Source organism: Mytilus trossulus, chromosome 11 (genome assembly GCF_036588685.1).
Source record: "Mytilus trossulus isolate FHL-02 chromosome 11, PNRI_Mtr1.1.1.hap1, whole genome shotgun sequence".
Taxonomy (NCBI): domain Eukaryota; kingdom Metazoa; phylum Mollusca; class Bivalvia; order Mytilida; family Mytilidae; genus Mytilus; species Mytilus trossulus.
In genome coordinates, this window is record NC_086383.1 from 16,540,928 (window position 1) to 16,685,106 (window position 144,179).

The 144,179-nt window shown below is 32.4% G+C and overlaps 6 protein-coding genes across 9 annotated transcripts; 4 read left to right on the forward strand and 2 right to left on the reverse strand.

Annotated features, from left to right (window-relative positions):
• Positions 1-21,639: 21,639 nt before the first annotated feature.
• Positions 21,640-29,485, forward strand: LOC134689565 (protein FAM167B-like). 2 transcript variants are annotated; one of them, XM_063549536.1, is made up of 3 exons: positions 21,640-21,758; positions 25,307-25,756; positions 27,813-29,485. In XM_063549536.1, the coding sequence occupies exons 2-3, from the start codon at positions 25,400-25,402 to the stop codon at positions 28,065-28,067; spliced, it is 612 nt and encodes a 203-aa protein (XP_063405606.1). In that variant the 5' UTR covers positions 21,640-21,758; positions 25,307-25,399; the 3' UTR covers positions 28,068-29,485. The 2 variants fall into 2 exon arrangements, with proteins under 2 accessions (XP_063405606.1, XP_063405605.1); XM_063549535.1 differs by lacking the exon at positions 21,640-21,758 and adding an exon at positions 22,650-22,766 and having other exon boundaries at positions 27,813-29,484.
• A 2,400-nt stretch (positions 29,486-31,885) lies between these two features.
• LOC134689776 (uncharacterized) lies at positions 31,886-39,410 on the reverse strand. The gene is made up of 3 exons (XM_063549745.1): positions 39,327-39,410; positions 34,885-34,957; positions 31,886-33,504 (listed from the first exon to the last, which is right to left on the reverse strand). Exons 2-3 carry the CDS (start codon positions 34,949-34,951, stop codon positions 31,886-31,888), a joined length of 1,686 nt encoding a protein of 561 aa, XP_063405815.1. The 5' UTR covers positions 34,952-34,957; positions 39,327-39,410.
• Positions 39,411-50,104: 10,694 nt separating this feature from the next.
• Positions 50,105-65,005, forward strand: LOC134690789 (protein disulfide-isomerase A6 homolog). Its single transcript, XM_063550836.1, has 12 exons — positions 50,105-50,258; positions 53,888-54,023; positions 54,511-54,568; positions 54,813-54,939; positions 57,988-58,121; positions 59,411-59,632; positions 60,187-60,339; positions 60,916-61,073; positions 61,734-61,806; positions 62,579-62,664; positions 63,069-63,159; positions 63,642-65,005. The coding sequence occupies exons 1-12, from the start codon at positions 50,246-50,248 to the stop codon at positions 63,705-63,707; spliced, it is 1,317 nt and encodes a 438-aa protein (XP_063406906.1). The 5' UTR covers positions 50,105-50,245; the 3' UTR covers positions 63,708-65,005.
• Positions 65,006-71,252: 6,247 nt separating this feature from the next.
• On the reverse strand, positions 71,253-79,672 carry LOC134690790 (coiled-coil domain-containing protein 43-like). Its single transcript, XM_063550837.1, has 5 exons — positions 79,466-79,672; positions 75,378-75,462; positions 72,842-72,986; positions 72,485-72,531; positions 71,253-72,183 (listed from the first exon to the last, which is right to left on the reverse strand). The coding sequence occupies exons 1-5, from the start codon at positions 79,634-79,636 to the stop codon at positions 71,993-71,995; spliced, it is 639 nt and encodes a 212-aa protein (XP_063406907.1). The 5' UTR covers positions 79,637-79,672; the 3' UTR covers positions 71,253-71,992.
• A 2,093-nt stretch (positions 79,673-81,765) lies between these two features.
• On the forward strand, positions 81,766-92,341 carry LOC134690791 (lipoyl amidotransferase LIPT1, mitochondrial-like). Of its 2 annotated transcripts, none has more exons than XM_063550838.1 (5): positions 81,766-81,913; positions 86,667-87,207; positions 87,969-88,082; positions 89,684-89,815; positions 91,430-92,341. In XM_063550838.1, the coding sequence occupies exons 2-5, from the start codon at positions 86,713-86,715 to the stop codon at positions 91,829-91,831; spliced, it is 1,143 nt and encodes a 380-aa protein (XP_063406908.1). In that variant the 5' UTR covers positions 81,766-81,913; positions 86,667-86,712; the 3' UTR covers positions 91,832-92,341. The 2 variants fall into 2 exon arrangements, with proteins under 2 accessions (XP_063406908.1, XP_063406909.1); XM_063550839.1 differs by having other exon boundaries at positions 81,768-81,843.
• A 13,177-nt stretch (positions 92,342-105,518) lies between these two features.
• On the forward strand, positions 105,519-126,945 carry LOC134690792 (N-acetylglucosamine-1-phosphodiester alpha-N-acetylglucosaminidase-like). Of its 2 annotated transcripts, none has more exons than XM_063550842.1 (8): positions 105,519-105,735; positions 110,145-110,353; positions 111,350-111,562; positions 113,565-113,658; positions 114,877-115,010; positions 122,586-122,697; positions 123,882-123,906; positions 124,572-124,694. In XM_063550842.1, exons 1-8 carry the CDS (start codon positions 105,641-105,643, stop codon positions 124,584-124,586), a joined length of 897 nt encoding a protein of 298 aa, XP_063406912.1. In that variant the 5' UTR covers positions 105,519-105,640; the 3' UTR covers positions 124,587-124,694. The 2 variants fall into 2 exon arrangements, with proteins under 2 accessions (XP_063406912.1, XP_063406911.1); XM_063550841.1 differs by lacking the exon at positions 123,882-123,906 and adding an exon at positions 126,388-126,945 and having other exon boundaries at positions 105,522-105,735; positions 124,572-124,700.
• Positions 126,946-144,179: the final 17,234 nt, after the last annotated feature.

Consider the following 144,179-nt stretch of genomic DNA (forward strand, 5'->3'; position numbering starts at 1 on the left):
AAGTCATGTGTATGCATTTCCCATAGGGTCCTATGTTAAACTAAGTCCCCCGCTGGCGGCCATCTTGGATGATGGATCGGCTACAAAGTAACAACACTTGATCAGCATCTCATGAAGAACATTCATGTCATGTTTGGTTTCATTCCATTCAGTGGTTCTCTAAAAGAAGTCATTTGTATGCATTTCATATAGGGTCCTATGTTAAACTAAGTCCCCAACTGGCGGCCATCTTGGATGATGGATCGGCTACAAAGTAACAACACTTGGTCAGCACCTCATAAGGAACATTCGTGCTATGTGTAGTTTCATTCGATTCAGTGGTTCTCTAAAAGAAGTCATTTGTATGCATTTCATATAGGGTCCTATGTTAAACTAAGTCCACCGCTGGTGGCCATCTTGGATGATGGATCGGCTACAAAGTAACAATACTTGGTCAGCACCTCATAAGGAACATTCATGCCATGTGTATTTTCATTCCATTCAGTGGTTCTCTAAAAGAAGTCATTTGTATGCTTTTCCCATAGGGTCCTTTGTTTAACTAAGTCACCAACTGGCGGCTATCTTGGATGATGGATCGGCTACAAAGTAACAACACTTGGTCAGCACCTCATTAGGAACATTCATGCCATGTGTAGTTTCATTCCATTCAGTGGTTCTCTAAAAAAAGGCATTTGTATGCATTTCCCGTAGGGTCCTATGTTAAACTAAGTCCACCGCTGGTGGCCATCTTGGATGATGGATCGGCTACAAAGTAACAACACTTGGTCAGCACCTCATAAGGAACATTCATGCCATGTGTAGTTTCATTCCATTCAGTGGTTCTCTAAAAGAAGTCATTTGTATGCATTTCCCATAGGGTCCTATGTTAAACTAAGTCCACCGCTGTCGGCCATCTTGGATGATGGATCGGCTACAAAGTAGCAACACTTGGTCAGCACCTCATAAGGAACATTCATGCCATGTTTGGTTTCATTCCATTCAGTGGTTCTCTAAAAGAAGTCATTTGTATGCATTTCCCATAGGGTCCTATGTTAAACTAAGTCCCCCGCTGGCGGCCATCTTGGATGATGGATCGGCTACAAAAATGTAAAATGTTAACGACGACGACGACGACGACAGACGACGAAGGACGACGACGGACGACGACGAAGGACGAAGGACGCCAAGTGATGAGAAAAGCTCACTTGGCCCTTCGGGCCAGGTGAGCTAAAAAGGAATTAGCAACCTCGAGCTGGTTCGAGCAAGATGCAATATTTTTTGGCCTTTTTCAGACTTTTGGTGAACATCAATTGATGGCATCTTGTATCTCAATAAGCCACATTTCAGTGACTGCATGTGATACTCGAGGGGAACTTGAGATTAAAGATACCACCGAGTGTAGATTTGTTCCTCCATATGGCCACAGATAAACGACTAAAACTAGAACCGATCACAAACATAATAATTTCTATTTTCCAATAGTCAAACTTCCATTTCTAGGCAGAAAGATAATATCTGCTCAAACATTTGACATTTCAAATCGAATTGAACTTTTGTACACTCGCGTGAATGTTAATGATATAGAGTTCATTCTGACAGGTGTGCTACGGAGTTTTTACAGTCACTGACCATCCAGAAATTTTTTACCAATACGATACATTGGTGGGGTTCGTGTTTTTTAGTGTTTAGTTTTCTGTATTTTGTCTTAATGTGTACTCTTATTTGTCTGTTTGTCTTTTTCTTTTTCTTTTTCTTTTTTAGGCCTTCGTATAATTTTTTTTCAATCTGTGAGTGTAAATGTCCCTCTGGTATCTTTAGTCCTTGGATCTTTAGATAACATTGTAATTGTAAAAGAATTTTTCGTTTTACCGATTGTGTTCTATTTTCTATTTTTTATTTTTTGACAGAGTGATGCTTCACTTTGAATTTTTATAATATTGAGGCTTTTCTACCTCATCAATAAATTACCTGTATCTTGGAAATTTTGATCCTCAATGCATGCAGGACTTTAACTTCGTACTTTATTGGCTTTTTTAACTTTTTTTATTCGTGTGTAATTGGTGAGTGTTTAATAGACGAAACGCGCGTTTGAACCCCAAAAGGTCAATCCTGGTATCTATGATGAGTTAATTCACATGACATGTGATGCATGGATAGTAGGAGACGCTATCTCTTTTGACCCCACATGTCTCGCTTCTTTTTGATTTCTCGCAATAGATTCATTTTCAGCTTGTTACATCTATTAACTTCTGGTGCCACCCTTTTCATTTTATCATACGCCGACATTTCATAGCTTAATATAAAATGCTGACCCCACAAAGAAGTTTTTTTTGGAAGAATGAAAAGAGGCTTGTTTTGATGTTCTTCAACCCAACGTTCCACTTTAATTTGCAGAGGATGTCTTATCACTTTATTCTTCACAACTCTTAGTTTCATTAGTGATTGTTCGACGCATATATATCCCATCGAACTTAATGAATTAAATTTAACATTTGATACGGTTATTTAGGTTGCATTGCTGTAAATATTGACAATGCAATTTCCCATAGGAACTCCTTTTACGGCTAAAACAGAACCACTTTTACTATGAAGTTTCGAAAAAAAATCTTATCCTAGAATTGAAAGTTCATATGCACCAAAGGTCAAAATATAGGGCTGTGCGGCATATTTTCAACGTTTATATGCTCTCATCTTCGCTAGCCAAGAGTTACGATCCACCCCCGCTCTCTTCACCCTTGGCGGATTGAGATAAAATTGCGGAGACACAGGGTAAGGATTTTTATTGGTTGCAGTCGAAACTCGCTGCATACAATCAAAAAGTGCTTTAACATGATCACGTGTAAATGTAGAAAGTGTTTGTAAACAATTGCCACGTGTTTATTGTGCAACAAATCTTTACATCCCTAAACATACGACTATATTTAGTGACAACTTGAATGTTTTTAATCAACTAATAGTAGTTCCCGTGTATGTTTCATGCACAAATGCATGAACGTTGACGTATATTTTCGTTTCCGGCTTTAACAAGTGGGTATAATCTAGACACTACCGTGTTTTTACCTCCAAATTGAAGAGTTCAAGTGCTACCATTGGTCAGGAATAATGTATTCGGAATTGGCGTGACTTAAATATATAATCTAGACACTACCGTGTTTTACCTCCAAATTGAAGAGTTCAAGTGGTTACATTGGTCAGGAATAATGTATTCGGAATTGGCGTGACTTAAATCTTCCGACAGATGGCGCAACAATGTTTTCACAAATGTTGGCTCAATCCGCCAAGGGTGAAGAGAGCGGGAGTGGATAATAACCCTTGGCTAGCGAAGATGATATGCCCTGAACTTGTCAGAGTTTAAACTAACACTAATTTCCTTAACTACCCCTACCTCGAATGAAAGGTTGCCACAGATTTCAATGTAAACAATATGCACATGTAAATTTACTGGTAACATTCCCAAGTTATACGAAACCCCTTTCTAAATTATTAACATCCATTTTATCAGCAATCAAAGACGGGCTTCAAAGTTATTGTGAAACTGCCTATTCTAGAGGTGGCGTGAATCAGATGTGGATACTTAAAAATTCCAAAGATCTTTTAGAGTACATACAATCTAACTCTCTTTCATCTTGTAACAGTATTAAAACATTTGACTTTTCTACTCTTTACACAAGTATTCCACATTCCAAACTAAAATACAAATTAAAAGAGTTGGTATTACTTTGCTTCATAAAAAAGAATGGCCAACGTAGATACAAGTATCTTGTCTTAGGGAGGGATAAATCCTACTTTGTAAAGAATCATTCTGATTCATATAAAAAATTCTCTGAAACCGATATTGTCAAGATGCTTGATTTCTTGATTGACAACGTATTTGTAACGTTCGGAGGACGTGTTTTTCAACAGACTGTCGGCATCCCAATGGGAACAAACTGTGCCCCTCTACTTGCTGACTTGTTTCTTTATTATTATGAGGCTGACTTCATGCAGGAACTTCTTAGGAAGAAAGATAAGAAGTTAGCAATATCCTTTAACTCTACTTTCCGCTATATAGATGACGTTCTTTCGCTAAACAATTCAAAATTTGGTGACTATGTGGATCGCATCTATCCCATCGAATTGGAGATAAAGGATACTACAGATACAGTTAAGTCGGCTTCATATCTTGACTTACATCTAGAAATTGACAATGAGGGTCGGTTGAAGACAAAACTTTACGACAAAAGAGATGATTTCAGCTTTCCAATTGTGAACTTTCCAATTCTAAGTAGCAACATTCCAGCAGCACCTGCATACGGAGTATATATCTCCCAATTGATACGATATTCACGTGCTTGCATTTCCTATCATGATTTTCTTGATAGAGGGTTACTGCTCACAAGGAAGCTATTAAACCAAGAGTTCCAAATGGTAAAGTTGAAATCATCCCTTCGTATATTTTACGGACGCCATCACGAGTTGGTTGACCGTTATGGAATAACCGTTTCACAAATGATATCGGATATGTTCCTTACGTCGTAACTACAATCCCCTTCCCTTTCATGAATTTGACCTACCGAATTAGACTTTTTACCGGATTTGAAATCACATAAGCAACACGACGGGTGCCGCATGTGGAGCAGGATCTGCTTACCCTTCCGGAGCACCTGATATCACCCCTAGTTTGTGGTGGGGTTCGTGTTGTTTATTCTTTAGTTTTCTATGTTGTGTCATGTGTACTATTGTTTTTCTGTTTGTCTTTTTCATTTTTATCCATGGCGTTGTCAGTTTGTTTTAGATTTACGAGTTTGACTGTCCCTTTGGTATCTTTGGTCCCTCTTTTATATCTCTGTGAGATGGAACACAGAGAACATAACTGGGAACCAGTATGTTAACAAGATAAATTTGCTATGAATATTCAAGATCTCCCCAAATGAGGCGTGTTTTAAGGAACAGCTGTATTTACAAAGTGCAATCTACAGTTTCAGTTAGTTTTCAGCTTATAAATTTGAATAATCCTTGAGTATCATTCGCCTCTCTTTTTTTAATGACATTAGTCTAATTTAAAGGTATAATAGCACAAGTGCACTGCTTTTTATAGTTTTAAAATGTCACATTTATAAACATATGCGCTATGTAGAAAAAAAATAGTACGCAAATATGAAATACGAAATTCGAAATATTTTATTAAAGAAAGTTCAATTATGAACATAATCATTAATAGCATAGATACAACAAAGAATAACATTTAAACAATCTTAAACTACAATTAATACTACACAAGTATCAAATTATATGTGTTCCAAGGGGAGTAACTTTTACTAGTTTAAAAATAGAAGTAATCATTTTTCATTATAATCAGCAAACAAAAATTTCACACTTTTATTCTAAGTAAAAAACACATGTTTATGTACTTAGCTATACTTTTGCATACATCAGTGTCTTCGTTACTTAACAACAACATAAACTGAGAATCAATATTTGTGGAATTAGTAATGTTTTTATTTAAACAGTTGTAGATTAACTCCTTCCTTAAATGAGAAAAGTTTTGACAATTTAATAAAAAATGTTACTCATCTTCAACCAAATTTATATAACAGTTCTCACAAATCCTGTTATCTATAGGAGATTTTGGTATTGTGTATCTACCAATTTCAATATGAAGTTTATGACTGCTGATTCTGAACCTTGTCATACTTACTCTATCATTATCATTATTTACAACAGTTAAATATTTTTCAAATTTGAAAATATTCTTAAATAATCTATATGTTCTCAATTCATCACTAATTTGTAATTGCTGAGACCACTGTTTTTCAAATTTACACTTAAGACACTTTCTTAATACTAACAAAAAATTTTTTTAATAGATTTTGGATTCTTATAAAAGTGTAACAATCCACATTCATTCAAAATACATTTAATACAACTAAGCCAACATTGTTGGTTATTATCTATCAAAGTAATATTTTCAGCTAATGCTTATGACAGTAAAGCATCTTTAGGTTTATCATTATATAATCTAATCCAGTACTTAACCATTGACATGATAATACCAATATATAATGGAAAACGGCCTAGCTCACCATACAACGCCGCTTTACATGTTTTTCCATTTACTTTCAGCAAATATCTGCACATATTTGTTAATGAATACTACCAATGAAACTATTTTTTCATGAATCTTTTGACAAAATACATTTACATCATATCATAATGATATAAAGAGCATATGAATATCCCCCTTTAAAATATTGTAAATTGATACAACTATCTAAAAACGTGAAAAAAAATATTTGACGAAAACAAAATATAATTGAAGACGGCTAGTGTTGATACAGCAATTGTAAAACGGATGGATATGATCAGTAATTTTGATTAATTAAACTAATATCAAACGTTTATTTTGAGTAATCATATGCCGGATGAAAATAAAGTGTGCCAATTATTGAAAAGCATGTTGTTTTGGATAACAAGTAAACTTCTTTAATGTTCAAAAAAAAATTCCGAATCAACCCCCTCCCCGCTTTTAACTCTGGATCCGCGCCTGTTGAGCGAATATTATCAAAATTACCACGCTTATAACATGTATAATTTAATACGCCAGACGTGCGTTTCGTCTACATATGACGATTTTGTTTTTTGTCCATGGATTTTATGACTTTTGAACAGCAGTATACTACTGTTGCCTTTATTTATAAGTGACGTCTAATTCAAAATAGTTATAAAGCCAAATAAAGCTATAAGTACGAAGTTGAGGAGCATCGAGGACCCACATATTCCGAAAAGTTGTACCAATTACGGCTAAGGGTATCTATGCCTGGTATAAGGACATCCTTAGTCCTTATTTGAGTTAGACAATCACGCGTTTTATCCACGAAAGACTCGACAAAGAGTCTCGAATAAAGAGAGGCGGAATACTCAAACCCATCAATCGAAAATAAATTTACAAAGCCACGAAACAAGTTTCCTTTTTGGAAATATGAATGTAAATTTTGGATTTTTTTTTACAGTTCAATCGAACATATTCATTTCATCAAATTAAAGCTGCAACTACATGTGTGTATTGAATTGAATAAATTGAATAAGTTCATAGTACTTTTTTGTATAAGGAAATAAAAAGAAGATAAAAAAATATATATTCGATTGATATTAAAAAAAACCAATAATCTGGCTTATAAAATATTTAATCTAAATTATGCTTTTAATTGTAAAAAATAATTAAATGAGATATCTAATCGACCGCTGGTCCAGTACTTTGAGTTTGAGTTAAATCATCAGTAGTTGAATTATGATTAACGTACTCATTCATTAATGATATTTTTTGTTGATATATGATTAAATATTAATCTCTGGTAGACAAATACGGCACTGAAGTTTGAGTTAAGCATAAATATACTTTTGTTTTTATTACAAAATCAATCTATCAGTTATCTAATGTTAAGTCGGATATATTCTGTCAAGCTGATAAGCGTGCTTCACGAAACTGTTGCCTTATTTGTAAGCATTCTGGTCTAATAGTTATAAGTTAACATGATATTATACAATTACTGTCTTTTGGTGAGGTAAATGTGTGGTTTTATTGACTTTTGAAAAACTGATATTCACTGAGGTTGACTGCCGAAGTGAATATCAGTTTTTCAAAAGTCAATAAAACCACATATTTACCGTAACAAAAAACAGTAAATGTTTTATTCCATACTCCGAGAGAAATTATTGTAATGGAAAATATTTACCAAAACCTATTGTACATCAAACGTTTTTTTACCAAAATTAAACACGTAAAAGCACGCGACGTTTTGCGCGGTGAATATCCCTTTTCCGCAGGTGAATATACTTATTTATTCAAAATCCCATTCATATAGAAAAACCTACTAATATTTTATCAATATGGAATAACATGTTTTACGTCCATTCTCTACCATTAAATATAAATATCACAAATTCATTGGTCGAATGTACTTAATTGTTTATTCAAACATATTCACTAAACAACGCATGTACATTACACGGACACAATTATATCAATCAACCGAAATGTGTTTCAATTTCAGATACTCCTCAATGTTAATAAACAAACACTCATTGAACTTTTTAAGCGTTTATATTCTCTTTTGAATATGACGGATGTTTTAACTGAACAATGCTTTTTTTATTCTTACCTTCACACGTATATTATTACGTAGATTTTTATTTTTACCTTCACACGTATATTATTACGTAGATTTTTATTCTTACATTCACACGTATATTATTACGTAGATTTTTATTCTTACATTCACACGTATATTATTACGTAGATTTTTATTCTTACATTCACACGTATATTATTACGTAGATTTTTATTCTTACATTCACACGTATATTATTACGTAGATTTTTATTCTTACATTCACACGTATATTATTACGTAGATTTTTATTCTTACATTCACACGTATATTATTACGTAGATTTTTATTCTTACATTCACACGTATATTATTACGTAGATTTTTATTCTTACATTCACACGTATATTATTACGTAGATTTTTATTCTTACATTCACACGTATATTATGACGTAGACCTCTCACATGTGCATTGCATGTGGTTGGTTAAATGGATGAATATCATTTTTTCTATACACTATCTTTTTCATTTGGTTTCGAAAGTCTTTAAGGCAAAACAAATATATGATTGGATCCAACAAGGGATTAAGATAAATCAAAACATTACAGTAGTTTATCCACTTCATGATGTCGTCACTTTGTCCGACGAATACAGAATAAATGCCAACAACACAGCTGGGAACATTAGCAGTAAGTGTAACTAAAACTTCTAAACCTACTGTTTTGAAAGCTTTTTTAGTCGTATTTGCTAAAATGTTGTCCCTTGAATGCGCAGGGTTAATGTGCTGTTTCTTATAGATCCTCACCAGTGTAATCATATAGATAACGACAATAAACGTACAAAGTATTGCAACAGGCACGCGCATGATTAAATCCACATAGTCGGTTGTTATTTCAATATTGCACCACGAAACATGGTAATTGATGCGCAAAACATTAACTACAATTTGCAGACTTGACAATAAATGGCAGACAATACATCCACAAATAATTCCTTTGTTTGGCGTAATAATTTTTAAACCTTGCCTTTCTGTGACAAATGTCGCGCTGAAACGCTCTAAACATACCAGCAAACATTGATATAGGGAGAACATATATGTCCCTGCAGTTATGTCTGCTAACAACAGACACACATAATTAAATGTTTCATCAAACCCAGAATCAAATGCCTGCAATCTATTGAAAAGGATAATTTCAGTAAGAAAGAGAGTATCACTTATGCTCAAATTTAGAACCAACTTATGAAATCTTGAGGTTCGTAATTTTTATGATTTAGCAAACATAATAAGACACAAAATGTACAACAGCAGATCACAAGATAGAACTAAGAAAAATGCAATTGGTCGAACCATTTTCAATCTGCAAATATAATCCGTTTATTTGCATTAATTTTACAGATAAACCCGTCTCGACTGCAAGTTATTTATCTGTTTGCTTATTTGTATATTAAAAAAGCATTTAATAGATAAATATTCCCTGGTGGAAAGGAGATATTCCCCGGATGTTCCTTTGTCTATATAATTTTTGATTGGTAACTTATCTACCAGAACGTATACATAATTGGATGCCACTTTGTATATTAACTAAATAAGTCTTCTATATCGTTGATGAGTTTAATTGGCAATATGGCTAATATCACCGGAATGGGAATGAGTTTCATTTGTCAGAAATGTTCATTAACATGTTTTTAATAAATGACCGGATGTACAACGTTCTTCAAATTACTTATTGTTGGCTGAAAGTTACAAAGGTTTATTGTATACATATTTTTTTTCTTCTGAGTTTTTGCTATGACATCTAACAATGATAACCTAATCAGTTAGTAAACTCAGTCTAATTATAAATAACTATTCACCCTGAAGTGAACTATTACAGTTTAAGTTGCATCAACTTTACGCTCATCAGAAGCACAAACAAAAATCAAGCATTTGGTCAACCAAATCAGTTACACCGTTATAGAACATTAAATATTTCCCATTAAAGATCATTATACAGAGACATCTTTTTTAAACTTGCATCTGAGAAATATGAAAATAGGAGTCAACAAACTATATTGTCTCATGATGAAGATGGGTAAATATAGGGGTGAGTCGAAGGAGTCTCATGATGAAGATGAGAAAATATAGGGGTGACTCGAAGGAGTTTCATGAAGAAGATGAGAAAATATAGGGGTGAGTCGAAGGAGTCTAATGATGAAGATGAGAAAATATAGGGGTGACTCGAAGGAGTTTCATGATGAAGATGAGAAAATATAGGGGTGACTCGAAAGAGTTTTATGAGGATGATGAGAAAATATAGGGGTGACTCGAAGGAGTTTCAGTTGCATATCATTTAGTTTGTATTCCTTTTTGTGAATATGAATGCACATTTTGGATCTTTTTATGAAGGAATTGTCTTTTTGTTTTCAGTCCAAAGCAATATATTTTTTTTTAATTTTTATTAAACTTTTAATGCCCATTATCATTCAGATTCTACAGTATTTCTTTGTACGAGGTAATTTACAAAAAATAGATATTTAAATAAAATTGAAAACAATATTTGACTTATATCAAATTTTAAAGTAAATTTGCAATCTGCTTTTAATTGTATAGAATACTGTATGAGTTATCTTATCGTCAACTCATCCACATTTGTAATCACATAAGCAACACGACGGGTGCCGCATGTGGAGCAGGATCTGCTTACCCTTCCGGAGCACCTGAGATCACCCCTAGTTTTTGATGGGGTTCGTGTTGTTTATTCTTTAGTTTTCTATGTTGTGTCATGTGTACTATTGTTTTTCTGTTTGTCTTTTTCATTTTTAGCCATGGCGATGTCAGTTTGTTTTAGATTTATGAGTTTGACTGTCCCTTTGGTATCTTTCGTCCCTCTTTTACAGTATCAGTTTCGGTTTCATTTATGATATTTTTCTTTTGTATATTGAATAATGATTTCAAATAAACTGAGTCCCTAAGTTATTCATAATTACTTTAACCATGTTAACTTTAGCCTATCTTGAATTTTGTTTTTTCTTGCAAAATCTATCATTTATATGATTTAAAGACATATATTCAGTAAGGTCTTTGAATTGTATGTAAACACATGGATAATCCTACATAAAGAATACGTTTTACGTGCATTCTTTACAATTAAACATAAATAGAATTACACAAATTCATTGGTCGAAGGTATTTAATAGTTTATTGAAACATATTCACTGAACAACACATGTACATAACACGAACAAAACTATAGTAATCAACAGAAATGTGTTCAACTTCAAATTCACATCGATGTTAATAACAAAATACATGAAATATTTATGGAAAGTTCTATCATTTGTGTATGTCATGCAGATTGCTTCATTTGAAAACTGACGACCTATTTAATATAGCATCGCTTCAAAATTGACTAAAAATTATTTACACTCACACGTATAATATTGATTAGATCTCTAACATGTAGAATGCATTGGAAGTATCCAAAGGATGAATATCATTTTTTCTTAACACCATCTTTTTAATCTGGTCACGAAAGTCTTTAATGCAAAACACATATATGAATGGATCCAAAAAAGGGTTTAGTAGAATCAAAGTATTACAATAATATATCCATTTTATGATGTCTTCACTCTTGTCGGAGAATACAGAATAAATGCCAACCAAGCAGCTTGGAATATTAGCAGTAAGGGTAACTAAAACTACTATACATACTGTTTTGAAAGCTTTTTTCGTTGTATTTTCTGGTGTGTTGTTAATATGCTGTTTCTTATAGATCCTCAGTGTAATCGTATATATTACAACAATTAATGTGCACAGTGTTCACACAGACACTCGCATGATTAAGTTTACGTGGTCGGTTGTTGTGCTAATATTGCACCACGAGGCATGGTTATTGAAGCGCAAAACATCAATTACAATTTGGATAACTGAAACTAGATGACAGGCGATACATCCACAAATAATTCCTATGGTTGTAGTTAGAGTTCTCAAACTTTGCCTTTCTATGATAAATGTGGCATTAAGACGTTCTAGGCAAACCAGGAAACATTGATATAAGGAGAAAATGTATGTCCCTGAGGTTATACCGGTTAAAAAAAGACAAGCATAGTTGAAAGATTCGTCAAATCCAGAATCATATGCACTCAATCTATTGTAAACGATTATTTCAATAAGAAAAAGAGTATCACTTATACTCAAATTTAGAATCAACTTATGAAATCTAAAAAAAGTACGTAATTTTGGGGATTTAGCAACCACAACAAGACAAATGATGTGTAAAAGCAGATCAAAAGAGAGAACTATTAGAAATGCAATTGCTCGGAGCATTTTCGCTCTTTGAATTGCAATCCGTTTATTAGTATATAAAGATAAATTTCTCTCGAGAGCAGGCTATATGTCCGTATGCTAATTTGTAAATTACTAGTATTTATAGTATAAACAATCCCTGGTAGAAAGATGATCTTTCCCGGATATGTTTTATTTTTACATGATTTCTGATTATCATAACTTTCATAATTGGATGCCAGTTGTTTTTATAATAACTAGATAAGCCTTATATACCGTTGATGAGTTTTCCTTGCAATATGTCAAATATAACCGGAATGGATATAATTGATAAAGGTCAGAAATGTGATTTAAACGATTCTAAATAAACTCTTTCTCGGATATAAAATGTTGTTCAAATTGTTCATTGAAGAGTGAAAGCTTACAACTCTTTACTGATTGTCTATATTTTTCTTTGAGTATTGGTTTGAAAATCTTATAATGATAGCAGTCTAACAAGGAATAATTATTTACCCTGAAATGAATAACAGATTCGACCAATATACATATCTTTGAGTTATAAATGATAAGAAAGTCGACATACATTTAGTGATGCATTATACACTAGCATTTGTAAAATAACACATTAGATTTTACCAATTCCTTTATTTTCATTTTTATGCACGTACCTTGACATCAAAAATATGATGACAATTGATGAACAATAAATAATTTCTATAACATTTTGTACAACTTTTTCGAAACCTTGGGTTCTGAATGCTCTTTTTAACTTTGTATACTTGTTTGGCTTTATAATTATTTTGACCGGAGCGTCACTGATGAGTCTTATGTGGACGAAACGCGCGTCTTGCGTACTATATTATAATCTTAGTATCTGTGATACATATTTCTATAGAATACTCGACATCCTTTTGATCCAACAAACATATACCTTATAAATACTACTTAAAAACGAAACGTAAAGCAGGAAAATGAAGAGTGATAAATAAATATATCTATTAATAGTATCGAAAGCACATGTCTGGATATGTTTATGCCCAAAACGTGTTGATGAGCACATGGTTGCATACCTGGTTTGTTATTGTATGATTGGATTGGCTATTGTATGTCGCAATACAGGTATCCTCCCCGTTTGTACGAGGGTAGGATCGTGATTTTCGTACAGAATCTTATTATAAATAAAATATACTTTTATAACCAGTTATTCGACGTTCTGCCTTTACCGAGTAGCATACTTTCCGTTTCGTTATACAAATAATGATCGATAACCACTCAGACGACGAGAACACATTGCTTTTGCACGAGCCACTAGTACATGTAGGTGCCAAGTCTAGTTCTGTACCACAGATAAGTGATCAAACTTTTGAACTTTTTACTTCATATTTTAATAGTAAGATTTCTTCTCTGAAGAACGAGCTGGTCTCCGGGAACGACTCCCTAGCTAAGAAGCACAAAGAGGAAGTACCGTTAAGCTTAAGGGAGGAGGGAATCAGGTTCAATACTCCTTCAACTCAGATATTGTTTCCGAATTGCAGAAACTTCAGAAACGTACATCCGCGGAAGATTCCGTTAGCACCAATTTGATATAGTGCCTTATTCTAAAAATCAACCCGAGGAATAAATTGATTCGAAGTGCCGACAAGTCGCCAGCAGGTTGGTCCACAGACCGAGAATATGAAAGTGATGACCTGGCATCAGACTCAAAAGATGACAAACGTTTACGGCAAGCAGAAAGCAGGGCCCTCAAGACGACCAAAGAAAAGAAAACCCGTGGGAAACCGTTCTCAAAACCGTCCACCACCGTTTCTAGACCTGCCAACTCTACTGATACTAGTATCAGTTATCATCAGCCTTACAACGCTACTCAGTACCCCTTTCCGAGGTTCCGTGGCCGTGAGAAGAGCCCATACGACACCTGTTACGAGGACTGCCCAAAAGCTACAAACAAACCAATCTTTGGAACCTTGTCAAAGTGAAAAGATACAAGATGAGTATATTACTTTTGTTGACAATTTCATGTTATTTAGTCATATTGATGTTCTCTTTCAACATGTTAAATATTTTGTAATATAAATTTTTCAAAAAACGGTAAAGGAGTAAAATCTAGCTTATTTAAACATAGAGAGTTTTGGAAACACTTGGGGACAACAAATTTGTGTTGGACACCATTGAAAAGGATTATATAATTCCATTTATGAAACAATCCCATCCAATGAAATTTCGAAATAATAAATCTGTATTAAAAAATAGTTTGTTTGTAAATCAAGAGGTAACTGAGCTAATTTGTAATTATGGCTGTATTCTAGAAGTACCATTTCTACCATTCGTCGTGAATGCTCTCAGTGTTGCTACACAAAAGACTGGTAAAAAGCGTTTGATTTTAGATTTAAGTGAATTGAATTTCTATGTTTTGAAAAACAAGGTAAAATTTGAAGATTGGAAAATTGCAATTGAATTCTTCCAAAAAGGTCATTTTCTAATTAAGTTTGATTTAAAACAGGATATTTTCATTTGGACATCTGTAAAGAACAACAAACATATTTAGGTGTTTCCTGGGATAACAAGTTCTTCTGCTTTTTTGTATTAGCTTTTTGTTAGCGCCCCCTATATATTCACTAAATGTTTGAGACCAACGGTAAAGTATTGGCGAGAAAATGGTGTTAATATTGTTCTTTATCTGGACGATGGATTAGACATGGATGAAAGTTTTAAAAATTGTAAAGATACTTTTGAATTTGTAAAGTTATGACTTAAATTGGCTGGATGTATTGTTAATGAATAAAAATCAATTTTTGAACCAGTTCAGTGTTTAGAACGGTTAGAATTGATTTGGGTTTCAAAATATTTTACTTTAAAGTTGCCAGAGCGCAGAATTAAAGACACTAAAGATTCTCCTGATATTATACTATTATCATTCTTCACACTGAGCATGCTGGCTCAATTTAACACGTGTAGATGAGAAGATGGTTGTATATTTGGTTTGTTATTGTAAGATTTGATTGGCTATTGTATGTCGCAATGCAGGTATCCTACCCGTTTGTACGAGAGTAGGATCGTGATTCTCGTGCAGAATCTTATTATAAATAAAAGATATTTTTATAAACAGTTACTAGTATTCGACGTTCTGCCTTTACCGAGTAGCATACCTTCCGTTTCGTTATACACATATCCCCCACCCACCCCACCCATTTTGATGGATTTGAGTTAGACAGTTTAATGATGTGACAAGATAAATTGAAATAATAATGTATTTATTGTGTTTTGTAGATTGTTGATTATTTTAATTTTTAGTGGGATGGAGTCCCGATCGATACGGTGTTTGTTGTATTGAGGAAACTTGTGTGATTTTTCTTGGATGAGTTATTAGATGCAGATGGACGTTTAAATGATTATTGAAATATGAATATATGAAATGATTTTGATGTTTGAGGAAAACATAAAGTATTAAAGTGTGCTACTCACAATGAGAGCTATAGTATACATGTGTTGAGTTTTATTGACTTAATAATTTATGTTCCATTAAGCTTGGCGAATTAGAACATAATGCATGTATCGAACAAAAATTCATTAAAGAGACAAAAAATATATTTCAATCGCCCAGGGGCCAGTCTGGTCTTCAAAAGACACATCAGTGACGCATGTATAAAAAAAATAATTAAGGAAGTATTTAGGTTAGGTTTTAAAAACTGTTTCAGATGTTTAGACTCCTTGGTGTTTTTCCATACGATACAAGGTAAAATATTTTGCCCCATAACACCTATTTATCTTTTAATATGAGACTTACTAGCTCATAAAAGTTCATTTTAAAAAATTTGAGCAAAATCTTGATTCTCTTTATTTTGATTTGAGACACAAAATAATACTAATGCAAATATAAAGTGAAAGGTCGAGTCAGCCTTTTTCCCGCCATATTTTATAATTCCGATATCTCAAAAAAAGAAGCTCCATGACCTATCAATATTTTTAGCTCATTTTGACCCTTAACTATTTCTCTTCCAGCTGTGTCAATTTTAATTTCTTGATTTATCTAATTTCACCATATATCCCTAAGTGCATCCTTAAAGGCCGCATAAAGATCAAGCTAGAGGATTGAGAACCAAGTAAATGTTTCATTGGTGGCTTGTAAAAAAACTCTTGTAAGGAGTTATCGTAATGTAAATAATTCGTATCATTGTTTATAAATGTGTATACATCGTAATGAAAAAACATAATATGAAAATCGACGCTATACTTGTGTTTTGTATGCTTCACAGTAACCTTTAAGCATTTGTTGACCAATACGATGTAGCATTTTATGGACTTTGTTTAAAAGAGGGACGAAAGATACCAAAGGGACAGTCAAACTCGTAAATCTAAAACAAACTGACAACGCCATGGATAAAAATGAAAAAGACAAACAGAAAAACAATAGTACACATGACACAACATAGAAAACTAAAGAATAAACAACACGAACCCCACCAAAAACTAGGGGTGATCTCAGGTGCTCCAGAAGGGTAAGCAGATCCTGCTCCACATGCGGCACCCGTCGTGTTGCTTATGTGATTACAAATCCGGTAAATAGTCTAATTCGGTAGGTCAAATTCATGAAAGGGAAAGGGATTGTAGTTACGACGTAAGGAACATATCCGATATCATTTGTGAAACGGTTATTCCATAACGGTCAACCAACTCATGATGGCGTCCGTAAAATTTACGAAGGGATTATTTCAACTTCATCATTTGGAACTCTTGGTTTAATAGCTTCCTTGTGAGCAGTAACCCTCTATCAAGAAAATCATGATAGGAAATGCAAGCACGGGAATATCGTATCAATTGGGAGATATATACCCCGTATGCAGGTGCTGCTGGAATGTTGCTACTTAGAAATGGAAAGTTCACAATTGGAAAGCTGAAATCATCTCTTTTGTCGTAAAGTTTTGTCTTTAACCGACCCTCATTGTCAATTTCTAGATGTAAGTCAAGATATGAAGCCGACTTTACTGTATCTGTAGTATCCTTTATCTCCAATTCGATGGGATAGATGCGATCCACATAACTCATTTATTCGAATGACGTACAGTGGTCCATAATGGTGTTATTGGTCTCTTGTTTAGATTTGTTTCATTGGCAATCATACCTCATGTTTTTTTAATATAAATTCCTTGATATGTAATACTTACATTCATAGTTTTTTTTAATGAATCCGATTGATAAAGATTAAAAATAATAACACTACTGTCGATTGAATTTGATACAATACTATACCATGCATATGTCTGATCTGTAAATTTATTAGGTAGGAGACGCCCTACTTTCCCTTCTGTCAGAGACAGTGGTATATACGTATCAACATAAAATGAAAATGAAAAAAATATATCAACTTATTATTGATTCAATCAAGTCAGCCGATTAGTATTATAAGAACAACATGGGATATGACACATCTAAATACTAATAAAAGATTTCAGATTTAATATTTTGTTATAGTCTCACTACTTGCAATACATAAATATACAGTACATACAGATAATATACACAATATAAAATAGACAATATACAAATACAAAATACAAGTACCATTATATTAAGAATTATAAGAGATTACTAAATTATTTTTATAGAAAACAAGTTTAAATACATACGACTATCAAAATAATTTCATTTATAAAATAAAAAGGTAGTTCTTCTACTTAAAATATTAAAGTAGGTTTTGGCAACGATATCATAACAATTAATGTTTTGAAATAAATACACAAATTTATCATCATCAGACAAATCATAAAATCTGCTTTATGTTTCATTTCTTCACTATATAAGCAAAAACGCAAATCTGCATATAAAGGGCATTAAAAATGACATTTTTTTCATCTTCTATTTTATTATTTCACATGAAACACACTCTTTCTTGTACATTTTAATTTTCATACCGCCCTGTTTCAATTCTGGTATATCTAATGGATAAAAGGGACGTTACTTGATTTAAATACATTAAAAACTGTCTAAAGAAGATAATTGACTATAGATGAAAAACAAATTTTGAACTTTTGGCACTAATCAATTATTCCAAAACAAAACGATGATTACATCAGTTTAGATATAAAATCTTGACATAGAATTCATTGGAATCAAAAAGTGAAAAAAGAGGTTCTCATGATTCGATGTCGCTCACCTATATCTATTGTTATTTTGGTCAAAATCGTAATTAAATGTTTTAGATAAACTTAAACATTTTAAAATGGTTAAGTCCATGTTTAATTTGGCCGAATTGTTAAACTAAAAGCAGGTCATCCCGGTGTGGTATTGCAATAGTTTTTGAAGACCCCTTATCATTATTAAAATATTTTTTTTATAGTTGTGACAATTTGGAATATTTTTTTTGTACATTTTTAATTAGATTTCTTTAGTGAACCCTATGTTCTCATTTAGCAGGTAAAGTAAAATGGGAAAGACATAACATAACACGTGTGGTGTTAAGAGTTTGCTGTTGTCCGACGGACAAAAAAACAACAACGCTTAATATACATCAATATCCTATTGTTATACTATTCTAAAAAAATATTTAATTGATGTCAACATTCACAGTAGAACTTTCAAAAAGTATGCACTTTTAAAACGTTTAATAAAACACTTATGTGTTTCAAAAATGTAAAATGTAATTTGTTTGACATGCTGGTGGGATGCTGGTCTCCGTAGCCATCATCCGTTCTGCAGTAATTTACTTCTCGCAATCAAAATAGGTTTATCAAAGATCTTTTTATGATGCAAAATTTACAAACATCAAACGAATAATTGAAATGTACAAAAAAATATGAAAGCGTTATATATTATATATATTAAAGATCGAATTATTATCAATATATTATATATACTTAATGAGCAAATATCTTGTATATATACCTACCTATTATTTTTCACTCTAAGGTGCGCTATGGATGTTTGGGGTTAAATGTGTGATTATAGTTCTGTCTGGATGACGTACATACTTTTCTACTTTCTATATTAAAAAAAACACCCTGCTCTGTATGAAAATTTTGTAATATGAAGTATAAAAAATTTCATCATATTCGTCAGGTGGTGTCTGGCGGTTAGTTGTCTCAATTGCAATTATACCTTATCTTTTTTTTGTAATGTTAGTGTAATAACCATATTATTACAGCTACTGTGGATTCATCTATTTTCGTGGGTACCAATTTTCGTGGTTTTAAGAAAACTTGGATATTCGTGGATATTTAATTTCGTGGTCTTGGCAAAGTCTGCATACATTCCTTAAGAAAAGTGCAATTCGTTGAATGTTTTAATTCGTGGTTACCCTGTACCCACGAAATCGACGAAAATTGGTATCCAACGGATATTGACGAATCCACATATAATAATGTTGAGCCCAATACCATTCTTGACAATATTTGACAATTATAGACGAAAATAATAAATGAAAGGTATATCGTAAATTGATTTCTTTCTAACCAAAGACTATTTCGCGATTTATACAATACCTGTCAATGAGATAATAATGTACTATAGTTATCAAAGGAACCAGGCGCGCGTTTCGGTTACATAAGACTCACCAGTGACGCTCAGATCAAAAATGTTATAAAGCCAAACATAAAGTTTTAAAGTACAATGTTAAGAACATATTTTAATAAAATTCATTTTGTTTTTGCTAATAATTCGATTATTTGCGTGACTCTCTGTGTTAACATTGCGCAAATTATTATTTTGTGTTTACGGAATGAATATTCAAATAATCTTCACAATAAAGATTTATCATGATCTTTAGTGTGAAGAAATTATATGATTTAGTATGTAATAAATCCTTTGAATGACCATTTGTTCTGGACAGTTGATTTGCAATAACAAACAGTAAATTAAAATCGTATAATAGTTTTAAGACAGTTTTAAAACAGGAACTAGTATATGCAGTAATCAGAGACATGTTTTCATGCACTTGCATAATTTCGATTTCTTTCCGACGCCACTAATATGAAATTTAATTTTGAGTAAGTATTTAACTGAATTATGGCGTTTATTGACGAGTTTTACGATCAAGATATATTATATGCAATTGATTACATTTAAGTAATATAGACTTTGTTTTTAACTTTGCCTCGGTAACGATTGAATAATTAAAGTAAAGAAAATTAAAAAAGGAAGAATGTTTTCAAATTAGCCAAACAAAAAAAAACAACAACAAAGTAATAGATAAAATCTTATTACACCGACATCTTCTGAACTGCAAGCTATCTTTTAATTTAACGGTACTTTTAATATCTGTCATACAGATTGGATGTTAATCTTGCTAAACAACCATGTTGAATCCTTCATTTACAATGTAAAACGCCTGTATCGATTAAGGCGTGACAGTTGTATCCCCCTTGTTGATTGAGGGAGTTTTAATTTGTCAGTTTTTATTGACTTCTCTGACTTCGACTTTGGGTTTATTATTTCTGTTGTACTCGTTTTTTTATAAATAACATTAAAGATGAGAGAATTTTGAAAGTATTACGAAAACCTGAAGATTATATAAAGAAAGGCAACAGTAGTATACCGCTGTTCAAAACTCATAAATCCATTGACAAAAACCAAAATGGTAACAAACTAAAACCGAGGGAAACGCATTAAATATTAGAGAAGAACAACGACATAACACTAAAATGTAACACATACAGAAACGGACCGAGCATCAGACAAAATCCCACGAGAATAACAAATATAACATTAAAACCAAATACATGAAGCCAATATAAGCCAATGTATGACATATATCCAAAATTATGCACGAGATCTAATATATCAGTATATTTCTACTTTACGTCACGATGTGTTTTTTTTTGCGCTGAGATAATGCAAATCATTGTTTTGTTTTCCCATAAGAAATATTAACAATTTAAATTTCTTTATATTTATAAGCGGACTTGGTTAATAGAATTATGCAACAAATCCGTTAACTGACCATTTATTCTGGACCGGTGATTTAAAAGAATGACCAATACATTAAAATCGTATCATATACACTGCTGGTGGACGTTTCGTCCCCGAGGGTATCACCAGCCCAGTAGTCAGCACTTCGGTGAATTATATGGTCATTTTTTGTAAATTTTCTGTTTACTAAACTTTGAATTTTTCGAAAACTAAGGATTTTCTTACCCCAGGAGTAGATAACCTTAGCCGTATTTGGCACAACTTTTTGGAATTTTGGATCCTCAATGCTCTTCAACTTTGTATTTATTTGGCTTTTTAACTATTTTGATCTGAGCGTCACTGATAAGTCTTATGTAGACGAAACGCGCGTCTGGCGTATAAAATTATAATCCTGGTAATTTTGATAACTATATTTAAAAGGTTATCAGAAATGTTTAAAACTAACTTTTGATTAGGAAAACCACACGCGTTCATGTTTGAGGATCATTTAGAACATTTTATACTTTTTAATTTCAACATTGCTTCATGTAAGTTCTATTTTTTAATTATGTTTCAATAGAATGACGTCTGTCTAAATTTTATATCTATTTGACTTTCAACATTCTTTGTCAAATTATAGTTATTAAATATATTATTTTAAACGTAGTGGTCACAAAGGAAATAATTATAAAAGTCAGTTGAAAAAAGCTTAAAGTATTAAAAGTTTTAAATAGAACTTCACGAAAATTGTAACAAAAACAGAGTGCATGTGAACGGATACTTGTACACACAGCAACAAAAAGACACTAAGTACAGGTCTGAGAGTACTCGCTGTTACTTACATCTAGTCCATAGCCAAAACCAATCAATAACAAAGCAACATGTTTTTCAGACTTTAGATAACCTTTAAATCTAAAATATGAATTCAAAAGACCTAGAAAAAATTAAGTGCATTTGGTTTCTATTTATTCATAATTGTGTTTTTATGGGATAATATGATCGTCTGTAATCTTCGAAGGTAATCCAGAAGTTTCACTAGATGATATAGTTACATATATATACATGAAATTCTTATATATATGATCGATTCCACGCATAATCAATTGCTTTTGTAAACTTTTTTTGGTAATCTTAATAAACGTTTTAGTACGATATAAATCAAATATGAAAATGATAGTTAAATTGCTGAACATGAATTTATACTGCTTCAATATATCAGTATGCATTTATATCACATGAATGTTTGCGCTGTGATTTCGCAAGTCATTGTTTTGATTTCACATAAGAAATGCACAATACAGTACAATTTAATTTTCTATATATCTTTAAGTGGGATTGATTTATATAATTATGTCACAAATTCATACACTGACCATTCATTCCGAACGAGTGATTTAAAAGAATGACCTATAAATTAAAATCGTATTAAAGTATTAATAGGTTATCATGATCAAATACGTTTAAAACTAACTTTTCATAAAGAAAGCAATACATGATGTATGTGGATTATTAAGATCATTTTTACATCTTCATGTTCATTATCAACATTGCTTCACGTAAGTTCTATTTCGTACTAATGGATTGATAGAGTGGCGGTCCGAATTAACATCGATAGAATGTTTTCATATTTTGTCATAAGTTAGTTTGATTATATTTGCTTTTTATATTATACATATCTATTTAGAAATTGTGGTTATGAAGCATTTTAGATAAAAGGTAACTATATCAGTTAATTTACTACGGATTTTTTTTTTTTTATAAAAGTTGAATATATATGTTGTATGTCTGATATTAATTGTTTTATCATAAACAAATATTTGACACGTTATCTATTTCTTGCTTGGCGAAATATTTTCCGGATCACAATGTACGGAGTGTGTTATGAAAAACAGATACGAAACCTGCGTTAATTTGAATAGCTTATACAGCATCAGTTACATGAGACAATGTTACGACATTTCAATTGGCTATTCGTTTGTCACGTTGGTGACCTTCAAAGATTGAGAAGATGTAGGCTCGTCCAGTTAACCGGACATATGTTATTTCTTAAACAGTATACACAAATACTATTTAAAAAAAACCTCTTCTTTTTGTCACTTTTTAAAAAATTCTGAAGCGTTCAAAAAACCTTCAAATGTCAGATATAAAAGTATGAACAAATCATTTGACGTCATACTGGTATGTGCAATACACTAGACCGATTCAGATAATAGTAATAACCTCAACGAAGATTCTCTTCTCGTTATATCAAAATAAATCCACTGAGTAAATATCAAGCGATATCCAGTTTGGACACCAATAAATAATCTGTTATAGTAAAGCATGTCTTTAACTAATAAGATAAAAGGCAAAATATTCATTGATTTAATGAAAAATCGTATAAATAAATATTACTTTTTCATAAAAATTTGCATATTCTAACAAAAATCTACACCAAAATCTTTTTCGATTTTTCAATGTCGGTAGACACTTTTGCTATAAAAAATAACAATAGAAAAAAATGAATTACCTTTTTACCAACAATATGAATTCAATTGACCAAGAACAATTCAATTGCACGTGGTCACTATCTATTGATAATTATTTTCATATTTTGATGGATTATATGGACGTCGGCAATCTTCGGAGGTTATCTCAATGGTTAACTAGCTACCCCTTTTATATATCAGTATGGTTTTATATCACGCGACTATTTGCGCTAAAATTTCGCAAATCATTGTTTTTATTTCACATGTCGAGAAAAATGCAAGTACTTTTAACAATTCTTTATATCATTAATCGGAATTGATTTATATAATTATGCAACAAATCCAGTAATTGAACATTTATTCTGAACGGGTGATTTAAAAGAATGACCAATAAATTAAAATCGTATTATAGTTTTAAGTGGTTATTAGAGACATTTAAAGCTAACTTTTTATTAGAAAAGCCATAGATATGTATATTGATCAATGAGAACATTTTAACTAACAATTAATGAACAGATTTGGTAAACGATAATTCTATTTAATGTTGCATGTCTTAATTGCTTTTATATTCAATTTGTATTTAGAAACATGTAAAGGGATTACATGTTGTTTGTCATTAAATCTGATGTGTCATAGTATTTTAATGCTAAGTTGATCCAAATTTCAACAGATAGTATTTTGTTTACTTGTTTTAAGATCTCAATAAAATATTTTTCATTATAACGCTATAAAAAGTCATATAGTTGTTAATTTCTGTGTCATTTTGGTCTGTTGTGGAGAGTTGTTTCATTGGCAATCATACCACATCTCCTTTTTTATATTCAAGTAATAGCATCTTGAGAGAGTATTCCCATTACACTAAATGCATATATGATTATATATGGGTATGCATCTGAGATTAAACATTAATATTTTTTTTTAAATAAAGCGAAAAGAATTGAATGAAACTGAATCTTTAGTATTCATAAATTATCAGCTGTTATGTATGTTAAATACATTTTTCTTTTTCCAAATTTTTTTGTTCTGCTATTTTATTTACATAAAACATAGCTCTGCATTTACCTTTTGTTGTATTGGGGTATTACGTTCATTCCATATGTCAGCGGCTCTATATGATAGCAAAAACAATTGTTATAAAAGGCAATCGGGAATACAGGTTTTAAAGTATTTTTCGTAATGATTGTCGATGAAAGAGCGTGTATTTTTCTTCAGTTTTTCATTCCGTGAAAACCACTATGGCATTTTGAATTCGGTTAGAAAAATATGACCTTAAATAAAAAACAAACTTTTTATATTCAGAATTGTAGTTCTTGAGAATTTTCATCCTCTTTAAAGATCAATTTACACTTTGTTTGCCTGTTATTTGCAACCCAATATTGTTAAAAAAACTTTTTTATGAAAGTTATATTCCTTTTGCATTTTAAATCAGAATATACACAGAAAAAAAATTGAATCCTATGTCTGAAAGTAATGAAATTTGAATTCCCAGCACTAAAAAAAACTAAATTAATTTTGACACAATTTGACTATACCTATTTGATATACAAGGGAAAATAATAAGATAAGGGAAAATAATAAAGAAAATTAAATGATATTTATTAAAATAAGAACATTTTTTTATTTAACAGGATCGACTTTGAGAACCGGCACACAGATGCATCCTGTGAGTTTATAACTGGGTTATCGTAACTTTAACTATCACTATAAAAGCGAAGCCGGACATGAGTGATCCAAAGCCGAATTTACGCCTGGAGCCAATAAAAGAAGATGACATTGTGGATTTTACAGCATCTCCAAACTCACAACAAAAGTCCTCACTTCTTGAGACAGTTAGTCCAAAACTGAACTTCAAATTCTTTCCGAAGTCGACTTCGTTGTTCCGACTGAAATGTACTGCATCAAAGTTAGGCTTAGATAACAGGAGACCCAGTATTGAAGCATGGAAAGAAAGATATAAGGGAAGAAAATCAATAAATGATGACTTTGAAAAAGATGATGATTTGGAAATAAATGGTGAATTTTCAAAAGGAAAGATAAAATCTATTAACTCCTCACTGGAATGGCTGAAATCAGAACTTGTGAGTACATACATTTTATTTCTCTGAATATTGTATATTTTTATATGTATTTTTGGGCAGTTTTATCGAACATCTAGGTACAAACTAATTTATATGTTAGATAGCAGCAATTGTGTGTATACAACTGAAATGTGGTCTAGCGCGACGGCTGCAGTGCAGGCGATTTGGTGTCACGATATCACAGTAGCATGGGTTCGAATCCCGGCGAGGGAAGAACAAAAAAATTGCGAAAGCAAGTTTACAGATCTAACATTGTTGGGTTGATGTTTAGACGAGTTGTATATACATAATGTACACAGCCATGTATCGCCATCATTGATGGTGATCCGAGGGATAAATCTGTTGTAGAGTTGTCACTGACTCAGACGTACTTATACAACTGAAATATATACATATATATATATATATATATATGTAATGTTAAATTCATGATATGCGTAATGATTGTGAATTAGACAGCGATCAATTTAGACACAGAGTAAAACTATGAATAATTACACGGGATCAAACAGCCTACCACAATGCAAATCTGTTTCATATACAATCGTATGAATGGCTAGGGGAAGACAAAAATAAATATTTTCTTAAAAGAACAACTCACACAATAGCCTGATTTATATTACAAAAATGAACGAACAACGAGTCTGCCAGATAGCACAATGACAATTATTAGATTTAAAGTGCCTATCTTGAAACAGACACAAATATAATCGGGCAGGGTTTAAAATACTAATCGCATCTGTTTTTAATGGGTTTTTTAAGTGGTCAATAACCAAAATCTAATCAGCAATGGTTAAAACAGAGGCCTCAGACACAAAAAGGAAATCAACTCAAAAGTCGAAGAAGTACCCACAACATCATTGCAAAATAATAAGAATAAATGGAAGAAGAATAAGATGATCCTGAAATAATAATTTTTAGATTATTTCAATGAACATCTTACTTTACTTCACTGTCTGTATATATATTTTACAACTTAAAAAAGATGTAGTTTTGGTAGTCTCGTTACCCTCGTTATCCACGAGGAGTATAAAACAACAAAAAAAGATTGAACATGATGTAGCTGTCATTTACTGTGAGTACTCTCAAATCTGTATCTAGTGTCTCATAGTTGTTGGGATGTATAAGTACTCGGCCACGTGTTTGTATTGGTTGTATTTTTAGCAATCTGATGAGTTCAGCCTTTTCAGCTGATTTTTTATAGCTGACTATGTGGTATGGGCTTTGCTCATAGTTTTAAGCCTTGCGATGACATGTATGTGTTAATTTCTGTGTCATCTGGCCTCTTATTGAGATATTTGTCTCACTGGTAATCATACCTCATCTTCTTTTTGATACCAGGATTTAAATTTGTATATGCACTTGACGCGCATTTTGTCTACAAAAGACTCATTTGTAACGCTCGAATAAAAAAAAGCCAATTATGTCAAATAAAGAACGAAGTTTAAGGGCACTGGGGACCAATGCGATACATATATATGCATGTGCAATAATCTTGTATGAATATTGTTAGTGCTCCATAAGCCTCTAAAGGCTGGCTGATATGGTATACTATTGCTAATGTATTGAAATGTAATCGTAATTTCATGTATATTGTATCAGGTTGCACTTTAAATAAAATAAAATCTAATACGACTCGAATAAGAATATATGATGAATATGTGGGGGTTACCTTTACGCTTATGCTATGGCATCTTTCTACATTCACGCAGATTTGGGCATACGTCAATGATACATTACTCTCAATGGCATAGCAAAAACAAATAAACCAACTTGACACCTTGAAAGCTTTGTGTTTATTTCCTTCAGGTTTTTTTTACCCGCGTGTGTTTATGCTTTATCGATTTATGACTAATGAACAGCGGTCTATACTACTGTTGTCCTTATTAATTTTTTAATTTTATGGTCAATGGGGTTGAAGTACGTTTACTCCATGACAGGTTGAGATGCAACTATTCTTCAGGGTAATCTTCATTATCACAGCAATAAGTAGCATTATCATCACTACCCATGGCTTTTTAAACAACATCATTATCTTTAATGACTTATATTACAGACTGAAATGAAGAAACAGGACCAATCATTGGCATCACAATTTCTAAAAATAAAGAAAGCAATATATAAACTGAAACTAGAATGGAGTTGCCTCGACCACCAATGTATGATCGAAGACGCAGAAACTGATATAGACGCATTAGATGAACTGAGAAGAGTGACCGATCTACCACTTCAGTCTGAGATTGATCTTTCATTGAAAGAGAAAGGATTTACTAAATTTAATGTGTCAAATAGAAGATATTCCATGGCATAAAAATATCAAATCAGTTCTTTCTCTCTATCATATGATATCGACAGCGCCGTTTTGTAACCGTACAGTTTCATTTATTTCACATTAAATCATGTGTCAACTTTTTCGTTTTCAGTGTAGAACTCGAGTTTCAATAATTCGTTCACTGTCAATTCATGATGTTAAAGATCATACACCGAAATTTGAGCTATCTCTAGAATAATGTTAAAAAGGGGTTGTCGATTTTGTTTTAATGTTTTCTTTCTATTTGAAGTATAACACACTTTGGAAAGGTATTTCTACTACGATTATTCAACGCCAAATATCACACATGTCACAGTGCAGAGGTCGAAGAACCATAACAATAAAAACAAAATTACACAGAAAAGTAAAGACACAAATAAAGGTCATATAAAGCTGCTGAAAGGTAGGCAGCCCCTGTTACAGTAGTGTCAATTATCCTAGTGTCGTTCATGTCCATTTGCAATTCAGTGATAAATCTAATTCGGTGATGTCACAATCAAATGAAGAGGATAGAGTTTTGGTTACAACAATATTATAAGACATTCATTGTCGTTTGTGATACGATATTCCATACAGATAATAAATACGTTCGTAATGAAATGGAATCAGTTGGCAAATAATACCATATATAAAAAAAAGATGTGGTATGATTGCCAATGAGACAACTCTCCACAAGACACCAAAATGACACAGAAATTAACAACTACAGGTCATCGTTTGGCCTCCAACAATGAACAAAGCCCATACCGCATGGTCAGCTATAAAAAAAAAACGAAATGACAATGTAAATCAATTCAAACGAGAAAACTAATGGCCTTATTTAAAAAAAAATGAACGAGAAACAAATATGTAACATATAAACATAGACAACTACAAAATTACAGGCTCCTGTCTTTGGACAGGCACATACATACATAATGTGGCGGGGTTAAACATGTTAGCGGGATCCCCAGGCTTGATGTAAACCTACAGTTTGCGGTGAGTATGGACTTTTCTCATTGTTGAAGGCTGTGATGTGACCTGTAGTTGTTAATTTCTGTGTCATCTGGTCTCATTGACATTCATACCACATCTTCTTTTTTATATTTACAATGCATTTTACAATATCATTTAAATTTCAAACGAACATATTTCTTGCAATCTTAAATAATCGGCACTGATATTTGAACTCGTTTTAGGCATAGCTGAAGTTAATTTTTTTACGTTACTTTTGTTATAAATCGGATAAGAAATGCAATTATTCATATATTTCTTTATCCAAAGGCTAGTGGCTAGTGAGTTGCCATAGATGGCCGTTCAGCTTATGTTGCGTTCATTCAAGTTATTATATTGTGTGAATCTGTTGGATTAGTTTTAGTGTGAAGAACACACCCATGTTAAGTAAGTCCGTATACAATGATGGTCATTCATGAGCGTAACGTATCAACGTAATATGCAAACGCCATGGGAAGTTTTCGTACTTAAGAATATCTGTTAACCAATGCGCTGTTAACTGCAATTAAAGGTATCCCGGTGTTTATGATGTTTTTTTCTACGGCCAAAGCCCAAATAAGATCTTGTTTATATGAAATTACAGTCACTTGAATTAGTGGTCCTTTCACACATGTACAGATGAAATCTCACTTTGTCAAAATAGTAAACAAACAGTTTAACTTGTAAACGTTTTGGACTAAAGTGAGATTTTTTGTACTTTTTAAAAATATTCTTGTTCTGATCTAAACTTGGAGTGTATGACGTTTGTAACGAATCACGACGTGTTGATGCAGATGTTGAAAATACAACCTAGAATGCAATAGATACTGAAACGGCGAATTTGCTATAATGTTGTGCATTATCAACGGATGTAAATCGACAAGTACAATAATAGATGTCACTAGTGCTAAACGAACTGCAAGCTATAGCAATTCCAGAGAGCCTGAATTCCTCTGATTTTCCAGTGATTTGTGTAGCTCAATCTTTAGTTTTCCATGAAGAAAGAATCTAATTTTCCAGTGATTTGTGTAGCTCAACCATTAGTTTTCCACGAAGAACGAATCTAATTTCCCAGTGATTTGTGTAGCTCAATCATTAGTTTTCCACGAAGAACGAATCTAATTTTCCAGTGATTCATGTAGCTCAATCTTTGGTTTTCCATGAAGAATCTAAATGACTCCTGTTTACACGGCGGTTTACTGCTAAACTTGTGCATTGTGGTTGCTGAGTTTCTTTTAGGTTTTATAACTTCACTGGAATCGTATTTCCTTTATATAGATATAGGAAGATGTGGTGTGAGTGCCAATGAGACAACTCTCCATCCAAATAACAATTTAAAAAGTAAACCATTATACGGCCTTCAACACGGAGCCTTCGCTCACACCGAACAACAAGCTATAAAGGGCCCCAAAATTACTAGTGTAAAACCATTCAAACGGGAAAACCAACGGTCTAATCTATATGAACAAAATGTTTATTATACTAGGGTCTATAATTTTTCAGTCTCATGGTAATTCATAAATATTATTTCAAACATTTTATTTTACAAAATGACAGCAACTGATGCTTATGAATCCGTAATAAAAAAAAATACATAAAAAATATCGACAGCACTACATATAGTCTCCAACCTTACTGACAACATTGACAAGTTCACTTTTAGAATAAGTTGAATGAATACACTTGAACATAACACACTAGACTATAGTAGGTTCATCGTTCTCGTATATTTTAAAAAGCTGAAACGAAAAAACATTTTTTTAATCAAAAGTAGAGTTTATAATTTAAAATAATCATTTGGAATTTATTTGTTTTTGTCTGTAAATCACTTTAACTTTTCAAAAAAAAAAAATTAAGACAAGGTGTGTAAATAATCATCAAAGACCCCAGTATGCCGATCTTTCCATAGAACGTGATATCACCTATGATTTTGTGTGGGTTCGTTTTGATAAGACTTTAGTTTTCAATTTTCTATATTGTAGACTGTTGTATGTTTTGGTTGTTTTTCAGTTGGCTAACTTGCGAGTTTGAAATTTCTTTTGGTTTCTTCCACCTTTTTTCACAACTGTTTTGACACCAATGGCACAGGAACTTGTTTTTAACAACCTTCACCGTCCGGGGATTGTGTTGCACACTTATTAGTTTTTTTCATTGTTTTTATTGAATATTTTTTTATCAGTTTAGTTTTTATTGCTCTTGTAGTCTGTGCGATTTAGAGTTTTTTTGTATATACACTACTTGGTCAATATATTAAAATAAAAAAATGCATAGTAAGTAGATAAGTAAGTAATTAATATTTTTTTTTAAAGAGGGTGACTCAATTAGCCTATCTACCTCGAGGTCCTCACAGCTGAGAGGGTCATTGAGAAAAGTGTTACCCCAAGGCGAAGCTAAGTTCGACAATGTCTTTACGAGGGTAACCATCTGCTGAATCACCCTATCAATTATTTATATTTAAGTAATTATACTGCATGTTCTATTTTTACTGTATATTCTTTTCATGGGTTTGTTCTTTTGATTCTGCCATTTGATTAGGAACTTTCCATTTGAATTTTCTTCAGAGTTCAGTATTTTTGTGATTTAACTTTTTATGACTTTTAACCATCCGTATTTAATAGAGCGCACACTTGATGAAGCGTCTCCGTGAAGGGTAATACAGTACTTACCAGAGGATGGAGTAAATCCATTCTTCGAATTAACTGATCAAATTTGGCATTTTTACATCAAGCTTTAAAATACCGAATGTTGACCTCTAAACTGAAAATCATTTAACTAAGACTACAGAAAATGAAATAATAAGACACTTGATATAACTTGAAGTGGTAGCTCCAAAATAGATCTGGGAATTAAATGACAGATGTTGAGTCTAACTTCCATATTAATGATTGATACTCACGTATAATTTTTCTGTAAGACATCGCGTTCACCTTTAATTTCTTATCTTTAGAACTCTTTTGTCGTTCAGGAAAGGAATCCATTTTTAGCAATTTGTCTTTTTCAAATACATTGTGTGTTCCAAGTGACCTTGACATCTTAATTCGTTCAGCCTTTTCTTTTCGAAAAGGTCGCACAATTTGTCCATTTTCTGATCTAGTAATATTTCTTGGAGGTTCTTTAAAATCCGATAAAAATGTACCAAATGTGTCCAAATAGTAAGGATTATAGAATGGCTGTTGATAAAAAGGACTCGTGTCTTCATCTCTGAAGAAAAAAGTGCTAGGTGGCGGGACAAGCGAACTTGACTGAACGCTAGGTGGCGTTGTTATAACATTAGTAAATTGTGATTGAAAAGGTGTTGACGTTTGAAATGATCGTGATCTAGATCGTAACGGAAGTATGTTTCGTCTCCTTGGAAATGGTATAATTACTCCTCTGCTTAAAGGAAAAATAGGTACAGTTCCGAATCTTGTTCTCATGAATTGTGAAAATTGAGTGAAATGTGGTCTTGTGGGAAATGAATTAGGTAAAACATTGTCTGGTGTATCTATATCAAGATTTTCTGCCAGACGTATGTTATCCACATAATTTAAATATGGTAAGTAATTCAGCGAAAGTGGTACAGTTGGCATAATTGGAGGCAATCGTCGAAGTGGTGATCCAAAGAAATGCAAACCATTAAACTGTGGTCGGCTTGGTGATGGAAATAGACCAAACGATTGTTGCCTTACCGTTGGTGGTGTTGGAAAGATATTTTGGTCCGGTTCTAAAAAGGGGAACTGGACTCCTTCCGGACGAAATACTGGTAGAGGCCATTCAGGTTCGAAAAGGTTATCGGTAGTTCCTTGAAAATTTCCGTTGCGTACGTTTGCATTTTGTCCCCTTCTCTCCTGATTTAGGGGCTGCTGTATAGGTGGCGTGTTAAAAAATCTTGACCCTTCCGGTATGTTTATTCTGGCATTATTAGGCTGTGTCGGGAATGTAGGTCCAACGTTGTTATTTTGTAGTGGTAACAGACTTTGACCAAGAACATTACTTTCCAGTGTACGATCGAGTCTAATTCGGCTGTCCGGGGTCGGATTCTCTATACTTACACTGGTGGGTAAAATTCCGAGTGAGCTGAAAGTTAACGGAAGTACGCGTTGTTGTTGCAAAGTGACATCCCTACGTAAAATCGGAATCGGTCCTTCTATTACTTTACTCCCCTTAGAACGATTTCTTTTCTTTATTCGTCTCGAATTGACCACTTTTGACAAATTCATTTTTCGATTTGACTTATTCATTTGTTTATGTTGTATATTTGTATTGAATCCTCTTTGTTTTTCGAGGCGATTTTGATTTCTAAATGGTACTTTCCGCAAATCTCTATTCCTTAAGATAGGAGATCTTCTGTTGTTGGCAAAAGCATTCGGCATGACATTAGGGGGTAGAGAAATGTCTTTATTAATTATTTGAAATAACTCATGCCTGAATCGTGGTTTTGGTATGAGGTTTGAAACGGCATTTTCTTTTCCTCTTGATTTCCTATCTGAAGTATAAAAAAAGAGGCAATGACGAATGACATTCCAAATAGCAAATTAATTCTGCATGATTGTTAGAAGGTACTTACGGTTCATTTATATCAAATAAGTGTAATTAACTTTTTATGACAATTTCAACCTATTATTTGTAAATTAAAAAAAAAAGCACTATATAATTGTAGATGTCCCTATCATCGGCTCCTAAATGAAAGGAGTCGCTTAAATTGTATAGAAATGTGACGCTCGAATTGTTTGGTTATGAATATCACACTTAATTGATTGTTCATTTTCTGATATAAATGAAAGTAATTGAAATCTTTTCATTAATGATTGATTGAATGTTGGTGTTAAACGCCACTATCAGAACTCATTGCTATGTCGGGGAAGTCAACGTTTTGAAAGCGTAGGACGATGGTACGCAATCAAGATCGGGGTCGAACGCACCTTTTCACTCTCATTACAAAAACAACAATACATTATTACTTTTATTAATGAAACATTGTTTATAAAACTGCTAAGTGTTGTTAATTAATATGCATAAAAGTAGACAATTAAAACATAAAACTACGTGTATATATATATATATATGTTCATGTGACGAAGTCAATACTACACTGAACTGCAAAACATGAAAAAAAACACCCAATACTAATAAATACCATGAGACATAATATACATAGATATAGGAAGATGTGGTGTGAGTGCCAATGAGACAACTCTCCATCCAAATAACAATTTAAAAATTAAACCATTATAGGTTAAAGTACGGCCTTCAACACGGAGCCTTGGCTCACACCGAACATGTATATATATGTATAACGTTTATTTCATTTGACTAGACAAATTTGCTGACATTTGCATTTCAGAAACCATAAAAATTGGTGAAATTTTATTAAGATACCATGTTTCAATCGTGTAATGATTTTATGTCATAAATTTGTACATATCATTTCTCACTTTATTTTTGTCTTTGTGGTTTATGTTAGTCGTGTATTTAAATGACAATCTATTTTGACGCCGCATTTTTACATTTTTCTAGTTTTTGTTAAAAACAATGTCACTGAAGTATCTTTTTGGTTACTTGCCGGCCGGTTTGTAAGTTAAAAAAAATAAAATAATGAAACATGTTTTAATACAGAATTTGAAGCAACCGAGTTTGACGTCTTTGTTATATTCATTTCCAATAAAAGTTGAACATATGACGATTGGAAAAGATTTATGACATACATAACAAAATACAAAAAAAACGACATTGAACAATAATAAAATAAAAAAACCAACAACTATCCACTTTGGATTCCAAACATTACTTATGGTAGTTACAAATATGGACAGTCAAAGAGTCTACCTACTGTCTAACAAAAAAGACAATTAAGTAAAACCATTACCTGTTATTTGCGCTGTGACGGCATAAGCTTGAAATATGCTACAAAGAATGACTACGTTGATATACATTTTACTCTGGAAAAAAAAGAAGAAGAGTTAAATAACATTTCATTTACGGTTAACTATAGCATCTTATTGTAAAATGTTGTACGTTTGACATACTTATTAACTTGTGCTATGTCGAGTGTATTTTTTACATAATTGTGTTGCTGTTTATTTGTTATATTTCCTATTTAGCAAATGGCAATTTCAAATATATCGTTATAGATATATTTAGAGATTTCCAATTTGCAAAATAGGAAATATAACATATTATTTTTGTTATTCATTTACTGTTTTGTATATAAATCAGAATGTTAGTTTTGCCGTTCGAATTGTTTTAAATGTTTCATTTCAGGGCTTTTTATAGGTTGCCATGTTGTATAGGTTTTGCTTATTGCTGAAGACCGTACATTACCCTATAGTTACTAACATCTACGTCGTTCGGTTTCTGGTGGAGAGTTTTGTCAATTGTAATCATACCAAATTTTTTTCATTTTAACATTATATGAATTTGTCGATAGAAACAATATCAGATAAGCCAATAGTTATCAAAGGTACCAGGATTATAATATAATATGCCAGACGCGCGTGTCGTCTACATAAAGCTCACCACCGACGATGAGATCAAAACAGTTGTAAAGCCAAACAAAGGCAAAGTTGAAGCGTATTGAGGACCCAAAATTCCAAAAAGTTGTGCCAAATACGACTAAGGTAAACTATTCCTCGGATAAGAAAATCCTTACTTTTCCGAAAAACATAGTTTTGATAACAGGAAATTTATTAAAATGACCATATAAATTATATTCATGTCAACACCCAAGTGCTGACTACTTGGCTGGTGATACCTTCGCGGACAGCCAAGTCCCAAACTGTCTGTATGACGTTTACTTTTTGACTGGCATAGCAATCAATTACAAGTACAGTTTGAAGGTTTGACATGCATGGCATAAATATTTATGTAAACCTCAGATCTGTGTACGACCTCAAATCTGTGTCCGTTTCTCAAATCTATGCCCCATCGTGACGTCAATCGCTAATCTATGTCCGTAAATAATGATTCGGCCTCAAATCTGTCCGATTTTCAATCGTGACGTCATCCGCAAATCTGTGTCCGTTAAAAAGATAAGGTCTCAAATCTGTGTAATGTTTTTTAAAAAATTTTCCAATTTGTTTCGTCATGCGCAAATTTATGCCGGTCTAATAAGTTCGGCCTAATAGTTGTTTTATTTTATTAAGTAATTTCCCATAATGCAATATTAAGTTGGTATGAGTTCTCCATATATATGCAAGAGCTGAACTATAGTATACGTTTAAGAAAATCCGGCTTAATTATTTAGCTGGTATTTATAATATTGTTTCAAGAACGGTCTTACATGCTTTTTGTTTTATTAAGTAATTTTTCTATGTGTGTGGTTAAAATCTTTACATGCGTGTTTTATTATTATATGCCGTCTGAATGAAACTAAACATATTTATTTTTCTAAAAAAAAAAAAAGTAAAGAATGAATATTTGTTTGCAACTTCAACGTACTTCGTTTTGTCTTTGAATTTGTTCAAATCGCTGTTTCATTGACATTTATACCACTTTATCTATGTTTTTCCTTGAATACTAGTATCAAAAAATCATTCTAAATTGCTAAAAATAAAACGTTTTTATATTTTTAATTGAAATATTTGTGAATCACAGCAGAACATATATATAATTGTTTGGTCTTAGCTGATATCTATTTAGTTCAAATGTAAAACTTGTAATAATGTCTTTAATAACGAAAATATTTCCCCGAGAATAATCATTCTTTATGTTTTTGCATATTCCTTCTCACCGGAAACCAGATGTAAACACTGCAGTCTCTTTGTTCATGGCTGAATTTGTTTTGAATTGTTAATATTCCCGAATAGTAGGAGTAAAGATATCCTGACAATTGGCAGAAAACATTTCAAGAGGATAAATCTCTAGTTGACGTTTTTGAAAATATTCCATCAGTCCATTATTCATAACAGATTTTCCTCCAGTTTAAAAAAATAAAACATAAAGCAATTTTAAACCATGTGTATTAATTTAATAGATAAAATGTTAACCTTGCTTTTGTCATATAAACCACTTGTTTGTTCGTTGTGAGTTAATGATCCGTGTTGAAGGCCGTACTTACACCTGTAATTGTGAACTTTTTAGCTCACCTGGCCCGAAGGGCCAAGTGAACTTTTCTCATCACTTGGCGTCCGTCGTCCGTCGTCCATCGTCTGTCGTCGTCCGTCGTCCGTCGTCCGTCGTCTGTCGTCGTCCGTCGTCGTCCGTCGTCCGTCGTCTGTCGTCTGTCGTCGTTAACTTTTACAAAAATCTGCTCCTCTGAAACTACTGGTCCAAATAAAATCAAACTTGGCCACAATCATCATTAGGGTATCTTGTTTAAAAAATAAAGTCCAGTGACCCGGCCAACCAACCAAGATGGCCGCCATGGCTAAAAAAGAACATAGGGGTAAAATGTAGTTTTTGGCTTATAACTCAAGAACCAAAGCATTTAGAGCAAATCTGACAGGGTAAAAATGTTAATCAGTTCAAGATCTATCTGCCCTGAAATTTTCAGATGAATCGGACAACTGGCTGTTGGGTTGCTGCCCCTGAATTGGTAATTTTAAGGAAATTTTGCTGTTTTTGGTTATTATCTTGAATATTATTATAGATAGAGATAAACTGTAAACCACAAAAATGTTCAGCAAAGTAAGATTTACAAATAAGTTAGCAGGACCAAAATGGTCAATTGACCCCCTAAGGAGTTATTGCCCTTTATAGTCAATTTTTAACCATTTTTCGTAAATCTAAGTAATCTTTTAGAAAAATCTTCTCCTCTTAAACTAGTGGGCCAAATGAAACCAAACTTGGCCACAATTATTATTGGAGTATCTAGTTTAAAAATTGTGTCCAGTGACTTGGCCAACCTACCAAGATGGCTGCCATGGCTAAAAATATAACATAGATGTAAAATGCAGTTTTTGGCTTATAACTCAAAAACCAAAGCATTTAGAGCAAATCTGACGGGAAGTGAATTTGTTTATCATGTCAAGGTCTATCTGTCCTGGAATTTTCAGATGAATCAGATAACCGGTTGTTAGGTTGCTGCCCCTGAATTGGTAATTTTTAGGAAATTTTGGAGTTTTTTGTTATTATCTTGAATATTATTATAGATAGAGATAATCTGTAACGAGCAATAATGTACAGCAAAGTAAGACCTAACAATAAGTCAACATGACCAAAATGGTCAATTGACCCCCTAAGGATTTATTGCCCTTTATAATCAATTTTTAACAATTTTCAAAAAATTTGTAAATTTTCACTAACATTTTCCACTGAAGCTATTGGGCCAAGTTCATTATGGATAGAGATAATTGTAAGCAGCAAGAATGTTTAGTGAAGTAATATAGATCTACAAACACATCACCATCACCAAAACACAATTTTGTCATAAATCCATCTATGTCCTTTGTTTAAGATTCACATAGACCAAGGTGAGCGACACAGGCTCTTTGGAGCCTCTAGTTATTGTTTACTTGATGACGTTTTGTTATGTTGTACGTCAATGAAAGGACATAGATTTGAGCCAAAAATGGCCATAGATTTGAGTAAATAAAGGACATAGCTGTGAGACAATACAGGACATAGATCTGAGACAACAAAGGACATAGATTTGGAACGTCTATGACGCAATGTTAAAAAAGGACATAGATTTGCGGAAAGGACATAGATTTGAGGCTTACATATATATTGTGTGTCTTTGTTTTTAGCGGATACTTGCGTAATACATTATACAAAACAAAAAGCAAATTGTGATGACTAGACGTATAAAATTCATTATATTAAGCAAGACGTTTAGTCTGAGTTAGTGAGGATGAAGGGAAATATCTCCATTTTATGTACAATATAATAAGAGAGCAATTAGTACATTAATAATTACTTGCTTAAAATCTGTAATTATATTGATTGGCAGGCAACGATCGTGATGACGGTGTTGAAACCAGGTATAGAAAAAACAAACGAAAAGGATGATATATATACATTGTATATACCTCTTAATTCCAATGTTGTATTATAGCATACAAATGTAATTATATAAGAATACAATGCTTTTTTATATATTTTAAGGGTTGTCAAATCGTTGATCGTGCGCCATTTTTAGAATAAAGCGCGGAATGCATTATGTACTTCGGTCAATGCTTTTACACCCCAATGAAATTTTATAAAAAGAAACATTCAGTTCTTAATAAACATCTTATTTCATTCCGTCATATTTTTCCAGTTAAACAAATAAGCGCAAAAAATGTGTTATTAAATACCATTACATTCTGTAGATTGAAAGTAACAAGATATATGATAAAGGTATTATTCTACTCAATTTCATTTTCTTACCTTATCGAAGAAATCTCCTAAATGTAAAGTCTCCCGGAAGAAAAAGAAAAGACTTTTTTACAAATACAATATCATGTAGGATCAAATCGTACTGACACGTTTTTGCAATCACTTTATGACCGGGAAATTGATGGGTGATGTTTGACATCGTTTTGTACTTGTTTTGGCGACTACAGAAATTACTTACCTGTTTTAATCTACGATTTCCTACTTATATGTTCTAGTAAAAAGGATAAATAACTTTAAATATTCTTTTTTAAGTAGGTTTGAAATGTTCTTTGTAGTGTTCTTGTTCGGAGGTTAACAAAGGACGGAAATTGTAATGAATGAAATTTACTAATTGCTCGACTGTAGGTCGGGAGTGTTTATTCTGAAGATAGACCTCACAAGTATATATATACAAATAAAATTGAGAATGGAAATGGGGAATGTGTCAAAGAGACAACAACCCGACCAAAATAAAAAAAACACAACAGCAGAATGTCACCAACAGGTCTTCAATGTAGCGAGAAATTCCCGCACCCGGAGGCGTCCTTCAGCTGGCCCCTAAACAAATATATACTAGTTCAGTGATAATGAACGCCATACTAATTTCCAAATTGTACACAAGAAACTAAAATTTAGATAATACAAGACTAACAAAGGTATTATTATATGTATCCCATCCCGATTGCGTGAGGGCTGTATAGCCAGTCAATGTCGTTAATAACTTCCGTTTGCTTTGTATCCAATAAGGATTGTAGTCCAGATAGAACTGTGTAGGCCTCATCTATTTGTGTTATATAAAAGTTGCATTCTAAAAACATTGTATTTAAACCGAGTTCTTCTTTCAAAATCTCCTGACATCTGCAAATTCCCAAAAGTTTACTTTTATATAGACATAATGATGATTTGTATGCACTACCAGGGCAAACTGGTATAAATCGTAGTTCATCTCACTACTCTAAAAAGCATTAATTGTAAAATCTATGATGCCACTGTTTAAAAACAAGCCAATTCAGTTACAATGATCAGGTATTTGATGGATAAGACGGAAAATGTGGTTAAAACGAGAAAAAACATCAATAGTAACGGCAGATCAGCCACTTTTGGTAATGATATTCAGTGGATATTGCCTGATTTGTACAGAGAAGATAAGTTTATCGTCATGTAAGGTGGATTTCACATTGAAATGACTTGTTATAAAATTCTGGGTGATATATTACGTGAAGGTAGATGGCCACATGTGTCATGTGTCCTCACTCAAACCATTATTGCAATACCTAGAACGGCATATTCTTGTATGTATGTTCAAATGTACCTAGGACTAGACACGCGCATCAGATAACTCTATGTGTTTTAGCTTGAAAGAGGGACGAAAGATATCAAAGGGACAGTCAAACTCATAAATCTAAAACAAACTGACAAAGCCATGGCTTAAAATGAAAAAGACAAACAGAAAAACAATAGTACACATGACGCAACATAGAAAACTAAAGAATAAACAACACGAACCCCACCAAAAAATAGGGGTGAAAGGTATATATCGGCTTAAGAAAGCTAAACACAGAAAATATAATCATGTCATGACTCTGTGACGTTCAATGATTTGATACACTGGCGTAACAAAATATAGTCATCTCTACCACAGTTCAATTCCTGGCGTTCAATTTTCAAATAAAAACTTCTTGTGAATTTGGTAGTATGCCTATTTCATGAGTCAGATTTTGTACAAACAGTCCATATAAAGCATGATACTGTATTCCTTTAGGTCTTGATCGTGTAACATATTCTCGATCGCGACCGACCTTCTCCGAGATATGGCTTCCCTTCTCTTACGTTTAAGTCACCCACAGTGGCCAATGATTTTGAAAATGATAATTTTACTGTACGTAAGACCAGGATTTTTTTTTCTTATAACACAATTGATCAGACAAAAATAGAATAATGCAATTGTATAGGGCGATGCGTTGTCATAGGTTTAACCGAAGACCTTATTAAGACGTATTGATGTTAGCTAGACCAGAATTCAGTAGATTATCAAATAAATTTGCAAGATCTAGTGGTTTGGGGCATTCTATAATAGATGAACGACATGATGAACACACAAGGCTTTCTTTAAAAAGATCAAAGGCAAATAATTTGACGATCGTTGAAGCAAATACAAAACGAAGGAGAACCGGTTTCTTATAACCAGATTAAAAAAACAAACTCTTATTATGTCGGTAAAATAAAACTGTAAACGTTTTTGTAAAAAAACAAAGCTAGAGCTCTTAGATATCTTTTCTAGACTTTCATTTTTTGTCGCAGTAGGCACATTGATTTGGAATATTTCTTAATCCATAAGAACAAACTGCTCCTCCGTTTTTGTCTTCGGATGGCATTTAAAACAGTGGTATTAAATCGGTGCAAATGGATAAACTTGAAACATTTTGTAATTTGCAGATCCAAATTCTGACGCATTTATCGTTGATAGAGCAGCAATGGTTATTTCCGGGCCACCTTGTAGGGAATCACTATTGGATGATTTTGCAATTGTGTTATACGGCCTTAAATAAAATCATGCATCGATAAGTATTCAAGAGTAGATATTGTGTTAGATTTACTAAATGAATCATTGAAAGGCTAGATGTAAGAAGACAAAAGTTGGGTTCTGGAATAGTTTTCTCTATGAAGATGACAACGAAACGAAATTTTGCAAGTGTCTTGCCGACAGAAATGCTTCTGTAGAGACTTATAATGATACTTTCCAGCTACCCCTTGTAAGCATGGAGAAGCAGATATACGAATGTTTGTCAGTGTTTGGCCTGATTATGAAAATTGTTGTAGGACGGTAATTTAAGGTAGCACCGACACAAATGTAGTAGTATTAAGAATTGCAGCACTCCAAAAATATGGTGGAACAAACTGAATAGGTTTTGGCAGGAATGAAGACTTTTGATGGATTTCTGTACGTGATATATCGAATGCGGTTGGTCCTCGTGTAGCTACTATTCCTTTCATTCATACATTTAGTACATGTGACACTAAGGGAATGGGTCAGTTTGGATGACATAGGAAGTATTTCAACATGTAAGGGACGTACTTATTTCTTTGCTGAAGTAAAAGAAACATACAAGGACATAGAAGAAGCATTTGTTTTGCATCATGTATGACAGAACAACATCACTATTTGCTGTTAACGAGGCACGATGTAAATTTTTACCCAGGAAGCAGCGGCATTGTCATGTAGTTTCGCCTACAAGAGTTTCTTTTTTGGAGCACATCCAAAGAGCAGCGTATCTAGGAGGATAAGTTTGGGCTCAGCCTAATGTATGTACCAATTCATGAACACTGGGGTTGGATGAAAGAAAAAAATCGAGGACTTCTTCGGCTACCGTTAAAGTTGCATCCTCCTGTCGGGAACTTTTGAAATGAGGAGGCGAAAAATCCAGTTGTGTTGGTGACTGTAAATGCTACCGTTCTGTCCTTCCTTGTACGAGTTTTGTTATTGGCTACTTGTTTAAGATAACAAACCTGTCTTTCTCACAAAACTAGGCATTCAATCTAACAAAGAATGTGATATCACTTGTTAAGTTGATGAAAACTATAAAAAAAACATTTTCAAAAATTTTGCCGCCATTTTGAAACCGGAAATCACTCTTTTTTGTCATTTATGTGTTGTTTTTCCGTACTATATGAACTGTTATTTACGCTTATTAAAACCTTACATTGGATTATACCTATAACACAACTTTCAAAGATTTACAACCGGATATGACGCCATTTGCAAAATGATCGGTGGTCATCTTGAAAAAATGGAAATTTTTGATTGCCAGCACCTGATTTCTTTTAATTATCGTTTAGTCCACCTGCAAAACCAATGTCATGCTTGTATTTCATGCTTGTGTTATTACTTGTTAGGTTGATGAACATTATTAAAATATTTTTTACGTATTAGCATCTAATTTGGAATCAGAAACCACAATTTTTCTTCAGATATGTGTTGTTTTGTTGTACTAAGGAGCTGTTTTTAACGTTTTATCACATCTTACATTAAATTATACATAACACATCTTTCAAGGATTAAAATCCCCTGTAAAATTGCTTGATAGTAAAAAAAATCGAAATTTTTGACTCGTTAACCGACATTTTGAAACCGGAAGTCACCTTAAGTTTCATTAATGTATTGTCTAGTCGTTATTTATGAACTGTCATTTTCTTTTTATCAAATCTAACAATGGATTTTACATATAACACACCTTTCAAAGGATTAGCAAATATTGGCTAATTTGTTATGACGCCATTTTCAAAATGTGTGGTGGCCATCTTGAAAAAATGATATTTTTTTTTGGCCAGCAGCGGATTTTTTATAAGTATCATTTAGTTAACCTTTATACCAAATTTCATGCTTGTATCACGATTTGCACAATTATGTCCATAATATCTCCCACTATAGTTCAGTCCCTAAACGTAATTGATCTCTCCTAATTACGGAGTTAATGTAATAGTCGTTGGTCAGTGGAATATTACGACTGGATTATTCAGGTATATACAATAAGGAGATTTGTTAATAAACCGTATGATTGCCAATGCCTGAGACAGCTATCCACCAACGCGAAGCACAAATAAAGTCGACGAAAGCATCTATAGGTAACATGGCTACGGCCTTCATCAATGACAAAACCTAATACCATATAGTCGGCTTTAAAAGGCTACATAATTACTGGAAAACCCAGGTTCTAGTAATAAACGATTTCTATTAATCATAAAATGCTATTATCGGACCATTTTATTCTGACAGTAAAGGGCTGACATATATATTATATTCTGCTGTTGTCGGTTCTATTGTCGGGTTGTTGTCTCTTTGACACATTCCCCATTTCCATTCTCAATTTTATGTATTAATATATATGCCTTCTGAATTTTTCTGGTCAAGAAGCTTAAAAATTGCCTCTACCAGATTTCCTAATAAAAATGTACAACCAAAAAGACTAAAATATTCACGAGTCCCTCGATCTCAACAGCTGCCGAATGCCCCGTACTCCAAATATGAACCCCACCTGGTGCCACACCTCCTTATAGCCCGGCAACCTTACTAAATCTAACATGTTGTCAATCGTTAATTAACTGAAATGATTTACGATTTTAATCAATAAATCTATTTTTTTAAACTTTCATGTCAAATATAAAATAAAAAATCATTTGCAATGAATTCGTAACAATATAATCCTAATATCCTATTGATAAACCAGGTTGTATTCCGCCTGTCTCTTCTGTCGAGCAGTCAGCCAGGATCCAAGGCTATCATTTTACTCTAAAAATGACCAAATACATACTCCTTTGGCCAAACCCCAAATAATGTTCAAATATTTTCGTGGAGTAATAAAATTTAAGAACCTTAGTGAGCGCGCTCACATGCCCCACGTCCCTACATTGGCACTGGAGAAATAAAATAACTTTAAGAAAAAAAGTTGTATAAGAAAAAAAAATGAATTATAATTTCTTGTCAATATATACATCTAAATAGTATGTCCTTATTATATACAAGGTTTCATGAAATTCCGTGGTGTGGTTTCAGAGGAGTTGCGACGATAAACTGTTGCAGAGGTATATCGAAGCACATAAGTTCAAAGGGGCGTAACTTCTAGAAAAAAAATGAATTGTAATTTCTTGTCGATATGCAAATCTACTTAGTATGTCCTTATTACCATGAAACTCTGTTGTGTGGTTTGAGAGGAGTTGCGATGAAAAGAAACAGGACCGAGAGAATGACGTACGTACGGACGGACGGACGGGTAAAAACATTACACCCTCCGCAACTTCGTTGCGTGGGGGTATAATTAGTGTAAGCATATAAGAGATAATTGCCTCTTTCATGCAAACGGCGATATGGCAAGATCTTTTCTCTGACAAGTCAGAGGGAGAGGGCGTCAATTTGTTTAAAAGTGGGAATATTAGGAAGAGGGGTTTGAGATTTCCAAAAAAAACACTGGCCTTTGTTAGACTTGTGTGATTTTTTTAAATTTTTGTTTTTGTTTAATCGGAGTTCAGTATGACGTCCGATATCACAGAACTAGTATACATATTTGTTTAGGGGCCAGCGGAAGAGCTCCTACGGGTGCGGGAGTTTCTCGTTGCATTGAATACCCATTGGCGGCCTTCGTTTCTTGTCTGCTCCATGGTCGGGTTGTTGTCTCTTTGACACATTCCCCATCTCCATTCTCAAATTTATGTAGGTAACGCGTGTAGTAAAAAATTAACAGTTTCATAGTTGAACGACCATGGTCATTAAAAAATATATAGAGGAGACACCTCTTAGTATATTTCGATCTAGTACCATGATCATTTTAGATCTGTATATCTGTAGGAGAACTTTGTAGATACAAATACCGGCTTTAATATACAACGGTAGAGAGAGCGCCGTCGATGTATTGACGATACACGAGAGAAGTTTCTGAACGGCTGTCAACGCTCGGTGTACGCACTACGCTTCTTCAATGTGGTTCTATTTGAATACTGTTTTTGGGAGAGAGAAAAAAATGAGTTAGAATATTGTTGTATTTTACTCGTTGAGATCTCAAAACGTTTCGTGTAGTTTTTAATCTGCATGTTTGTTCACAATATTTCTTGACTGATTATTGTTTAATCGGGTCCTTGGCAGCAATTTAGTGTTCTTTTTGGACGAGTTTTTTTTCAAATTGTCTGGTTCTATATCACTGAGACCACCTCGTACAGAAATATTAGCTTCTGATTTGAGCGTCTTGTCTGTATGTCTTGTAGTTTCAGATTGGTGAGCGTGTTTGAGACGCAACCAACTTCTCTGGATTTGTACTTCCCTGTTATAAATCTGACAGGTTGTCGGTATATTCTTTCAAGCTTATTGATGTTTGTAGATATAAACTGGTCCCATACTATTGTCGATATGATATCTTATTATTGACCTGAACATTTAAATATACGCTGTTTTCTCGCATTCCGGTTGACAATATCTCTTTTAGGACCTCGGTTAGTTTTCTCGTTCCTTTATATTCTATTACAAAATAGTGCATATTCAACACAGTTTTGACATGTAGTATACATTAAATACGTGACTCATTTAAAATAATTTTTCATTTTTCAAATTGACAATTAACAAATGAAGAATTTTTATACAAAGATACAAGTTACAAATTGACAATTAACGAATGAAGCATTATGAAATTGCACAGTTACAAGTAACAAACTGACAATTTACCGATTAAGAATGTTGAAACTACAAAGGTGCAAGCTACAAATTGACATTTTACGAATTAGGCATTATGAATTTAACAATAACAAGTTACAAATTGACAATTTACGAATTGACAATTTAGAAATTACACAGTTACAATTTACGAATTGGCATGTTACGAATTAAGAATTTTGACCCCGTTGGCTTTCCATAAATGACCGCCAATGTTATGAATGGCGATTTTCAAAGACTTTACTATACTTGTTATGTTGGATGTAGATATGTGGGTAGTATACATGGTATAATGTTTAATCCTTATGCGGTTTAAAGGGTGTTGGTTCAGTTGTACTTTTCAATGAAGTTATTAAACAGTCAGCTCGATCATCGAAGGTGCAGTTGTGCCGTTTATTGCCACAATTTATGGATATGGATGTACAAAGAGTTTATATGGATGTACAAAGAGTTTATGTTCATTTACACTGATTATGCTGTAATGGACAATTTGTTGTAAGAAAATGTCAAATTCGATATTTTTAAGTAAATAAGATATACATATATTAGATCATTATGATTACAAGAGAATAAAACAAGTTGCTGCGAGCAACAAAATCTATATGTTAAAGTTATGTTTTATTTATATTAAAGAATTTAGTTAACATGGTAACGAAATACTTTTAGTTCGGATGAGCAAGGTGAGCGTAAATATGAGACAATGAGACAACCCTCCACAACTATAGGTCACCATCCGGCCTTCAGCAATGCGCAAAGACCATATCGCATAGTCAACTATAAAAGGCCCCGAAATGACAGTGTAAAACAATTCAAACGAAAAACCTAAAAGCCTTTATATCTGTGACCAATAATTTATCATTTATAGATATTGGACATTGATTTAAGACGACAATCAATCGGGCGTAGTAAGCAAGTAATGCCGTCAGATTGGACGTCTAACAAATATACTATCAGTTATCTACAGAATAAATATTGCATCACAATAAATAGAAATACATATATAAGATGGTTGTTCTTTATTTCTTTAGTCTCCTATTTTATAACATTTTTTGTCAATTATTTGTCGAATTTTTCTGTGCTGACATGAATTATCATTGATATGTTCATGTTTAAACCTTAGCTGTATTTGGCAAAACTTGTAGGAATTTTGGTCATCAATGCTTTTCAACTTCGTACTGTATATGCATGGCCTTTTTAACTTTTTTGGATTCAAACGTCACTGGTGAGTCTTTTGTAGACGAAACGATGCCACTGCTGGTGGAGTTTTAATTCCCCGAGGGTATCTCCAGGCCAATAGTCAGCACGTTTTCTGTGCTGACGTGAATTATCATTGGTATGTTCATATATATAAATTAACTGTTTACAAAATTTTTGAATTTTTGAAATACTAAGGCTTTTCTACCTCAAGAATATATTACTAGTACCTTAGCTGTATTGGACAATACTTTTTGGAATTTTGTTCATTAATGCTCTTCAATTCGTACTTTATTTGACATTTTTAACTTTTTGTAATTCGAGAATCACTAATGGGTCTTTTGTAGACGAAACGAGCGTCTGGCGTAGATACAAAATTTAATCCTGGTATCTATGATTATTTTCAACCACTGGGTCGATGCCACTGCTGGTGGAGTTTTAATTCCATGAGGGTATCACTAGCCCAGTAGTAAGAACGTTTCTGTTCTGACATGAATTATCATTGATATGGTCATATTTATAAAAAAAAAAAAGAAAAAAAAAAGGGACGAAAGACTAAAGATACCATAGGCACAGTCAAACTCATAAATCGAAAATAAACTGATAACGCCATGGCTAAAAATTAAAAAAGACAAACAGACAAACTATCATAGTACACATGACACAACATAGAAAGCTCAAGAATAAGCAATTAAAACGAACCCCACCAAAAACCAAGGGTGATCTCAGGTGCTCCGGAAGGATAAACAGATCCGGCTCCACATGAGGCACCCGTTAACTGCTCGAAGGCTTCTCTAACTTAGGAGTGGATTACCTTATCTGTATTTGGCAAAACTATTTTGGTCATCAATGCTGTTCAACTTCGATCGTACTTTATTTGGCCTTTTTAATTTTTTTGGATTCGAACGTGGTTGATGAGTCTTTTATAGACGAAACGCTGTCGTAGATCTCTACAAAAGTTAATCCTGGTACAATGTGTCTATGATGAGTTTATTACAACCATTGGGTCGATGGCCACTGCTGGTGGAGTTTTCATTTCCCGAGGGCATCAACAGCCAAGTAGTCAGCATTTTTCTGTGCTGATATGAATTATCCATGATATGGTCGTATTCATAAATCAAATGTTTACAAAAAAATGAATTTTTGAAATACTAAGGATTTTCAAATGATGTCAATTCCTAGGAATATTAATGCCGTGTACTTAAATTCCTCGGAAAATTAGGCAGCAACCATTTGATTTTCCGTGGGGGGCTATGGATTTTTTTCCCGGACAAACTTTTTTGTGGGGACTATGGATTTTTTTCCGGACAAACTTTTTTTTAAAGACAATCTATTTTTTCATGACAAGTCGAAAACATTATTTTTTTAAATTTTAGCATCACATATAGTGGCAGCTGAAGGTGAAACAAACAATTTTTTAATCTCCAGGTCAAAAACATTTTTTTTCTCTCCAAAAACTGGAAACAAACTTTTTTTCCCCAAAAAAATCCATAGGGCCCTCCCCCCCCCCCCCCCCCGAAAATTAAATGATTGCTGCCTTAGTCTACATCTACATCTATACTATTGATCTGCAGTGGAAATCCATAATGAAGATACTGCTGTGCAAACGTCAACCTGTGTGCTCATTATTTACAAGACGTGCAATTAAAATAGTCTGGGGACATAGATTACTAACATAAGTACTTATAAATGTTCTCCTAATATAACAAGAAATCTTACAAAATTAAGAATTAGTTCCCACCCTCTTTTGATTGAAAAGGGTAGATATTTCAGACCAAAAATTAAGAGAGAAAACAGAATATTCTTGAACTGCAATCAAATAGAGGATGAAAAACATTTCCTTATTTATTGAAAAATTTTTTTTTTTTTATAGAAAACAACTATTTAATAAACTAAATTTTGAATCCACAAGATCTGTGCCCTGAAAAAGTTATGAAAACCATTATTAGTTTACTTAACCCACAAAATATTGATGATACAAAAAATATATGCCATTACATACAACTATGCTTTGAATCTTTGTAATTTTATTCATTTAACCTTGATTTGATATTTTGTCATACATAATATATATTTATTTATCTGATGTAATATCATGTTAATGCGGGGGAAGACATCATTATACTTGTATTGATTTTCCTGATTTAATAAAAACTTGAAACTTGAAACCAGACTCGGACATATATTACACTGTGTATTATATGTCTCTGTTGAAACATAAGACTTTTAAAACATATTTAATAATTATGTGAGCATTGCCTTTTTATACTTGTTATATATGTTTCCGACTGGGCAAATTTTACCAGAACGAATTTATCTTTTACAATAATTGTTACTTTAAAATAATTGAATTTCCCGCAAAAACTACAAGGAAATCGGTGCCCGGTTTTGTCTGCTACACGTAAGAATTAGGTTAACCAATCAAAACGGGCCACGATTGGTTTCCGGTTCCATCAACGTGTTTGTTGATTATTTCAGCATCACTACTTTCAACTTGCACAGATATTTACTACCAGCGGAATATAAGTAAAAAACCTCCAGAATGATTGTCCTTGGTAAGTGCTCCAATGATCTTTGGGTAAAGTAGTGACAACTTAAATTAAACATTGCAACGTCGGCAGGTAAATTATTTTTTTGACACTTTTTATTTTCATTTTTTATAACTTGTCACAAGTTGTCAAATTACAAATATATCGATTTAAATGTTAAATGTTAATTTTCTATTAAGACATGGCTTGTCACATTGTGACCGTGAATCGGTTGTTAACTCATGTAAACATAGTTGGGGGTTAAAAAACAGTCATTGGGGAAAAAAAGGGGGAGGTGGGGCTCTTTTTCGAGAAAAAAATTGGTTGATTATAGGGAATCACTATGTCTGTAGTGGGCCCCCTCATATTTATGACAATCAGTGCCACCTCACCCCTCCTTTATACAAAGTTCTGTACCTGCCACTGAACAAGGGGAAAAATCAGATCTTCATTTAAAAAAAAATATTTATATTGAAAAGTGCTAGTCCAAATAATTATGACGGCTTTAAAGGCTGTTATATTTTTTTTCTTAGACGTCTTACATTGATTTCAAAGCAAAAGTTTAAAATAGCCTTCCAGGACTTCATGAATTTAAAATTATTTGGACTAAAAAAATGCCTGGTTGTTTTTTTTAGATCATTACTATTAACATTTGTTTGATACTACAAATCCTTCTGAACATTTGCTTTCGTATCTTTGCAGGTAAAAATAACAGCATGTTTTTGGTCCAAAATTTTTAAACTACCAACTGCATTCATTTGCAAGATTTTTTTAAGCTAGGGTGTCTGGGCCTGTTAATCCAAGGTGGACAGACAATCCAACATCACAAAGCGACCATATAGCTGTGTAAAAGCTATTTTCATTATAATAAATGTGACAAGAAAGCAAATACCATTACAATAAAATCTTAGCTGACTGACAAAAGGACAGTAGGTAAATCCAATGTCAGATATGATAGAGCTGCATCTGATAAGGCTATAAATCATTTTTAAAGTTTTAAATAGCTTATTTCTCAATAAACATGATAAAGATAAAGATGTAATGTTTAACAATAATATATTTTAAGGGGAAAAAAATAAAAAAATACCTGAAAGCAGATACTAGAGCTGCATGTGCCTCGTTTAATTTAATAATACATTGTATGTCTTTCATTAAGGGTATTACATGTATTATGATTGGCATTAGCATGAATAGTAGGAGTCATGTGGAGTCTAAAAAACTGAAAGTAGTTTAACTTATTTTTTAACATGTGTTTAAATCTTAACTTTTTGTGCTGACATGAATTGTCATTGATATGGACCATAATTTGGTATTCAGTCTTTGGTTTCTTTTTGTATCCTTTTTCATAAGTTCTAAATTTTAACTTTTTGTGGGTTTTGTTGGTGTTAGAATAGTATGAATGGAACAATTGAGTTTTTCGAGAAAAAATTAATACATTTTGATTCACCGTTTACCTGACATGAAACCAAACAGGAAACCAATCTTTATTTTCTTTATTTTGCACAATATAATTCAAAAGGCATAAATAAACACCATTACTAGTGTTACTTGCTTCATGTTAATATTTGAAATCTATTTTCAATGTTATATTAAAGTTTTTTTTAAACCTGACAGGACACCATAAGAAACCGAAAGCATTTTTTTAGTTTTATAATATTGCAAAATCTGCATAAAATAATCTGAACAGTATACTTTTTCTTAAAATCCATCTTAAATGTAACAGTATTATAAAACTCCTAAATATGTGCTTGTTTTGAAAACAATTAGTACAATTTATTCAGAATTTTCCATATTTTCTTCATTGATAGAGGATACCATAATCGTTGTATCTTGATGTTTAAGCCAAAAAAATGTATTTATATTTCGTTTTGATATTCCAGTTATATAAAATTTATTCCAAATCATTGGCAATGTAACATTCTTTAAATCCAGTAAAGAAAAAAACTTTTAACTTGGAATTAAAATCTTTAAGATAGGCACAATGTGATACTTGTGACCTGTACACCATCTACATGGTTTCCACATTTTAACCTACTTTAGTGGGCTAAAATCAATAAAGTACTTCCTTTCAAGTCATGCATGGTAAAAGTTTACTTCTCCTTTGACAACTTTATTGCGTTTCTGATAAGTGTTTGCAGAACATGAATAAAAAAATATTAATTAAAAACTGTGACAAAGATGTCAACTTTGTACATTCCAAGTGTAACGGTATATTAACATGTATTTTTTATTAAATTATATTTATAAACCTAAAATATCCAATAATATTTACTGCTGAAGTTAAATCAATCCAACGAGCATTGGTACAATGATAAGAGACGTAATTTCGATTGATTTTTCCAAGGACTCTTCACGTCATTATCGGGAAACAAAGTGTGTTCTAACGTCTGTCAAATATGAAATCGATTTTGTCAAGTCATTGGGCATTTATTTTCACACAGGATCATGTGTAACATTATGCACATAGGAAAAATAACAGACCACCGTCGCAATCTCATTGACAATTGTATTTTCCTCTTTTAAACAAGACGAAACAAGTCTACAGATTATGTTTGCTAACATCCCGTTGGAAACAAAAACAATGTTTAGACCTAGTATTTTGTACATCCAGCCGTAATGGCATTATCATATGTTAGTCACATGTTTCACGTATGACCGGAAATGATTAGAACTTAAGGACAAAAACAATTTTAATAAATAACTGGACTTCTGTTTCGTGTGAAATGTAACGCATAACGACAACGTCAATTTCTTACTTAATTATTACGAAGATCAAAACAAGAATGTAAATCATCTCAGATTTACCTGTTTGAACATCTCGCTAGAGTTCATATTTGCATATTGTTTTTAAGAATTCTATTACAACAAAGCAGATTACATCATCTAAAAATTGCGTTACGAAATCGGACTCAAAAATCATGCCACTGTTCTTACATCTGCTACATAAATACTTATAGTTCTCGGCATTTTCTTCTCACTATTCTTATTGGTCGATGTTCTTTGTTATTTGAAAGCAAAAGTTACGAATTTGCCGGTGATGATTATCTATAAATCAGTCAGCGTTATGCTCTTCGGAAGCAAAAAGTAACGTGAGAAACGACACAAAAATACGGTTGTAGAATCTTTGAAATTCGTATATTTCAATTTTGTTTCTAGGGAAGAGTAGCATACACTTGTATGTTGATAAAAATAATGGCATCTTTAGATGTAGTTACAACTTTTCTTACAGTAATTAACATTTTATCACTTTTCTATAGTTATAGGAAACGGAGCCCAATAGCAAAGTATGGTCCATATACATGATATAGTTATATTTATAAATTTACTGTACAAATTTTTGAATTTTTTGAAATACTAAGGCTTTTCTACCTCAGTCAAACATGTAGATTACCTTAGCTGTATTTGGCAAAACTTTTAGGAATTTTGGTTCTCAATGCTCAACGTAGTACTTTATTTGGCCTTTTTAACTTTTTTATAATCAAGCGTCACTGATGAGTCTTTTGTAGACAAAACGTGCGTCTGTCGTATATACTAAATTTATTCCTGGTATCTTAATGATGAGTTTATTTAAAGAATTGGACTATTCATTTTTAATTGCAATGACAAGATTTGAATATAATTATGAAAATCTATAATGTAGTTATTTTTCTTTGCAGTATTGGCAGCCTTGTGTGCTGGTACAACAGCCTTCTACTCCAGTGGGGATGGAGTTGTAGATCTTACCCCATCAAACTTTGACAGAGAAGTTGTCAACAGTGATGCTTTGTGGATTGTTGAGTTCTACGCCCCATGGTTAGTATATATACTGATATGCACTTTTACAAAACCAATATGAGAAAAAAGAAAGAAAGAAAAAAAACGATAAAAAATTTTAGCTTGTCCTTTTTGTTGATTTTTTTAGCTAGAATTTCTCGCAATGTTAACATGTATAATATTTTTTACCTTAAAGATTCAAAACTTTTCTCCAATATGCATGATACAATTGATCAAGTTAAAGGTGATACTGAGTACTCAAATGGTACATACATGTATATTGTCAGACTTCAGATCAGATTCAAATTTGAATTTTCAGGCACATGTTTCTGATAACAAATCTTTGTTTTCAGGTATCAAAAAGAATCTTTAATAAATTTGTGAACACTTTTGTTCATGGATTATTGGATTGGTTTCTACATTAAATAGCATTAGAGAAATATAGTTTGAAAATATCTCCTTTTGAATAATTTAATAGTGTGAATTCCATGTATGTTTTAACATTTACCTATTTTTACCTGTATAGGTGTGGACATTGTCAATCTTTAACGCCTGAATGGAAAAAAGCAGCCAAAGCACTCCAGGTAAGAGGATAATGTGACAATATATTCTTGATAGTTTTCATTGGTTTTAAGATTTAAAAAGATATAGGAAGATGTGGTATGAGTGCTACTGAGACAACTCTCCATCCCAATAATTTATGAAAGTAAACCATTATAGGTCAAGGTATAAACACTTTAACAGTTTCACTTTGGCATAGACTGTGACCATGCAAATATTATATTAATTTTCAGTTTCTCAATCTAATTTCTTATCTTACATTTTCAGGGTGTGGTCAAGGTAGGAGCAGTGAATGCAGATGACCATAGAGAACTTGGAGGAAGATTTAGTGTTCAGGGCTTCCCTACCATTAAAATATTTGGACTTAATAAAAATAAGCCTGAAGATTATCAAGGTTAGTGTTTTGGGGTTCATTCAATGTAAACCCTGTGTTACCATGGTTACTGACTTGATTTCTAAATCTGCCAAGGTTTTTCACTAATTTTGAGATACACAAAACATACCAATGTCATTGTAAAAGTCATCTTTAAAATTTGGAGTTATCTTCCTTTGTCTAGAATTGGAGTTGAATCAACTACAACTAATGCTCAACTATACAATGGAATATATAATTTTACTTCCCTGACACATATAAATAAAACAGTCTTTACCCTTTAGTGCATATAAGCACTTTGATTTATACTTGGATTAATCATACGTTTACTTTAACACAAAAATTAATCATGTTAATTAATGATTACATTCAAATTTAGAAATTCATTTTTAGTTCTTCTAGTTTTCTCCATTTTAAAAGCATTAAAATGGTCTGCTTAGTACCAGTACTTTTTTTTTATATGACCGCAAATTTTGAAAAATTTTTCGTCGTATATTGCTATCACGTTGGCGTCGTCGTCGTCGTCGTCGTCCGAATACTTTTAGTTTTCGCACTCTAACTTTAGTAAAAGTGAATAGAAATCTATGAAATTTTAACACAAGGTTTATGACCATAAAAGGAAGGCTGGTATTGATTTTGGGAGTTTTGGTCCCAACATTTTAGGAATTAGGGACCAAAAAGGGCCTAAATAAGCATTTTCTTGGTTTTCGCACTATAACTTTAGTTTAAGTTAATAGAAATCTATGAAATTTTGACACAAGGTTTATGACCACAAAAGAAAGGTTGGGATTGATTTTGGGAGTTTTGGTTTCAACAGTTTAGGAATTAGGGGCCAAAAAAGGGCCAAAATAAGCATTATTCTTGGTTTTCGCACAATAACTTTAGTTAAAGTAAATAGAAATCAATGAAATTTAAACACAATGTTTATGACCACAAAAGAAAGGTTGGTATTGATTTTGGGAGTTTCGATCCCAACAGTTTAGGAATTAGGGGCCAAAAAGGGACCCAAATAAGCATTTTTCTTGGTTTTCGCACCATAGCGTTAGTATAAATAAATAGAAATCTATGAAATTTAAACACAAGGTTTATGACTATAAAAGGAAGGTTGGTATTGATTTTGGGAGTTTTGGTCCCAACAGTTAAGGAAAAAGGGGCCCAAAATTAAACTTTTTTTGATTTCATCAAAATTGAATAATTGGGGTTCTTTAATAAGCCGAATCTAACTGTGTATGTAGATTCTAAATTTTTGGTCCCGTTTTCAAATTGGTCTACATTAAGGTCCAAAGGGTCCAAAATTAAACTTAGTTTGATTTTAACAAAAATTGAAACCTTGGGGTTCTTTGATATGCTGAATCTAAAAATGTACTTAGATTTTTGATTATTGGCCCAGTTTTCAAGTTGGCCCAAATCCAGGTCCAAAATTAAACATTGTTTGATTTCATCAAAAATTGAATAATTGGGGTTCTTTGATATGCCAAATCTAACTGTGTATATAAGATTCTTAATTTTTGGTCCAGTTTTAAAATTGGTCTAAATTAAAGTGCAAAGGGTCCAAAATTAAACTAAGTTTGATTTTAACAAAAATTAAATTCTTGGGCTTCTTTAATATGCTGAATCTAAACATGTACTTAGATTTTTGATTATGGCCCCAGTTTTCAAGTTGGTCCAAATCAGGATCTAAAATTATTATATAAAGTATTGTGCAATAGCAAGTCTTTTCAATTGCACAGTATTGTGCAATGGCAAGAAATATCTAATTTCACAATATTGTGAAATAGCAAATTTTTTTTTTAATTAAGAGTTATCTTTCTTTGTCCAGTATAGTAAGCAAGAAATATCTTCAAGAATTTTTTTTAATTGGAGTTATCTTTCTTTGTCCAGAATCAACTTAAATCTTTGTTATATACAATATACAATGTATATTCACTTTTTACTACCAACTGATAAATTTAAATAATCTTTACCATTCAGTGATAACAAGCAGTTTTTTTACATCTTAATATTTTATGATGTATTTAAATGAGTAGTAATTGTTGCAAACTCCATTAGAATATTTTAATTGAAATTAGTTTTGGAATAAGGGAAAGGGGGATGTGATTAAAAAATTGGGTTCAATTTTTCTCATTTGAAATTTCATAAATAAAAAGAAAATTTCTTCAAACATTTTTTTGAGAGGATTAATATTCAACAGCATAGTGAATTGCTCTAAGAGAAAACAAAAATTTTAAGTTCATTTGAATACATTCATTCTGTGTCAGAAACCTATGCTGTGTCAACTATTTAATCACAATCCAAATTTAGAACAGAATCCAGCTTGAATGTTGTGTCCATACTTGCCCCAACCGTTCAGGGTTCAACCTCTGCGGTCGTATAAAGCTACGCCCTGCGGAGCATCTGGTCATATATTCATTAGATATATCTTGTAAATTTCATCTGTGAAAGATTTTGGTATTAAAATTTTGCTTATTTCTCAAATAATTCTAAAATTGAAATGATTTCTATTAAAATATGAACAAATGAAGAGAAATTAAACTTGAACTAAATTTTAAAATGCTTGCATTTAAATTTTGAATCCAGACTAATGTATAAGTTCCCCGGCCATGTCCACTTTTATTTTTTGTCTGTCTGATGAGTTAAGCCTTTTTCAACTGATTTTTATAGTTCGTTCTTATGTTGTACTGTTATACCACTGTCCCAGGTTAGGGGGAGGGGGGGATCCCGCTAACATGATAAACCCCGCCACATTATTTATGTATGTGCCTGTCCCAAGTCAGGAGCCTGTAATTCAGTGGTTGTCGTTTGTTTATGTGTTACATATATTTGTTTTTAGTTCATTTTTTTACATAAATGAGGCCGTTAGTTTTCTCACTTGAATTGTTTTACATTATCTTATCTGGGCCTTTTATAGCTGAATATATGCGGTATGGGCTTTGCTCATTGTTGAAGGCCATACTGTGACCTATAATTGTTAATATTTGTGTCATTTTGGTCTTTTGTGGATAATAGTCTCATTGGAAATCATACCACATCTTTTTTTTTATAATTCAAAAGATAATTATAACATTTCAGGAGGCAGAACTGCTGATGCTATTGTAAACTCTGCTTTAAGCAAAGTACAATCAATGGTGAAAGACAGAATGGCAGGTAGGGGTGGAAGTGGTGGTTCACGCAGCGGTGGTGGCAGCAGTGGAGGTGGATCTCAGGTCAGTAATCATACAATGTCAAGGGCAATGGGAAAGATGGGGTATAATTTGACAGTTTTAGGAATCAAAGCATTATTTATATTAATTAAAACATGTTGTTCTATTTTAATGCTGGTAGACTTTGTGTTCCTAATTTTGACAAATAGTTTGTTGTAGATATTGATATTGGAATTAATAAACAAAACATTTACTAAATTTTATCATCGGTATAAAGCCATCATTCGTAAATATAGCTCAACATGCAGACTTCTTATACGTTCAGGTATTTCACGTCCAATTTTTTATGGAAATATTCTTTATAAAGCACAAAGGTGTCGGTATTCACCTCAGAAACTTACAAAACCTTTGAATAGACTTATTAAGAAGGGGTATATATAATTACGATACTGTTGTCAAGTCATTAAAGATTGCATATTTTGGCGTAAATATTGAGTCACTGATAAGGTCTTTGCGTCGGAACTAAACACATTTATTCTAAAAACAGTTGTTGGCATGACACGGGTTATGTTCTTCTGATATATGTTATGATGGTATGATACTAAACCCCAAACGGGAAGGATTGTGCCTGATGTTCATATGATGAAATCATAATCTTTCAGTCAGTTTAATTGAAGTCTGGAGCTGGCATGTTAGTTAACTGCTAGTAGTCTGTTGTTATTTATGTATTATTGTCATTTTGTTTATTTTCTTTGGTTACATCTTCTGACATCAGACTCGGACTTCTCTTGAACTGAATTTTAATGTGCGTATTGTTATGCGTTTACTTTTCTACATTAGTTAGAGGGATAGGGGGAGGGTTGAGATCTCACAAACATGTTTAACCCCGCCACATTTTTGCGCCTGTCCCAAGTCAGGAGCCTCTGGCCTTTGTTAGTCTTGTATTATTTTAATTTTAGTTTCTTGTGTACAATTTGGAAATTAGTATGGCGTTCATTATCACTGAACTAGTATATATTTGTTTAGGGGCCAGCTGTAGGACGCCTCCGTGTGCGGGAATTTCTCGCTACATTGAAGACCTCTTTGACACATTCCCCATTTTCATTCTCAATTTTATTGTCAAATAAATATTCATCATGTATACTTCAATATTCTCCAAAGGAACTGCTGTCATTTTGGTAAACTTTTACAATATAATGCATTATTAAAACTTGATGATTGAATTTTACAGAAGTAGTGCTATTATAAATCACATGTTTCAATTTGAAAATAATAGAAAAAACACTGTACAATAAACTTTAATGAGCTAAATAATTAATTGATTTTATGCAATTTGTTTTTTTATCCTATAGAAACCAGACCCAGGTGCAGTGATTGAATTGACAGATAGTAACTTTGAAGATTTGGTTATTAACGGTGATGACATGTGGCTTGTTGAATTCTTTGCTCCATGGTGTGGCCACTGTAAAAATCTGGTTCCACATTGGACACAAGCTGCCACACAACTTAAAGGGAAGATTAAAATGGGAACCCTGGATGCCACAGTCCACACAGTCATGGCCAACAGATATGGGGTAGGTATTTTGTTTGTATGCCTCATTTATATATATGGATAATGAAATCTTTAGTTTGAGGGCTGTGTGTCAGTCCTTATCTTGTATAAGGTAGGTTGATGTTTTCGTCTTAGGTACTGTACCATGACATGTGTGGTCACATATGCATGGACCTGAACCTTAGTAGGCAAACATAAAAGTAAGGAGATGTGCCAGGGGTATGATTGCCAATAAGACATCTATCCAACAGTGTTAAAAATGAAGTGGTAGAAAGCAATTATAAACCTGAAACAATGAAAAATACACTGTATTGTCGGCTATATAAAGCTCCACACATGAAAACATTGTTTAACAATTTAAACAAGAAAACTAATAGCTTAATTTAAAGCAGAATATTTAAGGAACTCAAATATGACATAAACCAACAACCACCAACAGATTTTCTGATGTCCTGTACAAAAGAATGATTCAATTAATTTTACTATGGTTATAGTTCAGAGTTATTCTTAATGTTAATTTTAAGCAATGTTATTTGTTAGAGATTATTCTAAACGTTAATTTAATCATTGTTACAGGTTAGAGGTTATCCAACAATTAAGATGTTCCCAGCTGGTAAGAAATCTGAGAGTGATGCTCAGGAGTATGATGGTGGAAGAACAGCTTCAGATATTGTAGCCTGGGTCAATGACAGATATACAGCTAACCTACCAGCACCAGAAATATATGAGGTAGATTATTGTGATTATACTAGCAATGGACCTTCACAAAGCTTCAAATAAAATACATAATTTAATATTAGTCTGAAATTATTTCAGTGTCAACATTTCATTAACAAAAAATTCCAGGAAATGATGTTATCTTCATTGGCCCCTCAAAAACTGGATGACTTAATAGGTATCCTCCTGGCATCAAATCTATACACCAGGCAGTTTCTGGCTTCCTGACCACATCAAAATATATTTTTTTTATGAAAGATATCTAGTTGCAATTTGAGGATTTTTTTTTGCTTATTATTTGAGAAATTAAACATTAAAATACATTACAATTTAAAAAATTAAGCTTCCAAGCTTCCATAGTTGCAGATGGGGAGATAGAGAAGTTAACATTTACTGAACCATTGATACAATATAATTGCATAAAAATTGTTTATTGCTTGTCGCATTAATTTAAATCCTGTGGATGAGCGCCCAGTTTACTTTATAATGTGACATGAGCCTGAATTGCATTTAAATGCTCTATACAATGATACATATTTATTATCATGTGGGTTTTTATTTTGAAGGTTGTTGTTTTGTTTTTTGTAGATTACAACTCAAGATGTATTTGACAAGAATTGTCAAGAGAGCCAGCTCTGTGTTGTTGCAGTCCTCCCTAACATTTTAGACTGTCAGTCAGCCTGTAGAAACAAATACATAGCAACATTGAAAGTTATGGCAGAAAAATACAAAAAGCAACAGTGGGGGTGAGTCAAGGCTTCCAAAAACAGTCATATATTAGACCGTTGGTTTTCCCGTTTGAATGGTTTTACACTAGTAATTTTGGGGCCCTTTATAGATTGTTGTTCGGTGTGAGCCAAGGCTTTGTGTTGAAGGCTGTACTTTGACCTATAATGGTTTACTTTTTTTAAAAATTGTTATTTGGATGGAGAGTTGTCTCATTGGCACTCACACCACATCTTCCTATATATATGCTATATATTGATATTCCAGACATTTGTAAAATGGTCTGTAAAGTCTAGCTGGGTAAAGCATGAAACTGTCATCTATTTTTTAGTTTTCAATACTTTCTTCAGAGACAGTCAATTTAACATAATTCACAATCTTTTTCACCCAACTTTTCACCTTTAACAGCCACACATATCCCGTTATAAAATTGCCATGATCATCAATAGAGATTGAAAAACACAAACAGCACGAAATATATTAATGACTTAGCAAAAAGAAACAAATATATGATTAACAAAAGCAATATCCCCAAAAAATGTAAAATACAAAACTGAAATTTGCTCCTGTATTAAGAAAACAGTTTTCAACTTATTAATAGATATATATGCATTTAATGTTGTGAAAAACTTTTTTATTAGCTCAATTATCACAAGATAAAATCAGACTTCTTGTTTTAGATGGCTGTGGACTGAAGCTGCTGCTCAACCCAATTTGGAACAGACTTTAGGTATTGGTGGATTTGGTTATCCTGTAAGTATGTGTTATTGGTTCGCAAAAAGTGTCAGTCCTCAGGATTTCACCACCAAAATTTTGCATAGGACTGACACAATTTTAGTTTTTTTCAATAGATTAATAATGAGGACCTGCACAATTTTTTTCAAGGACCACCAGGGGGAAAAAGATTTTGCGAACTCTGTTGGTTTCGTGTGAAAAAATATGAAGAATATAGCTAACACTTCACTCTGGTATTACCACTAATTAAATGAATCAATCCAAGGCTTTTTGAAAAAGAGAAGAGATGTATGTTGTGGACACAATGTTACATACATAATATACACAAGTACCATAAATTGAATTGGGAACCATCTCAAAATGAATGACAATGTAATCTTTTGAATAATATCATGAATTTATTGATATTCAAGCTTTGAAGTGTCAGGTTGCACTTCAAGACACAAGTTTAGAGAATGAGTTACATGTTACCAGCTATAGGCTGTTCAATATATATATAAAACATGCTTTAGCCTATACCTAGGGAAGGCACATATAATTGACAAACTTTGGGTATTTGAGTGAAAGTGTTAGAGAAATTCTAAATGTGCCTATTTAGGTGGTTACCCCAATTTCAAATTGCATGGATCCCAGGGTGCAAGGCATGTTGTACTAGAAGAGACCTTGGAATAATTGTTAGTGGAGACTGGTTTACTCATTGCATTTGTTTTGTTTGAACAAATTTCTACATGCATGTTTTCAAAAGATTTTACTGTACTAGCTATCAACAATATGCTTTATATAATTCTAGGCAATGGCAGCTGTTAATTCAAGGAAAAAGTTATATGTTTTATTGAAAGGACCATTTACAGAGATTGGTATAAATGAATATTTAAGGTATGTAATACATGTATCCATCTATAAAAACTTCAATGCACTGTATACAATTATTTGTATTGTCAGGGAAAAAAGCAACCAATTATATGGTGAACATGATTAATGCAAGTAAACCGATTTAGACTTATGAATAAACATTCAAAGAGAGGGGAAAGATATCTGAGTGACATTCAAAACTATAAGTAGAAAACAAACTGACAAAGCCAGGGCTAAAAAAGAGAAAGACCAACTGACAAAAAACACAACATAGAAAGCTAAAGACTGCACTTGTCTGCAGGTGGTCTTAGTTTGGCTGCTGAAATGAATTGATTGAAAGTCACTTCTTATATAGGTTAAATTTGAAAGAATTAATGATTTTACTACTATTTTTTTGCTGTATATCTAAAAATATGTATAAATTTCAGGAGTTTATCCTATGGTAAAGGATCAACAGAACCATTAAAAGATTTACCAAAAGTAGATAAAACAGAGGCCTGGGACGGCAAAGATGGACAGGTAAGAACCTATATTTCTCACTTACTGTGGATTCATTTATTTTCATGGGTATCAATTTTCATGGATTGCTGAAAAATTGCATATTCGTGGATATTTGATTTAGTAAACTTTTAAAGAAAAAAAATGATTAGCATCTGGTTTTTATAGAAGATGACTGACAAAATATTACATCTGTTGTTGTAATGAGAAATGCAACACATTGGTCAATATATAAATCTAGGCCAACAAAATGTAGACTTACAAGAACTGTAAACCAAGTAAATTGAGAATTAGTAAAATCTGGATATTTCTTATATATAAATAATAAAAAAAAACAAACTTGAAAATAAGTTGCTATGGAGTCAGTAGAAAGAACTGAAAAATAAAACTTTCAAATAACACAAGTGTCACAAGAAGGAGTATAGGAGTCAATATCATGAATATGTAAATGTTTTTCTGTATTCTGTAAATGTAAATTAAATTATTATTTTATTTTTTTACAGTTACCAGTAGAAGATGATATAGACTTGTCTGATGTAGAATTAGACGATTTGAAGGATGAATTATAATACAACGAATTGTAGAGGAGTTCATGTTTGTTTGCTCATTATTTAATGGAGGATTTGATCATCAGATCATGTAAAAGTTACTATGTATTACTGTAAATTCAGAAATTATTGGATGCATTTATTATTTCGATTTTGTCTTTTTAGACTTAAATGCGATTTCAATTTTTGCGATATTCAGAAAAATCCTGTTTTATTCATACAAAAAAATTTCAAAATGAAAGTTTTAATTATTGGGAAATATAAAGTATTCACACAATAATTTCTGAATTTACAGTACTTAACAAATCAACTGGTATATGAAGGTATTGGACACCTTATGGTCATGTTGGTAGAAGCCTTGATTATTTTTTTGGTTGCTTTTTGCAAAAATATAAGTGGATATGTTATCCTATTTTATTAAAAGCTACTACTTTGCTATATTTTTTATACTCCATTTACTCTTGGATTTGTTTCATTGTTGTTTTTTTCAACCTCAAACAAGTTTATTTAAGATTTTTGTTAGAATAAGGTCAGTGTTACCTAGCTTTGAATGACAGTTGCCTGTTTATTAGATTTTGATTTTTATAAATGACTAATCAGGGAACATATATTTGACATTCAGTAACCCTCCATTTTTTTCATGAAATCCGATATGCAAGGTCATGATTGTGTTTAAAAGGAACACATGTTTTATTTGTTCATTAATACTTGATTTGTTTTTCTTAGGTTGTACTTGCAATTAATTTTTTTTCTCCAAAAGAAAATGGGATATGAACATTTTTCAATCACAAAAACTAAGAAAGCAAAGCCATTTGTTGTTGTTTATTTAAAGCTGTTGTCTTCTATGAAAATGAAGCCCAAGTAGGTTTTGCATATATTCTAAGCTGATGTCTTCTGTGAAAATAAATAACAACTGTAAGACCATAAAATTAATTCTAAGGTTAAAGTCTTCTGTTATTTTATTAAAGAAAAAAAAAGGTAGAGATATTGTTGATTCATCAATTTTCATCAATGCCAATTTTTTTGTTTAATGAAGAAAAATGGTAATTTCATGTTTCTAAAAAAATTAAAGATACCTGGATCCTTTATGTGTTGAAGTTTTGCAATTGGACCCCCAGCATTGATCTTGTTGAAGACTTAAACTCGAGAATTACTTTTATTTGTTCTGAATTATATGATGATCATTTTGTATATGTATGTGAATGATTATAGCACTTGTTTATATGGTGGATGTTTGTATGAATGATTTAAAGACATTAAATGTTGACAATGAAATATGTGATGATTGTATGAATAAATAAATTATTTTTTAAAACAAATGATTTTACTTTCATTAGCTCACCTGGCCTAAAAGGCCATGTGAGCTTTTCTCATCACTTGGCGTCCGTCGTCGTCGTCTGTCGTCGTTAACAATTTTTCAAACATCTTCTCCTCTGAAACTACTGAATGGATTTGAATGAAACTTAGCATGATTGTTCCTTAGTATATTCTGCACAAAGTATGTGCTTCGATTTTTGATCTGTCAAAAAACATGGCGGCTGTTACTTAAAATAGAACACAGGGGTCAAATGCAGTTTTTGGCTTATATCTCAAAAACGAAAGCATTTAGAGCAAATCTGATATGGGGTAAAAATGTTCATTAGGTCAAGATCTATCAGCCTTGAAATTTTCAGATGAATCAAACAAACCATTGTTGGGTTGCTGCCACTTAATTGGTAATTTTAAGGAAATTTTACAGTTTTTGGTCATTATCTTGAATATTATTATAGATAAAGATAAACTGTAAACAGCAAAAATGATCAGCAAAGTAAGATCCACAAATAAGTTGTATGACCAAAATTGTCAATTGACCCCTTAAGGGGTTATTGTCCTTTAATGACAATTTTTCACAATTTGTTCATCATATTTGCTAAGTTTAAAAAATCTTCTCCTCTGAAACTACTGAATGGATTTGAATGAAACTTAGCATGATTGTTCCTTAGTATATCCTGCACAAAGTACGTGCTTCAATTTTTGATCCGTCAAAAAACATGGCCGCCGTTACTTAAAATAGAACATAGGGGTCAAATGCAGTTTTTGGCTTATATCTCAAAAACGAAAGCATTTAGAGCAAATCTGACAGGGGAAAAATGTTCATTTGGTCAAGATCTAGCAGCCCTTAAATTTTCAGATGAATCAAACAACCCATTGTTGGGTTGCTGCCACTTAATTGGTAATTTTAAGGACATTTTGCAGTTTTTGGTCATTATCTTGAATATTATTATAGATAAAGATAAACTGTGAACAGCAAAAATGATCAGCAAAGTAAGATCTATAAATAAGTTAATATGACCAAAATTGTCAATTAACCCCTTAAGGGGTTATTGTCCTTTAATGACAATTTTTCACAATTTGTTCATCATATTTGCTAACTTTAAAAAATCTTCTCCTCATAAACTACTCAACCAAATTCAACCAAACTTCAACTGAATGATCAGTAGGGTGTATAAAATAAAGTTTGCTTTATTTTCTATTTTGTCAAAAAACATGGCCGTCATGGATAAAAATAGAACACAGGGTAAAGTGCAGTTTTTGGCTTATATCTCAAAAACTCCAGCATTTAGAGCAAATAAAACAAGATGTTAAAGTATTTATTAGGTCAAGGTCTACCTGTCCTGAATACAGATACAGATACAGATAAACTGTTTTTAGCAAAAATGTTAAGCAAAGTAAGATCTACAAATAAGTCAATTTGACCAAAATTGTCAATAGGAGTTATTGCCCTTTAAAGACTTTTTCACAATTTGTTCATCATGTTGACTTTCTTTAAAAAATCTTTTCCTTTGAAACTGCTCTATAAATTTCAGCCAAACTTAGGCTAAATTAGTTTCAGAGTATCTAGTATAAATTTTATATTTCATTTCCTTGTATGTCAAGAAACATAGCTCCTATGGCTAAAATAGAACATAGGAGAAAATTATTTTTTTTGCTTTTGAAGAAAATAGGACGATTCAAAGAACATTTAAATAAATTGAAAAGCCAAAATTATCATTGAGGAGAGATTTAACCAAAAAAATTCAGGTGAGCGATTCAGGCTCTTGAGAGCCTCTTGTTTTTGTTGAGCCTGCTACTTTTGTTGCAGAAAGCAAGACATAGAGATAGTGATCCAATGGTGGTAGCGGCCGCAGCAGCATTAGCTGACTTCTAAATAGTATTATATTCTAGAAGGTGGAAGACCTGGATGCTTCCTTCTTTATATATTGGTGGCTCGTGTTACGAAATTTTCCTCAATCACATGTCCAATGTCCTTGACCTTACTTTCATGGTTCAGTGACTACTTGAAAAAAAAAGTTAAGATTTTTAGTTATTTTAAATTCTCTCTTATAAGTAATAGGACAAGTTTGTTTTTTGGTGGTTAAGTCCACATCTCGGATACTATAAGCAAAAGGTCTAGTGCATTCTGTGTATGGAAGGACTAAGTGTACATGTCCAACTGGCAGGTGTCATCTGACCTTGACCTTATTTTCATGGTTCAGTGGTTATAGTTAAGTTTTTGGGTTTTGGTCTATTTTACTTATACTGTATGCAATAGGTCTGCTATATTTGATTTCTGGAATGATTGTTTAAGGTATATGTGTCTAGCTGGCAGTTGTCATCTGACCTTGACCTCATTTTCATGGTTCAGTTGTCGAAGTTAAGTTTTTGGGTTTTGGTATTTTTTTTCTTATACTTAATGCTAAAGGTCAACTATATTTAGTGTATGGAAATATTTTATGATCTAAATGCCAGTGGCACAGGTTTTATTTGACATTGACCACTTTTTCACGGTTGATTGCTCAGTGTTAAGTTTTTGGGTTTTGGTCTGTTTTTAAACTATAAGCAATAGGTATTAAAACTATATTTTTTGTATGGACGAATTATTATCTGTACATGTCTGTCTGGCATCAATCGGCAGTCCTCTGGTGACTCCGCTTCTCTCCTTCTCGGCTGAGTTATGATGATTGTGCGTGGCATTGTTCATCTGAATTTGACTTAATTTTCATGGTTCATTGGTCAAAATGTTTAGTTTTCTTGGTTAATTTTAATTTTATGTGACAGTTGTAATAAAGCTTTATATTTAGGACTATCAACTTCTATTATATCAATGATTAGTAAAGAAGGCGAGACATTTCAGTGAGTGCACTCTTGTTTGACCATAAATTTATTGGAGGAAAAAGCTGAAAAATCTTAACTGTTGATGTTTTACGAGAATTGAGAATGGGGAATGTGTCAAAGAGACAACAATCCAATCTAACAGCTGAAGAAAGCATGTATGTATTTTTGTTTCAAAGGGAGATAATTCATGTCCTTGAGACAACAGTTTAACATTTTCTGAGTATTCTTTTTTTAATGTTCCATGTCATTTTTGTAGATTTTAATGGGTATCAGTGAAACACGAAATTAAGTTCACTGAATTACAAATTATATTTTAAGTTTGTATGCAGACTGACAAAACCAGGAAATCAAATGTTGCTGAATTGCAGGTTTCCCTCAAGCCAACAAAATATATGGATCTGTGGCAATATATATATATATATGCTGAATGTCCAATAACAAATAACATGTTAATGAGATATTAATTTACTCTGCATTGTACCAGAAAGATCTGCACCAGATTTAAGTGCGATACAAAAAGGTACAAATTGCTGTTCAACATAAACTAGACCTAATCACAAACTAAAACATTGTTGACGCTGCTGCTGTCACTGGAAAAAGTATCAAAGCGAGACAAAAAACTACCACAGCAGTATGATTCAGATGCATCTTCAATGTAAGGCCAATAGTATAAAGTCTTATATATTTCTTGTCTCATCCTTATCCTTACCAATCTAAGACAGTTTTAGATTATGAATTGGCAAATAATGTGGTGAGAGCAAGATTAGAATTTTAATTTAGTTTCTTGTGTATAATTCAGAGTTTACTATGATGTCCATTATCACTAAACTAGTATACATATTTTTAAGGGGCCAGCTGAAGGACGCCTCCGGGTGTGTGAGTTTCTCGCTACATTGAAGACCTATTGGTGGCCTTTGGCTGTTGTCTCCTCTTAGGTCGGGTTGTTGTTGCTTTGACACGTTCCCCATTTCCTTTCTCAATTTTATAGATCATTGGTTTCCTGTTTGAATTGTTTTATTTATCATATTGGCGCTCTTCATAGCTTGTTGTTCAGTGTGAGCCGAGGCTCTGTGTTGAAGGCTGTTCAACCTATATTTGATTACTTTTTAATATACAGTGACTTGAAGAGTTGTCTCATTGGCACTCAGACCTCATTTTTTTATATATATATAGGAACCTTGGTTTGTACTAGACCTACATGAGGAGTCTAATTTTTAACAGTCAGCAGCAAGACTATGTCTTCACAGGTTGACTCTATATTTTTGAGCTGAGTTGACCTGTCTTTACTTTGTTTTCTAAATACCTCATGATTAGCAGAGACGCAGCAGAGTAAAGTTTCAAAATCTAAAATAGATATAGGAAGATGTGGCGTGAGTGCCAATGAGACAACTCTCCATCCAAGTAACAATTTAAAAAGTAAACCATTATAGGTTAAAGTACGGCCTTCAACACGGAGCCTTGGCTCACACCTAACAACAAGCTATAAAGGGCCCCAAAGTTACTAGTGTAAAACCATTCAAACGGGATAACCAACGGTCTTATCTATATGAACAAAACGAGAAACAAGAAACACGTAGATATTACATAAACAAACGACAACTACTGTACATCAGATTCCTGACTTAGGACAGGTGCAAACATTTGCAGCGGGATTAAACGTTTTAATGGATCCAAACCTTCTCCCTTTTTCTGAAACAATAGCATAACATCACAACATAGAAAAACACAAGACTTAACTCAATCAAAAAATAGGTTCTCATTTTAGTTTAAACATATTTATTTATAGTGGATTGGGAAACAAGTTTTGCAACTTATATTAATCCCTTTCCTCTTTTCGGGTGCAAGTGCTGCCTTGTAGCGGCATTAGCCTTCTCTTTTTCGAAATCTACAAGGGTGTCTTTAAAGTGCAAGAGATATTGCTCTCTCTAAACACTGGTCAGCCATTTATCGTCCCCTTCTGACGGACTATAATCATTTCCTCAAGACCATACTCACCATGCAATGGTGTCAAGGGAGAGCTGAAATTTTCATCTCCGAATGGGAATCGAACCAGGAACCTTTATGTTTGTAGTCCGATGCACTAACCACTACACCACGGCTCTCATATAGTAGTTCTCATTCTGAACCATGATCTCCCTCATTTTAATTGGGATATCATGCTACCTCAAAAGCACAGTAATGGTATTTTACATCTTTTGTGTTTAGAAATTCTTGTTGCACTAATATGAATCTTTACATCTCAAAATAATTATCTATAAAATAAATTTGAGAATGGAAATGGGGAATGTGTCAAAGAGACAACAACCTGTACACATTTAGTTTTTAGGAATCTATAGAGACACATGTATAAATAAAATAGTTTATTTGTCAGGCATTCAGATTAATACATATATTCACGAATAAATCAACATTCCATATATATAATATTGGTGACACACTGGTATTAAAATCATTAAAGGAATACTGTAAATTCAGAAATTATTGCATGCATTTATTTTACCTATTTTGTCATTTTAGACTAAAATGGTATTTTATTTTTTTGTAATATTGAGAAAAATCCTGTTTAATTCATATAGATAATTTCAAAATGCAAGTTGAAATTATTGCGTAATAACCCTGTCGCATTTTTCGCAATTATTTCTGAATTTATAGTATTAAAACTATTGATGTCTTATTTGAAATCTATAAATACATTGGTATAACTATATGTATTACAACTTCTCTGAAGTAAAATTTATATTCAATATAAATACCTGACAAAATTATTGCAATCGACACAAATGATATGTGTCTTCCCTTTCATCGTGTCTGAGTTACAAAGAGATATTAAAGAAAATTTTCCAATAGACTTTAAAATGCACAACTACAAAAACTATTTATGATGTCAATCTGTCAAATTTTATTTGATTCCATGAAAACGAAGTAATTATATCCCACACAATTTTTTGAGTCATAATATTTTTGACACGTCTGTCAGTCCATCCATCAGTCAGATGTGTTCTTGTCATCACAACTCTTCTGAAACCATATACCCAAATTTTATGAAACTCTATTGATAATAAGAACATATTACGTAGATGTGCATTTGGACAATCAATTATGATAAAATAAAATCTAGCAGTTATGCCCCTTTGCACTTATGTAGGGATGTGTGATATTTTAGCATGCTCACAGGAGTTCTTTAATTAGGATAAGCTATCCTTTACATATAACATAAAGGTAAATCCATCTTCCATTATTGATAAATAAAAAATAAATTATCTAATCAAACATAAGTCAAGTGTGGCACCACTTTGTGTGGCACAACCTACTCATTGTGAACAATTTCTGACAAACTTGCCCCATTCTATAATTAAATTATAGAAGGGGGCATCTCTATATATAGCTATATATCCCAAGCAATTTTTTTTTATAGAAAGATGGAAAACAATATTTCTCCTTTTTAAAATTGGAGACAAAGGCCATGTAAGCTGTATACATAGTATGATATGAAAAAATAAATTTCACAAATAATCAGAAAAAACATTGCAGTGATACCAAGTTTTAGTATTAAATTGCACAGATTAATTATTAATCACAAGTTCATCAATCTTTAATACAAAGAATTACAAGAATATAATATTGTATAATCGACCCTGTGGTTTTCTAATTACATATAGTCTTGCTAAAAGTTCCAAAATATCAAGTCTACAAACTTAGTGTTCAATAAAAAAACAAACACAAATCAAATGTATCAGCCTCAGATCCAGGGATTTTTTTATAAGGGTACCAGGAGGTTTCAGCCTTAAACATGCCAATTTAAACCCCTTACAAATTGTAAGATTTTAATTATATTCCAGATTCTCATAAAAATGACACTACAATCATTACAATAATGTACATGTACATTCAAAATTAGACACATCTCACAAAGCATGATTTGCCATTTCTAATTTTATATCATAACAAATTAGCTACATGATTTTTAGTTTTCTCATAAATATAATGATACACATACTTTTAAATGTTAAAAGGCATAATTAACAATAATTAAAAAAGATTCAAGCAACCACCCCATACCATTTTCATATTTGTTACCAAAAACACAATATTTTTTCATCAACACTAGCTCCTTAACAATAACAATTTTTTTTTATAGCTAATTCATTAAATTCTAAAATTACACTAGAATGCTATCTTCGTCTTTCTCCTTTCTGTGTTCTTTTCTTTTCGCTTTCTTTTCTGTCTGTCTGTTTTTGTTTCTGGGCTTCTCTGTCCGTTTTATCTTTTTCTTTCTTTTTGTCAGATTCAATCTTAGATTTTTCTCTTTTTTCTTTCTCTAGATTAGCTACACTTTCAGCATTGACGTTTTTCTGTAACAAAGCTTCAGAAGTGTCAAGGATTCATTATGTACAACTGTATTAACATACTAATTTGATAAAATGTTTCAACATGTAAGCTAAGTTGTTTTCAACTTTATTTTTTCTTTATTTTTTTAAATGGTTATACAATACTGAAATTTCAGTACTCAGATTGTCTATAACATGTTCAATTGCTTGAATATTATACATTCATGAACAAATGATGAAACTTTAAAAAAAAAAAAAAAAGGCATTTAAGCCCCTCAACAGCCCAAACCTACAATAATAATATCTCAAGTTTGAGATGTTTCATAAAAAAGATACAACTGTCTTGACTATCTCCACCTGGATCATCTGGTCTGTCATCATCTCTGGTGTCAAGGTTAAGGAGAAAATATTAGGACTGGAAACCAGTACAACTACTTAAAATAAGTGTACATATACAACCTGGGTTGAAAAATATATAGAGTCCTACCAAAATTTGAAATAATAATACTAAACAGTCATATTGTTGCCTCAGTATTCATTGATCAATACTTTGGAGGACTGTTTCAAAATTTATCATGAACTCATTTGAAATCTTACCACATCTCTTTATTTTAAGAAATACATGCTCTCCTCTTTAAATCTGAATTTTTAATAAGTTAAACACAAGACAGCATGCTGACAATAAAAGGATACTCTTCATCTGACACGTGGCCGTATTGTGCTAAAATGGCGGCCTTTCTTTCTTTCTCTTCCTTACTCAGATTTTCTTTAGGTTTAACTGATTCTATTTTTTGGTTTTCTAACATGTTGGATAACTGTTTTGCCAAATTCTCTGAATCTGTAAAAATAACAAATAAGAACATCACAATAACAAAGAGTTATATCATAATTGGTACAATGTATCAGATAATCGTTAAATTTCAGTTTGGTTTAATATTTCAATCAAACTTGTTATGACACAAGGTAACGTAGAGATAATTGTGTAAGAGTATGACATCTTTTTTTCATGTATGTGCAAGTCCTTTTCAATTGTGGAAGACTACATTTTTTTTTTTAAATATATATTACTTATTTTCTTTGGTTGTTTATATTGATTGATTGTTGGTTGCTTTAATAACGTTCAGTGGCAAATATCTTAATCATGTTTAAATGTGTACACATCCTGTTATCATGACTGTTTATTTGTTATCACATAACTAAAATCAGGAAATAATAAAAATATAATGATGTTCAGTAACTTCACTCAACTTGTGTTACAAAATATAATTTTTTGTAGTTCAGTTTTAGTTCAAACATATTTTATTTGTTCAAGTACAAATTGGATAAGACATAAGTCAAACATTAACAGACTCATGAAGTCTTTTCTATTGAAACACTTGTGAACCACATCAATAAATGACATCACCGGAACCATGTGAACATCAGATTCTTGTGACTTTTTGTAATTCTTGATTTATTTTTTTGGTATAAACTGAAGTTTCTATCCTAAAATTATTTTTAGTTATAATCGTGGATTCATTTATATTCATGGTTACCAAATCATGGAAATTAAGCATACCTGTCAACCTATGACGATGAAAATGCAGGTCATGACCTGCATTGAAGAATCAAATCTCAGGTCATAACGCGTACGAACTTTTTCGACCTGAATTTCAGTATTTATGGTACATTTTCTTGTAAAGTATATCAAAGATACCACAACATCAATGCATGTTCACTTGGTTAAGTCATTTTAAATCCTATTAATTATTACTTCATTGCACTTTTAAAGATTTTTATAATTCTGTGTAACAGTCTTATGTTCTTTACTATTTGTATTCATCCAAATAAAGAATTAAAGTTGTTCATAAGTGATTTTTAAATGTTTGAGATTGCTGGCTATGGAGCCTTTAACATACCATTTTTGTCTACTGAAGGAAATTAGACTGTGATAAAATAAAGTAATATAGTTAAAGAAGGTATAAATGTAAAAAAAAAAATTCAACTTTTTTTTAAAAATTGTATAAAGGTATATAAATAATAAAAATTTAGTTTTCAATATCTATAATACTAAAATTACGAGGTCCAATTTGTCAGCCGTCATCACGTAAAAACGACGAATCACAGAATTCAACTTTATATATAACTAATATAGTACAAAGGTGTAGATTAAAAATTACACCACTCCAGGCCCTTTTGTTTTCCACGTAATTAATATTGCCAATAATTAAGAAGTTCAGGGTCGAGTCCGATACCGATACCAATAGTATATTCACCTGTTACCTATTACCTTATCTGTACGTTCCGCATCTGCCAGGCGCACCACCAAACGGTGTATTCAGGATGAATATGCTATATACACTTCAATGTGTTAGAGAGCATGACGTAAAACAACGAATCAAAGAATTCAACTTTTTTATAACTAATATAGGACAATGCTGTTGATTAAAAAATACTCCATTCCAGGACCTTTTGTTTTCCAAATAATTAATATTACCAATAATTGATAAGTTCCAGTTCGACGGGTTCAAACAGAAAGATTTGAAAGCAGAGAAAAAACTGTGTATCTTATAATCGGCATGACTTTATCAGATGACAATACTAATACTAAAATAAGGCTTGCGCATAGTAATATACCTTAATTCAGTTACGCACCAGTAATATCACGGGTGTGTTCTAGTGTATTTGAATTTTATATTTATTAATGATTTAATCTCTTTCACCCATAAAACGTACATATGAGGAATAATTTTGAATGGTGACAAATAAGGGGAAGTAACTCTAGACGTCTATTTGAAATATGTTTACAATTTATTTACGACCTAAAGCTAAGGTAATTGGTGTTAATTAACAGTTTGTTTGACACCAAAGCTGTCAAGTGAAGCCATACACTTAATGGGTCACTTAATTTGACAGTTTGTATAGCTAAATGAACTTCCTGTTCATGGAAGAATTACGAATTTGCCTGTATTTCAAAGGAATATTACTTATGAAATCAATCTCAAAGCTAAGAAAAACGGGTGAAATTGGGTCATTTTCGGAATTCCCGGGTTATTTGAATGACCCGGCGGGTGTCCCGGGTGATCCCTCATAATTGTGAAAATCTCGGGTCACACCCGCAGAATACGGGTCAGTTGACAGGTATGATTAAGAGTGTAAAAAAATGAATGTATTTCTAATTTTTGGAATTTAGTTAAGTTTGATTAAACTTATAAAATGTTACCATATATATAGTTATACATGTAATTACCTGAATCATCTTTTGATGCAGCTAAACCATTTATTTCTTCATATTTATTGTAAACTTCAGCACAAACATCAGAAAAGTTATCTGGCTGCAAAAGAGAAATTGGAAATCATAATACATTGTATATCATCATGATCATAGATTATTGTAATCCTGCTTGATAGGGCTTGTACTCATAAACAAGATAAATTTGAGAATGGAAATGGGGAATGTGTCAAAGAGACAACAACCTGACCAAATAAAAAAACAACAGCAGAAGGTCACCAACATGTCTTCAATGTAGTGAGAAATTCCCGCAAAAGTAAACACATAACAATACGCACATTAAAATTCAGTTCAAGAGAAGTCCGAGTCTGATGTCAGAAGATGTAACCAAAAGGCATGCATGTACATGTAAAACACACAAATACAGTATAAAGGTCTCTTTCATGTCATTACATACATGTACATTTGGCAGCATTTTGTTCAAAGTTATGTTCATGATGTTTGTCTTTCTGAAATTGTTTCCTTTTAACAAATTGTGACTTGGATGGCGAGTTGTCTCATTGGCACTGATACCACATATTGAAATACATTGTATCTGATCATGATATCTAATAATTCAATAATTTAACTGTGACATTTCTAAATATATACAAATGTACATTTAAATGATAGGGGTCAGACCCATAATCTGACAGTCCCATAATCGGACAGTCCTGTAGTCTGACTGTCCTATAATCCGACAGACCGATAGTCCGACAGTCCTTTAATCCGACAGCTCGATAGTCCGACTCACAGTCACTTGTCTCTGAAAAACATGTCTAAAAAGACATGGAACTGATTGTAATTTATTTTTTTTCGCAAAAAAAATCATGTGTCAAATCGATCAGTAAGACGTCTTCATACCTGTGAACTGACCCCTATCTTGTGGGAGTGACCTGAGAAAAATAAATAACCCGGGAATTCTGAAAATGACCCGATTTCACTAGATTCAAAGCCTTCAGACTGATTTCATAAATGATTGCAATGCCGGTAAATTCGTAATTCTCCTTGGACAAGGAATTCAACTAGCTGTGTAAACTCAAATTACCTGACCCATTTCAGTGCATGGCTTCACTTGACAGCTTTGATGTCAAACACACGCACTGTACATATGCTTTATGTCGTTAATAATTGTGTCTTTTACAGATGTTTTAAAATAATAATTTGACTTTCACCTTTCAATATACTCCTTCGCCTTATTTTAAAAAGATTAAATCTAGAAAAAAAAGAATGCAAAAACATATCAGAACAAGAATGTGTCCCAAGTACACGGATGCCCCATCCGCACTATCATTTTCTATGTTCAGTGGACTGTGAAAATAGGGAAAAATATCTAATTTGGCATTAAATCTAGAAATATCCTTAAAGGCTATCATAAAGAACATGTTTCCTAAGTTTCAAATTGATTGGATTTCATCTTCCTCAAAAACTACCTCGACTAACATGACTAAACTTTTAACCAAAACTTTAACTTGAAGCAGGACGGATGAACGAACGGACGGTACGACGAACAGACGAACAGACCAGAAAACATAAAACCATATATGGGACATAATATTATAATACTTTCACCATTTTTCTACCTTAGAACAATTAGCAAATAAAAATAATTGAAAATTACTTTTTTCATCTATAATACATCTTTTACTAATTTAACTTTATTTTTTTTATATATCATACTACATAGAAAGTCAAGGTCAGTAAAAACTTCAACTTGTTAAACATTGGAAATGGACCGTGTATGGACTGTATAGCCAGACAAGGCCGATTAGAACTTCAAATATAAGTAAGAGCATTTTACCGACCGTGCATGGGTTAATGTATAGGCAGTCTAGATCGTCAAAACATCCGTCAGAGACATATAACAGTGTCTTTCCTTCAATATTGTTAATTACATGGTATGTTAGTGACCTAATACGAGATATATGGGGTAAGAGTGAAGATTCCGCGCTTCATACAAAATGTACTTCGGTCAACGCTTTTACACCCTAATGAAGTTACAAAAATGTATTCAATGTATATAGGACGATATCCATACCTTTGCAGCAGAGGATCAACCCCCCCTCCCCTCAGCAGAAGAGCTTCGTGTCGGACCATCGGACTGTCGGATAAATGGACTGTCGGAATATCGGACCGTCGGACTATCGGACTACTGGACTGTCGGAATTTAGGGTTGTCGGATTATAGCTACGCTCCCAAATGATAATAAGACAATGGCATAATGAATGACTGTCGGTTGAAAACTTGAGTTTAACTTGTACATGTTCTACATTTGAATTATTACATCAGTGATCAATTGATTGTTAACCTAGCATTCCAGCAATTAATGACAGTCAAACATAACAAATTTGTTATTGTTATCGTAAAATTTCAAAGTATTTGTAGCCAGTGATTACATGTATGTTTTACCGCACTGCTGGCTAATGCTAACTTTTTGCTCACGCCAGTCACTGTGAAAATACAGGTGCTGCTAGTAAGTCTAAATTAAAGAAGGATGCATTTTATGTAATAATACAACAGCAGCCTGGACGTTTGTGATTGCGCCTGCACAATAAATCATGACAACATTCTATTTTGATAACAATGTATACCCATTGTAGATAAATATTTCACGGTTTTAAGATTTGGTATTTTATTTGCATCTGAAAGGGGGTCTCATTAAATTGTATTTTCCTGTGTCCCGCTTGACTTTATTTCTGTTTTCATGGCACAAGAATGACCTTTTCTTGTCACGCTTACAAAAAATCAGCAATCCCACTTCACGCTTAGACCCTAATACACCTTATCGCTATTAATCAGCCATATATTACTGGATATCACACAGGTTCCTGTAAAATTTTGACGTCATGAAACAAAATATCTAATGCTACAATAGAAAACAAATGGAAAAGTGATTGTTGTATGCGTCAAGCGGCCGGGTCAGCCAGGATCAGCAATAAGGTGTATGAGATCCACCTGAAAGAGATACAACAATCATGACAATGATGTGGGTCTCATTGGGGTCTAAGCATGACACAGGATTGTCGATTTTAAAATTTTTTGTAAGAGTGACACGTGAAAGTCAAATTATTTTGCCGTTTAAACAGGAAATGAAGTCTAGCTGGACACAGGAAATTACAACCAAAAAAAAAAAGAATTGCTGACCTACATAGTGAAAGCCGGATACGGGAATCTGACAAAACAGTAAGCAGGATCCGGGATCAGAACCCCCTTGAATGATGAGAACTGGAGAAACTTGTGTTTATGAAAACATGAACATATGTGTCAAGCGGCACAGCCATTGTAGACACATGTGTGCCTTGGGCAACAAGTCTTATTTGGTTACTGAGCAGGATGATGTTAATTGTGTACATTGTCACATGTTGTACATGTATGTAAACAGGTCAGGAATAACCACCAATTGGTGGATTATACCTCAATTGACGTATAATCCACCAATTGAGGTATAATGGTATAGACCAATTGGTGTATAATGCAAGTTTTTTGTAATTAAATGCTAGTGTGAGATAGGAGCATGATTTTGCAACTTGCAACCTATTTTGTGACCCTTTTTGAGTCCTCCGAAAGTTTCAGTTTTGTCAAAGCCTGCTGCATCTCTTGAGAATGCATGTGTACAACAATTATTTTGTTGAAACATTTGTACTATTGACCATGATTGACTTTTGATAATGAAAGTCAAGTATTTAACAAAGAGCTCCATTCACCTGTGGAGTTGTACTCATGATCACATGACTGCAGACAGTAATGATGTCCATTGACAAGTGATTACAGGTAAATTTGCCAATAAAGAATTGACAAGATAACAATAGAAGAAACTTCAAACACAATTATTGACTAAATGCAATATGTTATGTCACTATACTAAACTAGGAATGTTTGACAAGTTTTCATACCATAATATGGTTTTAAGAAAACAATGCTCCATTTTGGTGGAATAATTTGTTTTGAAAAACAAAGAATTATACACCAATTGGTCTATACCATTATATGTCAATTGGTGGATTATACGTCAATTGAGGTATGGATTATGGTGGTTATTCCTGACCTGGTAAACAAGTGATACTCACAAACACTTCTGATAAAATTTCTGACATTGATTCTTTCTTTTCATCGGAAGGATCGTCTGTATCCAAAATTCCGTTAATGTACATAACAAATACATCAGTATCAATTTCTGGGTCCAGTGATAAGAGTTTGGCACAAAGCCATTCCTCAAAAGGCTGCTGACTTGTTGCCATTTTCCTAGAGCATTTTGGAATAACCGGAAGTCTGTTTTTGTCGGGTTACACTAAAGACCTGAAAGTGGACCTGAAAAGACCTGAAAAGACCTGAAAGTATACGACTAAAATTATTCAAATTGCAACAACTTTTTTATTATTGGATGGACTTTCTTCAAGTTAGAATTTTATCAATTGTTAATAGCCATATTTCATTAAAATTTAATTTTTTTAAATTAAAAACAAAATTTTGATGCCAAAAGTTGGACCTGAAGGGAGAAATGAAAAGACCTGAAGGGACCTGAAAATCTATGGTCGGAATAATTCTAACTTCAATAACTTTTTTAATATACAGTGGATATCTTTCAACTTTTGTTTTTGTGAAACAAAAAGTTCAATATAATGTTAATATAAAAAAAATACATCAAAAATTTCGTTTGGGTGTCAAAACTCGGACCTGAACGTAAATTCAAAAATCTAAATGTGCCTAAAATTCCGCTATTTTTTTTTAAAAGAAAATAATAAACAGAAACGAAAAATATGGTTGTAAACATTTCATGTTCGGTGTCATTTGTTCTCTTTTGGAAAACTGTCTCATTGGGATCACACTACAATTTCTTTCGGTCACCCTTCTTTCTAATTTTTATTGACGGAAGATACTAATATGATACGCAAAACTGATACAAAAAGGACGGGAGATACCTGAGACTACTATAACATAGTAGTGTCAGGAGATACCAAAGAATAATCAAAACTCACATGTCAAAACTCATAAGTCAAAGAGACATGATATACCATAGAAATAAATAATTAAGAAAAAGATTTGGTGTCTTTAAACTATGATAACCCCATCACAATCGTTGTGTGTGTGTCCCAAGTCTGGAACCTGCACTTTGTGACAAATGTCGGACCTGCTGGATGAAAAATAAAGTCCTGAATGAACCTGTGTATATATAGTTAATTCAACATAGCTTATAAAACATTTGCATTTTCATTCAAGAAGAGTCAAAAGCAACTTAAATTGTGATAAACATATTTAATTTTAACGATAATCCAATTATAAAATTAAAGTGAAATGTTTATTTAGATTAATGATCCAATTATCACCTAATATCAATACAAGGTGTAAATTACAACTGGCACACGTTATGTAATTAAAAATTCCAATGGACGAACACACGTCTTTAAATTACATATTTGGTTCATGGGGTAGCAATACTATTATTTTTATTTTATAAATAAAACAGTTTAAGATATATATATTAATGCAGTATAAGAAAGTTGAATTAGTTTGAATTAAATATCACCGGGCAATCTTCTTTTTCTCTTTAGGTTTAGGATTCATCATCAACAAGGTATTTTGTATTCAAATATGTTCCTGTATAAATATAAAGTCATTCTTTCTCTTCAATGGACACTTGTCTAAAATTATAACAAATAGAAAAGACAATGCTGTGCGATTTTAAATACATCTACCCCTATGATCCTGTTATTCATGTCTTTTATTTCCCCGACAAGGTCCGAATTTTGTAGCTCAACCATTATATTTTCGATAAAACTCTTTATCATTTTAATGATAAATTATACCTTTCCTATAACAAAATTCATACTTCAAGGAGATTGATTGAAAACAGTTAAAGATTTTGAATAAATTATACCACAGTCTTTTCAAGCAAATTTATGTTATTTAATTTTCTGTTCAGGTCAGAGTTTTCACACCCCAACGATATTTTTCATATCTTTTTTTTTAATTTTATCATTAAACTGAATTTTTAGTTTCACAAAATCTAAAAATGAAAGATAACCATTCAATAATATTAAAAAAGTTATTGAAGTTAGAATTAGTCCGAACATAGATTTTCAGGTCCCTTCAGGTCCCTTCAGGTCTTTTCATTTCTCCCTTCAGGTCCAACTTTTGGCATCAAAATTTTGTTTTTAATTTTAAAAAAATAAATTTTAATGAAATGTGGATATTGACAATTAATAAAATTCCAACTTGAAGAAATTCCATCCAATAACAAAAAAGTTATTGCAATTTGAATAATTTTAGTTGTATATTTTCAGGTCTTTTCAGGTCTTTTCAGGTCCACTTTCAGGTCTTTAGTGTAACCCGTTTTTGTCTGTTAAATACGTCACTTAAATCAGAGAATCTCGAAAATTACCAATATGGCTGCGCCCATGAAAACATGATATTTTAACACAAATTTAAAAAAAATCAATCTTAACAGGTCTTGTATCTATTTCTGATATATGTTACGAAAAAAATGGAATCTAAGTGTTTGTCCATCCCGTATTTAGGTATAGAATGTCATCTTTTCAAATTCCATGACGTAAATATATTTTGTTTTTTTTTGCTAAATTCACTGGCACTTGTTTCTGTCAATATGGGGATTTACTATCCATACTAGTACAAATATTATATGTCTCTGACCTCATGAAAGACCATTTTTATTTCTATCTTATGCATTGTCTTCTTGAGGGTAGCTTTATATGGTCAGAGATTACGCTGAAATCCAATGGCGGGGTGCAGCCATTGGATATGAGGGTATCAGGATCGTTCCCCCTGATTACATGTTCGCCCTAGGTTTGTTCGCACTGAGTTTGTTCGCCCTGATAGTCTGTTCGCCCTGAGTTCGTTCACCCTATCTTCATTTATGATATGTATATGTTACATTAATAAACGAAATATATATATATATAGTAGCTATATATATTATATCACAGTAGCATGGGTTCGAATCCCTGTGAGGAAAGAACAATAAATTTCGCAAATTTACAGATCTAACATTGTTGGGTTGATGTTTAGACGAGTTGTATATATATTTATTAAAAGTTAAATACAGAATATTTGCCAAATTTATATTAATTAAATAAAATTCTTTCTGCATTGTTACACTTTATTTCATAATTACTATTAATTACTGTTGATAAAATTTTGATTGCTGATAAGGTATCATTTGAAATCTTTGATATCACTGATTGTTCTATGAATGTATGAATTGTCTTTGATGGATTAATAATGTAAATAACATTTTTCTTAAATAAAATACTCAGCTTGGATGGGTAAAAACACTGATGACAAGTGATCAATGTACAACAGTGTGACAACAAACTTAGTTAAATTTGAGGTAGCCTTAATAGTGCCAATTTTTTTGTGCATTATTATAATTTGGGGGGGGGTATTTGACAGGGCTCACACTCACTATTTCTAGTTGATCATATTAATTTATTTAAAGCATAAAAGACAAGGTAAAAGAGCAACGGGCGTATCATGCGCAGCCCTTTATTGGTATTTGTTATACTAATAGTAATTCAATTTAGTGAATGTACAGAAACTTATAACCTAGTCAAAGTAACAGCTAGCTATAAACAACATGATACATGTACATCGTAAATATTCGGCCAAATTGTAGACTGACTTCAACACATTCAATTATATACACACAACGCAACACTTTACTAAAAAATTAAATCTGGGCGAACGGACTCGGGGCGAACAAGTAATAGGGCGAACAGAAACTAGCCCTCTCCATTTGTGTTTGCCTGCATCCCTGGTTTCTTTAAGTTTCATAATATAATATGAGGAAGGCGCTACCTTAAATGCCAGCTTTATAATGTCCTAGATATTGATTGGTTGTTGGTTGTTTAACGTTCAGTGGCAAATATTTCATGCATGTTCAGAACGAATGTCCAAGGCTACAATAACGTTTTGTTTATGTCTAAAATAAAATTCAGATGGAAAATGCTATTTTTCTTGAAAAAAATATTCTGATTTCCAAATTGATGAATAAAAAAGCATAGGACAAAAAAATATTTTGAATCCAGATCTTTGCCAAAAATGATGTTATCTTTCAGATATGCAAATTAAATTTAATTTTTATATATCTAAAAACATAAAAACTTCCCAAACCGCACATGTCAGTCTGTACACAGTATTTTTTAGGTGATAATAAGACTGTATTTGCCAATTTGTTATGATAAACCTTAATAATAGTGTTAAATTTTGACTAAATAATTTTAAATGATAGCGCTGAAGGGCTTCGGTAAAAAACAATCTGACTCGAATAAAAACATTTGTATTTCTGATCATCTTCAGTTTGTGAGTTCTACATCAATATCTGACATGTACTATTAAATTCAGAGTCAGTTTTATGTCATTTCTTGCATATATTTTTTTTGTTACATGTACATAATGTAGCTTACTTTTCAAGTTCTTATATGATAGCAAAAAAAAATTGAGAATGGAAATGGGAAATACAAGCATGTTAAAAAAAAACACATTTGGTTTCAGACAATAACTTGAGTTAAGTAAATGGATTTCCATGAAATTTTACCAGGAGGTTCATACACAACTCAAAAGGAAGATAAGAATTGATTTTGGGGTTATAGTACATTATTGGGGGTATTTTTATTTTTTTATTTTGGGTTTTTCTTCCAAAAATTACCTTATTTACATCAATTATACTCATCTAGGACAGATTTGGCAGGAGATGCACTCAAAATATGGTGTTTTAAACATTTTATCTGTAGTCTGTGCATTTTTCCTATGATGTACATGTACTTCTTGATAATGTTGATGTGAGTATCATGATAAAGAAAATATATTTGGTAACCGTAAGTATATATTCACAATTGACATGCACCAGAGCGAGAAAAGGATCTTCTTTCCCTTTAATTCCAAAAATTGCACATGATTTTTTTTCTCTCACAGAAACACATGAATTATTTGGTAAATAAAACATTTGTCAATGTTTGAAAGTTTCAGTAATAAAAATTCAGTTTAGCTTGTTTGAATGTTTCACTGATTGTGTGAAAATTTTAACAGCAATGTACAAAACACTTGAATAAATTGCATTATCTGCAAAATTATTGATAACTTTCCTAACAATAAATTCTCAAGGACATAAAACTAACACATTGTCCATGCTATTCTGATCTGAGTTTTATACATACATATACTGGCATGGCTGTGCTGTTTCAAGTTGTCTTCTTTTTCTGTTTCCTAAGAAGTATTTGTTTAACCTGTTCAGTCACTATAAAGTGTTACAATTCTTATTTAGACACAACACATAAATAGTGACCAAAAAGGTTCTGCTTTCACACGAGAGGAGCTAGAAAAAAAATAAATGTACACATTTTCAATAGTTAGTAGGACTTACTATCATATGGAATTAAGGAGATATGTACATGTAGTTCGAGACTTCTGCTGAATAGAAATATGTGGGTCTACCTGTGCCTGTTTTCAAATTAGTCCATATTGAAGTTTAAAGGATCCAAAATTAAAATATGTTTGATTTCAACTGACATAAAAAAAAAATTGGTGTTATTTATATGCTCAATATACATCTGCGGTCATATCAGGCTGTGCATGGCAAAGCATTTTATTGCATTTAGGTTTGTACTTTTTTTTTTGGTCATGAAAATAAATTTGCTAACATGAGAATACCCTAATTTTACCTAAATTGTCATTTTTTTTTACCAATTTTTTTTTATGTACAAATGTACCAGACAAAAGTTTATTCTGTGCTTATTTCGTAGACTTCCCTTGTTTACAATAGAGTTATACCAATTTAATTTTGAGTCCATGTAGAGTCATTGAAAAATTAGTTTGAAATAACATCTAAACAATCCATGATCCTGTAATGAGACCAGTACCCAAATTCCATACATCTTTACATGTATGGTTAATTTCAAATCCTTTAAACTGGGATATAAAAAGAGATTTTGTTTTATTTCATGCTGTAACTATTATTTTTGGAAGAAAAGGATGTTCATGGTAACACATTTAATTTGCTCATTTTATTGGAACCCAATTGAACCTTTCCATAGATTCACCTGATAGTTACCTGTCCATTTAAACTTTTTGCAGTTCTATTGTCCCATTGTGTTCAGACTGATATTAGTGTAACGGTGGTCACTTTGTTTACTTGTCTCTTCTATCTATTTTGGGAAATTGGTTAACTTTAGTATTACTTATAGTTCCGTAACTCTTTCTCCCGAGACCGGCAATGTAATTTATTCTTGTCGGGACTTCCTGTTCTTGCTTGTGCCCGACTGGGCTCTTTGTCCCTAGTAACTATAAGTATGACGGTTCGGGGCAGTCTACACTTAGGATTTGAAATGAGCAGACGCTCATACTTTGTCTTTGGCTTGTAAATTATGGAACCTTTATTAATACAAGTAGACCAGCCACCACCAAGTATTCTTATATATTATAAATATGTAATCCTATGTTCAACCATAATGTATGTCTTTAAAATAAACATCTTGTTTATATTTACGTAGTTTTAGATACTTTGTCCAATATCCCAGAACTTGGGTAGACAACGGGAAAACGAAGCCAGTGGAAACTTCCACTCCCGTTACACTAGTTTGTAAACCACCGATATGTGTCCATGTATCCCCAAAATAGAAGTAATTGTTTTCTAAGTGGCTTTAAACCTGTAAGAAAAATCATGGATTAATACATGTATATGATCAGAATTAACTACTTGTGTAATTAATGGTCCAAATATTGAATAGAAGACATAATGATTTTAGTTCTTAAGCTGTTGAGTGAAATCTTTCTAGTTATACATGTATATATCTTTACAAACCAACATACATGTACATGCAAACAATGAACACTCATTTAAGTTGGACCCAGGAAAACAATAACATGGTTATATAGATATAGGAAGATGTGGTGTGAGTGCCAATGAGACAACTCTCCATCCAAGTAACAATTTAAAAATTAAACCATAAATTATAGGTTAAAGTACGGCCTTCAACACGGAGCCTCACACCGAACAACAAGCTATAAAGGGCCCCAAAATTATACATGTATATTTTTACATGATTGATTTAACTACGAAAAAAAAATCTCCTCCGGCTCCTGAATACTGTACCCTTATTAATACAGTTCATATGACATTTTGACAAGAGGAATAACTCTAAACAACAATGATTTGAAGTTAACCATATAAAATTTGTAACAACAATGTGTATGATATAGTAAAATTTCATGACATCAAAATGTAATTTCTTCTATTAGTATTATGTATTTTTTCAGTAATAAAATGTAGCTGTAATCTAAAATAAAACAACAACAAATTACAATGATGGTGACCATGGTGACAAGATACCTGAAGATAAAACTACAGTTTTGTAAACAATTTCAAACATGGAATCATCTAAGAAAACAGTATACTACCAAATCAGGAGACATTGTATTTGTCTCCCTTTCCAATGACATTTTTATGAATCTAGCTTTTGAAGATTGGCTGTATGAGAATGAAAACGTGAAGGACAAATCCATTTTGCTGATGTGGAAAAATAAACCTACTGTTGTAATTGGACGTCATCAGAATCCTTATCTAGAATGTGACGTATGGAAAATGGCTAAAAATAACTTAAGTCTTGCTCGACGTAAAAGTGGGGGAGGAGCAGTATATCATGATGAAGGAAACATAAATTGCTCTTTTATTAAAGACAGATCTTTATACAACAGGTACAGCAATCTTGACCTTGTTGTAAAAGCCTTGTCATCCAATTGGAATGTAGACCTTAGTATAAATACTAGGGAGGATATATTGTTGGATGGGTTTTATAAGGTGAGAAAAATAAAGCAGAAGGAGAATAAATCACAACCAAAAAAACTTTTGATTTTGAATCCTTTAAGGAGTCAGTTATTAAATGTACTAAAACTAATTAGGTCACACCTCTCTCAGACTGAAGAAAAGAAAAACCTGAGGAAAGACATAGCTATACTATATTCAGCTAGAATCACCAACATTTATGGTCAGTGAATTTTTTATACATCAATAACGTTGTCAAAATTCATGGAAAAATTATGAATCTTAGACAGACTTCTGTAAGCTTCTACATGATTTAAAGACCACTATGTTCAAATGTTCGGAACCAGATTTATTTCTCTTTTTCATTTGCTGTATTTCATCTATTAGAATAGTAAATGTTAAGATACAGCATGTACAGCATTTTGTTCATTTAAAGTATTTTTGTCAACAACAATTTTTTCATCCTTTATGGAATTTTATAAAAATGATGATAATAGCAGCTCTCCAAAGATACAAAGAAAACACTTCTATTGGAGTTATATTATTCTAGCATGTCTAGTGCATGTAGTGTGTGCAAGACAAAACATATTTAAAGCATAACATATGAAATGTTTGACAGCATAAAATAAATATGTATTCAAATATAAACCCTAAAAATATTTTGATGCTTTCAATCATTTTTTGAATTTTTTTATTGATGGTCTTTTTAACAGAAATCAGCTTGCTGTATATCGACTGTACCATTTGATGTGCTTTACAAGTTATGTTTTAATTTACATTCATATTTATATTTTCAGGTCTCAGGAACAGCTTCTAAACTTGGAAGGAACACAACCTATCACCATTTCACACTAATATTTGATGTGGATAAAGATAAATTGTTTGAATATTTGGACAGCCCAATGTCAACGGTAACGCTGTGGTTAAAAAATAAAGTTGACTGACAAAAATGACAGTTATTACAGCCATCATAGCCATAAAAAATAGGGGAGATAATCAGATGGAGGTCATGTGGGAACAGTATGAAAGTACACGAAATCTATGCATGTTTTCATACAACTGTTTTGATTTTTTTTTAATGATCATTGCCTTCTGAATGGGGACATATGATTAAAACACCCCCACCTTTTTACTGGGATGGAACACTCCTTTTAAAAATGGCTAGATCTGCCCGGGCTGTGTTACAATGATGTTTTCAACATACTTTTCAAACCAGTTTTACTTTCATTATGAAAATCTGCCCCTATTCAAAATTGCTACATAAAGAGTAGTGCTAATCAACTTAAGAAAACAACATAAGGAATACGAAAAAATATGGTTAAGGTGGTAACTAACACTACAGGGAGATAACTCTGTAAAATCAGCTAAACGTTTTAATTACGTTGTGTTTTTAAGGAAATATTAAGCTTCTCAATGATCAGAATGAGTGTTTGTCAATCTGCTTTATAACCAGTGTATTTTTTCTGATAAATAGGTTGGTTTAATTTTTTTTGAAATTTTATATTTTTGCCAAAGGGTCAAAGTAAACACTTTTTCAAACTTTTATGGAAATTAAATGAGCCAAATAAATTTCAGTCAAGGTTTTGGGTACCACCTTTTTAGCTCACCTGGTCCGTCGTCGTTAACTTTCACAAAAATCTTCTCCTCTGAAACTACTGGGCCAAATTAAACTAAACTTGGCCACAATCATCATTTGGGTATCTTGTTTAAAAAAATGTGTGGCATGACCCGTCAAACCAACCAAGATGGCCGCCATGGCTAAAAATAAAACATAGGGGTAAAATGCAGTTTTTGTCTTATAACTCAAAAACCAAAGCATTTAGAGCAAATCTGACACATGTCAAATTGTTCATCAGGTCAAGATCTATCTGCCCTGAAATTTTCAGATGAATCGGACAACCCGTTATTGGGTTACTGCCCCTGAATTGATAATTTTAAGGGAATTTTATCCGTTTTCGCTTATTATCTTGAATATGATTATAGATAGAGATAAATTGTAAACAGCAATAATGTTCAGCAAAGTAAGATTTATAAATAAGTCAACATGACTGAAATGGTTAATTGACCCCCTTAGGAGTTATTGTCTTTTATAGTCAATTTTTAACGATTTTCATAAAATTTGTAAATTTTTACGAACATTTTCCACTGAAACTACCAGGCCAAGTTCATTTTAGATAGAGATAATTGTAGCAAAAAGAATGTTCAGTAAAGTAAGATCTTCAAACACATCACCATCACCAAAACATAATTTTGTCATGAATCCATCTGCTTCCTTTGTTTGATATTCACATAGACCAAGGTGAGCGACACAGGCTCTTTAAAGCCTCTAGTTTCTTGAAATTCCTGTTATTCCAAAAGTAAAATGATGGATTTGCATTATCCTGAAATGAATTATGTCAACATAGCAATGATTTGATCACTCATTGAAAAAGTTGTTGTTCCGTTTGTATTAGTAGTCTACATTCTGTTAATGTTTTCATCCGAAATGGTTTGTTTATACATTATTTTATAGGTAGGAGTTCATAGCCGAGCTACTCAGAGCTTGAAGTCACGAGTTAAGAATCTATCTGACAGTATACCTGGTGTTACCTATGATTCTCTGGTTGATGTGATAGGTCAGCAGTTCTTACAGGGAAAGAAAAATGTAATTATTGTAGAAATTACTTGATTTATCAGATTTGGTAATTCAGGCCACTGCTGGTGGAGATTTATTTCCTCGAGGGTATCACCACTTTTTGTGCTGACATGAATTATCATTGATATGGTTATATTTATAAATTAACTGTTTACAAAATTTTGATTTTTTGAAATACCAAGGCTTTTCTACCTCAGGCATAGATTACCGTAGCTGGGTTAGGCAAAACTTTTATGAATTTTGGTCCTCAATGCTCTTCAACTTGGTACTATATTTGGCCTTTTTAACTTTTTTGGATTCAAGCGTCACTGACGTCACTTTTGTAGACGAAACTTGCGCCTGGTGTATATCGTCGCTGTTATGCAAAAACCTCGTATCTAAGGTTTTCATAATTTTACACCAGGCAATAAAAACTGATTTTTTTTTTATCGATTATTTAGAATTAAATATTTATGTTCCAATGTATGCAAAAATATCTGATCTTCTAACCAATCAATTACCAAGGCGAGCAAAAATTTCTGCACCTATATTGTATTTTCAAAGCTTTTCATTATTTCTAAGCTATACATATTATATTAGACAAAAAATTGACAAAACTGTACCTGTTATAATCTCAGCTGCTAGTGCCATCTTTTTTTTCTTTTGAGATATGATATTTTCGCACAACAAAATGTCTCACCAATCCGACTACACTTTTTTTGTCACTTGTCAGAATTCAGGTTAATGATTGGTTAGAAGATCAGATATTTTCGCATTCAGTGGAACATACATATTTAATTCTTAATAATCGATAAAAAGATTTCCGCAAAAAATTGAGATACGAGGTTTTTGCATAACAGCGGCAATATACAAAATTTAGTACTGGTATCTATGATGAGTTTATTTAGGCCTTAAATATAATTGATTGATTGTTGGTGTTTAATGCAACTTTCACTTTTCTTGGTCGTATAGCATGGCAGCCAATTTTTACTTGTAGAAGAAGCCAGAGTACCTTTTAGGAATCACAAATGTATGGCAGGAAAACAGTCAATTTTATTTAATTAAGATAAGATTGAAACACACCTTGCCATACATAGGGTTTAAACTTACAAATTCCGTATTGATAGGCTAATGATAACTTTAGATAAACTACTTAGACAACTTGACCATTGAGGTCTGAAATACAATGAAGGAGATATAGGGTACATATCACTGTGACAGCAAACCATTAGGATACCAACGAAATCTAGAGGACAGCATTATGTTTTTCAGATGTTGTACAATGTTTCAAGCTCATACTATGATCTTGATGTGTTGGTTTACTGAAATAACCTCAGTTAGAAACATTTCTTAACACATGGATTCATTCATTTTTAATGGTTACCATTTTGTTTTAATTGAAGAAATTTTTATTTTTGTGTATTTTTGATATATGCAGGTTTTGAGAACATCTGCATAAATGCATATAGAAATTTTTCACTACATTGAACATTTAAATTTGTGGTCAACTTTGAAATAAATGAGCAATTTTAGGAGCATCATTTTGCAGTGCCAGCTTTCTACTTTGTTATAAGCATTATCATGACAAATTTATGAGATGAACTTTAAAAGGGGAGATAACCAATGATCTGATTTTCTTTTCAGATTGACAATTTTCAGTTTATAAATCCATCAGAAGCACAGTTTCCAGGTTTACAGAAGATTTACGATGAACTTTGTGATTGGGAATGGATTTATGGACGAACTCCAAATTTTTCACTGACTAGACATTTTGCTAAAAATCTAGAATACTATATTGAACATCAAATTACTGTAAATGTCAGCATTGAAAAAGGACGGATATCAAAAATTGACATAGAAACTAATTTTAATGAGACATACTTAAAAATGAGGCCATTGATACAAGAACATATAATAGGGACTAGATTTTGGTTGAATGATTTACAAATGAGTTTAAATATGATTAATCAGGAGTCAAGACATTTTGGAGAGGTTGAATTGCATTCTTGGGTTGTTAACTGTTTATCTAAAGTTTTATGTGTGTGATATAATAGATCAAATCATCAATGTTAATCAAGACATTTTCAAAAAATGTAATTAAATCCTTTTATTTTTTATTTTTTTAATGCTATTTATGCATAATATAGATAGGTATGTTTCAAAAATGTGATAATATCGTTTTCATAATATTAATCTTGGTATTAGATTGACTTGTTTTGCATTTTTTTCATGTATTGTTTGTTTCTTGTGTATATTTGTTTTGTAGTTTAACTATTCAGGGTTTTACTTTTTTGCAATAAAAGTTAAAGCTAACACCTTGGTAATTATACAATCATATATATTGCTAGATTCTTGCCTCATAAAGACATAAGAAATAAACAGGTTTTTTTCCTTCGTTGTCTTGGACCATTTTAACAGCAAACTTGAAAATCAGTTCTGAAACAGTAATGATAGTAAAAATGAGTGTTAAAATTTAAATTATATTTTTTAAATGTTCAATAAACAGATTTTTTTTTTACTTCCTTTGTTTTTGATTTGGATTTTTCAAATCTTAATTTGTCTGTCAGTAGAAAACTTTATCCATGTATTCAGTTTATATGTAACATTTCAATACAATCAGCCAAAACTTTTTTTTTTATGTCTTTCTTACTGAGAGTATTTTGTTCATTAGATCTTAAAACTTGTACTGAGAACTATTCTATTAAGTATAATCAGAGAGCATGCAGCCTGAACAAAAATTACAAAAGGAGACAACATACAGTCTTCAAAAAAATAACCCCAGGTATCTCTACAATATGATGCTATAGGAAATAAGGAGATATGGTATGATTGCCAATTAGGCAAATTATGAGGCAACACATTCTTAACAGTCTTAAATCCCCAAAATAGCAAAAAAAATACTATGTTATGAAATGCAAGAATTAACTTTGCTTGCACACATTTTTCTGAAACTAGTCACAAGGCCTTGCTAGAATTAATTGCATACTTGCCAACTTTTAAAAATGGCAATGGGGGTTTGGGTGCAAGATGGCTGTCATAGTCCTAAAAACCTTCAAAAAGGCCTTCAAATACATTTAAATGTTGTTTTTTGGCCTCTTCATACTGTTATAAGCCTCATGTCATTGTGAAATTAATTGTTTTGTTTAAAATTGTGGACAAAATGTCTCTTTTAAAATTTCAATTTGGGAGCCTCCATGGGGGAAATCCCCCGCAAATAGTGACAGTTGGCAGGTATGTAATTGTAGGAAACACTTTAAATTGTCATGATTGTAACTTTGGATGTTTCCCGAGTTATGAGACTTTATTTCTAAAAGAATGAATTTTTGTCATAAATTAAATCACAGAGTCCAACTATATGTATTGCACACTTACTTAGGTATGATTAGATTGATTTACTTGAAACTTTACACTTTTGTTGAAAATGGATAAAAGGAAGCTCCCTTTTGATTTTCAAGTTTGTCATTTCTAGAGTAAACTTAATTTCAGATTTCTGAAGGACAATGTTCACATTTGGTTTAATATTTATTCAAATTTATCAAAATATTTGAAAATGGCTGTTAAATTAATCTTAAATTGTATTTTAAACCCCTAATGTGTGTTAAACTAAATGTCTTCATATGAGTAACTTATATGCTCCAAAGCCATCACTTTTTGACATATATTCTGGAACAGGAGTTGTGGCCAAGGTATAAAAATGTTACACCAATGGTGAAAATATAACGAAGAAAGTTATATCATTACTCATATCATATGAGATATTCAAATGACAATTTTTTCAAGCATTTGTTGAAATATGAAAATGAGGTTAAGGACAATGGACATATGACAGACGAAACTTCTTAAATGAAGATATATTATACACACAGACTATGAAGAATCCAGATCTTCTACTTTCTAAAATATAAAGCTTTATACAAATAGTTCACATCACTGTTGTCGTATAGATATACCTACGTCTCCTTCACTGAGACTTTCGTCTGAAACGTTAAGGATACAGACTGACATACACCTAAAATGTTAAGTATACAGAATGATATACATCTTGTAAGTTGAGGATACAGACTGACCTACACCTGATATATTACAAATACAGGCTGACATACATAACAGATATGGTTTGCATACGTCTAATATGTTAAAGATACACAATGATAAACATTTTAAAAAACGTTAAAGGATAACAAGCATCCGAAACGTAAAGGATACAGAATGACTTATATCTAAAACGTTAGGGATACAGGTTAACAAACATCTGAAACGTTAAGGTTACAGAATGATATACATCTGAAATGTCAAGGATACCGAACGGCAAAATCTGAATCTTTTAAAATACAGAATGGCATCAATCTGAATCGGAAAAAATGCAGACTAACACACAACTAATAAAGTTAAGAATACAGGATAACAAACATCTAAAACGTTAAGGATACAGGTTAACAAACATCTAAAACATTAATGTTACAGGTTACAAACATCTAAAACGTTCAGAATACAGGATGACAAACATCTAAAACGTTAATGATACAGGATCACAAACATCTAAAACGTTAAGGATACAGGATGACAAACATCTAACAAAAGGATACAGGATGACAAACATCTAACAAGTTAAGAATACAGGATGACAAACATCTAACAAGTTACGGATACAGGTTAACAAACATCTAACAAGTTAAGAATACAGGATGACAAACATCTAAAACGTTGAGAATACAGGATAACAAACATCTGAAATGTTAAGGATACAGGATGACAAACATCTAACAAGTTAAGAATACAGGATGACAAACATCTAACAAGTTACGGATACAGGTTAACCAAACATCTAACAAGTTAAGAATACAGGATGACAAACATCTAACAATTTAAGAATACAGGATGACAAACATCTAAAACGTTAAGAATACAGGATAACAAACATCTAACAAGTTAAGAATACAGGATGACAAACATCTAACAAGTTAAGAATACAGGATGGCAAACATCTAACAAGTTAAGAATACAGGATAACAAACATCTAACAAGTTAAGAATACAGGATGACAAACATCTAAAACGTTAGGAATACAGGATAACAAACATCTAACAAGTTAAGAATACAGGATGACAAACATCTAACAAGTTAAAAATACAGGATAACAAACATCTAACACGTTAAGGACACATAATGACTTATATCTAAAACGTTAAAGATACAGAACGACATACATCTGAAATGTCAAGGATACCGGACGGCAAAATCTGAAACTTTTAGAATATAGAATGGCATCAATCTGAATCGGAAAAAATGCAGACTGACACATAACTAATTAAGTTAGAAATACAGGGTAAAAAACATCTAAAACGATAAGGATACAGGATAACAAACATCTAACAACTAAGAATACAGGATGGCAAACATCTAAAACGTTAAGAATACAGGATAACAAACATCTAACAAGTTAAGAATACAGGATGACAAATATCTTACAAGTTAAGAATACAGGATGGCAAACATCTAAAACGTTTAGAATACAGGATAACAAACATCTAACAAATTAAGAATACAGGATGACAAACATCTAAAACGTTAAGGATACAGGATAGCTAACATCTAACAAGTTAAGAATACAGGATGGCAAACATCTTAAACGTTTAGAATACAGGATAACAAACATCTAAAACGTTAATGATACAGGTTAACAAACATCTAACAAGTTAAGAATACAGGATGGCAAACATCTGAAACGTTTAGAATACAGGATAACAAACATCTAAAACGTTAATGATACAGGTTAACAAACATCTAACAAGTTAAGAATACAGGATAACAAACATCTAATACGTAAGGATACAGGATGGCAAACATCTAACAAGTTAAGAATACAGGATAACAAACATCTAATACGTAAGGATACAGGATGGCAAACATCTGAAACGTTTAGAATACAGGATAACAAACATCTAAAACGTTAATGATACAGGATAACAAACATCTAATACGTTAAGGATACAGAATAACAAACATCTAACAAGTTAAGAATACAGGATGGCAAACATCTAAAACGTTAATGATACATGAAAGAAAACATCTAACAAGTTTAGAATACAGGATAACAAACATCTAACAAGTTAAGAATACAGGATGGCAAACATCTAAAACGTTTAGAATACAGGATAGCAAACATCTGAAACGTTAAAGATACAGGATAACACACATCTGAAACGTTAACGAATGCAGGATTACAACAAATCTGAAACGTTAAAGATACAGAATGACAAAAATCTGAAACGTTAAAGATACAGAATGACAAAAATCTGAAACGTTAAAGATACAGAATGACAAAAATCTCAAACGTTAAAGATACAGAATGACAAAAATCTGAAACGTTAAGAATACAGAATGACAAAACTCTCAAACGTTAAGAATACAGAATGACAAAAATCTGAAATGTTAAGAATACAGAATGACAAAAATCTGAAACGTTTAAGACAATGGATGACAAATAATCTGAAACGTAAATCATAAAGAATGACACACATCTGAAACATTAACGAATGCAGGATTACAAAAAATCTGAAATGTTAACGATATAGAATGATATACATCTGAAACGTTAACGATACAGGATAACACACATCTGAAACATTAACGAATACAGGATTACAAACATCTAAAACATTAAGGACACATAATGACATACATCTGAAACGTTAATGATACAGGATAACAAACATCTAACAAGTTAAGAATACAGGATGACAAATATCTTACAAGTTAAGAATACAGGATGGCAAACATCTAAAACGTTTAGAATACAGGATAACAAACATCTAACAAGTTAAGAATACAGGATGACAAACATCTAAAACGTTAAGGATACAGGATAGCTAACATCTAACAAGTTAAGAATACAGGATGGCAAACATCTTAAACGTTTAGAATACAGGATAACAAACATCTAAAACGTTAATGATACAGGATAACAAATATCTAACAAGTTAAGAATACAGGATGGCAAACATCTAAAACGTTAATGATACAGGATAACAAACATCTGAAACATTAAGATTGATTGATTGATTGTTGGTTGCTTAACGTCCAGTGGAAATGTTAAAGATACAGGATGACAAGAATTTGAAACGCTAAGAATATTGAATCACAAAAATCGGAAACGTTAAGGATACAGGATGTCATATATCTGAAACGTTAAGGATACAGGATGTCATATATCTGAATCGTTTTAGGGTACAGAATGATAAACACATGAAATGTTATGTATACAGGCGGACAAACATTTGAAATGTTTAAGATACTGAATAACCAACATCGGAAATGTTGAAGATACTGAATGACAAACATCTGAAACATTAAGAATACAGAATGACTAAAATCTGAAACGTTAAGAATACAAAATGACAAAATTCTGAAACGTAAAGTATACAGAATGACAAAAATCTGAAACGTTAAAAACAATGGATGACAAACATCTGAAACGTTAAGAATACAGAATGACAAAAAATCTAAAGCTTAAACGATACAGAATTGCATACATCTGAAACGTTAAAGATACAGGATGACATACATCTGAAACGTTAACGAATGCAGGATTACAACAAATCTGAAACGTTAACGATATAGAATGATATACATCTGAAACATTAACGAATACAGGATTACAAACATCTAAAACATTAAGGACACAGAATGACATACATCTCAAACGTTAATAACACTGCGTGACATACATTTAAACGTCAAGGAGACAGAATGACAAACAACTTAAACGTTTTGGAAACAGGTTGACATACATCTGAAACGTTAAGGATACAGAATGATATTTGAAATGTTAAGGATACAGGCCAGTTTTTTATTGGTGGAAGAAGCCGGAGTGTCCGAAGAAAGCCACCGACCTTCGATAGAAAAACTGACAATCCTAGTCAATTAAGATTGGAGTCGAGTGCACTCGCACGAGCGGGGTTCAAACTCACAACCTCGGTGTTGACTGGCTAGTGATTACAGTAGTAACTACTTAGACCACACTTCCACCGAGGTCCCCTGTTTGGAAACCCAGGCTGTCATATGCAGATGATGGGTAAGGGTACAGCTTCAGCTTTTTGGTCCTCAATTCTCTTTAACAGTTCAACTTGATACTTTATTGGGCTTTTTTAACATTTCTTTATTCGAGGGTCACTAATGAATCTTTTGTTGAGATTGCGTCTGGCGCAAATATAAAATTCCTATCCTGATATCTATGATGAGTTTAAATTTCTTCACAAACTGTGAAAGCACTTTAATTCGTGGGTATCAAGTATCGTGGTTTGAGCAACATTTACATGTTCGTGGGTAGTTGAATTCGTGGAATTTAGTTTTCTTAAAAAATAAAAAAATGAAAAATTGAAACCTTTAGAAACGAAGGTTACAATAATTTGCATTAATTGAAGGAAATTGCAATGTAAACATTGACCCTTGGGTAGTGATCACGCTAATTAACTAAGGGGTTAAGAGAACAACTGATTAAGGACCACCAAAGGTGACAATTAGGTCATAATTTTGTTACCTATACAAAACAGTTATAAAAAATAATCAAATGTTATAAACATTATTATATTGAATTGTAAAATAATTCTTCAAAAGCAAGTCAAGCGTGAAATTTTATTTCCAATATGTTTGAGAATTATTAAGATATAAAATGAACACTTTATTATATAGCATATTAATATCGGAAATCTTACTTTCGTCGATCAGACATATTTTTTATGAGAATTAAAAGATAAAACAGTGGGCAGTTTAGGTTGTGAAAGATTTGATTGGTATATTCCTGCCTGCAGTTGTAGTTTATAGTGCGTTTGTCCTGTGACTACTATTGTTGTATTCCTAGATTTGGCGATATTCAATATATTCTCTAGATCATATCAGTATTCAAACCTACATGGGGATCTTTCCATGTCTTGATTTGGACAACGGTTGTTTTATTTCGTTGGACACTTAATCACATGGATAAAGCCAACCACGAAAACCACGAAAATTGGTACCCCACGATTTAAAGTACTTTCACAGTTTATCTGAATAATGTTGTGTCGTTGTTCTCCTCTTATATTTAACGCGTTTCCCTCAGTTTTAGTTTGTTACCCCAATTTTGTTTTTTGTCCATAGATTTACGAGTTTTGAACAGCGGTATACTACTGTTGCCTTTATTTAGAACGAACCAAGTTTCATCTTCCTCTGCCAGAGTAAGGGTAGAGCTTCTCATACATCAGAATAAATAGCTATACGTTATAGTATTCACCCAGTGTACTGTTATAGGAATATTCTAAGTGCTATGTTATAAGAATTATTTAGTGATATGCACGAAACGCGCGTCTGGCGTAAATACAACATTTAATTCTGGTATATAAGGAGAGTTGTTTTACAACCACTGGGTCGATGCCTCTGCTGGTGGAGTTTTAATTTTTCGAGGGTATCATCAGCCCTGTATATTTATAAAATAACTGCTTCAAAAAGTTTGAATTTTTGAAATATTTAGGCTTTTTAACCTGAGGAATATATTACCGTAGCTGTATTTGGCAAAACGTGTAGGACATTTGATCATCAATGCTCTTCAATTTCTTACTTTATTTGGCCTTTTGAACTTTTTTGGATTCGAGCGTCACTGATGAGGCTTTTTGTAGACGAAACGTGCGTCTGGAGTAAATACACTGTTTAATCCTGGTATCTATGAAGAGATTATTTATAAGTATAAGAATGTACCTAGGAATATCCTACTAGTATAAGGGTGTAGCAAGCTTGTTTTTTTTAAAGAAGAGAACTGGTGCTATGCTATTAGAATGAGCCTGTTATGCTTTGAGAATGTTCTTGTTTTAATACTAAATTAATGTTTCTAGTGTTTTGCTATAAGAATGGACATAATACTCTACTTTTAAAATAGACATAGTGCTAGGATATGCGAATAAACATAGTGTATGACTATAAAAATGTAACTTGTTCTATGCTAGATGAATGGACTTTGTGCTTTGCTGTAAAAATGTATATAGTGTATTACTAGAATAATGTACCTAGTGCTATGCTATAACAAGAAGTATATTTCAATACACACACAATGATGAATTAAACTATTAACCACTTGATTGAATATTGCAATACAAAAAAAATTATTGAATTAACCCAACGATGCTATTACTGTAAAATAAAAAAATATTTAAAACACCAGTATACTCAATCTACCATTGGAACTGCCATTGGTAACACAAAACGACTGAAGAATTTAAAGAACAGGACAGAACAATATACTTGCAGACCAAGTAATCAGAATAAACTACAAAATCAAGGAACTAATCGAGTTAATTACCAGCATAAATGGCCACTCTCCAAACTTTTCAACTGTATAACCGACAACATATCAATATAAAAAGGAGACCAATGAACAGCTACAAGAAGATCACTGAGTTAGTACAACTGAGCTGTTGGTAATCGCTATTGTTGCTTTCAGTCAACACGGGCTCTTCCGAGCTTAACCAAAGTCTTCAACAGTAACCCAACATTTAATAAGCTTGAAATTATAGAAAGATTTATAAACAAGATAAAAATATTAACTTCAATTTTCGCAGTGATCCTAATGTATCACAAAGGAAAATCCATTTTCATGAAAAATCATAGGACAATCGTCTGTTGTTAACAACCTTCTAAACAACAAATGGTCATCAGCAATGCAAGCCTAATGCATTACCTGTTAAACCGAATACAAATCGTTCAATGGTAATTGTAACCCTCCTACTTGCAGGGGGCATAGAACAAAAGTACTACACAGGCACAATTTGCTCACATGAATCTCACATGAAATTCACATGAAAAATTTCACGTGAGGTTCACTTCAATCGAGCTTATACATGAAACTCGCGTGAAATTTTTCATGTGAATTTCACGTGAATTGAGATTCACATGAATCTGATTTGAAATTTTTAACATGAATTTCACATGAAATTTATATCAAAACATTTTGATATTTTTCATGATTTTAATTAAATTTGAAAATTTAGATGTTATTTGAAATTCTCTATTTTAAAAATTCATGTGAATTTCACTTGAAAAAATTTAACGTGATTTTCATGTGAAATTCACACGAGTTTCTCATGAAATTCACATGGAATTTACAAAAACTGATTTCACGTGGGTTTCACGTATAAGATCGCATGAGGTGAAATTCAAGTGAATTTTACGTGAGATTCACATGAATTTAAATTCACCTGAAATTTGCCTGTGTACACAAAGAACAAAATCTTCACCAAATTATTTACACATGTGGACTTTGTGTGAACTAACCAGTTACATGGTAACCAAGATGATGATGTGACGACTGTTATGTCTGACATCACAGAACATGTATAGAATTTTGATCTACAGCAAAGATCAAATATACAATGGCTATGGTGTAGATGTGAAAGCATCAATGCCTAACGTGACCTGTATTTTTGGATCACAGTTTATTAATTGAGCACTATGCTCATCTATAGTCAACAACAGTACATTTAAATCCATCAGATCAAACGCATTCAGTCCACTATTAGCCAAATGTTCTTAGGGAAACAACATCATAAATAATAACATCCCAAAAAGTAACACAATCAAGAATAGAACTAACAGTAGCAACGTATTCAACATTCGAAAGGAACCAAACTTAATAATCCTTACATTAAACTGTAGAAGCATCAAGGACCCTGTCTCTGACATTTCAGCTGTGGTAAACTGCATCCGACCAGAAACAATCTACGGCACAGAATCTTGACTTAAATGAGAAAAACCTGTAAAAAACTCATTAAGTTTACCCAGAAAACAACACAGCCAACAAAAATGATCGAGCTAGGTACAGTGGGCGGCAGTGTTTTCATTCTAATATAAAACGACATCATCGCAATAAGAGTTTGTAACTAAACGCGAGACCGATTGGGTAAAGATCAACTAAAAGATTAAAAAGATCTCACAATAGATTCATTCTACATGCCACACCGGAATATGGAAGGGTTATAAATATCAGTTAACCAGATTTCAAGAAACAAAACCCAAACATCAGACTATCTAGGGATTTCAACTGCACACGGCAGACATAAAATTGAATACCATATAGTTTTTCACACACTAAAATGCACAAGACAAGGAAAATTTCAAAGAGCATTACTGTAAGTAGGCATATCAAACTACAAACCCGTTATTTATTAAAAAATTTGCAAATGCTCCAGAAATATCTGACCATGATATGATTGTAACAGATTTTGAAATAAAAACACATTACCAGAGTAAGAAGCCACATTAATGTTATATATACTCAAAAGCTAAAGTCTATAGAAAAGGGGCACTTAAACGTTAGCCGAGTTAGAACTGGACAACCAACAATAAAAAAGAACAAGCCAACGGTTGATGTTTTTGTACACGATTGATGGTTTGATTCCAGCTGACGATTTTCTTGTGAAAGTAAACATAAGAGGAAAACCATACACAAATAATTTGATAACTTTAAAAGTGCCAATATAGTGAAACATTCAGTAAAGAACAATACAAAGGCACTATACATTATTCCAAACAACACGATCCATATAAGAATTAACTCTTTGTTTGTCAAGAGCATAATACATTGCAAACCATTGGCAGACAGTATTTTATACATGTGTAAATACAATTGACTCTCAAACACTGTCAATAGGTGTCGCTCTTTTCCGTTGATGTATATATTAAGTGCGAGTCATATGCGTGTATAGGTTGGTCCCCTCCGTAAAACATTTAGTATGCCTTCGGAATATACAAATAGAATTTCAATAACGGCCGGGAAACAGACTTATGCGAGTATAACTATTGTATAATAAAGCATGATAGGGAAAACTGAAAGCGATTCATTTTGACATTTGATGCAATGCATTATCACTGTACGTGTGATCAATTAACGAACTAATTAGAATCAAAACAATTTACGAAAACAAATATGACAGACATTTACCAACGAGAACCACTGAACTTCATGCTTCTCGGACTTGCTTAACTACCCCTAACTTTGGAAAGTGGTGTAACAGCACAACATAAGAACAAAAAATAAAACTCAGTTTCAATTCGATGCACTAAAAAAGTTCATATATTTTTTTTTAATATGTGATCTAGTGCTAGGAGAACATATTATTTATTCTCATTTTTTTTTTAAGTACAACTAATTTAGTTAACTTAAAGATACGGGTTATGATCTGTATAATTACATTTACGCCTCCTGGATACTACATACTTTATATCACGCATGATAAGTATAAAAATATATTTTGAAAGACATTTACTTTTACCTACATGTGTTTGACCTTTGATTTGCTTATTAAACAAATGAAATTGAATAGTTAACATGCCATAGCTCGGTCGATGTCTTGGTGAATAAAATCCCCAGACCTTGTAATTAACTGTCAGATATACATCAGTAATGTTATATTTTCAATTTGATTTCACCCAGCAATCACTTAAACATGTAACATGTGCCTGCTTTGTTTACTTGTTTTTTTGTTGCTTTTAATAACCTTCAGAAAAATCATAAAACTTCATAACCTTGAATCGACTAATACGTTTCAATATAACATCTCAATTTGTGTCGTAGTTATTTTTAATACATACAGATTTGTTTTTCAATTCGAATTAAATTTGCTTTTTTAGAAACGAGCCTAGAGGATAATGTTTGAGGTAAAACTTTTCAATGTTTGGAATTTAGAATATGAGTTTTCGGCCGGTTTTCAATTTCAAGACCTCATAATGACGTCATCTTAATAGTTTGTCCAATAAAACTTAGCACTTTTGAATTTTTTTATTTATTCCAAACGTTGCACGATTTATATTTCCATCTTGCGATCTATTGCTGAAGATTAATATATATCTGCATTTGTAAAATGTCATCAATTCGAATCGACATGTTAGAGGAAACACAATTAATAAAATTTGATTCGCCATAAAAAAGACAATTAATAAGGATTTGTTTATCATTTTTTCTTCTTCTTCTTCTTCTTCTTCTTTTTCTTCTTCTTCTTCTTCTTCTTCTTCATTCTTCTTCTTCTTCTTCTTCTTCTTCTTCTTCTTCTTCTTCTTCTTCTTCTTCTTCTTCTTCTTCTTCTTCTTCTTCTTCTTCTTCTTCTTCTTCTTCTTCTTCTTCTTCTTCTTCTTCTTCTTCTTCTTCTTCTTCTTCTTCTTCTTCTTCTTCTTCTTCTTCTTCTTCTTCTTCTTCTTCTTCTTCTTCTTCTTCTTCTTCTTCTTCTTCTTCTTCTTCTTCTTCTTCTTTCAGTAACTTCCTCCTGTGGTTAGGAGCACATCAATTTCTTGATTATACACAATGGGCTTATATTACACGGACTTATATATACAGCTAAAATTGCAGCAACTTCACAAAGAGTCACATTTAATCTCATTTTAATTTTTTACTTTAATTTCTACTTATAATCTTTAAAAGGGAACTAGCTGTCAAACTCATGTTGAACTATTCAAATTTTCATATTTGATATATAACAATGTAAAACATATACTAGTATCGAAATTATAAAAAGCCTTAAATAAACAATTTATTGGGCATGGGTTTGATAATATGTAGCCTCGTTTCATGTGTATTTTAGTCTAAACGCCATCTACTTAACTTGTAAGTGAATGATTCATTTTCAATGTTTCGAAGCTTATTTTGACAATTGAAAATTGATATAACCATACTGGCCGCTCAAAGCGAATTATTAATTAGATTGAACAAAAAAAAATCATATTTTAGATTTTTATATATCTCGTAGCTAGTGCCCCTTTAAAACCGATAATTGAGATATGGAGAACCTTGATCCAGCCGAAATCATCACCAAGACAGATGTAAGTCCGAATTGTTCCATTTAACACACTTTATCTTATAGCATTGTATCATTAACGGGGAAGAAGATAGAGAGCTTTAGTGGACAGAAGAGAGTGCGGAGAGAGAGATACAGATTTCTGGGAGTATCTTAAGGGGAAAACGGAACTGCAGCAGAAAAGATATGGCTTCTAAAAGCATCTTAAGGGGGAGATGTGAGTGCAGCAGAAGAGATACAGGCTTCGAGGAGCATCTTAAAGAGGAAGAGGAAGTGCAGCAGATGATAAACAGTCTTCTAGAAGCATCTTAAGGGGGAGTTGGGAATGCGGTGGAAGCAATAAGGCTTTTAGGAGCATCATAGAGATACATGCTTCTATGATCATCTTAAGAGGTAGGAGGTGGGGTGGCAGAAGAGATAAGTGCTTCTAGGAGCATCTTAAGGGAGAGGTTGCAGTTCGGTGTAAGCGATAATGCTTCTATGAGCATCTTAAGTGGGATGAGGGAATGTGGCGGAAGAGATACGTGCTTCTAAGAGTATCTTAGTTTATGTTATTCTTCTCAATTTTTTTTTATTTGCACTATTTTGAATATGCACTTTTTAAACTTCAGAATTCAAAGACCCTACTCTACTTTTATCTTCACGTTTTACATAAGAAAAATTTCCTTTCAGTTATACATGTATTATCAATGATTGTTCTTAGTGCTCATAGTCCAATAGGCTAGTTGTAAACTTAACGCGTCTATTTCTATTTTTTATATACAAAATGAAATTACCTATGTATTTACATGTTAAAAAGTAGTATTGGTATGTGTGAATTAGATGTCTTTTTAATTATATACTAGTGTATTATAAGTCGTTTCAGCTGGACTCCTTTTACTAAAAATTAGGTTTTTATGACTTTTATGTCCTAGTCTTTCGTTCGTATACATGGATGGTGACACTTTAAAAGATTAATAAACTATCTTTATAAGTATTAAATCTCGTCAAAAGTGCTGACGTGTTTATACCGAACTGGTAAAATAATAGTTCGTTGCTGTCTATTATGGGCTTATATTGGATGTATGGGTTTGTCTATCTCTGCGCATTTATTTGCACGTCCGAGACAAACATGTTATTAGATTCATCAACAAAAATACGGTAAGATTCAAATAATTAGTTAAAATAGATTAAATCGTGATGAAGAAATATTGAATAATTAGCGATAGTTTTCATACTCAAATGGATTGCTTTCATTTATTATAATGCATGCTATTTAATTTTTTTTTAATTTTTTTTCTCCAGTTTCATGATAATTTGTATTTAAATATTTTGTAATTTGAATGCATCATATACTATATTAACTTTGATTAAAGATTCATTTATTTATAAATTAACGATAACAAGCGACAATACAATCCAAAATAATAATTATACTTGTGTAATATAACGAAATTCGAAATTTCATATATAATGAGACTGGTTTGTTTATTGTTTTATTAAGTTAATGCATTGTTCTGATTCACCACTGCCCCACTAACATGCCTGTCCGAAGTCAGGAACCTGTAATTCAGTGGTTGTCGTTTGTTTCTTTGCTAAATACTTGTTTTTGTTCATTATTTTATTCATAAATTAGGCTGTTATTTTTTCGTTTGAATTGTTTTGAATCATTTGTCATTTCAGGTTCTTTTATAACTGATAATGTGATATTTGCTTTTACTCATTACTGAATGTGGTAGACTAACAATTACATCCTTACCGGTCCTTTTGTTTTCCACATAATTATTATTACCAATAATTAACCAGTTTTGGCTGGAATCCAATAGTAGCTGTCACAAAATTACCTGGTCCCTGTTACATATTCTGTACGTTCCGCCTCAGTGTCAGGCGCACAACCAAACTGTGTATTCAGGATTTGCTATACACACGGGTAATTTTAATATTTTCACTTGAACTTCGTTACTATACAAAAAGGACTGGGCACCTTATAAACAGTGTGACTTCACCAAATGACATTACGAATTCTAAAAATTCAAGCTAAAAATAATTCATAGGTTCCTAACTTCAGTCAGGGATCCCGAGGTCAAATTTATCATTAAATGGGAAAAGTATAGATGTACGTTTGACAATAAAAAAAACAACATTTTATAATGCGAATGATTAGTTTTTTTTAAAGTAAAAAATCAAAGACCCGTTTTATTTCAATTTATATTCTAATTCGCCAACTCAAACGAATATAAATTATTTAATAAATAAAACAACACATAAATAGGATAAGTGTGCCTACAGCTATAACAGCCTTTAGTATTAACTTTACATTCAATATGATTCTCAAACTAAAGTCCTTCACTTTAAATTCAGGCACACTACCAATCCAATCATACAATATCACAGTTATATACGGTAACAGTAACACAATCAAAAACTGTCTACAAAAGAGAAAAAAATCCTATCAATATAATGTAATATATGCATGTACTACCGTTAACGATAACCATCTCATAAAAGGGGGTGGATGGGTAAACATAATAACGAATGCTGCTACTTTGAACTATAGGCAAACTTCGAATAACTTAATTTTCTCAAACTAACCCCTTAAATAATACCTAATCACGCTTTTCACGAAAATCACGAGGGTATATATCCGTAAAACCGGCAATACGGGTATATGCCATCCAATCAAATTGAACGCAAACACACACCATGTGCTTGATATAAAAACACATACGTGTTTATAGTAAACAATCACTTGACCGTTACAACGTCATGTGACTTAATATCTTTAATAAATATATCTATATTCTAATTCACCAACTCAAACGAAAGACAAAGAAAGCCAAACATGCAAATAGATCTGAACAAAGAGTAATACATTTGTACATATATATATAAAGTATATTTATGAAAATTATATTCCTAAACTTTAAGACACTGTCAGATTTTCTTTTATATTTTTTCTTACATAGCCATCTTTTGCTTTATCTGAAGCCCATCTATCACTCTTCTTGAATAATCTCTCATGAATGCCAGCTGATGCAGCTGCCGTAGCTCCATCTGATCTCAAGCTATGTAATCCCAATTTGGACTTATCTAAACCGATAGATTTAAGAGCTGATAATATATAATTTCTCTTACTCTAGTATATGATAACGGTTTAAGACCTCTCAGTTTATAAGACTTAGATTTTTTTACATAAATACATGGATCTAAATATATAATCTGAAGATGATGAGTCAATATTGGAAAATAATAAATATTTCTCCAACATACTAAAAGGGCATGTTTGTGTATCTGTGTAAAACCTGTGTGCGTCTCTATAATGATCAGTTTTGATTTTCGTTATGAGCAAAGAGAAATGTGTATCAGTAAAGTTTAAATCAGATCTTTTTAAGTTTACCATTTCAGAAAATCTTAAAACCTCTGCATAGCTAATACGACCCATACAACAAATTCTAATTTCTATAAGATTGTTACATTCTTTACCATATTTAATAACAAGTTTCATTAAAAGATATCTGGTGTAATTGGTTCTTTTTTATTTACAATAGCATGTCCAATCTTTCTATGAACTCCTTCTTTAACTGATATTCACAACTCGGATTGGGATAGCCAGCTAGTTTATGAGTCCAGCTTATGGAATAATATGCTTCTTCAACATTATAATACGAATTCAATTTCTTTAATAGGTGTATTAAGTAAAATGAAACATAAAAATCTGAAGCTGGTAAAAGTTTAACGTATAAATAGTTATTACACCACTTACAAAAATTGTTAAATGCATATGGATAGCTTCTTTTGATATTCCCGGCCTTCGAACGCAGACAGAACTCAGGTAGGCAATTAGATAAAGATGACAAATCTTGGTCGACTGGCTTAGACAAGGATTTCCATACTCCACATGAAAAAAATATCTGAAAAACGTGCATATGAAATAGAAGTATAATCTACTATACTACTAGCTTACAATATATAATTAAATGACCTTGCAAGAATTTTTTTTCACACTGGCCATGTCAGTTAGGCCTTGCCTATTGAATTTGGCCTTTTCATCAACAAACGACATTGCCAATAACTTGGCCTTGTCTTTACTATGCGACCTTGCTCAACAGCCTTGTCGTGAATTCTTACGTGAACTCGGCATTCAATCTTATAGCTAAAACACTAGAAACGAATTCAGAAGATAACAACAAGGACTTATTATTCATACCATGAATAAAAATGTTCTGATTTGGTTGATATTCGAAAACATCAGTAACACATATGGTGGCAAAGGCGAACCTCTTTTAAAAATCATTGTCCAAAATGAATAGGAAGGCCACGTTGGAACAATAAAAGTACCTCTAGCCTTACATAAAATCAAATGTTTAATTGCTCCACATACAACAGAAATTGGAGGAGCAATTCAATTAACTTCATTATTCCAATTTTGCGTGAACGCATCAACTGCTTTAACACCTGGATTCCAGAATTTAGAACTAAACCTGGGTCATTTTTTTATTTAGATTACTCGCAAACATGTCCACAGTATGCGGACCCCACATATCATCTATAAATTAAAAAAAAAATCTTGTTCCCAAGTCTTCTATATCAATCATTTTTGAAATATAATCAGCTTTAATATTTTCAGATCTCGGGATCAAAACAGCATCTAACGTTATTTAATTCAGAATACAACTTACAAATATTCATAGCTATCTCTTGTAAATGTGCTTTTGTACTTCCTTTCTGATTAATTAAGACACAGTTATTATGATCTGTATGCCATTGAACACATTTATTTCTTAAACGGTTTTTATAAGACATCATTTCCAACAAAATAGCTTAGAGTTCTCTCCATGTAGAACTCTGTAAGGACTCTTGTTAAGTCCACATCTGATGAAAAATATAAAAGTCGATATCTATCAAGTAAGCATCAGCAGCTACACTACAAGCATTAGAATATACAACCACGTGGGGAAAAGAATAACCTGCTAAATGTTTTCTGTTCAATCTTAGAATGTTATTCATCCAAAATGAGAGCTCATTGAATACACAATCGGGACATTCCAATATTAACTTTAAATCCCACTTTACTATGTTTTCAATAGCTCAGTGTAAATAACGGGTCATTAAACTAGTTATGTTACCCATGACTGGACACCTAGAAATTACCTTTCCCGTTACCTGAGCCAATTTTCGTGCTGTGAAATTAGGCAAGTTATTCAAAACACCAACCAATGATTGTTGTATTCTTGGTTTTTCCCGCTAGTTTGCTTTGTATGATTGTATGTCTGTATGTTTTTTTTGTTTAAAATATTTGTTTGTTTGATAGGGATGAGGATTATAACAAAATAATTTGAATTTACTGCAACTGTCATACAAGTGAGAGCTTCAACTATCTATACCACCAGGTCCAAACCACCATTTTCTACGTAACAAAACGTCTGTACCAAGTCAGGAATATGATTGTTATTCATTCGTATGATATGCTTGAGATTTTGATTTTGCCACTTGCTTAGGGATTTTAGACTTTCCTCGGAATTCGGTACGTTTATTATTTTACTTTTTACGTGCCTGGATTTTTATTTCAGATGGTATAAGCAAGTCTCAGAAATAGCGAACATAATGACGAAGTGTATAATGGATCATGACACAAATCGACAAAACCACGGTAGAACAGTAAATACACAGCATCCTAAGCATGGTAGATTAACAAAAGCAGAACGGAGAGCGCATGGTTTGAATGGAGAACACAAAATACACCCTATAGCAGAAACAAAGAAAGTCATCATATCGGAAGGTATGGTTTTTTTTTATAAATAATTTATCATGTCGCCTTCTATGGGCCTTTGTAAATTGGTTTCAGAGAATAAGTATATACATGTATATTATTTGTAATTGTTGCTAAGTTAGACTACTCAAGCTATTAAAAAGACTTTTATAAATTGATTGTCTACATGTATATAAATAAAGGACTAAAGAAAGCAAAAATTAAGGGTCCGTCCATGTGCTTGTTTTCCAAATATAAGCAATTGAACATTTGACGGGAAATAATAACTCCAGACTTTAACCATTTAGCATAGGCACCCTTTTTCTTTAAAAAAAGTATTTAAAGATAACAAGGATTTAATTTGTATAGCTTTTAAACCATATGTAATAGAATTTTAAAGAAAAATAGTGGTACGGGGGATTTTTTTCTTCATTTCATGGATAAAACCGAAAGATTCCGAATATATAGGAAACATTCAAAAAAAAAAAAGGATCGAACATCCTAATGAAGAATATAATTAGCATGAACCTGTAATCAGTCTGTTCTGTTTTCCTGTCCCTTAAATTGGCCATGCGCATTGACAATGTCATTACATCTTATCATTTTTTTCATGATTATTTATACTGAGCAAAAAAGGTTAGCAGCACATATCTTAATTGGAAAACTTTAAAAATGTTTTATCGTATATCGGTTTTAGAAAGAAAAAAATAGGTAACAAAAAATGTGCATCTGATGTTTTACTTTCTTTGCAACGAAAAGTTTGTATTGAATTGATTACGTATATCAAAATTTAAATTTCGTAAGTGTTTTCTCGTTACTATTCCCTCGATATTCAATATTTTTCTTACTTCTATTTGTACTAATTTTATACAGTTGTTAGTGTAGTGTACAATAACAAAAGAAGAAGAAAACGAGGAATTTGATACGTTTGGATGTATTTTGGGTAACACTAGGATGCAATTGTTAGAAAACCAATCTGGTATCTTTCGCCCCTCTTGTAATATATTTGCGATACGTTTATTACAGGAGATTTCTTACAAGGGACCAGGCGGGATACATACGGGCACTTTACAGTTGTGAACAATCCTGACAGAACAATATCAGTTTTGGAACCAGGTCACTCTGGTGGATGTCAGAATCAAATAAAATCTACTGTCACGGAAACATCAAAACAGAAATCTTGTATTGTAGCCGTAAATGCTGGATTCTTTGATCCTAGACCGGGCAACGTTTGCTTAGGTATTAGTATATATATAAGGGTCGATATGAGCTTAACAGAAAAAGGAACATTCGAACAGAATAAAGAATAGGGGGACATGAAAAAAAAATTAGAATATAATAGGGAATCACGGGATGCATAAGTACAAAGAATAGAGGTTGAAGGACGAACGAGAATTTAAAAATGAGAAAACTAGATTAACAACACAACCTAGCCTGTTTTGATTCCCAAATTTAATCAGGTAGATTTTTAGAAATTAATGAATAATCAATCATAAAAACTCCGTTGTGAAAGATGTAGACACAATATCGTCTACCTTTATTCAACCATTAGAGTTTTAATGAGAAACTCCTTTACTAACAATGTCACTATTTGATGGTTATGTTTGAAGTTCTGGAAAATATTACTAGGACATACTGCTAAACATTTCAATTATATTTGGAATACTTGTAAGTGATTTAAAATTGAAATTTTTATTGATTCTGACAATTTGTAACAAAGCAATGCTACCTATATTTCTTACAAAAATCGGATTCATATAACTTTAGTTCAATCATTGATGTCAAGCAGGTGCGACATTCCTCATGAATAGGAGAAATTGTTATTGAGAGTTTCAGAAACATAAGGATAAATCCGACAGAAAATTGTCAAGAATGATTCTTGATTTAAAAAAAAAAGTCTTCTCCTCAAAAATGTTGCGCAACTATAACAAGATTTGCTGGTATACGATAAGTCGACAACAACACAATAACATGAATACGTTATTGCGATATTTTATGCTATTGTTTGTATTAGTTGGAATTGTTCCATTAAACATATATGTGACCAGCCACGACATATCCAGGCTTAAGGAGGTAGAAAGTCATTGTGAGAAAAACGCCGTTAACTATATGTGACTATCCACTTCAAGGCTTAGGAGGGTATATTGTCTAAAATTTACTTTTTGTATATTTATGTAGAAGAGCTAGTCATGTTTTTATGACATATTTGTTGTAAAAGCAACGAGTCATTTCGAATACCGGTATGAAAATGAGACTGTTCTATGACGACTTTTATTTATTGAAGGCACTAATTTTTAAAACACAAAATTATTGTATTTATTGGCCCTTAGTGATGTTCAATAGCGTATTTGAATAAAATATCAAAGACTTAAATTTACAACAATACAAATAATTCTTATCTCTATTTTAGAACATTTGATTTAAACTTGTTGAAATGAAGTTAGTTTAAAATTTGTCGAAGTAAACTTTAAGAATCTCTTTTTTTTTAATTAAGATTTATTATGCATGTCTCTAAACATAGCATGCGACGCGTAACAGTTTATGAGGTGTTATCATATATGCATTTGATACGGTGAAATTATTATGGATATGTTTCAGACTTCATTTATTAAAGAAAATCTTTAGAGCACATCATTTTTGTTTTGTTTGTAGTTCTATTTTAGAACATGTAATTTGAACTGGTTGAAATATGTTTAAAATTTGTCAAAGTAAGCTTTAAGAATTCTTTTTTTTTAATTTAGATTTATTATGCATGTCTCTTTACATAGTATGCGACGCGAAACAGTTTATAAGTAGGTGTTCTCTTATATGCATTTGATACGGTGCATTTATTATGGATATATTTCAGACTTCATTTATGAAAGGACATCTATAGAGCAGAATTTTTTTTTGTATCAATTTAAAATGTAGATTCAAATATTTTTCACTTCAAACGATAAACTAAAACTTCTTCAAAACTTTTATATGATGTATAGTTCGGCGTCCGCAAAAAAGAAGCCAAGGAAAGTGTTTATCTCTTCTTCACGATACGTATTTAATTGAACTTCGATATTTATCATGTTTATAATTTTTCTAACAATGACGTCCTACCTCCATAAGCCTGCAAATGTCATGGCGGGTCACACATTGACAATGTTGCAAGTAGATTTTGCAAATAGAAAAAAAACACTTTTATTTTTTAAATTGAGATTATGGTTAGTCTACTAAATCTTCATCTTTTAAACGTTGATGCATTTTATAGGCAACATTATTAGCGATGGAAGAGTGGTTATGAAGTCAGAAGGAGTGCAGAACGTACATTTTGGAATAACAAATGATGGATTTTTACACTTTGGGTAATAATTATCTAAACAAATTCGTTATCATTATAAAAATATTTATATACTTCCTCAAAACGATTAATAAACCAAGGGATATTAGTGTGCATAATTCTTATGAAGATTTGTTTATTCGCTATCGAAAGTCGAACTATTTGTTTATATTTTGTATGTTTCTGTATTCTAAATGTTATTTTTTGGTATTATCAGATTATTACCTGGCATTTTTTACATCGCATGTATTATCAGCCCCAGGTTCAATATCAGCATAAGAGCCGCATAGCTTGAGGGTTGATATTCACCGAGGGCTGTTAATACATGCGATATGTAAAATGACATGTTATGAACTTTTTATCATATGCTTCAACAGTAGAGAAAAATAACAGATTCATATATTGATCATTTTACGTGGTTCCCGTAAAGAAGTTCAAAGAGTGAAAAGTTCACGGACGCCGGACCCAAAATTTGATACATTAGATATGAAATCTTTCTATCATATGCCTCAACAGAGAAAAAAAACCATTTTAATATAGACTTATCGACAAAAAAATTATCTTACAATGTACATAATGAACATTATGTCATCTTTTTTTTAAAGTTACTTTTTCAATTATGTTTCAGTGAAACTTTTAAAAATGCATTTTTTTTTTTTATTTTTTTTTTTTAGGGTTTTATTTTAAATTTTACACTATATACAGTAACTCTTCAGTATTCAATTGTTTTGTACACTTCTTTTTATTTATTTTTCACTGAAAACGTAGCATTGATGTGTAACTTCCGGAATTTACCGAGAATCATCGAAATGCCATGTGATAACGTTACCGAAAGGCATTTGATAAACTTTTCATATCAGCCCGCTAGGCACTAATTTGAAAAATATAGAATATACGTTAATTTAATGGTATTTTCAATCGGAAAAAATCATATGTTATCTAGTCTAAGTATATAATACACATAATATATATACCATTATTTTTCTTGAACTTTATTCATGTCGGTTTATTACGCAGTCATTAAAGATTGTTGCAACAGATCTGTTATACTTAGCCTCAATATGTAAGGAGAATGAAGATATGCATACACCGGATGTACCTTTTCTAAGAAGACAAATAATTCATTCACTCGTAGAAACTCGTTCAATTCTGTATCAGCGGTTTTACCTGAGGATTACCGATATTTATTTCTGCCATTATTGGTTGTATAAGTGTATACAATAGCGTGTATTGTATATTGTAGATATTTGTCAAAAGCCGAAATAGCAGACAATAATTATAAGCAGTTGATTGGTGGTGTATTTTGGTTGGTACGTGACGGACAGAGTTATCTCAAAGAGAGTATAAATATAGAATGTCAAACTGAAGAACAAGCAGGTGAGTCAAATAAAATGAAATATGAAGAATACAGAATGGGACATTTACACAGCTAATAAAATAATTTCTAGCGGTCAACATACTGTGACCATCCATAGTTCTAATAGAATATTCAAATTTTAAAGTAAATTTGGATTTTATTAGATAAATACTTACCATCATAAATTCTGAGTGTAACCCCAATTGCGTCATAGGTCAGATGGAAAATCCCAACTAAAAATAAACGTATTCTCACTGGTCCGGACATATACCCCTGTTTGCCCATATTCTTCCATTCAATTTCCTCAAGACAGAAAACATAAGGAAAGGGGATGAAGGGGAGGTGGGTGGGACCTATAATTTATGATGGTAAGTATTTATCTAATAAAATCCAAATTTACTTTAAAATTTGAATATTTTATAGCTATAAATACGTTACCATCATAAATTCTGAGTAACAGAATCTAACGTAAAGCTGAATCCCCTGTAACAGAAGAAACAGGAGGAAAGTTCAATCTTTGTGCTGAAACTATAGGTCCAAGAGAGTATAAACTCTCGGCAAAAGTAGCCATAGATTGGAGGTAGTGAGATATAAAAGAGTTCTCATTTCTCCAGAAACCTGCAGACAGTACCTCTTCCAAAGATGCACTGTTAAACAGAGCCCAGGATGTAGAGATACCCCTAACATCATGAGCTTTAACATTAAAACTATTTAAAAGTTCTGCCTTAGAAGAACCATAAGCTAAAGATATGCATTTGCATATCCAAGTAGAAATAGTTTTAACAGAAAGATCTGAGATTCCTTTTTTAATAGGAATAAAGAGTCTTGAGTTAGAAACAGAACGTAAACTACACGTTCTTTCCAGATAAATAGAAAGGATTCTTACTGGACATAAAAGTACAGAAATAGAATCGCTAGGGAGTGCAGGAATCACAACTGGTTCTGCACCCTTATCTGGAATCTGATTCTTTGCCAAAAAAGCAGGATCCGTTAAAAGAGTAACCGAAGATTTATCCCTGTTAAATCGAAGGCAAGCATCAGAAATAGAGAAGGCATGGATTTCACTCCTTCTCCGTCCAGAAGCCAAAGCTAAAAGAAAACAGCATTTATAGGAAAGAAACCTTAAATCTATTGTTTCTGCTGGTTCAAAAGGAGGAAGTTTTAAAAAGGATAAAACTAGTCCAAGGTCCCACTTAGGAACTAAAGTTTTTTGTCTTGGTCTTTCAAGACTAAAACTACGAACCAAAAGAGAAATATGTTCATTGATTCCAAAATCTGGGCCACCAGAAATATGAATAGTTCTTGAGATAGCTGATCTATATCCCTTAATAGTAGAGGGACATAATCCTTTGGATTCAAAAAGAAAAACTAGAAAGTCTGCTAATTGTTGTACAGTGACTTGGAAAGGATCAATTTCCCGCTCACTACACCAATCTGAGAAGATTGACCATTTTGCATCATAGACAATGCTAGTGGAGTCTCTGACAGACTTTGTGAGATGCTTGGTTGCTCCTTCAGAAAAACCTCTCTTTCTGAGGCTAACCCTGAGAGAAGCCAGGCGTGTAGATGAAGTTTTTCTGGATTTTGATAAAGAACCTTGCCCTTGATTTGAGACAGAAGGTCTGGTCTCAGAGGTAGAACTAGAGGACAAGCACATGATAGGCGCAGAAGGTCTGGAAACCAAGACTGTTTTGGCCATGCTGGAGCAATAACTATGATCTTGCAATTTTCCCCTGCTATTTTCTGAAGTACTGGGGAGAGAAACCTGAAAGGAGGGAAGGCGTACCCGAACATTCCTTTCCAAGATAGGCTCATTGCGTCTACTGCAAAAGATTTTGGATCTGGAACCGGAGACACAAATGTTAGAAGTTTGTGATTGAGACTGGTCGCAAACAGATCTATCTGAGGTGACCCCCAATGAAGAGTCACAGCTTTGAAAACTACTTGAAGTAGTTCCCACTCCGTGTTTACTGGAGCAAGGGATCTGGATAGAGTGTCGGCTAGAATATTGAGGTGCCCCGCAATATGTCTCACCACTAGATGAACCTGGAGTTGAAAACACAGAAGGAGAATGTCTCTGGCTATCTGATAAAGAGAAGGTGAATGAGTTCCTCCCTGATTCTTGAGATAAGCTACAACTGTTGTGTTGTCCGTGGCCAGAATGACAGACTGATTCTTTAGAGACATTTGGAAATGATTCAGTGCAAACAGAACTGCTTTCATTTCCAATACATTGATATGCTCTTCCAAAAGATCTGGACTCCAGACTCCCGAGATTGTAAGCCCCTCCAGATATGCTCCCCAACCGAGGGTGGAGGCATCTGTGAATAATGTTAGACTGGGAACTTGAGGGGACAGACATAGGCCCCTCATTACATTTTCCCGTACTAACCACCATTGAAGGTGTGGAAATAAAGGCTGAGTGATTGGAATCAATGCTTCCCATTCTTGTGAAGCTGCAATCCATAACTTGTGCAGATAAAACTGAAGCGGACGAATGTGAAGTCGTCCCAATGGAATTACATCTGCCAGAGAGTTCAATAGACCCAGAAGTTGCAAGAATTGACGTGCTGTGACTGATTGAACCGTCAGGAATAAATGTATTTTCTGACATAGTTTTGTAAATTTCTCCTCTGGTGGGAGGACTAGGCCTACACTGGTTAGGAAATGTTCTCCCAGGAAAACAAAGTCTTGAGAAGGAATTATCTCTGACTTTTTCCAAGAGATAAGGAAGCCTAGGGACAGAAAACAATTGATGACCAAATCTGTCTGAACCCTCAATTTGATTGGGCAAAATTCCTTGAGAAGGGAATCGTCCAGATAGGAATGAATCTGAATAGACAGGGAATGTAGGTGAGCTATAGCAGCCTGCATGATTTTTGTAAAAGCCAAAGGGGCTGTAGACAGGCCAAAAGGGAGAGCCTTGAACTGGAAAACTTTGTTGTTCCAAACGAAGCGAAGGTATTTCCTGTAAGTTTTGGAAATGGGAATGTGGAAATACGCGTCTGAAAGATCCAGAGAAGTAGTCCACATTCCCGGAAGGATTGAAGCCCTGATGGATCTGTTTGTTTCCATTTTGAAGTGGGGAACAATAAGAAATTTGTTCAGAATAGATAGGTCTATGACTGGCCTCATTCCTCCAGTCTTCTTTGGAACCAGAAAAAGACGGGAATAAAATCCCGGAGACAGAGTTAAGATCGACACCTCCTCTATTGCAGCTTTTTGTAACATAGTGTCCACTTCTACTGATAGAAGTTGACACTTGACTGGGTCTTGTGTATGAGACAAACTTATTGGAACTGCAGATAGAGGAGGTGGGTTCTTGAACTGAAGTGTTAATCCCCCTCGAATTATTGACAGCACATAACAGTCTGAGGTAATTTTCTTCCACTGATTTAGGAAAAAACTTAACCTCCCCCCTACTGGTATTGATTTTTGAGGAACTTGTTGTAAATTTTCCCCTGGGGAAGCTGTCAATAACGTACGAGGGGGCAAGAACCTAGGTACTAGACCCAGGTTTCTTGGAACCCTTAAAACCACCAGAAGGCTTACCTGAGCTTTTTCCTGAGTTATTGGGTTTGTTCTGCGGCTTGCCGTAGTTATTCTTCCTTTTCTTAGCAGAAGAAGGAGGACCACCTGAAGCAGAAGTACTATTAGAACTAGATGTAGTATTAACCGACCTCTTGCCATTAGTAACTTGTACACTAACTTTGACTGGAGGAGGGTTTTTGCTGAGTTCCTCTTGAACCCGCTGTAAGGGTAAACCAAACATCTTGTCAGAGAGTGGAGATTTCAGTAAAGAATCTTTCAAAGGCTCAGCTATAGAAATGTTTTCAAGAAACTCTGCTCTTTTAGATAGGGTGCAATTAGCAATAGAACCCATTAAAAGCAACTGAGATGAACCTAAAGCTTTATCCAGTTGAAGTAAGAAGGATCGTACTTCTGCTGGAACAACCGAATCTTCGCTGTTAAGCAAATGTCCAGTTGCAGCTAGAAAATGTTCGGCTGTGCCAAGAACTTGAGAAGCACTACGAAGGAGATTCTCAGTCTTTGACCAAACAGGTTGAGTGAGACGAAGACCATCTACTGGCTTTTTTCCCAATAAAGATGACATAGATTTGTCACAACTGGGAACAAGTCTACCCAGTGAAGAATCAAAGATATCAAAATCCTTGTACTTAACCTGATCAGTAAAGGATGACATTCCAAATCCTGAGATATTGTTATTAGAAACCTTTTCACTAGCAGAATTAGCGATACCTTCATTAATAAATTGTAAAGCAAAAGCCATATGGCCAGATTCAGGAAAAGAATTGTGAGAAGTCACAGTATCCTGAGAAATACCACAGGAAGCCTCAAAAGTTGAAGAAGGTTTCTTCGGCTTGGAAGGAGAGAGAAAAGGGATATGTGCTTCATCCCTCATCAAGGTATACACCTTATCCCTAAGATCCTTCAAGGAAGGAGGATCCTCAGTCTCCTTGGTGGGAGGTTGTTGAGCTGACTTAGAAGAAGGCTCAGGGGCCGTCTTCGATACCTTGGGAGAAGAAGAACTTTCAACATCCTCATCAGTGAGGAAAGCCCTTTCATGACTCCCAGGGGAAACAGAAAGCTCGTCATCCTCCCTCTCATCACATTCTACAGACTTAGCTGGAGAAGGTTGATGAGAAGAAACTCTATTTTCCAGTAGAGTCATACGACTGGATAGAGTATGGAATTCTGCCTTGAAAGACTCACCAAAGTCTAAAAGTAACTTCTGTAAACCATCCAAAGGTGATGCATGATCAGAAACCTGAGTACCATGTGAAGAACTAGAAGCTTGAGAGTCAGGTACGGTGGTAGGAGCTACTGCAGAAGTCAAAGATACTGCTACGGGTAGAGCAGGAGCTAAAGGTGGTGCAGTAGCTACCCCAGAAGGGGGACCATAGAAATTGTCCCTATAAGGCCAAAAACCAGGTTGGTTTGGCATAAACCCACCATAAGGGTAAGACTGTGGCCAAGGTGGCTGAGACCATGAGGGTAAAGGTTGTGTGCCCGTGTTGGGAAGCATATACCCACAATAGGATAATGGGGGTCTAGAACCTGGCAAGTTCAAGCCCATAGCTGTACCTGGGACAGAACTAATAGTACCCGCTGAATTAACAGACCTAGATAAAGTATGAGTCACCGAAGTTGACGTAGGTACCCCCCCAAAATGCATGGCCGAACCTTGTGAAAGGGTCGGATAGGTAGCATTACCAGACACCGTTGTCGAAACTCCGGTCAATGTACTGGTAGTTTGGGGGGGACTTAAAGGTAGTGACCCATCTAAGAGATAGTCCGAACCAGGAATACTTACATACGGACTATTCAAATTAAAGTCCATAATAAATTTTACTTTAGTCAAAAAAAAACACAAATAATTTGTTTAGAAATTTAAACAAAACAAGGGAATATATTTCCAATAAAATACACAATATATATGAAAAGCAATTAAGCTATTCAAAAAACTAAACACTTCTCTGTTGAATCTGTTTGCTGTGCACGTGTGACCGATGTCGCAGATGGAAATTGAATGGAAGAATATGGGCAAACAGGGGTATATGTCCGGACCAGTGAGAATACGTTTATTTTTAGTTGGGATTTTCCATCTGACCTATGACGCAATTGGGGTTACACTCAGAATTTATGATGGTAACGTATTTATAGCTATAAAATTTAAGGTTCATCATAACCTTTTGGCTAAAATGGCCGTATTCACACCCCAAATTTTACTCTGAGTACAGACTCACCTATACACCTGCAACAGTTTTAAGGGATGGCAGGAACTAGATATATAAATTTTAAATGCATTTTATGTTTCAGAAAATTATAAACTTTCCTAGATTTTGCTATCCATTTTTTTTCGTTCCTGCAGAAGGTGCAAAAATTAACTAAGTAGTGAAAACGATTGAGAAGCTCCCCACATATAATCAATGTTGTGAGTAGTATTGATTTAAATGGACAATGGATGGACAATAGACACCTGTAAACAATAGGTGATTTAACAGGTTTAAACTGTGTAACTGAGTGGACCGTATCAAATGAAACTCGGGTGTTTGTTTATTTTGCTATCTTCTGCAGACTGGAAAAAAATGGACATCAAAATCCAGGTAAGTTTTTAATTTTCTGAAACGTAGACTTCATATAACTTTTATATATCTAGTTCCTGCCATGCCTTAAAACTTTCCTGGATGTACCAGTTTGTCTGTACTCATAGTAATTTTTGAGGTGTAAACACGGCCATATTTTTCAATTCCTTATGATGAACCTTAAGTTGCTACGTCTTTAGTTTTATATGTTGTGCTTTGTGTACTTTTGTTTGTCTGTTTGTCTTGTACTTTTTACCCATAGTTTTGTCAGATTATTGTTTTTACCTTTGAGTAAGAATGTCCCTCTGGTGTTTCGGCTTTCTTGTACATACTTTAACAACGGATTTCTGATTTTACTATATATCGAGATATTTGCATTACTACCAATCGAAAAGTGATGCATAAACTAAAACGCAGACTATCAAAGATTCGCGTAACATCAAGACAATGTTCCCCTTTCAATAACATATAGCAGTAGCCTTTATAATACCATCATTGAGTATATTCTTGACTTTAAACAGACGCATACAGTTATTTTCTTTTCTACTCAGCGTTCTCCCTTTTGGTTCAGATCAATATGATGTTCTCTATCAATAAATAATATAGCGTTATCCTTAATAATATCATCACAAAGTATGTTCCTCACCTTAAACAGACACATTCAGTTATTTTCTTTTCTACTCAGCGTTCTCCCTTTTAGTTCAGATCACTGGGACAGAGTTGAACATATTAGGGAAGGGTTGCCTTGGGATCCCGCTAACATGTTTAACCCCGCCACATTAATTCTGTATGTGCCTGGCCCAAGTCAAGAGCCTGTAAATCTCTCATTGGCAATCTTACCACATCTTCTTTTTTATATATACAATAAAAATAAGAGCAGAAAATTTTGACTACTAGACATTACAGAAAACGGGTTGGAAACATACACGCTGTAAGAAGGAACCTAAGACATATTTATGAATGAAAACGATAAATCTTAAAAATGCCACATTACCTTTTATTAAGTTTGTGTACATGTGTAGAGTTCTCCCTGTGAAACTGAATATCACTATTTAGAAAAGGAAAATCATTGTTGTTTACACGTAAGATGCATTTCAAGTAAGTTCCCCTGGGTTTATTTCAGCTGTTCAGACATTTATAAATGAAAGTTATCGCTAAGGAAAATATATATAAAATTAATGAAAGTTATCGCTAAGGAAAATATATATCAAATTAATGTTAATAGTTATTATAGATATACAAATATAAAGGCAGTATTTAACATTGTTATGTTCACCATAATAAACAATTTTACTGTAGTAAAAAATACAATAACGAATTCGAAATACCTAACTCCATGGAAAATTCAAATCGTAAAGTCCTTTATCAAATGCATGGCAAAATCATAAGACAAATGGACATTTTATTGTGCCATGTTTATATTTTAATTTCTGATGTTAACTCTGTTCATAAATCTTTGTTATAAATAATTCTCTGAACATTTGACAGAAATTATGGAAATGTATGCCAAAACGATACTATCAGCCAGATCAGCTATTGGACATGATAAAGAAGGACGCATTCTGTTAATGCAGCTTGATGGGTTCAACGAACATAAAGGGTAATTATTATATTTTTTTTATCAAGTTGAATTTTCGAAAAACTAAGGATTTTCTTACGCCCAGGAGTAAATTACCTTAGCCGTCTTGGGCACAGCTTTTTGGAATTTTGGGTCCTCAATGCTGTTCAACTTTGTATTTGTTTGGCTTTGTAACCGTCATGATCTGAGCGTCACTGATGAGTCTTATGTAGACGAAACGTGCGTCTTGCGTATTAAATTATAATCCTGGTACCTTTGATAACTAATCACTTGCGCTTACTATGTAGTATTTATTCTAATAGAACTCTTTACAATTAAAAAGATGTAAAGTAAAATTGGTAATTTACGAAATAAAATCCTTGTGACGTTCAAATGACGTTTATGGAAAGTATATTAACATGATTAAGAAGCGTAAGTTAACATAGATAGAGCATATTACTAACCCGAATCCATCCCGTCTTTATCAGATAGATTTCAGAACTTCAGCAAACGGATGTGAAATTTGCATTATTATAATGTCTTGATATCACAAACCTTCTAATTTAATGAAATAAAATATTTGACATTCAATCGATAAGTACATTCAATAATGATATAAATAGGTGTCTCTCTAATTCGTCATTTTTTTCTATATTTTTTCCCCCGCATTTTTTCATGGAATTTAAGTTTTTGCATTTTACTATATTGCAATAGATATTAGTAGATTTATAATCAAATTTTCTTTAATAGTAATAATACATGCATGATACGCTTCCACAAAAAGATAACACTATATTATTTTTTTTATAAAGCATGACAAAATTGAAGAAGGTTCTAAAATAAAAATGGAGACTTACACACTTTATGAATTTCATAGTTCCGCAGACCTCTTCTGGATTTTCTAATGCGATCAAAATCTACACGTGCAATATTATACAGACACTACAATGGCAATTTTGTAATTTGAATTTTAATCATTTTTTCGACAACATTCCGGTCTCAGTGAAATGTATAGATGTAGTATAATTCTTTATACATATATTTTGATGTAGTTTCTCCTTGGGATAAAAAGGTACACACGGGGTTGTTCTTATACCTCATTGCTACATTTTGTAAGAGACATACATATATATATGTATTTGTGTTGTTTTGTAATATGTATAACGACTGTTATATAAAAAGCAACAATAAACCAAGGGAAAAGCACTTCATTCATTTTTTTACAGCCACGACAAACAAAACAGTACACATGTAAGTACTTATAATAATGATACTTTGTTGATATTCACTCAGTCACCGTGGGCGAATTCAAACTGGAAAGATAGATTAGAAGATTGTGTCAGATAAGCTTATGAGACTCTTACTTTGGGGCTATGGATAGGTTTCCAAAATGGAAGCAAATAGACCAACAAAAACGAATTAAGAATATTGGGGTCTGATATATAAACATTCAACAAGTATCATTGGTTCACATCGAACAGCAAGCTATAAAGGACCCCAAAATTATTATTTTAAAAACAATTAAACAGGAAAAACAACGGTCTTATTTATATGAAAAACAAAACACTATGACAAACACCAACAAACAACAATCACTTAATAGTAGAGATAAACAACCTATAATTGTACAAATGTAAGGGCATACTTCACAAAAAACGTACTGCACCAACACAAAACAAGCAACAAACCTTGCAGTAATACTTTTGTTTTGATATCATTACATTTAAGTATTATGTTGTACCTTTCCACTATAAATATTTTGCAGACTGGTACTTTGCTTCATATTAAAGAATGTCATATACTTTTCTACTGATTGTATGCAACTTACAAATGAATGTATTTGACTTTAAGAATATAAGAATGATTTTTATAGGAAAGCCCTTTTTTGTTACCTTTTGATTTTTATTTGATTGCAGAATGACTCTTTATGAATTTGCCGACGTCCTTCTTGATTATGGATTCGTACAAGCAATTAACCTAGATGGTGGAGGATCAACAACATTAATTATCAATGGGACATTAGTTAATCATCCAACAGATAAATGGTGATTATCTTTTTCTTGATTTCTTTTAGTTTGATTTGAGACCTAAATAAAAACAATGCAAATAAAGGTTAAAGTTCGAGTCAGCCTTTTCCTACCATATTTTAAAAATTAAATATTTCAAAAAGGAGCTCCATGACATATCATTTTTTAGATTATGATGTTCCTTAACTAATACTTTTCTGACTAATAATATTCATTTTAAATTCTAGATTTTTTTTAATTTAACATCCTTATGAAGTAACTATAAGCCTTCATTATGTTTATTTCTCACGCATATTTGTTATTTCTTTTTTCTTTTTTCTTTTTATCTTTTATTTGTTTTTCAATAGTCAGGATTTAACATACATGTTCCTTACAATACCACCTGGCAATGGTATCAAGGGGTTTCATATAGAAAATAATTCAGTATACAATTTATATTTCTGACAAATTGATTTTACAGTTATAGTATTTAAGGTTACATATAAGTTTTATTTGGTAATATTCTCATGCTCTCTGAATTTCTCTCATACAATACAAATACTCTTCACTCATTTTTGTTATTTCTAGTTTAGGAGGATATTAAAGGCCAACAAAAGATTACATTTACTTACTGACATACTGATCTCTTGGTGAATCTTCTATGTATCAAAAATAATAGTTAAGTAGTCATAGTAATCCTGAGAGGATTTGATTTCAATTAAAAAATATAATACTATTTGTTTGTACTTATGGCTTACACAGTTATAATGTGCTGCAATGTTTAAGAAAAAATGCGTACACACAATATTCTATCTGCGATTTCTGAATAAGTATACTTCTACCTTCGGGACAAGTACAACTAAAATATGAAGAGGTCTACAAGTTCGTACACAAAATACTCACACATATGACAGCTTCAAATGTACTAGTTTAACCTTTTTTTGTTGCCCAAATCATGTTTATGTCTCAATAAACATCAATCTGCTCTTCTTAAAAGTTGTATCTTGTTGCGAAAAAACCTTACTATGGATTCATTATTATTCGCTGGATAGGATTTTGTGGGTTTAGTTGTTACAGGTAAACCACGAATATAAATGATAAACGAGTTACAAATTCTCCATTGGCTATGTATGCAAATATTGTCAAAACCACGAAATAGAACATCCCAGAAAATGCAAGTTTTCCTAAATCAACGAAAATTGATACCTAAGAAAATAATTAATCCCCAATATTTTAAAAGTAAGACAGTAATTTGAAAATGTATAATCAAATTATAAAACGGTGTTTGGTTATTAGTCAAGAGAAATAAGCCATATTAGTTTCCATCAATTTTTTTATATGTACATCTTTTAATTTCTAATCGGGCACAACACTGATCACGTAAAAGGGTATTGTGAACCAGTAGAAGGTAATGCTAAGCTAAGGTATTAAAAGATACAAAAGAAGGACGAAAGATACCAAAAGGACAGCCAAACTAATAAATCTAAAACTAACTCAAACTGACAACGCCATGGCTAAAAATGAAAAAGACAAACAGAAAAACAATAACACACATGACACAACATAGAACACAAAAGAATAAACAACACGAACCCCACCAAAAACTAGGGGTGATCACAGGTACTCCGGAAGGGTAAGCAGATCCTGCTCCACATGTGGCACCCGTCGTAGTAAGTTGATAATTGGTTGAAACAGAATAAGTAAACATCGTTCCTTTTCTTTCTAGTGAGAATGATCCCAGATTTACATGTGAAAGAAAAGTTTCTACAATTTTGTGCGTTCACAGCGATCATTCTACAAGATCGGAAGAAAATGATAAATCCGATTGTGATTTTAAAAATGTTTCGAATATATCCGAACACTGTCAAAGTAGAACTATTGATTCAAATAATATCAAAGAAGAGGTACAACGGGACAGCGATAATAAGTGAAAAAAAAGCAAAAAAAATAAAAAATAAAAAATGAATTTGACTAAAAGTTGAGGAAAGACTCATGTAGTGCTGCAGGTTCTATTTGAATAGTGATTCAGTTTGATATCTCTTGTTGTGCAAGCATATTTTCTTTGAGATCGGAATATATTTGTAAAAAATGAATTGACAGCAATAACATTTTTTTCTGACAGATTCTTTATTTTTTTTAGAGTGTAAGCAATTTTCCATGTTATCCTATGTCATCTGTTTGTATTTTTTTTTTTACCAAATGTACATTTTATATACACATCTAGACTAATGATGAGAACTTAAAAAGAACATAAAATCCCCTATTTATACATTTTATACATTGACCAGATTTCTTTTCACTAATAAAAGTGTGAAGTCTAAAGATTATCTCATTATCATACGAAGGTACAAAGTAAAATCACAGAAATACTGAACTCAGGGTCAAATCAAATCGGAAAGTACCTAATCACATGGAAAAATAAAATGACAAAATACATCAAAAACGAGTGGACAACAACTGTCATATTCCTGACTTGGTACAGGCATTCTCAAATGTAGAAAAACGGTGGATTAAACCTGGTGTTTTAGCGCTAAACTTCTCACTTTGTACGACAGTGTCATCAAATTCCGTTATATTTACAATGATGCGTGAACTGAACAGGCACAATAAATAAAATAGTCAAAGTATAGGAACAGCAGTCATCATCATGTTACAATTTTAAAAGAAACAATTTCGCGTGTCTGACGTCAGAAAATTTATACGTCACATATGTTTGTCGTTCAATGTTTAAACAAACAACTATACATTTCACAACGGCAATGTTAGCATACAGGGTTTAACAATCAAAAGTATGTAAGAATTAGATTCAGAAATAGACAGAGAGTTAAAATAGTCCAAAATCTATAGAACTTATAAGAATCCATAAATAGTTCATTCCACTACGTAATTTAATAACTTTGACGTTTGTGGTGCCACGTATTTTCTAATTTATAATGAAACTATAACATAATGACATATAAAAGAACAATAACATACTGACAGGATATTTTAAAATACAGAGACAAGTTATAAGAACCAACAAAACACAAAAAGTCGCATATACAAAACACAGCAGCAAAAATGAAAGATAAAACAAACACATTGAAGGGATATATAAGTACCGAGCCACGTTAAATGGATATCACAGAAAACAATCAAACAGTACAAGTAATATTAATAATAGAACAAAGACGAATGAAAAAATCAGTATAACACGTTGTCAGGATGATAAACAACGTCAGTACGCAGACTCTATACATCAAGACCATCCGATTAACTTTTTTAGAAAGAGGACGAGACGTTCTTTGACATACCCCGGGTTCATCAACTTTCTGCTCAGACACTGATGACGAAAAACAAAGTCTGAGTAGAAGCTGCAAGCTTTTGAATATCGAATGAGTTGGGAAATGTATATCCCATATGCAGGTGAAGTTGGTATATTGCTACTAAGGTGGGGGGAAGTTATAATATCAAAATAAAAAATCGTTTCGTTTGTCATAGATTCTGGTACTGATATGACTATGTAAGTCAAATTCGATATATAAGTCTGAAAATGAGGCAGAGGAAGCCGTATCTGTTGTTTCGTTAATTTCTAGTTCTGGGGATAAATTAATGGAACCCAATCAGAAAAGTTCGGATTGTTTATGGAAACAAGATCATCAATATATCTGAAAGTTAAATTAAATAATCTGGCTTCTTTGATCCTCTTGTTTTGACAAGTGTCTGAAGGAACTCCGATTCATATGAAAATAAAAAAAAGGTCGGCAAGGAGAGGCGCACAGTTTGTTCACATAGGGATGCCGACAATTTGTTGGAAAAGTCTACCTCCAAACTCAACAAATATGTTGTCGATAAGAACAAACTCCAGCATACTGATCACTTGTTCTTGTGTAGCATGCTTTACCTTTTTGATATAACGTATTTCAGAAAAAGACCGAGATTTTAAATTATCTAAAAGATCTTTAGATTTTTTAAGAATCCACATATGATTAATACCACTACGCGAATAAACAGTTTCACAGTATTTCTCAAGACCCTCTTTCACTGCGGACAGAATTTTAGTCAAACTAATGGACAATTCTTTCGTGGAAAATGAAGATGAGCCAGCAATATACCGTTGTTTGTACGGAATTTTATGAAGCCTAGGTATCCAATACAAACAAGGTAAGTCCCCCGATTTGGTGTTCAATGTAATGTCCATTTGAGCCATGAAGGACATTCGTAGTAATACGATTTACATACAAAGACAACATTATTTGAAGCCTAGTCCGCAGGAACAACAACGCACTTGTCATGAAGAGATGATAGACATTTGACTGCCTATTTGTCTCTGAAACCGGACTTTGGTAAATCGTTCACAGTTTTATCAGAGACCTGATAGTTTTGACCCATTCTGACAAAGAGTCCAGTTCAACTTCTTCTCGTTTTGCCAGTGCTCTGGCGTAGTCCTCAATTGAATCCATAATTATTGTGCATTTTAGCCATTTATGGTTCCAATTGATGTGGTGGGGTTCTCTAAACTTAGGAACATGAGAAATCACCTTTCGGAGATTTTCATGTTGAATTATGTTTAGATTCCCAGTTATGACATGGCAAGGGGCTGTAATTATAAGGCGAGTGGGAAGAGCCACATGTCAGAGGTTTTTTTAGGTATTGTTCTAAGTCAAGGTCCTGCAAAGCTTGTTTGTAGTTATAAATCCAAAGCCCGTATCTTTCTTGAAGTGAACTTCATTTCTGGTTTTGACATGATTTTGAAAGAATGAGTGCTCTTCGTCGTTCAATTCAGCTTTCTTTCGTCAATCTGCCTTCTAGAACCAGTTACGAAAACGAAAATTTCCCAGATAAATAAACAATACATTTTGTTTAGTAGTGATTAACACAATTATTTTTTCTCGGAAAATCTGTAAAAAGTCAGAAATATCAGGCAGCTATTTTCCTCTTAGTACTTTGATCGATAAAGTGTAACGTTTGATATTGTCAGTTAGTAACTCGAATAATTACAGCGCCCCCTTACGGTCATTGTCAGAGGAATGGAGTGATCGAAGTGATCGTAATATAACGACTGGATTATTCGGGTTAGTCAGTTAGTTTACCTTTTTTAATTTACCTTACTTAAAGTTTGGCAGTTTTGTTACTTAATTCCTTATGGATAATAATGATAAAACTGAATACTTTATACAAATATACAGATAGTCGTTATGATTCAAATAATAATTTTGGTTCATTAACATTCGTTGGATACCAATTTGAAAAAAAAGAATTTACAATATAATTTTATCCAAAATCAATATCATCTGAATTTCTATGAAATTAGGCATCATTTGAAACAATTATCCCAGATTTTGTGGTTAATAACATTTGTATCGGGTAGGTTCTTTAAGTCACTTAATAGATCATGATTATGGCTCATTTACTATACTCACTGATAATTATTATCTCAACTTAAGTATAAGATTAAGCTTAACTTAATATGTCATATACAAATATATTTTTGTGATATATTAGCTACAAGTCAGACATACATTGTATTCATATTCATTGCCGGAAGTGTGTTTACGACCATATTATTTTGAAACAATACGAAATGCTCTCTGTTATGATAGTATGTGTTTGTGCATTAATGTTTAACATGTCGTCACTTGTCGCATTAGCAAAATCTTCAGATCTAAAAAAATCGAAATTTAAAAGATTGGTTTTAAACCTAAGTATTAGCGATATAGTGCTTCTTCTGGAAATTATACTTTTTAGATTGTTTCAAGAATTTGAGAACTGTTCCAGATCATTCAACGTTGCATGTATGGTTGTGATAAAGTTCACGGGAGGAACATACTTGTTTTCACTTTACCAATGCTTTTTGATTTGTGTGGAACGTCTTAATGCAACTTTTATTACCAACAAGTTTGGTATTCAACATCTAACGTCAAATAGAGGAATTATGTTTGCGTTCATTGCTTTTCATTTAAAATCAGTGATTCATATTATCGGTGAAGTCTCGTTCATAACACGTGAAACATTTCAGTGTAACATTGTCGAGTCAAGTGATATTGTTGGCCTAATACTAACCAGCATACCTGCCGCATTGTTATGTATCGTTATAGTAATTTTTTATGGCATTGTTTTAGTGAGAATTAAGAAAAAACTCTCAAATCATCACAGCCAGTCGGAATTTGAAAACAATAACATTGCTGTCCAGATGAAGCTAAAATCATTTAAAACCCTCAGTATCGTCATTTTTCTGTGTCTGGTGGCTAACATGCCTCGTGCATTTATGCTCGTGTATTCGTTATGCACGACATCTAGTGGAGCAACTTTGCTTTGGTTTAAGTACTGTAACTTTTTGGTTATGCTTAATCCGCTCTTCGACCCAGTTATATACGTCTTTTGTTTAGCTGATTTCCTCAAACAGATTAAAAGGTTGATTTGTTAGAAAAAGAATTCGGTTCGACCACATAATCAGGAAAGGATACATACATAAACTGGATTTGGTGACGCTTAATCGAAATGAACGCTAAACATTTATTTGTTACTATACCAATTTTGCCTGTAACGGTTGTGTGACATTCATTTATCAAACATTGTCAAATATTTGAAATATTAAAGGAGTTTTAATTTGTGAAATACGAAAATATTCTGTGGTTTGTGACACTACGTGACGAAACAGTAAACAAGTAGCGGTACGGTGTTAATTGTTTTTTTTTTTAAATGTTCCTAGTAATACATACATGTTCATATATTAAAGTAGTGTAACAGTTTTTTTACTTTTTGTTTTAATCTTCATCTCCTGGTATAGCATACATTTGTTCACATATATAGAATTTATATAAGATACATATGACTGTATTCTCTTATTTAACGATATTGTCCAACCTCCTCCTATTGATTTCCTTACCTATTGTGAAGTTGTACTTATTAGACAAAGTAAGACTACTGGGTTCGAGAATTAGGAAGTGTGCCACTATATGGGTGCAATGACCAAACTGCGAGTTTTTAGGATGACTTAGGTCAGGTTTAGGATTTTTGTCAGTTGTTCGTTCTACGATACAGGCCGGGTAAGATATTTTGCCCCGTTATTACTCACTTTTATTTTTATATAAGTCGTCAATAGCTCATACAAAGGTCAATACCATAATTTGAGCAGATTTTATTTAAAAACAAAAGGCGAATCTCAAATTACACATAAACAAACAAAGTAATAGTTAGAGAAAAGAAACTAAGCAAAATGACAATGATAAACCCATTAACAATCAGCCTAGCCAGTTAAATAAGATATAATCCAGGTAAACCAATAGAGGTTATTATAAACTTATTCTAAAAGGTTGCCAATTCAACACTATAACTAAATCATGGGTTTATTGGTATTGATACTGACTTTCGTTTTAGTAAATTTAATCAGACTAAATATCATTTTTGTATTCAAACATGTATTCATGGCTCTACAATATGTCGATACTTGCATTCCGCGTGGTTAAGTTTTCCCATGGCTGTTAATGACGTCTAAACACTAAATCCATTTAGTTTTGGATGTATACTGATTGATATTTTAGTCTTAGATGCATGCTATCTTTTAATTAAATGTTATATATTGACTTAAATCTAGTTGTCAGTAACTGCAAGTACTCTCAGATTTGCTCGTGGTTTCTTTTTGTTGTGCGAATGTATATTTATGCTGCAACGTCCACTTTGTATTTTTGTTAGGTGTATTTCTGCTTTGTATAGATCAGAGAAGTAAAGTTATTTTCAACTGATTTTGTATTGATTGTTCTTATTTTGAGCTGTCTCTGTAGATTATTACTTTTACTGTTTAGTCTTTTTTTAGTTCATTTGACGTGGCTCGGTACTTTATTATCCCGTTATTGTGTTTTTTTGCTGTAGTTAATTATCGTGATGATGGGCTTTGTCTATATGACTTTTTGTTCTTTTCTTGTTGGTATTTATGTTTGTTTTTTAGTGATGAAGATTGTAACACAATGTTGACTGCTGCACTCTTACTTTTGACACTTTTACCTATAATATTTCTGTTTCTTTTTAATCACTCATTGCTGACGAACGAAGAACAAATGTTCTATAGGCTTGTATGCAAAACCACGAAATTAAATATTCATTAACATGTAAATTTTCCTTAATCAGCGAAAATTATTATCGCTGAAAAATAAATTATCAACAGATACCTAATATAATCATCAATAGATATATAGAAATTAAAAGAAATAAAAGCATCGCTTTTTCCTTAACAGATTGCTTTTTTTCGAATGAGTCAAACCAAATTTTAATCTTTAAATAACACGTTTTTATCTAAACAAAAATGTTTAGATTCAAGATGTGGAATATGCAGTAAAAAGATAAGTATAAGGATCTTGCAACACGTATATCAATAACATTTAAAAGTGAACATACTATTTGATGTGGACACAGACTTGATTTGCAAATAGAAAAGAACCAGTCTATTTAAACGGACGGTAAAGGTTCAACATTCAGTTTCCTAAAGAACTCTTTGTAACAAGTAGAATACATTGACGTCACTAGTATCTATATTGATAGTATGTGCAAAGTTTTGATTGTTGTATGAAAGTATTACAATATGATAACAACAATTTTTCCAATTTTCTAATGACGTTATTATACATACATGTATTTCTTGTGGTATATTTATGAAGAAAGATTTTGTACTTTCCTTATAAACATTGCCAGAACTACTTCGAGTGGGATTCCGTCTTTGGGAACGATTCAAAATGCGGGGTACTAGCTCTGTATTCACACACAAGTCGGCAGTTCAATACAATAAACATAAACAAATTAGTAAAGTCTAAATTCATTTAATAAACTCCAAATATGAAATAATAGTGTAACAAATTTGTTTGTTTAAACCAAAAATAATATATATGATTGCGATGGAAAATCCGAACGCAGTTCATGTGCTCTCGTTGTCATATCCAAACGGAGTCCTTGCATATACATTTATTTTTCTTTAAATACCAAATAGCGTTGCTAACAACAAAGTTTGTAATGGTCATTTCGTCAACAGAAATTAGATAACAGATTGATTACGTTTATCAAAGAGAAATTGTTTCCACGCCTGTGTATTGAATTAACATAATTGATCAAAACAAGGTATTAAATAAAACTGGAAATAAACATCAAGTTTAGAAACCTGCATTACTTCTTACTGCTTAATTTCATGATTTCAGTTAATTATTTTTTAATTTGATGTTACTCATTTTGATTTAAGACATATTGTGCATTATAACTTATCTTAAGAAATAAATTGCAAACACTTGAGAGTATGACTAAACCTTTTCATGTTATGTTAACATGAAAACTTATGAACTAAGCTTACTCCATGCATGCATGGACGAAGGCAACTAATGTTAACTTAGTCCATGCTAGTCTGCTTGAATTATTACATGTTGTGTTAGTCCATGCAAGCATGGATGAAGTAAAAGTCAGTTGCCATCGTCCATGCATGCCTGGACTAAGTCTGTTGTGTAAGTCCATGCAAGCATGGACTAAGTTAACGTTAGTTGCCTTCTTTCATGCATGCATGGACTAAGCTTAGTTCCCAAGTTTTCATGTTTACATAACATGAAAAGTTTTAGTCATACTATCAAGGGTTTGCAATGTATTTCGTAAGGTCAGTTATATTGCACAATTTTCTTAAATCATAATAAATAGGTTGAATCTGAAAACATCAACTAAAAAAAAAAAAGAGATAGTTACATCAAATTAAAAAATAATTGAACTAACATCATGAAATTAGGCGGTAAAAAGAAATGAAAGTTTTCTAAACTTGATGTTGATTTCCAGTTTTATTTAATACCTTGTTTCAAATAGAAATATTGAATAACCGTAAGATTTAGGTTAATTCGTGACCATAAATATTGACAAATATGTTTCAGGTGTAAACAAGTATTTCTAACATTTAAATTAATTAAGAATTTCGAGATCATTACTATTGAATTAATTAAATATGCCTGGTGCATACGAAATGTACACGCTAATTAACTTTAATAGAAATCAACATAATTATATAGTTTGGAATATTAAATTTAATACAAAAATAATGTGTGACATACGTAATCATAAGATCACGATAACGTGAGTCAATCAAGCTCAATATCAAACAAAGTGTTATTAAATGATTTCCATAATTACAGTGGATACGACAATGATTTCAATTTCAACATGTTCAATGACAATGTAAAACAATTCAAACGAGAAAACTAACGGCCTAATGTATGTTCAATGACAATGTAAAACAATTCAAACGAGCAAACTAACGGCCTAATGTATGTTCAATGACAATGTAAAACAATTCAAACGAGAAAACTAACGGCCTAATGTATGTTTAATGACAATGTAAAACAATTCAAACGAGCAAACTAACGGCCTAATGTATGTTTAATGACAATGTAAAACAATTCAAACGAGCAAACTAACGGCCTAATGTATGTTTAATGACAATGTAAAACAATTCAAACGAGCAAACTAACAGCCTAATGTATGTTCGATGACAATGTAAAACAATTCAAACGAGAAAACTAACGGCCTAATGTATGTTCAATGACAATGTAAAACAATTCAAACGAGAAAACTAACGGCCTAATGTATGTTCAATGAGAATGTAAAACAATTCAAACAAGAAAACTTACGGCCTAATGTATGTTCAATGGCAATGTAAAACAATTCAAACGAGAAAACTAACGGCCTAATGTATGTTTAATGACAATGTAAAACAATTCAAACGAGCAAACTAACGGCCTAATGTATGTTTAATGACAATGTAAAACAATTCAAACGAGCAAACTAACGGCCTAATGTATGTTCGATGACAATGTAAAACAATTCAAACGAGAAAACTAACGGCCTAATGTATGTTCAATGACAATGTAAAACAATTCAAACAAGAAAACTAACGGCCTAATGTATGTTCAATGACAATGTAAAACAATTCAAACGAGAAAACTAACGGCCTAATGTATGTTCAATGACAATGTAAAACAATTCAAACGAGAAAACTAACGGCCTAATGTATGTTCAATGACAATGTAAAACAATTCAAACGAGAAAACTAATGGCCTAATGTATGTTCAATGACAATGTAAAACAATTCAAACGAGAAAACTAACGGCCTTATGTATGTTCAATGACAATGTAAAACAATTCAAACGAGAAAACTAACGGCCTAATGTATGTTCAATGACAATGTAAAACAATTCAAACGAGAAAAATAACGGCCTAATGTATGTTCAATGACAATGTAAAACAATTCAAACGAGAAAACTAACGGCCTAATGTATGTTCAATGACAATGTAAAACAATTCAAACGAGAAAACTAATGGCCTAATGTATGTTCAATGACAATGTAAAACAATTCAAACGAGAAAACTAACGGCCTTATGTATGTTCAATGACAATGTAAAACAATTCAAACGAGCAAACTAACGGCCTAATGTATGTTCGATGACAATGTAAAACAATTCAAACGAGCAAACTAACGGCCTAATGTATGTTCGATGACAATGTAAAACAATTCAAACGAGAAAACTAACGGCCTAATGTATGTTCAATGACAATGTAAAACAATTCAAACGAGAAAACTTACGGCCTAATGTATGTTCAATGACAATGTAAAACAATTCAAACGAGCAAACTAACGGCCAAATGTATGTTCAATGACAATGTAAAATAATTCAAACGAGCAAACTAACGGCCTAATGTATGTTCAATGACAATGTAAAACAATTCAAACGAGAAAACTAACGGCCTAATGTATGTTCAATGACAATGTAAAACAATTCAAACAAGCAAACTGACGGCCTAATGTATGTTCAATGACAATGTAAAACAATTCAAACGAGAAAACTTACGGCCTAATGTATGTTCAATGACAATGTAAAACAATTCAAACGAGCAAACTAACGGCCTAATGTATGTTCAATGACAATGTAAAACAATTCAAACGAGAAAACTAACGGCCTAATGTATGTTCAATGACAATGTAAAACAATTCAAACGAGAAAACTAACGGCCTAATGTATGTTCAATGACAATGTAAAACAATTCAAACGAGAAAACTAACGGCCTAATGTATGTTCAATGACAATGTAAAACAATTCAAACGAGAAAACTTACGGCCTAATGTATGTTCAATGACAATGTAAAACAATTCAAACGAGAAAACTAACGGCCTAATGTATGTTCAATGACAATGTAAAACAATTCAAACGAGAAAACTAACGGCCTAATGTATGTTCAATGACAATGTAAAACAATTCAAACGAGAAAACTAACGGCCTAATGTATGTTCAATGACAATGTAAAACAATTCAAACGAGAAAACTAACGGCCTAATGTATGTTCAATGACAATGTAAAACAATTCAAACGAGAAAACTAACGGCCTAATGTATGTTCAATGACAATGTAAAACAATTCAAATGAGAAAACTAACGGCCTTATGTATGTTCAATGAAAATGTAAAACAATTCAAACGAGAAAACCTTCGGCCTAATGTATGTCCAATGACAATGTAAAACAATTCAAACGAGAAAACTAACGCCTAATGTATGTTCAATGACAATGTAAAACAATTCAAACGAGAAAACTAACGGCCTAATGTATGTTCAATGAAAATGAACGAATATTCAATGAAGATACAATATAATATCTTTGTAAAATTAATACAAATATAAAAAGAAGATAATGTATAATTTCAATGAGACAACTCTCCACAAAAGACAAAATGATATAGACATTAACAACTATAGGTCACCGTACGGTATTCAACAATGAACAAAGCCCATACCACATAGTCAGCTATAAAAGCCCCCGAAATGACAATATAAAACAATTCAAACGAAAAATCTAACGGCCTTATTTATATACAAAAAATGAACGATAAACAAATATTTAACAATCAAAACATTGTTGTGACGCCATTCAATTGTTGTACCCGTTCTTTATTACAATGGTTGGATTATCATTTGCCTTTTAGAAACCATTATGTTACCTTTAACTGTGTGATATTTTAAAGAATAGCCCTCCTCTTTCTTAAAAATATTGGATAGCTGAAGGTAGCATAATGGTTATTTACAGGTAAATGATAGTCCAATAATTGAAAAAAAACTATCAATTCTGTCAATTGTTCCTTCATGTGAAAAAACTACAACCAAAGAACAAATGGCAATTACAAAAAAAAGTGTTTTTTTTTATTTTATTAAAGTCACCTTCCTAAACAATAGTTTTGTCAATCATCTCCTCGGTTTCTTGAGAGAAAAAATCACTTTCAAATTGATTTTAACAGTCACAATACTTATATCACAGCCATTTTCTCATTTTTTGGGTTGTATACTTTACTTTAGCACTAATCAAATTGGTTGATAATGCTCGTTGTAAGTCTTTTTTGTTGCTTTATCTATTTATTTTTTCAGAAGATTTATATCTTCATCCGTCTTTGGTTATCAAAATTGATTTCTGGTGCTGCTCTTATTCTACCAAACATCATATTAAGGTGGTACCCAACACTTTCACTAAAGTTAATTTGGCTCGTTTAATTTTCATAAAATTTTGTCAAAGTATTTACTTTGACACTTTAACAAAAATGTAAAAATTTAAAAACATTTGAACCAACAGTTTTGTCAGAAAAATTACACTGGTTATATAGCAATTTGACCAACACCAATTTTGATCATTGAGAAGCTTAATATTCCTTTTACAACACAACGTAATTAAAACGTTTAGCTGACTTTAAAGAGTTATCTCCTTGTAGTGTTAGGTACCACCTTATGCTACAATTAAAATGATTTCTTTTAAAGTAAAGCTTCTAACGAATGATAGATCGTGCTGCAATACATAAACAACATTAACCTCGCCCTGTCTATAAATCTAGAACTTGCTTTATGAACTAGGGGACTACAAATGTTTTCATAAAATTAGGTTTTTCGTCCTGAACATGCATGACATATTTGCCACTGGCCGTTAAGCAACTAACAGTCAACCAATCAATAAATTTCGGTTTCGGCATTTATTTGCAAATTCTTGTATTTTAAGTCTGATATGATTGCTTGAATATGAATATAATGCAATATGTGATAAAAGAAAATTTGAAAGAGGTTTTTTTCAAAAGGAAATCGAGAGACAAAATCATGTTTTGATAACATTAAAAAAAAACAAAAACATGAGGGACATTAAAACACTAATACCCGAAACAAGAGCGACACGACTTTGCAGAACAAATCCCCCAAAAAGAGGGATATTCAGGTTGGGGAACAACAGTCTCTTGAAAATTTAAACGAACCAACAAATTTAAAATGATTGCACGTTGTTATTTCTTCATTTGTTCATATTAATTATATATTTAAAATAGAATCGACTGCGGTGCAATCGATAAGGTTCAACGTAAACCTTTCTTCACATTGGTTTCTTTTTGTCATTCACCCAGAAAGAAATAAAACCGCAGAAAAAAATATCTAAAAGGAGATGGCTACATTTTGAAACGTCATATATAAAAACTTGCAATCATTATAATTAGCTGCTATTACTATACCCGCTTTGAAATCCACACTAAAACCGAATATATATGAATACACTTTTAATGTTAATCCAAAGTTTGAAACGGCACAATCTTTATTTACGATATCAGTTTCTTCTTTTTTGCATTAAGAATATACTTTCATCGTCTTTGTCCATTTTGAAGCACAAAACGCATGTGAAAGTGTTCACGGAAAATATTTAGAGTAGTCCTTTCGAACGCACAAATCATGATACGCATACGCTGTGTCTTAATCGTTATGCAGCAATACACGTAGTTTTGCTTCTGCTGTACCTTTTTTGTCTATTGTTTAAGTTGGGCTACTGTTTAAAGGGGCCAACATGTAGGATACATTTAAATGTAAAAAACGTTTATTCACAAATCAATTTTCACAGTGGATGGAAATAAATCACAACAAAAGTTTGCATTAGCTTGCATTATTTCACCTTTTTGACGTGTTAAACAATGTTTCAAGTAAGACATAAGCCTTTAACAGTCCATTCAGATGGGATTGTTATCGGCTTATATCCTTAACATTAACAAACGACATCCACTGAACTACAGGCTCCTGACTTGGGACAGGCACATACACACATAATGTGGCGGGGTTAAACATGTTAGTGGGATTCCAACCATCCCCCTAACATGAAAGCACGTCTAAGCGGCAGTTACGGTGTGCAATTGCAATGGTTAATGTGATATATTAAAGAATTACGTTTGGTTAATTACTAGTTCGTTATTTACTAGTATGTAGTCTACATTGCTATTTAAGATTTATTCCTACATATTAGTTTTTAAACATCTACACATTAAATTTATAGTTTGTTATTCCACAAATACCTATTGCAATATTACCTTAAATCTTATAGCAAAGTTTCAAATTTCTATAAGGTTTGCGATTCATATAAGCTCATAGATGGATTGAAAAGCTGAAAATATACTCAATTTCTCTTAGATATCAATGTTTTTGTCTTAGAACAAACCATTTTGGATTTATTAAACCTTTCACATAAATGTATTATATTCAGCAGTTTGTTCTACAAAAGTTAATAAAAGTATGAAATAATGAAACGAAAATCGACATTATTAAGATGATTGATTTCTTGATTGGCAATATATTTATTCCGTTTGGATAACGTGTTTCCAACAAACAATCGTTTTTTTCCAATGGGAACCAACCGTGTTCCTCTTTTTGTCTACTCATTACTTAACCCATTAAGACAGGCTTCAATCAATGTATACTTTAACTTCATGATAAACGTCTTACACCAAATAGGATGTTTTCATTTCCCAATAGTGAACTTTTCATTTCTATTTAGCAAATTTCATGCAGCTCCTGTACATAGAGTTAAAATTTCCAAGTTGATATGATAATAACAAAATTGCATTTCCTTTTATGATAAATTAAGAGTTACTGGTAACACTGCAACTATGAAAGCAAGCTTTAATTAAGTATGTGCCTGTCCCAAGTCAGGAGCCTGTAATTCAGTGGTTGTCGTTTGTTTATGTGTTACATATTTGTTTTTCGTTCATTTTTTTCTATATAAATAAGGCCGTTAGTTCTCTCGTTTGAATTGTTTTACATTGTTTTATCGGGGCCTTTTATAGCTGACTATGCGGTATGGGCTTTGCTCATTGATGAAGGCCGTACGATGACCTATAGTTGTTAATGTCTGTGTCATTTTGGTCTCTTATTGACAGTTGTCTCATTGGCAATCATACCACATCTTCTTTTTTTTATATTTCCAGGTGTTAAAGTAAAACTCATTCAATCGAAATGTTTACTTCGCCATCACGAGTTGGTTGACCATTTTGGAATATTTGTTTCACAGAAGACGACGAAAACATTCCGATTTTCGAAATTACTTTTGAATCTAGATGTTCTTAACACTACAGAGCACATGCAATCACCCCTGTTTTTGTTGGGGTTCGGGTTGCTTAATGTTTCGTTTTCTATGTTGTGTATTAATATTTGTCTTTTAGTCGTTTTTCATTTTTGCCATGACATTAGTACTTTTATTCGACTTTTGAGTTTAAGGATGTACTTAGGTGAGGTTAGGTAAAAATTAAGAAATTAAGAAATTGAAATTGATACTATAAGCTGATGAAGCATTAATTAAGGTTTTTGCTGATGGGCTTTGTCTATATGACTTTTTTTTTTTTTTCTTGTTGGTATTTATGTTTGCTTTATAGTGATAAAGATTGTAACACAATGTTGACTGCTGCACTCTTACTTTTGACAATTTTACCTATAATATTTCTGTTTCTTTTTAATCACTCATTGCTGACGAACGAAGAATTAATTTTTAATAGGCTTGTATGCAAAACCACGAAATTAAATATTCATTAACATGTAAATTTTCCTTAATCAGCGAAAATTATTATCGCTGAAAAATAAATTATCAACAGGTACCTAATATAATCATCAATAGATATATAGAAATTAAAAAGAAATTAAAAGCATCGCTTTTACCTTAATAGATTGCTTTTTTTTTCGAATGAGTCAAACCAAATTTTAATATTTAAATAACACGTTTTTTGTAAACAAAAATGTTTAGATTCAAGATGTGGAATTTGCAGTTAAAAAGATAAGTTTAAGGATCTTGAAACACGTATATCAATAACATTTAAAAGTGAACATAATATTTGATGTGGACACAGACTTGATTTGCAAATAGAAAAGAACCACTCTATTTAAACGGACGGTAATGGGTCAACATTCAGTTTCCTAAAAAACTCTTTGTAACAAGTAGAATATATTGACGTCACTAGTATCTATATTGATAGTATGTGCAAAGTTTTGATTGTTGTATGAAAGTATTTCAATATGATAACAACAATTTTTCCTATTTTCTAATGACGTTATTAAACATACATGTATTTCTTGTGGTATATTTATGAAGAAAGATTTTGTACTTTCCTTATAAACATTGCCAGAACGACTTCGAGTGGGATTCCGTCTTTGGGAACGATTCAAAATGCGGGGTACTAGCTCTGTATTCACACACAAGTCGGCAGTTCAATGCAATAAACATAAACAAATTGGTAAAGTCCAAATTCATTTAATAAACTCCAAATATGAAATAATAGTGTTACAAAATTGTTTGTTTAAACCAAAAATAATATATATGATTGCGATGGTAAATCCGAACGCAGTTCATGTGCTCTCGTTGGCATATCCAAACGGAGTCCTTGCATATAAATTTATTTTTCTTTAAATACCAAATAGCGTTGCTAACAACAAAGTTTGTAATGGTCATTTCGTCAACAGAAATTAGATAACAGATTGATTACGTTTATCAAAGAGAAATTGTGTCCACGCTTGTGTATTGAATTAACAAAATTGATCAAAACAAGGTGTTAAATAAAACAGGAAATCAACATCAAGTTTAGAAACCTGCATTACTTCTTACTGCTTAATTACATGATTTCAGTTAATGATTTTTTAATTTGATGTTACTATCATTTTTTTCTGCTTAGTTGATTTTTTTCATATTCAATCTATTCATTTTGATTTTAAGACATATTGTGCATTATAACTTATCTTTAGAAATAAATTGCAAACACTTGAGAATATGACTAAACCTTTACATGTTATGTTAACATGAAAACTTCTGAACTAAGCTTACTTCATCCATGCATGGACGAAGGCAACTAATGTTAACTTAATCCATGCTTGCATGGACTATGTCTGCTTCAATTATTACATGTTGTGTTAGTCGATGCAAGCATGGATGAAGTTAAAGTTAGTTGCCATCGTCCATGCATGCATGGACTAAGTCTGTTGTGAAAGTCCATGCAAGCATGGACTAAGCTAACGTTAGCTGTCTTCGTCTATGCATGCATAGACTTAGTCTGTTGTGTAAGTCCATGCAAGCATGGACTAAGTTAACGTTAGTTGCTTTCTTCCATGCATGCATGGACTAAGCTTAGTTCCCAAGTTTTCATGTTTACATAACATGAAAATTTTTAAGTCATACTATACAGGGTTTGCAATGTATTTTGTAAGGTCAGTTATATTGCACAATATGTCTTTAAATCATAATAAATAGGTTGAATCTAAAAACATCAACTAAAAAGAAAAAAGAGATAGTTACAACAAATTAAAAAATAATTGAACTAACATTATGAAATTAGGTGGTAAAAAGAAATGGATGTTTTCTAAACTTGATGTTGATTTCCAGTTTTATTTAATACCTTGTTTCAAATAGAAATATTGAATAACCGTAAGATTTAGGTTAATTCGTGACGATAAATATTGACAAATATGTTTCAGGTGTAAACAAGTATTGCTGACATTTAAATTAATTAAGAATTCCGAGATCATTACTATTGAATTAATTAAATATGCCTGGTGGATACGAAATGTACACGCTAATAAACTTTAACAGAAATCAACATAATTATATAGTTTGGAATATTAAATTTAGTACAAAAATAATGTGTGACATACGTAATCATAAGATCACGATAACGTGAGTCAATCAAGCTCTATATCAAACAAAGTGTTATTAAATGATTTCCATAATTACAGTGGAAACAACAATGATTTCAATTTCAACATGTTCGATGACAATGTAAAACAATTCAAACGAGAAAACTAACGGCCTAATGTATGTTCAATGACAATGTAAAACAATTCAAACGAGAAAACTAACGGCCTAATGTATGTTCAATGACAATGTAAAACAATTGAAACGATAAAACTAACGGCCTAATGTATGTTCAATGGCAATGTAAAACAATTCAAAAGAGAAAACTAACGGCCTAATGTATGTTCAATGACAATGTAAAACAATTCAAACGATAAAACTAACGGCCTAATGTATGTTCAATGGCAATGTAAAACAATTCAAAAGAGAAAACTTACGGCCTAATGTATGTTCAATGGCAATGTAAAACAATTCAAACGGGAAAACTAACGGTCTAATGTATGTTCAATGACAATGTAAAACAATTCAAACGAGAAAACTAACGGCCTAATGTATGTCCAATGACAATGTAAAACAATT

Coding starts and splice junctions, on each gene's coding strand:
- LOC134689565 (XM_063549536.1), top strand. CDS start 25,400: ATGAGTGATCCAAAGCCGAATTTACGCCTGGAGCCAATAAAAGAAGAT. Junction 25,757..27,812: donor AATGGCTGAAATCAGAACTT/GTGAGTACATAC, acceptor CTTATATTACAG/ACTGAAATGAAGAAACAGGA.
- LOC134689776 (XM_063549745.1), bottom strand. CDS start 34,951: ATGTATATCAACGTAGTCATTCTTTGTAGCATATTTCAAGCTTATGCC. Junction 33,505..34,884: donor CGTCACAGCGCAAATAACAG/GTAATGGTTTTA, acceptor TTTATACTTCAG/ATAGGAAATCAAGAGGAAAA.
- LOC134690789 (XM_063550836.1), top strand. Junction 54,024..54,510: donor GTTGAGTTCTACGCCCCATG/GTTAGTATATAT, acceptor TTACCTGTATAG/GTGTGGACATTGTCAATCTT. Junction 54,940..57,987: donor TAAGCCTGAAGATTATCAAG/GTTAGTGTTTTG, acceptor ATAACATTTCAG/GAGGCAGAACTGCTGATGCT.
- LOC134690790 (XM_063550837.1), bottom strand. CDS start 79,636: ATGGCAACAAGTCAGCAGCCTTTTGAGGAATGGCTTTGTGCCAAACTC. Junction 75,463..79,465: donor AAATTTTATCAGAAGTGTTT/GTGAGTATCACT, acceptor TCTCTTTTGCAG/CCAGATAACTTTTCTGATGT. Junction 72,987..75,377: donor TGCATCAAAAGATGATTCAG/GTAATTACATGT, acceptor TTATTTTTACAG/ATTCAGAGAATTTGGCAAAA.
- LOC134690791 (XM_063550838.1), top strand. CDS start 86,713: ATGATGGTGACCATGGTGACAAGATACCTGAAGATAAAACTACAGTTT. Junction 87,208..87,968: donor TGTTGGATGGGTTTTATAAG/GTGAGAAAAATA, acceptor TTATATTTTCAG/GTCTCAGGAACAGCTTCTAA. Junction 89,816..91,429: donor TCTTACAGGGAAAGAAAAAT/GTAATTATTGTA, acceptor TTTTCTTTTCAG/ATTGACAATTTTCAGTTTAT.
- LOC134690792 (XM_063550841.1), top strand. CDS start 105,641: ATGGGCTTATATTGGATGTATGGGTTTGTCTATCTCTGCGCATTTATT. Junction 122,698..124,571: donor GGGTTCAACGAACATAAAGG/GTAATTATTATA, acceptor ATTTGATTGCAG/AATGACTCTTTATGAATTTG. Junction 124,701..126,387: donor AATCATCCAACAGATAAATG/GTGATTATCTTT, acceptor TTTTCTTTCTAG/TGAGAATGATCCCAGATTTA.